We start from the raw sequence: 144,179 nt of genomic DNA, 5'->3' as shown, positions 1-144,179 counted from the left end.
AAAAAAGAAAAAAAAAAGACACAAACCAAGGGCAGGAAGAACTCACACAACTTCTTTTTTCACTTCTTGTCTCCTCTGATTTCCCACACGACCCCTGCTGCCGGTGCCACACTCGTTAGCTGATGGGTCAGCATGGTGGCTGGCCAGTGTATTATTTATGTGACCACCACTTAGATGGGGCAGGTCTGGGGTAGTACCAAACCCCAAACCTAATAGAACAAAACAGAGAATGAAATAGCTTGACTAGGATTAGATCTTCAAAAGTATTTGGTTTTAGCCTAACTGCCTCTACTGAATTTCTGAATAAAATCTCTCCCTGCCTACGTGGTGGACAAAGCCATCCTGGCCTCCTCCTGGAGATTTGACTGTCAGCAATGTCTCATCCCAATAATAACACAGCTCAGTCTTCCAGTCAGAAAACCAAAGGAAGAGACATTCTTAGGTTATGCTTCAGAATAAAACTATAAATACAGATAAAGGTTATAATCTTAAGTATACTCAGAAAGAATAAAGAAGCAGTCATCAGGATGCTTTATAGGCTTCAATTTAAAAATCACTTAGGTTTGTTCAAACTTTAAAGCCAATGAGTTTAATGCAGAAGAGTTATTTTTACTTTGCTTCTCTAATTAAACACTGAGACATGCCATTCCCCACATGCCTTGATCTTGTAAATGCTTACTATTTACCCAGACAGCTGGCAGGACAGAGAAACAGATATGATTATGCCCTTGCCATCTTAGGCTGAAATAAACAAAATAAAACATTGGTTTGCTACATGGGAAGTCTATTATGGTTCTCTGATAAGGCATAAAGAACTTCAAAACAGTGTAGATTTAAATCTGCAGGTCTAATTTCTGCTGTATTTAATTTTATGAATACCAGATACTATTAATTCGGGCATTGGATTCAGGTGAATAACTATGCAAGGTGTGCAGAGTGAGGGGAATTCAAATCTTTGTACTTGAAATTTGTCATGTCTGACATAAGAAACTAAAGACTTAAAGACTTCTCTTAACTTTGCCAGCCAGAGGAGAAATAAAGTTAATAAAATCCCTCTTGAAAACAAAGAAATATTCTACAAAAGTAAAAAAAAAAAAAAGAAAAGGTGCTTAATCTTAAATACGACATATGTACGCATACATACTAAAATTTGGAAAAAGCAATAAGCTTTGTTTCCATCCAGTGACAGATTCAAATCATCCTCTTGAGAGGTTTTGGATAAGTGTGTCATTTACTAGCTTGGAAAGGGAAAATTATGTGGGTTTTAACCCATTAGGTAACATCAGAATTTTGTATTGATTTGAAATTAAAGAGGCATTAAAGACAGCACTGAGCATTAACATGTGCAGATTCAAAATCATGCAGCCTAAAAAAATAAAATTGCTGAATATATAATACAGGGGAAACATGAGCATATAATAATCTCTTCATGTTCCAGTGTAGAGGAAGGAAAAGCTAAGATTAATAAAGTTATACCCCCCAGGATTTCTTATGGGGTTTGAGTTTTGCTTCATGAAATTACAATCCTACTACTCACCTGCCACAAACAAAAATAAAGAACACCTGTTTTGTCTTTTTTCTTAATTTACTTCTTCTGGTCCAGTTTGCTCTCTTGCTTTCTGGAGACCTTCTATGAGGACTAGTGCTTGGGTCCTTCTTGTCCTTTAGCATTTCTGATGAAATAAGTAGCTAAGTGTATACAGTTGTAAGAAGTTATTTCACCTTGCTCTGGTTTGTTCCTTTTTTTTTTTTTTCCATTGTTTTGTTCTTGCCCTCTTTCTTAATTATCCAGTTCTAACTGCTGGAGGATACTTATTTACTTGGAGCTTCAGTCTGACCCACTATGGCCATTTTTATATTCCCCAGTTATTACTGTCTTACAAAATTATAAAGTCTAAACATCAGGGAAAATTTAACTGCTTGGTATTTTTTATCATCTTGCTGTGACAGGTAGATTTGTCATAAATTTATCTTCTTTTTATGTCCAAGTAAAAAAACCCCATGTAGATTCTCTATAATTGTGAGGTCAGGATTATAAAACCCCTATGTCTTCAGTCCAATGACTGAATGTGTTTCAGCTAGTGACACACTGATGGCTTCTTTTGAACAATCCTTTCAAGGTATTAAAATAAAAGGGGAAAGTTCTGTCCACTGTCTATCATAGGTTTTTTGTAAGATAATTCAGCATCAATTTTAGAATGAGTAATACTTCCTGTTATGATAAAACTGGCTTAAGAAAAATGGAGCTAGCACGTATCTGTTTGTCCCTTCTTTGTGGAAAAACCCACCTGAATTGGCTGCTTCTTTTTTCAAAGAGAGCATTCACCCATGCTAGTGGTCATGTAAAAGTCACTGTGATTATGTAGAACTGTATATTCTCCAGGCAGCAAGAACAAAGGCTTCTATATGCGCTAAATATTGTTTCATTCAGGAAGTTATTCTTATGTGTATGTTTCCACAACTATTATCAGTAGAATTGAAGGGTAGCAGCAATATCCACAAGCTCTCTGATTTCCTTCCCACACTATCAAAGATTGAAAGAACAAAGATGAAAATGTCAGGGAAATGCCTTGAACTATGACAGAAATTTCTTTCCAGGAAAGGTTTTAGGAAGCTGCCTTTAATATGTTGTTTATAGTACGGCACTCCTGCCTGAAAGAGTTTGGTTGTGTTGGATCTTCTAAGCATTTCCCAAGTCTGGCCTCAGGATGTCCTTCGCTGGGTTATGTTCTGCTCTTGGTCATGGTAGTGGAAGCTCAAAGTTCCTGAACTGTTTCTATGTTGTTTATTCTGAATCTGTGTGGATGCATCTGAAATCAAGCTGTAGCAAATATCTGTTAAATGCCAGTTCAACCAACTCCAGAAAGTTCAGAGGATAAAATGACACAGGAAATTATTACTCTTACAGTGTTTATTTTATTTTATAAAGTTCCATGATTAATACAGGTTATTTATTATTGTCACTTGTCTCTCAATGTTTGTTAATGTCTGTGTCTGGGGCATTATGCAGAGGGAAACTTAAAGAGAAGCTGCTGAACTCTGTGGCACTGATGAGATGTTGGAGCCTACATTTTCAGCTCCTGTTTCCGTCTAGAAAAGCTTTCCTAATGTACATCACTTTAGATTGCAATCCATGCCCAGTGAATGGTTTCAGACATTGCTCTGCTCCCTTTTATGCCTTTATCTTGTCTAAATGTCATGGGTCAGTTTCATGCACATCCTGGTGTAGGAACTGACAGGAAGCACTTGGCATGCTAGCTAGTTGGGAAAAGCAGTAAAACTGGACATCCAGATGCTTCCTTAAGATTAAGATCTCCAGACTGGTGTTCCCCTGGAGCCTGAGAAGTGGTGAAGAACTGAACTGATGTCTGCCAGGACACAGGGTACCCTTCTCCTCCAAAGAACTTCTGTCCCATCCTTGTCACTGCTGCCACTCCTGGGCTCTGCCAAGGCAGAACAAGAACAGCTGGAGAGAGTGTGAGCCCCTGGGGATGAGCTGGACACAAAGAGACCTTGAAGCAATGTGAGCTCTCAGGTTTGTTGTGTGGCAGTGTCCCCATCCCCTGTGGCTGCCATTACTGCTGTCCTGCTGCCAGGTCCTCGCAGGAAAACCTGATGCTGATGAGTCTTCTTTCTGGGTCGATAAACCAGCATTTCCATTAGCGGTTAGAAATGCTTGTGAGGAGAAAAAACAACCCCTCCCATAGCATGAGATAGAAACTGGTGAGACAAGGTATCTAAGATGTGTTGAGGTGGGCAGCAGTGGTCAGATGGGGAAAGGCCTGCCTGCCATACACACAGCAGAGGATCAATGCCAGGGAAATTAAATCTGCCCCACTGTTAGGGGAAGGAGCTGCATTACACATTTATAAGTTTCAATGTCTCAGTTCTGCCCAAGTCTTGAGTGTGATATTTTTTTCAAAAATGAACAGTAGACATTGCCCAAAGTCTGGATGAATGAAATACAGCATATTTGGAACTAGCTGTAAGAATAGTTTGGACTTTTTTTTTTTTTTAATTTAGCATGTGTTATAAACAACTGAGTCCTCAGCTGGAAATTTTTGAGAGATGAAAACCGAATTTTGTACATTAGAATGTTAAGACGACTTCTGCAAAGAGAAAAATACTTACAAGCACCACTATTAGTACTTAAGACAGGTGAAAATGAATTAGAACACACCAATCTTACTCAGTGGACCCAGTTGCTTTGTGCACATCAGCTCTCATTACCTCTGTGGTGTCACCTCAAGGGGCCATGCTAACTCTGCAACCTTCCAGGACTCAAGGGCAGAAGCATCTTGTTTGCTTGTTGTAGGGGAGGCTATAAAGTCACAAGATAAAAATACTTAACAGCCAACTAGCAACTCCTGATCTGAATATCCATTACCCCACAGTGTGTGCCATCCCTCATGTCAATACAAAGTGGTGTGAAGGAAAGGCAGAAGTACAGGCTCAGAAACTATGATAAAGTGGGTGTTAATCTGATTTTTACCACTCTATACGGAGCAGTGAAGTATTGCTTTCTCTGTTGCAATATATGTTTTTGCAAGGCTTCATACGGGCTTTAAAGCAATGACAAAGATTTTTGTACCCTTATGTAATTTATGTTTGTAAAACGGAATAAAATAAAATACTTCCTCCTCTTTCAGTAGCGTTATAGCAGTAGTTGTTTTCCCAGCTGGGAGTGGTATAACTTAACACCAGCCACACCGGACTATGCACACTCCTCTTGACTTGTCAGAGATGACAAAGCAGTGGCTCCCTCCTGTATCTTGTGACCAGCAAGATGCTGTGGAGGGTGCAGAGCCCCACCATGGGCAGGACAAAGTTAAGACCAGCCAACACTCTGCACCCTCAAGATGTGAAACTGACGTTAGAACCTTGGGGTTATATTCACGTCTAAATCCCACCTTGTGCCTTTCCTGGGTTGCCCACCCTTGTTTGCTCTCCCCAGACTCACAGGGTGCCTCCTCAGGGAGGGTGCAGAGCCCCAGGGGTGCTGCTCCCGTGTGCTCTGCTCTCCCTGCCTGTGCAGCAGAGCAAGCACTTCTGTGGCTACACAGCTGCTCATTTGCCTAACCTGCTAGTAAATGCTCAGGGGGCATTTCTTAATGTTCTGCATGTTGGTCACAATCGATTTATTAATTAACATAGTGGTGGGCATCAAGGATCAGTGGCTTTGTTTTTCTATCTCCCTTCCACTCACTTGCTTTTTGCTTCAGGCAAAGGATCCAAGCTCTGTCCACATCCTCAATCCTGTAAAACAGGAGTGATAATACCTACCAAGGAGCTGTTTGTGAGCTTTGCTGAGCTCTTTAGCATCCTCAGCAGGAGGCAGCATAAAAACATAGGGCAAACATAGTGTTTCAAAACAGCCCAGTTTTAAATCATTGCAAAGAGCTCCCACTAAGCCCTGGCATGGCTCTCAGTCCTTCCCGATGGTACCACCATTCCTTTAAGAAGTTGCAGCCAAAATAGTTTTTCTGGCCATTTTCTTCCCTGTCATTGTTCCCACACACTTTATGAAAGCTCGTGCTAGTGAAAACTAACCACTTTATTTGTATTTTTTCAGGTTAATTTTCAGCAGAAGTTCCCTGAGCTAACAGGCTGCATGGTTTCCTGGCTGCTCATACTCAGAAGCAGCACACTAAGAGCACTCTGCTGAGTACAGGGCTGCATCTTTCAGTCACAGCACGCATTCAGGTTAGCTTAAATTTGCTGGGAAATCTCATTTTCAGCAAAGCTTCTCCAGGTAATGGTAGGTAACCTGAGCAAGCTCTTTGAAGCTCATAACCTCACAATGTTTGTTAATTGTGCATCTTAACCTTCAGCACAGTGAAAATTTGATGTTGTGGGTTAGCTGAAATTCAGTGATCAACCATATTTAGGAAACAATGAAACACACAAATCATTTAGTATCAGCCTTTTCCTGGCTGTCCTGCTAGAGGTGGAAGGGCAGCAGGTCTGGCTCGTGCTCTGGCACAGTTGTCTCTGTGTCCCTGTCTGAGCCATGGCCTTGCACAGGAGGAGCAATCCTGATATCTCAGCCCTGTGCTCTGGGTAAGCTCATTAAAAGCTGTGACTCAGCTGAGCTTTTCTGTAATCCCCAGGTGAATTGGAAGATAAACGGGTTATATAAGTTTGTGAAAGCCACAGAGTTAAGGAACTTTTCTGGGACAGTGACAGACTTCACTTAACACCTTGGAGACATAGTAAAGTAAGTTAAATAGAGTATCAAGAATGTCTCACATAGTTTTCTGTGCTGTTGAAGACCTCACTCCCAGATAATAGGATAATATAAGGAAAGTACTTGAATCAGCATTCCTAGCTGCTAAGGCAAAGATCTAGCAATAGTGCTCATTATTCAAAGTGCTATTTCTGTCATAAAAGATGGGAAAAGCATTGAGTTGTCTCTCTTTTTTTTTTTTTAATTACGGAAGAATTTTTTCAGAATTACTTTTTTTTGTTTAGAAGTGTGTATATCCCAACAGCAACAGATGACCTGCATCATAAAATGGTGCACCATTAAACAAGTGTAAATGTGGAGAAAAGGTTTAAACAAATGCTGAAGATGAAATTGATAAAATGGGTTTAGTAACTAAGTATCCTAATCCAGACAAGATGTTAATAAGTGTTCCCTCATAGAATAAGAGAGAGCAGTAAGAGCTTTTGGTGTGTGACGCTTGCTAGCTTTGGTTCAGCTCTGAGCACAACTGCCTGCAATGATGGTAGCTGGAAAGAAACAGTCCAGTGTGATCAAAAAGAAAATGCTGCAAATGCTGTTCCTGCTGCAACGGGTGCTGGGTAGTGATGGCTGTTTTCTCATAGTGAAGTGTGTCCATTAGTGTGCACAGTGAGCAGCCACAGGCATTCAGTGAGGCTGTTGAGGGGCTGACCTTGTGTGACGGACTAATGTGGTGCTTGACCAAGAATTGATTCACTTCAGGTCCTCTTCAGGTTTCAGAAAAAGTGCTACAAGATGACAGTTGGTAGCTTTCTGCTGAAGTTTAAAGAAATTACACTCGACTGATCAACGTCCAGAGAATCCCAGGGCTTTTCAAGTAGGCATGGAAAACAAAGCCTGCCACTACTCTTGGCTTTGCCAGGATATGTCTATGATAACATTATAAAGGTCACTGCATAGGAAGCATAGACAAATACATCAGTTTTGGAGTATGCTTTTTCACTGTGCTGAATAGTTCTTTAAGCCCAGTGAAATTACATGGTCCTAGAAGTCTAGTCTACTTCAAGGAAAAAGTTCCAAATTTACTTACAGTTTTTTTACTTGGAGTTTTTAGGAGAGCCTGCCATGTCTCCCAAAGTATGTGGATATTATTCAAACTTATTCTTATATTTTGTTCCTCTTTCTGTACTTATATGATCGAAAGAAAGTACACACAGCTCATAGATCATGTTAAAATGACCTTTGGAAAAGTTTGAGATGCTCTCGTTTCTTTGGTGTGACGTCCTGAACAAAGATACTGGAAAGCTGAGTTGTATCACGGTAGTTTGCATTATTCTTTTACCTTCTTGATGGTTTACTTTCTTGATTAAGAAACAGTGTCTCCCCTGGGAGCCTCAGGCAGGAAAATACACTGAATCCTGTAGATCATTGGTTTTTTCACAGGTACTATGGAGAAATGAATTGCTAGAGAAACTGATGATTTTTAAAAAACTTGTACACAAGACACAGATTTTCTGGCTTTTTTTTTTTCTTCTTTCTTTTTTTTCCTCTTTCTTTAAGCAGTTTATTCAGCTGTAAAGAGTTGGGTTTGCTGCTTAATTGGCTGTTTAGAATTGTACACTTTGCATAATCACTATTTGACTACACTTTGAAAAAAAAAGGAAGTTCAGTCTCTTCATTACTCAACTAAAGCAACTTAAAAGGCCAAACATACTTTCTGATTTCTCTTCATTGCAATGGAATTTTAAGGTAACTAATTCTTCTAGTCAAACACACTGACTTCTGCCTGACCAGTATTATTTCAGTCTTGTGTGTGGTCTTATCTTTCAAGTAGAATTTTCCATAAGGGGAAGTCAATATATTTCAAGGTACTGGGACATGCATAGCTTACTTGACTTAGGGAGTATGTGTGGAAGCAGCAAACTGCTCTGCAGTGTCCAATGTAAAAAATCAAAACACAAACTGATATGCAAGTATGTATGTGAGTTCTTAATTTCCAAGATTTTTCCATTTATGCATACAAGTGTATGTGTATTGAGATACTTAAAAACTTCTTTAAAATGCTTTGTACTGCCTGCTTTCCACACTGCAGAAGGATCTGAGCACACCTGCCAAAGTTCTTATTCTATCATACTGGAACAGAAAACTAATAATATTTCCCCCCAAATTTTTAAACGTGCATATTTTTTGTAACTGATAGCATAGCTAGCTTAATGTTATCAGCATTTCTGTGGCATTCTCAGTGGCTCTGAAATGTGCAGTTAAGATTAGCAGGACAGTTAGAGTCCATTCTGAAATCCTCTGTCAGATTATATTTGAAGGAACCACATAATACATACATTTGTTCATAACTACAAATGTTGACCAAAGTGGGCTAGGGTGTGAGACAGACATCTCCAAGAGCATGTTGGCAGAGCCCTTTCTGTGCCATCCTTGGGCTCAGATTCCCTCTCCAAGCCCTCCTGTCCTTCCCATGTCCCTTTGTCCCTCCACTTGCAGACCCAGGTGGTGCCTCCTGCTCAGCCCTTGCCCCTCCCCGGGGGCAGCAGCAGATCCAGGATTTGTCCTGGGTGCTCTCTGCTCTCTTTCAGGGGCATTTCGTGAGTGTAGGGGTGGCACTGGGGCTCAAGCCCTTCCAGGCAGGTGCTCATAAAGCTTGCAGCAGTATTCCTGAGTTCCTGTTATGACTCTTGTCTATATTGATGAAAAGCGCCTTTCATGACAAAGGCAGGAAACTTTTAACATGAAAACGGTCAAACTGTTGTCACAATTCAAAGCAAATATGAAGTCTGGATAGAAACACAATATAAACATTCCCAGGAGAGCTTTTTGAGACTTGTTATGCAGAGCAAAGTTGGCACAGTGTTCCATTTGCAACAGTAAAAATCAAATGGGTTTTTGTTTGTTGTTTTTACAATATTTAAGTGACATTTTATTTATTTTAAGGATCAGTTGCTGACGTACAATATTCCTCTGTCCACTGGTTCACATCAGATGAGCACTCTTTCTGTAGCCATAAGTGTCTGCATGGCAGGCTCGTATTTGCAGTTGAAAAATCAATAATTAATTCATAGCCAAGATAAAGAGCTCAAGCCCATTAAGAGATTACCACCAATGTGAAGATTTTCAGTTGTATTCATAGCAAAGGAGGAGGAGACTGAGAATGTTTGCCACTTAGAGTTTAGTCTACTACCTATTTTTGTTCTTTCTGAGGTGCCTATCACTGGGCTATCTAAGTAACAATGAGCTAGTCACTCAAGTGTTATACTAAATATTGGTTTCAAGATAACTTAGTATAATGAAAATGAAACTTGTTTTGACAATGATAAAAATGTTTGTTCAATAATTTTTACCACAATTCCCAAGTGAATAAGCAGCCCTTGAGTTCCCCAAAGAAAAGTAATTTAATTATTTTTGTATTCAAAAACAACTTGCACCTGAAACATATAAATTGTTATCTAACTGATTACATTAATATATCTGCAAGAGAAATATCTCCAGGGAAGGGAATGTACAAGAGCTCAGAATAAAATTAGGAAGTGGGCAAGGTTAAAGGGAAAGCAATCAATTTTGAATTTGATTGAAAATGAGTGAGTTTCCATATTTCTAATATAATGTAGAGACAATGAAAAAAGGCCTAAATTGAGAAGCACTTTTGTATTTTATTATTTATTTTAAATTTTTTTACTTATTGCTGTCACTGTGGTAGTTATTGTCTCATAAATCACAGGAAGCCTGTAGTCATCCATAGCATTTTTTCCTTTGCTCAAGTGTGAGGCTAAAGAACAAGAATCATTGGGCTTGCTATTTTCTGTAGCAGCACACCCTGACAGCATAGTTATCAGCAATCACTGGACTGTGCTTTCATTTACCATTTCTCCAGAGTCAAATCTGATTTTCCTCTCCTCTCCCTGTGCCTGGTGCACAGATTACTGCCAGGGCTGTGCCCCATTGCTGTGGCTCTGCTCTAACCAAGCCTTCTGAAATGGGACAAATAAAAAGGCTGCTGAAAAGGTGTTTTGTCTTTTATAACTTGGTGTTTCACAGACTGGAATAGCTGTGCCTTGGTTGTGCTGCAGGCACGTTCAGCACTGCTCTGAGCACAGCTGGCTGCTGTGGACACAGCTGTACACTGGTAAGGGGTAGCCCCAAGCAGCAGTGTGTGGGGTACAAAAGGGACCAGAAGAAATGATGATATTATGGCTCTTTATGTGTCAGGAAAAACTGTACAGGGCAAGTCCTTGAGAATATCCCCAGAAAGCTGTCTCACATTAATTTAACCAATCATTGTGCTTCCCTTATTACTTCTCAAACTTGCAACAGCAGCAGAATTTTTGTTAATGCTTGAAAAATAGGTAGCATTTGATTGATTTTTCTAATACTGCAGTTGCTTCTCACATTTGTAACACAGTCTGAGCTCCTGCTTTATACAGAGCAGGTTGTTATGGCCACATCTGGAGCCTTCTGGTGCCTCAGAAGAAGGACTCGATGTCAAGTCTGGTTCTAGGACATCCCCCTGAGAGGGGAGAGTAAATGTCTGCAGAGTAGGTGAGCTCTTGTAGAAGCACCTGTGGAACTGTGGCTTCAGTGATTTCTCTGTGCTATTGATAATGTGCAAGTATTTTTCAAGTGTTGGTTCACCCTTGAACAGTTTATTATTAATTCTTGGTATTTTGTCTTAGAAATTGCATGTGTTTTGGACCTTTAACTTCCACGGGTTTTTATTTTGTGCTCTAGTCAATTTATATATATTTCAAACATTTTCTAAATTCTAATAAAAAACCCTTCAAAAAACAACTTCTGGTGTATGTTAAATATTCACATTTGAAGCTCATTTCCCCCACAGCTTTCAGTGTGAGGAAAACTTGGCTGCTCAAACAATCACAAAATGAGTTCAAAGTAATTATAAATGTATTAAATTTCTTGGAGTTTGAGGTGACATTGATGCAAAATTGGGAGGAAATTCCATGAGAAGGAATTGATTCTATTTCCTACAGGATTTTTCCCTTGTAGAAGACAAATCTAGCCTTATTCTTTAAACAATCCCTCCTTATTTCTCCATTTGACTGAAGTTTTTAGTTTAGCTTTCTTTAAAACTTTCTTTAAAATGTAAGTAAAAATATTAGCTAGGAGGTTTCTGAATTGCAGGGCTGCAGCTGCAGCACAGAAGCCTTTGGAAGAACATGGATCTGGAGCTCAGAATTAAGTGCAGTTCCTCAAAGAATCATTTCAGCAATGTGTGAGTAGAACTGCTTCACAGCTTACTGAATCTTAGTCACTTGTGCTTTGGCTTTTGCAATAGCCACGTGAAAAAGAAAGGGTTATTTATTAAGAGCAGAACAGTTCCCTTTTAGTTCTGTAGCAATCATGTCTCTTTTTTTCCAGTCCATGGAAAGTGTTATCTCAGGCAGCTTTGTGCAGGAAGTTCTGTTTATCACTTCCTCACAGTTGCAGTTTGTCTAGGACTTAAATATATGATATCAGATTGCATCAAAATGTGGGCCTTTGTGTGCTTAACTCATCAAAGGAGTGGACCCTCAGGACTTGATATCACTTCACTGCATATGCAGTCATGTAGCAAAACAAAGTCTATCTAAACAGGACAGGACTATTTCTGTTGGTAGTGTAGCAAAGCTAGCAGAATTGGTGTAGTTTCAGGTATCTGCACTGTTTCACTTCTTGTTTTTAAATTTATCACTTTTTAAACAGCGACATGGTTTGCCTGTTTTTACTATGTAAACTACAACGAAAACAAAAATATTGCTTCTACAATGAAAAAAACTCAAAAACCCCAGACTCAGATGGTGTTTACTTGGTGTACACTGCTGGGGTGTCTGCTTATGGTACAGAAAAAAAAAAAGGAATTCTGAAGTTTTGAATCCTTGTATTTTCAGCTGGCTATTGTTCCCACAAATCTGACATGGTAGATGGTTATCTAGACAACTCAGTGTCAAATAAGCTTAATGAGGCTATAACAAATAACAGCAGTTACTGCAGGAGGTTGGGTACAGGTTACAAACCTGCTCTCCCACCTTCGTGGTTGTGTTTCTATTTTCTCTAGGCTTGCCAGAGGAGTTCCCTTTCCAGCACAGCAGGCTGCTCTGCCAGATGTTGTCTCAGGGCAGGCACAGGAAGTCTATTCAAAGTGCAGCAATACTTCTGCTCCAAGCAGCAGCTCCTCTGCCCTGACTCTGGCTTTTAACACCACCCTGTCCCACGCCCCTTGCAGGATCTTACTCAACTGTATTGGCCCTTCTGCTCCTCACTAGTTGGCTTCGTGTTGGCTGATAAATGTCCAGGCATTGCACAGCTCCATATCCTCTTGCCAGGCTGGGAAGCTGCAGCTTCAAGCCCATTTCTGCTCCTTCCCACACACTTCTGGTGTGTGTTTTAACCATGTGATTGATGCCAACCCCAGAATATGAAATTAAGATAGCATCCACTCTCAGGTCCGTGATGTAACATGCCCTCTGATTAGTAAAACCTTCTACTACTATACAAGAGAGGAAAAAAAAAGTTTCAATTACTCAGCAGTAAAAGACAACATAAAAGTCTCTCTTCTCTTCGTGTTTCTTTTTTTACCTGTGAAAGAAAAAAAAGTTACTATTATTAGAAGATGGACAAGGAAACTGATTGAAGGCTTTTTCCTTCTCCTTTTTCCAATTCTTTTAACGGTGTATTGGTTGATGAACATGATCAGGAGATGACTCCAAATCCCATCAAGCAGCTGCTGGGGGAGCCAGTCAGCACCGAGACCTGGGCAGAGCCATCCCATCTGAACAAAGGCACCCCAAAGCCCAGACCTGCAGGGGTGACCCCATCTCCTGGCAGAGAATGGTGGAATCCTGTCAATCCTTGAGTGCAAGCTGGGAAATAATCGAGTTTTCTAATTCCACCGTTTCCTCTCTGCCTTGCTATGCCAAGGAAACCCTGAGAGACACTTTATTTTGTCTTCCTGCCTTTGGTTGCTGTCTCCTACCACTTTTTCCACAGAAGGGGTGATGTGGGCCTTAGCACACAGAGCTAAGGAAATTTTTGATAAATGTAGGACATGCTGCTGTGTGTTGTAATTTTGAGCCTTGTCAGTCTTTTGTGGGGAATGAACTCTCACTGCTGGCCAGAAAACAGGAAAATGCATAAAACCAAGGACTTTTTTTTAAAGAAGTTGAACTTTTTTCCCCTTTTCTTTCAGTTAGATTATATAGCAAAAGTGAAAGTCAGGAACCTACCTCAAAAAAACTTGTCCTGCTCCTCAAAATAGTTTTACTTCGATAATAACATTACTTTGCAGGAAGTAAATGTGCACTGTTGCCTCATGAAGAATATATCAATTTTCACTGGGGCTGAGGGAAACCCTGCTTTTGTTAGTCAATATGGATGATCAGTGCTGTGAAAAAGACTTTACAGCTACTAATCAGCCATATAGTTTTTCACATACACACATTTGCACAGTGAAAACTGGAAGCTTGGTGTAGTTCTGCTTTGTGGAAGCTCACACTGCCCTACAACTGCACTCTACAACTCAACTGCCCCTTTTCCAATTTTTTTTTTATTCATAAGGTCTTAAATGTTTAAATAGGTGATGGTAACCTATGTGTTACTGAGGATGTAGAGCAGGTCCATGTCTATGGAGAGTCTATGGTTTGTGGGCTCATGGGCTCGAGTAGACATGAAAGGTCTAAACAACTGAATTACTAATTAATCTTGACAATTAAGATGATGCCTTTAAATAGAAATCCTTCAGTAGTTCTTTTAAATGTTGTTTATTTCAATTTTATTTTTAGAGGGGTTGTTTTTGGGGGGGGGGCGTTAGTGTCATCCAGTTTGGGGTTTTTCTTTCCTGGTTCAGAGCCCCACATCTCTGCTTGGAAAAGCACGTAAGGTGATGTCAACTCTGCTTAAATCCAGCCAAGGTTAGCCAGGAGGAAGAAGCAGCACCACCTTAATTATTTCTTGGCTTGGGGCTGCTGTTGGACTCCCAGGGATGCTAATGAATGTTAATTTAAACTTCTTATCACTACACTAGCAAGACCGTTCACACATTTTCCAGAGCCACCCTAGGATTTAGGCTGTTGTCCTAATTGCCATTGTCCTGGCTGCTAGCTATTATATTTACCACAAGCTGTTTTTGTCTTGTTGGGAGCATGGTGCTAAACTGAAAAACACCTATCTTAGCAATTTGCTGCCTTTTGGAAGCTGAAGCAATTACAGTGGAGTATGCAGACAAGCTTCTATACAATGTGTGTAAATTTCTGTCTGTGGTTCCAATAGATAATTTGAGTTCCTGGAACCTTGTACCTGATTAGAAATGTAGGCTCCATAACATAAAGCACATCACAGAGTCTATGTAAATGTTAAAGTTCTTTTTATTTGATTATTTTAAAAATATTAAATATAACAGATTTGCCAAGATGTATGTGATCGTGGTAAACCATCATGCCTGATCAGGTCTGAACTTATCCTACAAGACAGTCTGAGGGTGAACTGACAACCTCAGTTTGTGTCTATTTTTACTCAATGACTCTGTCAGAGATGGATTTCTCTATCCCACAGTTGTAGCTGCTCAGAAGACCACAACATTTGCACAGTCATTGTGGTACCGGTCTGGAAAAATACTTCAGGCAAGTTAGAGCAAAGGAGAGAAGCCCTTCTTCACCTTGGTCTGAAAGAAATGGCTGCCTTAATCTGGGACCAAACTTTTCTCACTTAGTGGAGTTTTTTGTTAGATTAGCTACTTGTGGCAGCCACGTGATACGACAAAGCACAATCCCCTTTCAGTCTTTGTGCCACAATTTTCTGCTGCTTTTCATGCACCAGGAGCAACGTCTGACCCAGTAGCCACCCAGCTGAGAGGGACAAACAAAAGAAAAGCAATTGTATCCAATATATTTTTGGCCATTCTCATTCCTTGATCCGGTTTATGGAGAGGTCAGGAAATTTTTGCCCTGGGCAACAGATCCAACATTTTGGGCAACAATGCTCCATAAAATTATGCTCAGCAGTAAATTAAGATTGAATCTTGAATGTCTGACTTCCTAAATTGCTTTCTTCTCTTTCATATTTTTAGGTACGTTATTAGCCTGCTTTAAAAAGCAAATTCATATCACAAATCATAGACTTTTATTTAGAGATTAATTTGCCCTGGGGAAAAAGTCTTTCTAAGTTTAAACCAAGCTTAAGGTTGCCAAAGAAGTTTGGTTACATGTGTATCTGTTCCATTTTTCATACTCATCTCCATTTCCTTCTTTTGCTGGAATATTTCCAGCCCCATCAGAACCCGAAAGTCCCAGAAATAAATCCGAGGTGCCCACTTTTGCAAAGCATAGGTCTTCTTGTGCTGAGAATCCTGGGCTAGGACTTGGGAAATCTGGGCTCAATTTTCTGCTTTGTCACTCCTTTGCAGTTTGATATTGGACAAGATATTTAATACAACCAGTCCATGTTCCAGGCACCCCTCTGTGACACTGCTGGTCTCTCCTTCCCTCGGAGGAGCAGTAAGCTGGCTGGAGCAAGGTGCTCATAATGCCAAGATCACAGGCTAATCCATGTACAGGCCAGTCATGAAAGAGTTGGACTCAGTGATCCTTGTGGGCCTCTTCCAACTCAGAATATTCTGTGATTCCCAGTAGTTAATCTGTGGCTCACCACTGCTGTGGTGATCAGAGAACAGAGAGGCTCTTTAAGAACGACAACAAAATGCTGTCACATTTAAATAAACGTAAGATTAGTTTTTGTTTCCCAAATCATTATTTTTATCTTGTTTCATCCTGCTGGAGAAGAAGCTGTTGTGTTTGTTTCTGCAGACATGCTACCCCGGTCCTAAGCAGCTCTGTGAGTGTGGTGTGACAGTGTCACTCCTGGCCAGGGGGCCTGGAGTGGGATGTGCCACACAGCCCATCTTCAGTGGGGCTTTTATAGGGACTCACTGGAGATGTACTCTCTTCAGTAAGACGTTTGTAATTTTTTTTTTCTTTAAGATCTAAAAGTTAGCAAATCTTGAGCAATGAATATATTCATGTTTGTATTCAGCTCTGTGACTTGCTGGGCAGTGCATCTATAAGCTACATGTCTGGCTCTGAGTTCAAGCAGGGAAGGGATAATCTGACCCTAAAATTAGAGGTCTTGGCTCTATAGATAAACTTCACATACTCAGTTTCTGATGACCCAGTCTGAGTGTTCTGCACATGGAGAGCTGTATTCCCAGATGCACAGGAGAATGGTGCATTTGAAAGGTGGGACATAAATGAATGTCTAAACGGTAGCCACCACTTTTCATCAACCTTGACTCCAGTTTATGACCTGAAGAACCTGCTTGTTATCTTGGGGAATGGTGAATCAACTCACCTACCAGTTTTAATGAAAATTTTGTTCTTTAAAACTTGTATTTGCAAAAATTAATAGAATAAGTGTAGCACAGAGCCATGTGTTGACAAGGATTTTTAGCACTACAAGAACCCTCAGCTATTACATTATTACACCAAATTCCATGGTCTTTCTTCAGTCAAAAGGTACTAGGAGGAAAGGCTGTAACTTATTACAGGTATGAATAACAAATTATTAGCACATTATCTCTTTTAATGAGTTAGCACTTTGAATATATACTGCTAGATTTCATGAGTCAAATTTTTGAAAGGGCTAAATAAACACAAAATTTAAAGCATTTAATCCTGGATAGACCATTAGTTAGGAATTCAAACAATACAAACAAAACTGATTGCAGAAAACCACTCAGCATAACACATTGCAAAAGAAAGTCTTACAAGTTATTAGATTCCCAGAAAAAAATTAATCACAGCTGCCTCAGCAGTTAAAAAAAAGACAAGTATCAAAGTTTATTATAACATTACTGTGTAATGGTTTACATATTTCTCCATTGTGCTTAAGAAGAATCCAGACTTTTAAAATTATTCTCAAGCCAATGACTGAGCTCTTTATTAAGTGCTACTGTACTCACTGAGTCATTTGTCTTCATTAGACAATGACTAAGCTATCTTTTGAATCTTAGCCATGTACCCGTATAAATATATTACCATCATCCAATGACTGTATTACTCTATTTTAAAATTTTCATAGTGTTGTGAAGACCACTTTTATATTATGTGGTCTTTGTAAAACTATCTACAAGAAAGAACATCTGTATGCACATGTGAATTTAGTTAAAAAGACTGAAGTTGAGGTCAAAGGCATTTTCATTGCAGTATGTCCTAATGATGAATGAAAGATTACTTTGAACTTGAAGCCAATTGGACATCCAAAACGAAGTATTTTTGTTGCAGATGTAAAACCTGGAACTTGAAATCATTGCTGGCTCCTTCAGAAGCACTAAGAAAACCAGGAGTTGAGTAAGCTGGAGTAATATGATGTAGCTTTCAGTGTTGGCACACTTATCATTCTTAGACGAATGCTGGCCAAAAGAGAATATGATTATTGGTTGCTGGGGTGTTGTGACATTGCATAATTGACACAAGACCTTTAAAAACCTAAGCAAACAGGTTTGGGTTATGATTGGATATGTTGCATAGGCCACATTCGTTCTGAACATTATAGAAGTGGTGGGTGAGGTCCTAAGATTGGATTCAATGTTGAATATAAACCAGCATTAAGAAGTTCAAAGTTAGTTCCACAATTTTTAAGAGTTTGACAGTAGTCCTTGTCAGAGTAAGTTCATATCTGGTGAACTGTCTATAGAAGACTTATGCCTGTATGGTTATGAACTGTCTGATTTATGAAAATGTGGGGCTTTATCCTAGACAAGTTTTTGTGGGTGACAAATGTTTGTCACGCCAATCATTGTTTCAAAATCTTCTTGTAAAGCTGTTTTGAGGAATTGAGTTTGGAGGTTGGTTTGGTTTTTGAGGGTTCTGTTTGTGTAGATCTCTCTACTTCATGTTTGTGAGAATGATGCTTCTAAGCCTGTAAAAACCAGGACTCTGCCAAACACTCCCTTTTTTACAGCCTGTCTAGACCTCTAGAAATTGGGAGTGTCCAGCACTATAACAACTGATGGCTGAGTGTGTGTATAGACTGGGTTAACAGCATAAATGCCATCTCAATCCTTAACTCTGAATTCTTGGCACTAGTCAATGAGTGATTTACTCTTAAATTAACCAGCAAGTGCAGTGAGGAGTATCTCACCAGGTCTGCTGTACTGTACCATTACCAAAAGGTAAATACAAGTACACCAGCCAGAATCATCATAGATTAATAAAATATCCTGAATTGGAAGGGACCCACAAAGACCATCAAGTCTAACTCCTGGCCCTGCACAGGAGCATCCCCGAGTCACACATACATTGTCCAGACACTTCTTGAGCTCTTTCAGGGTTGGTGCTGTGACCACTTCCCTGTGGAGCCCATTCCAGTGCCCAAACACCTTTTAGGTGAAGAACATTTTCCTCATATCTAAACCTGACTCAGCTTCAGGCCATTCCCTCGGGCACTGTCACTGGTCACACTCCTCTTCCCCTCACCAGGAAATTCTAGACTGCAATGAGGTCTCTCCTCAGTCTCTTCCAGGCTGAACAAGTGACTCAGGTCACTCCTCATACAGCTTTCCTTTGAGGCCTTTCAGCATCCTTGTTGCACTCCTTTGGGTGTTCTCTAATATTTTTATAACTTTCTGATACTGAGGCACCCCAAACTGCCCCAGTGCAGAGCAGCACAATCCCTCCCTGTCCCTGCTGGTGATGCTGTGCCCGGTGCTCCCCAGTGCTCCATTGGCCCTCCTGGCTGCCAGGGCACTGCTGGCTCATACCCAATTTGCCATCAACAAGGAACCCCAGATTCATTTAGCTATGCTTCACTATATTTAGTGTAGGGCTTTTTTTATTTTCCCTCCAGCCATGAGATACCAGCAGTGTCCCCTTGCATGACTGTGTGTAAATATGACATCAAAAAAATCTAATTAAAATACACTCATGTGCCACCTGTAAGGGACTTTAGCAGAGCAGAATAGTTCTGCTCTTGTCTAAAATATGTTAGCTTTATGTACATAGTCAACCTGTTTGTTAAATGCCACTAACCTGAAGAGAGTTGTACATCTTCATTTTACTGACAGGTGCTTCAATACATTTGATTATTTGATGCCAGTTGTATTACTAATGCAATCTGAATTTTTATCTGGAAGTATTTCTATATTTTCAAAGTTCCCTGGATGGATTTTAACAATCATTCACTAGTTTACAGAAATGTCACTACACTGTTTGGGTAGAGAAGATCACATTTACAGTTAATATATTTGGGGTTCCCACAAGAGATCATACAGGGAGTGGAGAGGAGAAATGCAAGGTGTCCGCTTTCTTAACCAGGCATTTCTGAATTCAACAAAGTTCTTCCATGCTGCCCTCCCAAGAAATTTAAGAATTAACATTAAAAAGAATTAACCAGAACAAACTAGTGGCCTATAAATGTGAACTCCCCTGTCTCAAAATCTGTAAGGTAAAGTAAGTGAAAAGCAGATGGGATAATTTTTTGAAAAAAGAGACAGAAGATGAATATAATTCTTTGCATTCGGTGTCCTAACAACATCAGCAAATTTGCATGTTAACTTCTGGGAACATCAGATATGTGAAGTCATTCAGCAGCTTCCTGGTATCCACACAAAATCAGAAAGCATTATGTCCTTGTCCTCATTATAGAAAACAGAAGTGACAAAAAATTCTTTTTTCTGTAAGGTAAGAGTTTGTCCTAAGGTACAAAATGAGAATTTCTAGGAAGTGACACAGCAGGGAGAGCCTTTGCTCTATTACTGAGTCCTTCAGTCTGGGAAACCCACACAGTTCCCAAATCCAGCTTCAAGACACACCTGGCTCAGGCTGGAGCAGTGTGTGGTGGCCACCTTGGAGGTTTGGTTTCCCTATGAAGCAAAGGGAGGGCTGTGCTTCTCCTGATTCTTTCCTTGCCTTCCTCATAGACATCTCCTACAGATGGGATGGGGATTTTAAGTACTGAGAAGATATATTCTTTTTTTCCCCCATGACTCGATTCAGCAAAGTTTTTGAGAGAGGACAATTTGGTTAATTTGTTCTGAGACCCTGGGAAGGTTTTTGATCTGGTGGGATATTTAGGGACAAGGATTACAAGGGTGGATCTTCAGCAAATCCTTCCTAATACACTCTTGGGAAAATGGTGCCTGTTGGTGGATTTCTGACTTTCTGATCCCTTGAGAATTTGTACTTGTGGGTGACAGTGGTCACAGCAGTATCCTGGGTGCAGCTCCATCTGAGCTCATGATCATCTGCCTGGCTGCATCCATGTGGGGTGGGCACCAGGACAGGGCACAGACCATAATATCTGCTTAGTTTTATTGGAGTTGTCACCTGTAACAGTTTCCCTCATTGCAAAACCTGGGCACGTCTCAGACATGGCAGAAGCCACTGCTCAGAGCCAGTGGTCAGGAGGAATGAGGCCATACAGTCCAGCAGGAGATTGGATGTGTGGATTGGGCTGTGCTGTGCCCAGGGAGCACCTGCCCAGGTGAAAAGGTTGTGCTGGGGATGCCCAGGTGAGGGATGCTGGTCCTGCAAACGGTGCTGCAATGATCCTGTAGCTAAGGAAGAATTAAAGGGCTCAGGAAAAATTGTTCTGAGACTCTCAAAGATGTTGACTGCCATTGGCAGGGCACTTTAAGGGGCCTTAACAATAAGCATCTCAGTGATGCACTCAACTATTTAAAGTGATCTTAAAATGCTTGCTACCTTGCAACCAGTAGAAATGTTGTCGTAGAGGCAGGGAGGTGGGGTCCCTTATTTTTCTGGATGTTTGGAATGGTTTCAGCTCTGACAAAGCAAATCCCTTTGTGAATTATGAGCTTGCTTTAACTCTGCTTGCAAGGGGTCACCCTAAACTGAGAGGTAATCCTGTCTCTGTCTCTCTGCTAAACTAAGCTGAGCTTCAGTCCTGCTGCCAAAAAGGAAAAAAGGGGGGGGAAAAAAAGAGAGAGGGGGAGTTATCAAACTTATTAAAACAAAACAAAACAAGAATGCTTAAATTACTTTTAAAAAAATCACTTAACTGGCTGGATTAGAACTAGCTATTTATTGGCCAAAGTTTATTTTTTCTCTCTCATTTTTAATCCCATTGATGATGAAGTATTTTAAGTAGTATTGGTTAATTCTTCTTTCTTATTAGAACATTTCTCTTCCTCTTCCCCCTCTTCACCTCATGCTTTATATTTACACAGAACATCAGGTAACAAGGCAAGCCTGGCTTCTGACCAAAAAGGTATTTTAGCTGGAGATTCATTAGTGGTATAAAAACAGCCAGTCTTATTTAAAGGCACTTCTTAGGCAAGAAGAAAGGTGTTCAATTACCATATTTCATTTAAAGTGAAGATTAAACATCTTTACCAGGACAGTGCGCTAATCCCATGAATCCTATTTATGTTGAAATGTAGTGCTATTGGCAATAAACAGCAATTTAGAAGTCATAACCCAAGGAAATAATTGTCAAGTGACTTTAGAGCTCCCTATAAATTTCCTCTTCATGACTTTGGCAGTAGTGTTCAACAACAGAGTTAAATATTTGTTTTAGGTGCTCTTGCCTTTAACAGACTAATTAAAAAGATGGAATTCTTTGATTCTATCTCAAATAATTTTACTTCTAATCTCTCTCAGGCAAAGTCAGCTCTGTAAATGGAACTAAACATATTTTTTTTCCAAATAGAGACTTTGCAGTATAGCAATAAATTCAAGCACTGGGAAAGTAAATGCAACTGAAGTACCCTTAATGATGCTATTGTGTAGTTGTTATGGCTGTAATCCCATTACACAGACCTTTACCTTGAAGGTCATAAATTCTTTGAGAAATAATTCTAATGGAAAGGTGCATTACTTAAACATTGTGTTTCAAAATGATGAAAAAGACAATTTAAGCTTGAAAAACCAAGTCACATAAAGTGTAGTAATAATGGAGGGAGATTAAACTTTTGCCTATTGTGCAAACCTTCTAAATTTGTATTTCCTAAGAAACTGCGCAATGGAGCTGTTCCTGGAGCTACTTCTTGTAATTTGCATCACCCACATGCCTGGAACTTGCCATTAAGGATCAGGCCCCCATTCTGCTCTACTACACCTGCAAACTTGTAAAAACAGTACCTGAACCAAAAATTTTCACTCTAAATACCTGACCGAATGCACAGTGTAGTCAATGGAAGATTTTTCATTGATTTTAATGATTTAGTTCAGGAGCTAAGTAAGTATTTCTAAGACAAAAATCAATATTGTCCCACAGTGGTAATGTTTTCATGTGCTTCTATTGATCCTTTTGACATAGATTACAGGATACCTTGGCACTGTCAACATACCAGGTTTTAACAAACTGATTTGATTTATTAACACCATTTGATTAACATCTGAAGTAGCAAGTATTTATCAAATGTCAGCAAACAAATGTTCAGCAGACAGGTCACCAGAAAAAATGACTTGTTGCACAATGTAAGCTGAAGTTCAATAGGAAACGGCTTTCTGTAAAATTGGTTTATGTGAGAGCCCTCTTCAGCATAAACTGGGTATTGAGAAACTGTTTTTTTTTAAACCAACTTTGTCATCAGGCCTAAAAAATGCTCTTGCCTCTCTTGGAGTACCTTAACTTACCTCCTTACATGAACAGTGAAAAAAATATTGCCATGACAGCACAGCTTTAAAAGTTATACTAAATTTTTCAAATCAAATGGAACTTGCTTAGTCTGCCAGTTTTGCTTTATTATTTTATAATCCACCTTCTAAATAAATACAGGGAAATGCATCATTCTGTTTCAGAAATATTGCAGTTCATTGCTGTGTTTGGAGAATCTCACAAATGGAAATCCTGGGGCATCAGAAATGATATTTACAATGTGATTGCTCAATTGACAGCCCTGTAATTTAGCTTTGCCCCTTTATAAACCAACCAAAACCCTTCAGTCATTTCTTGAGAATGGCTCTGAAGTCACTATTCAACTTGTTGTACAGCTATTTGAAAAATAAATAATTCATACAATTTAACAATTGTATAGCAGTAGTCTAATGATGCACACCTTTCTTACTACATGAAAGAAAATCTATGCTTTTATGACATCAGATTCCACATGATACTGTTTCTCAGTTTACTAATAGTCATCAGAATGATCCCCAAGTTTAAAATATAATTTCCTCCTCCAAAAGGATCTTTTTCTCCTGGAAGAATATTTGAAACCTTTCAGAATTTTCCTGATCCAAACCCAAAACTACAAGTTATATCTGATCCAGACTAGGATGGGTTACATTCATTTGTATTTTCCAAACCAATGTAAAGCCTAATTTGCTAATTGATTTGGTAATCATTTATCACATAACCTGTTACAGTATGAATATCTCTAACAGTTAAATCGATCATAACAAAAATGCGGATATCATGTAAATCTTATCAGGATCACTAAAATAATGGGGCTTTTGTTTACAAGGTGTCGATTGGTTTTAGAAGCTTTGATAATGACTCCAGACAGTCAATAAATACAGAGACTTTTACATAGCCAGTAGGAGCCGAACTAAACTATCTAATCTTTTTAAAATGACAGACAACACAATGAACTCTGAACTTAATCCCCTCCAAACATTAAGGAGACAGTTCAGTGCTTAAAGTACTATTCAAACTCAAACCCTACATTAAAACAAAATCATTAAGTGTCTGATTTAAACACACAGGAAAATTCAGAGGTAAGGCTGGTTTTCCTTCCCATTGTGCTTGGGCAGTGGTCTGTGGTGGGCTCCAAGTCTGTCGGTTGCTTGTCTTGGGCAAGGAAAATACCTCTGTGCCTTTTGAAAGTTTGTAGTCAAAGCATTAAAAAAACCCCACAAAATGAAAACTTAATTGCTTTTTGTCTCTATCAGGCGATATTTCCTGTAAGATTTTGCAGCAGACATGGGAGACAACGTTATATGCTACATTTCAAGTTGCAAAATTTACACAGTTGGGCTCACAACCTCTGAAAATGATAGATTGCCTTCAAGAGGAAAAGGAAACTGTAAATGTAAAGCTTATGTTACACTGAGAGATGGGGGAGGAGGGTGACAGGTAATGGCTAACATACAAGTTGTGTATTATGAGCATATAAATATATTAAATCACCATTTATTTCAGTTTGTCAGTTTTTGACATAGATAATAGGACCATGCAACTGTAGGACAGTTTCATCCAGTAGCAATAAAGTAAGAGAAGAGAAAAGAAAAATATCTTTTAAATTATCCTTAGCAATTCTTCTGAGATAATTGTTAGCCTTCTAACATTATTAGAATCACTATTTGCAGTGTAAATCTGAATCCTCCCAGTACTGCTGAAGGTTCATTATTACCCTGTTTTCCATGAATTGCATCTTGTCTGTGTCTTTTATTAGTTTGTCTCTTAAATATACCTCTCTGATAATGAAAAGAGGAATTAATCTGTTCTAACCTTTTCAGTGAATCCAGCTTCCTTCCTAATGTAAAGCCTATATGAAAAATGTTTTTCTTTTATTCTTAACGTGACCTAGGTATCTTTAATGTCTTTCCTGGCTAATTGAAGATAGGATGTGTTAAATATCTGAATTTGTCATTAATTAATTCCACTGAATATATAATATTTCCTGAAATCTTAGTATGTCAGGTAGGTTGTTGTATCCAAAGGGGGAAATGCAATTTAAATAACCATTTGGACTTTACATTTTTTAATTACCAGAATCTGCTTACATTGTAGAATGCAATTTGTTGTTCTACAATTTTGTAATTCTGTTTTATAGTATCCTCATTGTCTTGGTAAGTTTCCATATGCAAATGGCTTAAAATATTTAATGTTATTAACAATGATTCTTAAGTCAGGAACTTCTGATATTCCCACTAGCTGGGTTTTGCCATGATTAATTATTTAATCTTGTCTTTCCTGCAGTGCTTGATGAGCAGTCTATATCTTCTTCTTGTCACTCAGATGAGCTACACTATCAGGACAGCCTAAATCTCACAATGGATTGTTATCTGTGTTCTCAGGATGAGATCAACCAACAGAAGTGAGAGTGTGAGTATTTATTTGACCTCAATGTGTGATGTTTTAAACCATTTTCTAAAGTCTGCATTTACATTAACTGTATACAAACTCTACCTTGATTTCAGACTCCGTGCTATGCTAATAGATTTTGCTTACTGAACACAACATTTCAAGATATTTCAATTTAAAAAACCCTCTAAATCCTTACTTTAGAATACTTTTATGTGTTTGACTGACAGGTTTTTTGATAATCATTACCTTCTCTGGTGATAATTTGTGGTAGAATTAGTAGAATTTCATGACAGCTTATTGCACAGCACTTTTCCTTAGCAAGAGTCGACTTTCTTTTCCATGGTTGCCTAATTAGTATTTCCTGAATCAGAAAACAGCTACATGTTTCATAATGAAAATAAAAGGAAGATAAAGAACCAGAGCTCTGCCAAGTCTGTGCTGAATGAAAATCCACAACCGCCAATAAATTTGGCTTCTGTTTTTTTCTTTCTTAATTTCCTTAAAATTTTTCTTAGTCATTTTAACAGAATGCTTCCTAAATCTGCCCCTGATTAGTTACCATGCATTTAAGGACAAGTACTGTAGAAAATCTTACAATAGGCAAGTTTGTGTTAAAGAACTACACAACTGGTTGTGAATAACATCTAACCAGTATCCAGCTAGAGCAAAACCTACAAGTGTCTAAAAGATGTGCTGCAGAATCTTTTACTCTCAGAAGCTCCTTGGTACATGCTTTCTCTCCTGTTCTCTTTCCTCCACCATAAGCTCCCAAATTCACTGCATTTGGGCACTGCCATCACACATCAAGTCACAAATAAGATTAGTTGAAGGCATTTGTATTTTTTTCCTCTATTTGTACCAGTGGTAGCAACGAAAGGGTTTAAGCTGAATGATGCCTGCTGGCGTTGTGGGCAAAGCATCCTCGGCACGGCCGGATGGCAGAGGACTCCCAGACACTCCCTGGGGCACTTTATGTAACACAGCCCCCATCTCCCCTCGCCGTGTGGGGCAGTGGGGACCCCTCCTTGGCTGGCTGTGCTGCCCAGGCTGCCTCTCTGGGAGGGCCAAGCTGTCCCTGTGCCATGGGGTGTGCTGGTGGGGCTGGCCTGCTGACATCCGTGTGCTGGGCTGCGTTGGGTCTGCCTGCAGTCATTCCGTTTCCATGCTCAAAGCACGGAGCCCTCCCATCATTTGTAGCAGCCTCCCAGCACGGTGTTAGCCCCCAGAACTGGTGTCTGTGGAGGTCCTGCTCTCCTGAACGGAAACCAAGTGTTGCCTTTTGGATAAAATACCACAGGTGTGCCATGGCCAGTGAGCTTCTGAACCAAGAAGAAAAAGAAAGGTGTGACTTTTCTTTCCTCCAAAAAGAATATCATTTACCATATCTTTAATTCCGAACTGTGCAGCAATTTCACAAAGAGTACTTATCAGTTTTCCAATGTTTTAATTGATCAGACCCTGCCCTTACTTTGCTTGACCATGTGTATTTATAGCAGTGTAACACTAAACCAGATTTGCCTTTGTTTTTGTGATTTATGCGGTTTTTTTTCTTGAACAGGAAAACATTCATTATCAAATGTTGTGAGAACAATACAGTAACTGGAGGTTATTTTATATGAAAATATTGTTGATTGTTCCTCCCCTAGAAATCTCTCTTGGCAGCTCACTTCCTGCCAAATGAATCAGCAAAAGCTGCTCATGAAAGTTGTTAATATATAATACAATCACCCAGCACTGCACTTGCTCCTTATCTATAAAGTCCTTTCATGATCAATGATTCACATCACCTTTTGATTATAGTCTCTGAGCACAAACAGTTTCTTAATATAAATTAATGGCCTTGGAATTTCTAAACAAACATTCCCTTTTGTTTAGCATCATTTCCTATTTTCGTACCAAAACAGAGTCTTATTGTAATTGTTCAGTTTTCACTGGAAAAAGTGTTTGTGGCCTGGAATGTTCTCAAAAAACAAGTGGTTCCTTTCAAAGCTAATAGTGTTGATTTACAAGGTCTAACGTGCCACGTTAATTGAGTATAGCTAGGAAATATTACAAAAAAACAGCTAATGTGATGTGATACTTTAAATAATGATTCTTGTACTCATTTACTGGAAAAGAGATTTTCTCTTGAAGTGTAGTATTATTTGGCAATGTTTGCTTGGTTGGCTTTTCTTTTTCTTTCATAATAATTAAGACCCAGTTATCTAAGCAGCAGATAGTCAATGTACTTCCTTTAAATTTCCTGATTGCTGTTAACACTACCGAATAGGCATGGGCTCTTCAGCAAAATGAATGCTGAAGATTTCCTCTGGCCAGATCTGACTAGAAGGACAAATACCAACCATCACACAGTTAACCTAATGTTAACTGTTCCCTCTTACAAACTTCAGGGAAGCATGAGTGGAGAATGTAGCAGAAGCATAAGCCTGACCTGTACAGAACTTGTGCAAAAAACTATGTGATAATATTCCTTTCCAAGGCAGAGCTATTTTACTTAAATCAATTATGTGGAGTTCTAACTAAACTGAAATAAGAACCTGAGAGACTGAAAATGCCTATGGAGATATTTAGCTTAATTAATTATTAGCTAAAGTGATTCAAGCCTATATTCAGACAAGTGTTTTTTTTTCTTCCTGAAGTATTAAAAGAATAAAAGCTGGGATAAAAATGATCACTTCTGAGTGGGTTGCTCATAGTAGTTTCAATTAAGGCGTTTCGATTTTCAGTGAGAATAGACTCAGAGTGAGCACCACGTCTGTCACTCACTGTGGCTCAGCTGACAGAGCAGCTCATCAGGCTGGGATCACTTGGCCATTACCAGTCACATGTCCATCATGCACTCATTCCTAACCTCAAAAAGTAGTTTTAATTTCTGACTCGTTCATACCCCAAACTAGAACAGGGGCTGTTTTTCCCAGGAAAGTTCTCCTGGTTCACATAAGGAATATAAATGCTTTGGATATCTAAGTCTGGATGCTCTTAAAAGTGTGAAGGAAAAAAAAAAAGCCCTCCTGAACTGTTGAAGGAAAGAGATGTCCTCCAGAAAATTATCTGTAATAGAGCTCCTCAGTGCCTATAAAGAGGCAAAGCCCTCAGGCTCCCAGGGCATGTTCCTGACTCAGGGTTTTAGTCACTGCCTGTTCCTTAAGGTAAGCAGAAAGAAAATTTTTTGCACGTGACTGTTTTGTTCTGTAGAATGATAAAGATGCTACTTTGTAGCATCATTCAAAAGCTATGCTAAAAAATATGGTTTGTATGTTGCAATGAAAATGAAATAGTACTTGTTCTTCAATGGCACCAAGCATTATATAAACACATATAAATGACAGTGACTCTCCTCTCCTTCCCACTGCAGCCAGACAGAAGTGCCTCTGTTCAACCAGTGGTTTCAAAGCCTTTATTGACTCTTACAAAGATAACATCAGAACCAGCTGAAGATCTCTCCAGATATTTTTAGGCATTTGTAAGATGTCAGTGAAATGTCAAATGACATGAAAAAGTAGTTAGTGATGCACTGCCTTCCTAACAGGAGAGATGTGTGCTGTTCTGACAATTTACCATAAAAAACCCCCATGTGAAATAGAACATTGTTCATTCGGTATTTTGGTGAAGATTGTTATATATACTGTCCAATTCTTAAATCTGGTGTAATTAAAAAAAAAAAGTATTTATGATTTTGACTACTATTCAGAGAATATAATTCACTTAAATGCTCTGAAATAAAAAAAGGTAATTTCCCTGCTGATACCTATTGTACTGGCTGTATATTAGGTGAAAAGGGAAAAGGCAAAAAATGGCAGTGGTAATTCCGTCATCTCCTTTCTGCCTCTTTTCCCCAAGAATCATTTGATAGGGTTGCTGCTAGCATGCTTCATCTGAGTGGCAGAAATGGGTCTGGCCATCAGAAAAACAAGCACGGGGGGTAAGAGAGCAGCCAGTTCAGTTTCCAGGGAGAATGAGCTGGTTTGCTAGGGTCCAGTTTGGGGATGAGCCCAGGAAAGAAGGCAGTAGCAGAGCAAGAGATGCCAGAGAAATGACTAATGGCATTGTTGTCCTTGTGGAGGGATGTAAAGAGGAGATATCTGGGCAATGACCAATGAAGTAATTTGTTATGGATGGCATTGCATGTGCAAATTATCTATAGTAATTCCATTTGAGGGTGGACATTTCCCCCCTTCTCTCTTTTCCATGATTCATTCAAAATGGATTCCAATCCAACTGGGAAAGAAAATTAAACAGACTCAAAGCTGCTAATCACGCATTGGCAATTTTAAAAAAAGGAAGTAATCTACATTAGAATTGCATACCCAGTAAGGATCCTATTCTACAGCACATTTCACTTCTTGTAATGGCCATGTGGGTAAAATGTATTTTTAAAGTATCAACACAAACAGGCAAGATTTAAACCAGCAGTTCTTGGCCCTCTGTTATCCCATTAGGGCTGGGGAAGAGCAGGAATTAGGGGAGGAAGGGGAGAAAGGACATGGTGAAAGTGGTTTTGCTTTAGATAAGCCTCTGCATCCTGTTTCACAATATTGTTGATAATTTGCCTCAATTTCCCCTCTTGCTCTCTTCTGAGCTGTGAACAGTTTTTGCACCTTCAGCAAGAAATAGGTGCTTTGGATCATTTTTTCAAAGGAAAATCTCAGGATGATTGGTAAGATGACAACAGCTCTCTTTATAGCTTACAGGGCCAGAGGTTTCTGCCTATCCAGATAATGAAATACTTCCTTCACAGAAATAGTGTCAGTTCAACCAGCACAGAAAAGATCTTCTCATTTTCTGCCAGGAACTCCTAGAAGATTAATACCTCCTCAGTCTTCCTGACCTGGTTAAATCTTAACTAGTACAAGTATAATACCTCAGAAATCATAAGGTCTACTACTGTAACTGACATCTAACGTCCTTTTCTGCATGGAGAGTACCATAAATTAAAAAAAAACCCCAACAATTACTTAGCATTGTCTTTGCTGACAAACCATTTAGTTGCACCGTTTAGTTATGTATAGTTGTGAAGCAAAGATACACTGTTCTGCCAGAAGTGGATGTCAAATGCCTATACTGAATTTGTCCCTTTGTATTTTTACAAAAATACTTTATTTCCTTGAACAAGGTAGTTCCCTAAAATCTTTTGAGAGTGGCTCTGAGCGCAGCTGGAAAAAGGAAAAGCTCCTGTATGACTGAAAGATATTGGACATGTCTACTGAGCACTGGAATTATGGTGGGCAGGAGCAGGTGCCAGAAGTGGGGAAGGGGAGCACAGGTTGCACAGACAGCACAGGGTAGGAGCAGGGTCATTGCAGCAGAAAGGGCTTTGGGCAGGTGTTGCTGTACTCCTGCCCATGGATCTGAGGTCAGATACAGATCCACCACTGTACCTTGGATCCTTCTCTGGATGACATGGTCTCAGACAGGTTCAGTGGAGGTGTAAAACACTCTGGAGAGCCGAGCAGCCAGGCCTGGTGCAATTTGGTCTGATCCTGTCCAGAGAACCAAGGTACTTCAACATCCAGTGCCACAACCAAAGAGACTGTAACATCTGCCTATTTCTTGGTCATTCACCTTGTATTTGTTTGCTTCTTTTTACATTGTTTTGCTTTGTTATTAAACATATTTATTTCCAGGCAGCTGTGATACCAACAAGAACATTTGCACAACAGATTCAGAGTCCTGTTTATTTTGGTTAGTTGATTTCCTAAAGCAAGGTACTGTTTAAATTTTTTGGGAAAGGAGGAAGAAGAAATTTTACCCAAAGCCTCTGTAAGAATCAAAATAATTTAAAATCACATAAATATATTCATACAAACATTTTGTATAAATCATCATGCTTCCACCACAGCATTCTATTTTTATTGCCAGCCGCAGTGTGTAATGGCTGGGTGTAGATGTCTGAGATATCTCTGATTTACCTGCCCTGCCTCTGCTCTTCCATAGTGGTAGTAGATGTACTTTCTTCTAGCACAGCAATATACTGGAGCTTGTTATAATTTTTGCAGTTTAGTTTCACAGCGTCACCTCATAATTGTTAAATGAATACTGAATCCGATGACTGTTAAGATTAGAATGAGTAGTTTCAATATCCATCCTTTCATCTGCGTTTGTGTGACATCCAGTGGCTGAATGGGTCAATCACAGGCTCCCATTTCTGGTGAAAAGTGTAAAAATTACTCACATATCCATGTAGAACATGAAAGCAGCAAACATATTGCAGAGCAAGGCTAACAGAGCAATTGCTTAATTTTGGTTCAAAAATAAGCTGGTAATTAAAGCAGCCTGTTCAAGGAAACATTGCAAATTTGTATGTAGCCTTAACTCACTGCAGCCTTTAGTGTTCTTTCCCACTGCAATGTGAACTCATCTCCTCAAACCAAAATATATTGATTATCCAAATGATATTGAATTAGGCTTCTAAAAAGCCGTTTAAACTTAAAGATCTAGAACTCCAGTCATGTTTGAAATAACTGCCTGAAATTAAAGTGATTCATAGCAGTTGTGCAAAGTGTTTTCTTTGCCATCATCATGAAAATGACATGACAGCAGCACTGCTCTCAACATTTGTTTATCCATTTTTTTCCATGCAGGTAATAAATCAGTAACAGGTTGGGTTTTTTTCTCACATGCAAACCCCATAGTCATCACAGAGCATTTTTTGCAATTTGTTATTATAAGTCACAGCTACTAATGCTGAAAAGGAAAATGATGGGAACATAAATGTTTGTCTGTTTTTCTAATCTGCTTTAGGAGATCCATAAATCTTTTTCATAAATCCATCTAAGTCCTTGTGTGCAAGCTTTTTCTATAGCAAAAGGAAAACAGATTTTTTAAAAAACATTTTTAACTTAACAGAGAAATTAAACATTGATGTCTAGTGTCTGAAATTCCTTCTAAGTTAGGTTTTCAAAATTACTAAATTTCAGATTTAATATTTATTTCAAGGATGTAAAAATATTTTGGCAGGAAATTTGTTGGACACACATCCACAAAAGACTGTGCAGGCCTGGGTAGTGCATACGAGGCAAATGTTAGCAGCAGACAGGAAAAGAGCAGCTGTGCACCATTCTTGGACACAAAGTCCTCAGGAGTCACGAGGTTAGCACAGGATCTTTTTTTCTATGCCTGGTTTTGCTGACTACAGAGTCACTTAGTCAACTATAATAATCAGAATGAAAGTCTTCTCCTAAAGTTAGATTAGTTTTATGCTACTCTATGGCAAGGAAAAGCAAGTCAAATCTCTCAGAATTGTATCTAGAAGAAAATAAAGATCAGATATATGAAAATGCCCTTGCTGAGATCCAGTCCTTTGAGCTGCCTCTTGGAACCACCCTAAGGTATGCCTCTTTTTAATAGTATTATACTCTTCATGATGGATGTGTTCCATTCTATAGCTTTTTTTTGTCAGCACAATATATTAGAAACTTTGTTTTTGTGACCCTGAAGTCTACAGGAAAGTTGAGTTTAATTCCAATGTGATTGGCCCTAAGTGAAAAAATACAAACCAAGGTCACCTACTCCACTCTTTTTTTTCACCAGGACAAAGTGATCTGTTTCTGATGGCTGGCTGTAGATTTGTGAAAAAAGAAAGTGCTCTTAAAAATGAAAACAAGGGGAACTTTTCTCTTTTGTAGTAGTGTTTTTAGTTTAAAGTTAACAGCTACATTTTTAAAGAATTCACTGCTTCTTACTCTTAAATTTTTAATAAATGCAACTTTTGTTTTAATCACCAAAGACTCAATTAACTTAAGGTTTTACTGTTGATATTTCTAAATACCTGAAGTCGGTTTTATTTTTGTTTTATTTTTTTTTTTCATTTGTAGCTTGTGGAAACTGCTTAATGGTAAAAGTGCAACCGAAAAACTTAAAAAAAGTAGTACATATAAGATTGCAATGTAATTTGTCTAGGTATATTGTCAGTATTTGTAGAAGAGTTTTAAAAATAGCCTGCCTGGCACCATAGGCATCAGGTTGCAGTACCAATCACGCTAAAAAAAGAAAATTAAATTTACCCTGAAAAATGTGTCAATCTACACTTCAGTATTTTGGTGATGGGAAAAAAAAAGGAATGTGGGAAGACTGTTACTGCATTTGAGTGATTTCTTCAAGGAAATACTACAAATGGTAGGATTTTTCCTTTTTTTTTTTTTTTTAATCACACACTTTGTAAGCACTTTTAGAATGGTCCTTGTTGATTTAGTAGGTGTCATCAATAAATTCATCTGAATCAACACTGAAAATGATAAAGACACAAGCACAGATAAGATGTGCACCGTCTTCAGTGCTATTTATTAACTCATGTACAGGTGTAGTTGCACCAAGACAGGAGAAATGATGAGCTTGACAACAGTAACTGGAAAGATGCCAAATGCAATTGTAGACCTCGATGCATTCATATTTGTCAAATGCTGTCAGTTCCTTACTGGAAAAAGTAGCTACACATTACCCTGAAGTTTTACATATCTGGCCTATTTCTTTAGACGAGCTTCCCACTTGTGTGCAGACAACTCTGCCCACAAAGCAGGTGCATCCTGTCTCCTGAGCATGCAAAACCCAAGGATTAGTTAATCCCTCACCACAGGACACGAAGTGTAAAATTTAAATAGAAAATAGGTTATTCCTCCTTCATTGGCACACCAAGCTTTGCTGTACAAAGCACTAGGAAACATTATGTCAGTTTCTAGTGAAGCACAGCAAGCCACTGCACTTAAAGGTGCACTTTTTTTGTTTTGGCTTGGTTTGGTTCTATTTTTACCCCGACACCCAAGCTTCTGTGCCATAAAGAATGGAAGGAACGAAGTCAGTGACACAACCTGAATGCAGAAACGCCTCAGGGGTCGGTGCCTCCCTGCCGGGACGGGCACGGCCCGCGTGTGCGGGAGCGGTCGAATCAAAACAAACAAACAAACAAACAAACAATAATAATGATAATGATAATACAAGACCACACCACGAAACAAACCAGAAGTAGCTCAGTGGAAAAGGCCGCGTTGAACCCTACAGCACGGCCGGGACAGGGCAGGGGCCCCATTTTGTGTGTCCCTCGTTTGTCACAGTGAGCTGGCGCCGGGCAGACGCAGCTGCCCGCGGTCTCTGCCGGACACCAGTGCCCGGAGATGCCATGGGGACCAAAAGGCTCTGCCGCGCTCTCCAGGCGGCCCCGGCCTAGCCCTGCCCCTGACAAAGGCAGCAGAGCACCGCCGAGGTGGTGCGAACCCGAGGGGCGCGGCCCGGCACGACCTGCACCCCGTCACCTTCACCTTTCCCCTCACCTTCACCTGCCCCTCCCGCCGCCCCGCGCCTCGTGAGCACCGGGAAACCCTCCCCGCCAGCTCCCGCGGTCCCCGCCTGGCTCTGCCGCCGCTCCTCCCTCGGCGCCTCCCGCAGCGGCGCGGCCGGCGGGTCCCTCCCATCCAAGATGGCGGAGAGTCTCCCCGAGCATGATCGGATCCTGCAGGAGATCGAGAGCACGGACACGGCCTGCGTGGGACCCACCCTGAGGTGCGGAGCGCGGGGGCCGCGGTGCCGCCAGCGAGCGAAGCTCCTCCGCCCTGCCCTCCCGCCGGCCCGGGGAGCCGCGGCGCGGCCCGGCCGCGCTCTCTGACAGCTGCTCCCCAGGGGCCGCCCGCAGCGCCGCAGGCGGGAGCGGCCGAGGACGGGACGCGCAGCCCCCGGTGCCGCTCCGTGGGGACCCGACCGCCGCCCCCTGTGCTGGGCGCTGCGGGGAGGAGGGAAGGGGTCGGCGCGGTGCGGGCACGGAGCGGGGCTGTCACGCCGTGCCGGGGCGCTGGCAGGGAAGGGGGGGCCGAGCGGAGACGGTGGCCGTGGCCCGGCTCCGGGCTGGCCGATCCCTGGCATTGCCTACCGGGGAAGCAGCCGGGCATGGCCCGGCTCCGGCAGGGCTGGAGTGTGGCCTCGGGCCGGGGCGGCCCTGGGCCCGGCGCGGGTGGCCGGGCTTGGGGCGCCCGGCGTCACCCATTGCCGGCCTTTGCTGCCCGCACTTGGACACGAGTCAGCTCCCTGGGTGTGCCGGTACCCCCGGTTCTGTGCTGAGAACGGGACCGAAACCGTATCATGGGTGGGTGTTGCAGTACTCCACAGGGCAACCTCTAAGTGATGCGCTCTGAAACCTACTACCCTGGTCAGTTTCCTTGGAAATGTGACAGTTCAGAGCATTGCTGGTATGCCATCACTTCAGTGGTTTGGTTTTCTGTCGTTTTCCTCCACTTCCATATACTGCCAAATGGCTTAACCTGCATGTTAAAGAAAAGGTTTTGCATAACCTTTCATGTTAGAGGCGAATGTGGAAGTGCCTTTCACTTAGAGCTGGGGAGATAAGGCCTTGGCCTGTGGAGAGTGAGTTGGGTTGTAGAGGAAACACAGGGAAAAGGGGATCTTCATCATGAAGCTTTGCTGGTGCTTCCCCGATTAAAGATATCTGAAAGAAGTAAAAAAAACCCCAAAACATAGGCACCAACCAGACGGGGGAGAGAGAACTGTGGATTTGAATGTTATCTCTTTGAGAAGATACAGTGAGCTTGTGTGCAGAAAACTGGAAAAGGCAGTTTGTGTGGCAGTGTGCTGCAAAGCAATGAGCATGGTGCTGCTGGCTTTTCCTGCAGTGGGAATGGTGCCTGCTGGAGAGTGTGGACAGGGCTGGGAAAGGGTGAATGCAGGCTGTATGAGTGAGGAGCCCAGTCCTGAGAACTGGTGGAAGAGGAGTTTCTGTTGTATGCCAAATGGGTAATTCTGTACATCATAACAGTTGATTTTGAGGTTGGCTACATGTGTCTACAGTGGATCCTCCAAAGCTGTGTGGGAGGCAGCAGTCTGGGCATTTGTGTGAGTCCATGGCTAATCAGTCCTCTGAGAGCCCCCACGGGGAGTGTGGTGGGGCCGGCCAGACATCACACGGGGACTGCTTGCTGGCTCAGTCTGATCTTGGAGGTCAGCTTAGAGCAAACTGCGCTCTGATCTCCTCTTATGTTCCTTAAACACAGCTGCTGTTGGGAGTAATGTGGAGATGCTGAAGCTGAGCATCACAAGAGCCTCACCTGTAAGAGTCTGTGGGCTTAGGCTGACAGAAAGTAGCTGGGATGCTTTCAGACTTGAGTTGTCCCTGGAGGCAGTTTCACCATGTTTCACTTAACAAGCCCAGGCAGGTTGAAGCTGATGCCTGCAAAAAACCACAGCAAAATATTAAGTATAATTGCAGTTTCACCACCATCTTCACTATAGAGTTTATATCAGAGTAACCTGTAGAAAGGACAGACTATTAGGCTACACAGCAGAAGAAGGTATCCACAGGGGAAGGGACTATATGAATCTCTTATCCATATTGAGCATTTAAAATGTGCTGATGTTTTTATAAATACTAAAACTTAATTTCTTAGTTTTTTGCATGCTCCTGTCCTATCACTGACTCTCCAGTAAGGGAATTTTGCATTGTTGACTTTCAAGATTTTTAGGGAAAAAGTGCATTTAACCTGTAATGTTTGATTACAAATAAAAAAAACATGAGGTGAAAGAGTGGTTACACCTGGCTGAGTGTTTTGAAAGAAGTCCCAGCAAGCACCACAGAAATATGCTTCCACTCCGTAAGAACAGCAGTGTTTAAGATCAAAACTTGAGCTGTCTGCTCAGCTCTGTTACAATTTGTGAATTGCTGTGTGAAACTGAAAAGTCTGAAGTCCCACATCAAATTACAAGATCTATTTCAATGAAAGAAGCATAAACGTAAAATGGAGCATTATTTTCTGCATGAGATCTAGGTTTTACTTGCTAAACAATATAAATCAAAGGAATGAGTAATTCTACGTGCAGTTGCATAAGGCTACAACATGAAGTGATCCATTGATTTCCAGTCACAGAAGCTATTGAAGCCAATTGTCTCACATAATGGCTGAGATTACATTAATTTCATTATGTAAAGTGGAATATTTTTGTAATCTCTGGTTTGTAATGCTGGGAGAGTATTTATAGCATTGCCACGTGAAATAAAGTACCAACATACCTATTTAAACAGCAGAACAAAAGGAGGGACTCGAGGTGAGTGGTTTGGATAAGTAGCATGAGGTAATAGTAAATGCTGAAGATTGTAGGATATGCAAGATGTGACTTATCCTTAATTGTTAATATCAAGATATTAATGTCTTCCTAGTGCATCCATTCTTCACAAAGGAAGCGTACTTCTTTTCTTGTGGGCCTGAAACACATTTTTCCTCCTGATTTTCTTCAGTGTTTCACTTGCTGGTTGGGTATAGCTGTCCCTGCCAGGGTGCAGTTTCTTACCCTGCTGCAAGAGTGGCAGCACTTGTTCTTATAATATAAAAAATAATAGCATTTATTGATATATAATGGTTTTGTGTATAATTTACAGGTAAGGAACAACATACAGATCCTGCAGGTGATTTTCTACTGCTGAGATCTGTCCATAAAGAGGAATGTGAAATGCAGGTCCTTTGTAGGAAGAATCAACATACAGCTAGTGCAGTTGGAATTATTTACTGTTTAGGAGAGTTAGCTCCTAAAGGCTACTGTGCATCTCAAGAAATGAAGAGATTGTATTGGATTAAATTAATTTTCTTTTTAGATTTTAACTGGGTGAATTTATTGATTTAAATTTGCTGCTATTTTGCTTGCATCTCTAAATTCAATAACACATGCTGAATCATTATAAATGAGAACTAAGCCAACGTGCCTTTCATTAAATAGGCAGACTGTGTATATAGCAAGCCAGGATTTTTTTTTCCATCAGACTCTGGGAAGCTTTTATCAGCATCTTTTTTGCTTTAACGGCTAACAAAATGAGATTAATGACAAAACTTGTTAAAGGCTCATCACTCTCACCTTTTTATATAACATATTAATATTGTATAATTCCTGTTGCATACATACTTTTGAGCTTCTCTCAGGGAGAGCTATTGCATTTCTAATCTTTAGAAAGGAAATGGAAGAAGACAAAAAGAAGGAAAGGCAGTTTCCATAATCCTCTCAACAACAACAGAAAGATCAGAAAGTTAATAACAAAAAGCTTAAGGCCCTCACTGAACTCTGTGTCTTAACACTTCTTGAATAGCCAGTTAGACATGCTGTGATAGCTAGTAAGACAAATTTTCTTCAGAAGAAAATAATTGACCTTATTTGATTGTTAGTTTATGGTTGGTTGAAAAAAGTCAAAGTGAAACTTGACAGAATGGAAATTGTTCTGCCAGTGCCCTGTCTACTATAGGTATGAGTCTCTTTGAGTCTGTAGTAATGTGTAGTATTTCAAAGCTTTTTAAAAAAATAAATGAATTAACTCTTAAACTCTAGTTTGGTGCTATATTTCATAAGCATATGGTAGACTTTCTCTAAACACTTCATCTTGTGAGCTTTGCATCACTAAGTCTGCAGTGTTCTGTGTTTCCCATACATAGCCTGTCAGGGGAGTACCTCCATGCCCACAATCCATTGACTGAGCAAAAATACAGAAGTAAAATTAAATATAAAAACTGTGGGGGATTTGATAATGGAAATTTTGTTGCTAAGGTGAAGTTGATAAGGAGGTGCTATGTCTACTGATGTATCCATAAATAGAATGTACTCTGTAGCTTTAACCCACAATCACAGCTTGGAAAGTGCTCCTCAAAAGTCAGTGTAAAAATGCTTTTAATCAGATTCGCTCTTCCTGAAATCTGTCATCACCAAACTGTTGGCTGGTAACTGTTAGATATTCTTCTAGGTTGCTTTAAGTTGCACATGAAACTTCTTTGCAGAGTTCTTAGAGAGCCTCCTGTGAAGCCATTTCGCTGTCCTGTTGTCTTTGGCTGCAGCAATCACACCCACAAGCATCGTTCAGTTGGTGCATTTCTGTCTGATGCTGCAGTATGCTGCAGTCACCTTCCACTGATCTAGGACTGCATTGCACTGGTAAAAGCAGCACTGAGCTGAGACTCAAAGCAAAATAATTTCTGTATAGCGCTGCATTTTTCTCATTTAGGTTAAACAGAGTTTAGAGGTCACACGTCATAAATGAGTTTGTCTGAAGTGTTAGAACCGATTGATAGCTTTTCATTCTTAACTTCTGTCCTTGTGTTGCAGAAAAGCCAAAGGTAAAAGCTGCACTTTCGTAAGGCATCATTACAAAAATAAGCAAAACTATTTTGTCCTTTACTGATCGAGGTCTCTAAGAAAATTCAGAGTTAGAGATACGGAGTGAGTCTAATTCTGCTGCTTTTACTGTGTTGTGGTGCACTTAGCAACTGCCGGTGCTTTGCCCAGACTGGGATCTGTAATTTGTATTTTGGAGATATTCTTGTATTCATTGAGGGGGGCTGTCCAAAGCAAAATGAGCAAAGTGCTTAAATGTTATGTAACTTCAGTTTTACTGAAAGTGTACATTACAGTTTTCATCAGCCATGATTTAGATATGTGATCTTATGTCTTCAGCACAGCAGTTGGTAAGTGGTAACATAGGCAGTATGAATGAAATCTCAAAATGTGGCAAGATTCTACAATATTTACACAATTGCAGGCAGGGAAATACTTTTTCTGCCTATGGTCTGTTGGGATTTGTGATGTGGTTATCCAATAACAATGTGGTTGCCTTAATTTTTCTCCTGTGGTCTTACTTGTCTGGTAGGATTGTCTAAAGTAATTTTTTCCGTGTTTTCATTATTTTGGTTTTGGAGCATGAGCCAACAATTGGCATTTTTCTCTATAGCTTCCTCTTGTTTTAAATACAGAGCAGATGTCTGAGATCATCAGCCAGTGCTTTAGATCAGAATTTTAATGGTTTGATCATACATTTTTATTTCAGATAGTATGATAATCTTTTTAGAATTGTAAGCTATTGGTTTGAAAATCAGTAGATCCTATCTTGATTAATGGTCTGTCTTCAAGCCCTTCTCAGTTTTCAAGTTGACATGTTTCATTCCTGGTTCCCTTCCAAACAGAAGTAACAAAGTAGCCCCAAAGAATTGGAAATTCCTTGTGTGATAGCTGTGATCTCTTTTGGATCAGGACTGTACTTTCATGTATATTGGTTGTGGTTTAACACCAGCCAACAGCCAAGCCCACCTAGCTGCTCATTCAATCCCCCACCTGCAGCATGGGGGAGAGAATCAGAAGGGTAGAAGCTGTAAAACATGTGGGTTGGGATAGAAACAGTTTAATAGGGGAAGCAAAGGCTGCACACACAAGCAAAGCAAGGAAGGAATTCACTGCATCCTATGGGCAGACAGGTGTTCAGCCATGTCTAGGACAGCAGGACCCCGTCACACATAGTGGTTACTTGGAACACAGAATCACAGAATGAAGTAGGTTGGAAAAGACCTTTGAGATCATCGAGTCCAACCTCTGACCTAACACCTCCTCATCAGCTAAATAAACCATGGCAGTGAGTGCCACATCCAGTCTTTATTTTAAGCACATCCAGGGATGATGACTCCACCACTTTGCTGTACAGATGATTCCAAAGCCCAATCAGTCTTTCAGTGAAGATGTTTTTCCTGATCTCTAACCTAAACTTCCCTTGGCGCAGCTTAAGACTGTGTCCTCTCGTTCTGTCAGCTGCTGCCTGGAAAAAGAAGCCAACCCTCACCTGACTACACAGCCACCTTTCAGGGAATTGTAGAGAGTGATAAGGTCTGCCCTGAGTCTCCTTTTCTCCAGGCTAAACAACCCCAGCTCCCTCAGCTGTTCCTCACAGGGCTTGTGTTCCAAGCCCCTCACCAGCCTCGTTGCCTCCTCTGGATGTGCTCAAGTGTCTCAACGTCCTTCCTAAACTGAGGGCTCAGAACTGGACACAGCACTCGAGGTGTGGCCTCACCAGTGCCAAGTACAGGGGAAGAATGACCTCCCTGCTCCTGCTGGCCACACTATTCCTGACACGGGCCAGGAGCCACTGGCCTTCTTGGCCACCAGGGCACACTGCTGGCTTACGTTCAGTTGGCTGTCAACCAGTACCCCCAGGTCCCTTTCTGCCTGGGCATTGTCCCGCCACTCTTTCCAGCCTGTGGCACTGCAGGGGTTGTTGTAGCAAAATGTCTTCACTCCAAATATCTCCTCCCTTCCTCCTTGTTCCCCCACTTCATGTACTGAGCAGGATGCCCTCTGCTCTGGAATATCCCTTTGGTCAGTTGGGGTCCCCTGTCCTGGCTGTGTCTCCCCCCAGCCTCCTCGGCAGCGTGGCAGCACAGAAAGGCCTTGGCTCTGTGTGAGCCCTGCTCAGCAATGACAGCAACATCTCTGTGTTATCAGCCCTGTGTGCAGCACAAATCCAAAACACAGCTCCATACCAGCCACTGGGAAGAAAATTAACTCTACCCCAGCCCAAACCACTACATATATCAATTTATCTTTATTGTAATAGCTAACTTCTGTTTTGTAACTGGGTTGTTAGCTAAAAAATAGAGGATTGCTTGTAGTGTCAGTTGCAGATTTTATTACTTGGTGCAGGATTTGATGGTATTCCAAGTATTTAAGTTGAAAGACAACAGTCAGATAAAGCAACTGTCTATGTGATGTATATTCCTATGAAGAGGCAATTATTTTTTATTGCTAGTCCATTATATAGAGTCAAAAGAGCATACAAAGTGTGTGTGCTGTAGACTGATTAATCTGGCATTCAGCAGCAGAACTTCAGGTCTAATTTTTCTGGTCATATTTGCCATTGGTAGCAAAAGTATTTTAGAAGGAATCACTTGCATTGCTGCAAGTTTCAACATATTACTTCTCATGTTTTTATAAAGCCTGAAACTGTTTGCAGGTAATCATATCTGTACTGCGTTTTGTTTGTTGTGAAAAAATCTTTAGGTTCAATGCTGATTAAGTTTGTCATGAAGAATGTGTCTGCAGATCAGGTTATCTTGATCTTTTAACTGTTCATGCATCAGCTTCTGACTCAATTCTTGCAGTGATTTCCAAATGGGCAACTGCCAAGTGAAGCTTTAAGCTGGCTAGTAACCTGTGTGAATTGTTCTGAAATAGCTCTCTCCAATTTCACAAGCATTACCAAAGAGCTTGAAACTGTCCCAGTGTTTAGGAAATAAGCTTCAAAATATATTAAAGCTTTTAAAATAGGGGAGTCATCTGGTACATCATCATCAGCATGGTATACTTAATAGATGTTTCATGCAGTTTGTCATTGTCTCATTTAAATTCAGCCTTCTCTTCATATGAACAGTTTATGCTTGTGCACTCTTATATCAGTTAAATTCAGAAAAGCCAGTTCCTATTCCTGTCATTTCTTCATTGATTTGTTCCTCAAGCTGATTTTATTCTGTGTCTGGTGACCCAGATTTTGGACCTGCCATGTGCATATGAAGTGCATAATTTTACATCCTTCACAAATTCCAGTCACACGGGTGCTTACTTCCTTGCAGATTTTTTTGGAAAGCCAACAGCATAGCCTTATGCTCCAGCTTGCTTTGTGTGTGGCTGAACCATTGATATCTACCTGAGAAGCCTTAGCATAATTCAGATATATAGAAGTCTGGTTTTTCCTGGTAAGTGCTGGTGTATTTGCAAGTTTTGTCCTGTTGCTTTTTATGTATTATACTACTAAAATGAGCTCATTCAAATTGAAGAGGATTAAAATGTCTTAAAGATGTCTTTTAAGATAATGCCAGAAAAGGATTTGCGAATAAGAAACTATTTTTATGTGTTGTAGTAAACTATTAAGTACTAATTCAAAAATACAGACCTTGCTTTGCATCAGCATCAAGTAATCACATGAGATTTTATCTCACTGAAGGGCTTGCTGTGGCTAGTTGCAATTTCTAGCTGTGGCTAATCTTTCTGGCTGTTTTCTGGTGATGGTTGAAATGCCCAAGCCTAATCTCTGTCACCACAGAGTTTGATATAAAAATTACAGTTCAATTTGAGGCTCAGCTTGATGAAGTATTTTCAACAATGCATGTCTTCCTCATCTTGTACACGTCTGCTACGGAACTATCTCTACTCCTGACAAACTGGGTCCTGTGCAGGAAGGAGTTAATGATCTCTCCTGGAGCCTGCCTGAAGCCCTTCCCATACCTCAACCTTTGCCAGTAATAGCAAACTAGTAGGGAACTTAATCACTGATGGAGGTATTAAGAAGGAAGGAAATGGATTTTAGAGTGCATCAGCCTTGATGGAAAGATGGGATTGGACAAAGAAGACCTAGAAGACACTGGGGATTTTTTTTTTTTTTAATATATCATGAGGAAAGTGTTCGGTTCTAGTAGTGTGAGTGAGATTTTCATTGTGTCTCAGGGAAAGTAATTTGCTTGCAAAATTGCAGTGAGCGTAACTTGTAATTCTCCTGTGAATCAGAGTAATACAAAATTAATAAAGCATGTACTGTCATATGTGTACCTGGGGGATACTTTTGAGACATTTCAGCTTGAAAAGGAAGTGTTTAAACTATCAAGTTTTGGGACTTTCACAGTTTGCACACTTCCTTAGGCATGGAGTGACTTTGAAGGATTTTTACCCCATTTTGTTCATGGAAACTTCTAAGAAAACATTGCTTTGTTTTCAGTTAATTTCAATATTAAAGTAACATAGTAAATACAGTTTTATACTGTATATTTATTCTGGTATGTTTCATAAACTTAGGAAGCTGCAAAGAAACAAACAGATTTTCTAGTTTGTTTGTCAAGGAGGTAGAGAACTGGAGTTAGTCAGTTGCATCAATACTCTCAATGGCTTCCTGACTGAGAGAAACACTCTGAGTTTCAGTTCAGCTTCTGAATTGAAAACAGACTTTTTTTTAGATGTTTTATTTTCCTCAGTGATCCTGGGATATATGCAAAAAATATACAGCATAGGCTGTTGTTTTACATGAATTAAATACATGATGAATTTTTATGTATAGGCTAGGTGAGCTTATAGAGTTAAAAATGAATAATACAAAATCATTGTAAAATACATGCTTGCATATTATGTGTTTGCAGAGGAGTGTGACGCAGCAAAGAATTGTCTGATTTGATCTGTATTGAATAGAATACATTCTTAATCCAATTGCTTTTGAAACTTTTTAATTACTGGGTATTTTATTTTATCTGGAACTTCTTAAATTTCTGAAATAATGTATTTACATCTCTGTAGTATTGATATTCAAAGCCTATTGAAATAAGTAACTTAGACATTTCTGACATTAAATATTCTGTTCTCTTTTATATGTCCAGTGAAGAGACATATGAGATTGTTGAAATATGAAATTTATTTTCTTCCAAAACAATTGGTTTGTATTTATCTCGAAGATTATGTCCCAAGTGCTCTAGATAGATTAGCTAGGGGTTGTAATAGATGCCAGATTAATTCTGGTACATGTGTAATAGAAATCTCATTAAATTTTTTAAAAGAACTTAGAAGCTCACAATTTGGTTTACAGATGAATCCATCGCTCCTTAAATATAGCAATTCATGTAACAAACAGTCTCTGGAAATATTAAGGGAAGATAAAAATGTTGCTATATAGACTTCAGTTTCCTACTTCATATTGTAGGAAATAACATAGGTTCCAGCTACATCCACTTGTATCCATGTAGGTATATGAAGCAGATGGCCAAACTTGGCACTCCATTCCATGGCGATAGCCAGTACCAGAGCAAGCAAAGCTGTCGTTTCCTTTGCTGCCTTTTTATCTACTGTTACAACACAAAATTAGGAAAAAAAGCGGTAGCACTGCACTTGTTTTTCAGTTTCTTGCTTCATACATCAGTAAGTCGCACAAAGGCTCAGCAGGAAGAGGCATCTCCTTGGTCAGCAGTGTAAAAACAGGAAGGAGGAAGTCTATTGCAAATCTGGGTGTGCTGATTATCAGCTCATGTTTCGCTGCAGAGGATGTCCATTAACAGCCATCAGCATGATCCATTGCTTATCCAGCATGAACAATGACTGCTCTAGTGCTGCTACTACAGAATAAGGACCCTGCTTATAGGAAGTAATGTTAACTAACAAACTGTACTCGGCCTTTTCCTGCTCATAGAAACAGGATACTATTAGTGAGAACAATTCACAGAAATTGCACATCCAGGAAAAGCAGGCAAGCAAAGCATAACAGCTAAACTAAGATTAATAAAATCTTTTCTCTGAATAGGCCATAGCTGAGGTCTGTGTTGTTCTGGCATGTAATGTGAGCTTTTAAATAGAGTGGTGAGATATAATTATGAGTAAGAATGGCAGAACTGGAACATAGGTAGCATCTGGCATTGAAAGGCTGCTTAGGTTTTAAGAAATGTGCTTATTACCATAACTGCAATTGAATTACAGGAAACACCTGGACATTATTTTATAAAGCTTTTCAGGGTGTATGCAGCCACCTATATGACATTACTCCATGGAAAAATCCTTACAAAGTTTGCAGCTTGTGTAAACAGAAAATATCTTTGTATATTGTAGGACAAAGGAAGTTTCTGCAGTGTTTCCTGTGAAATTGCAGCTCAAATGGAGTGTATGATACAGTATCGTGGTTAGAGATGCCATGGTTATAGTCACAATGTGACAGGGCTGCTTTAAGGGCAGAATCTTAATTTGCATTATCAGTGTTTTGTGCTTGCACTGCTCCCGCTAAACTCATCAGACAAATTTGAATTGTAATTATTACTTTATTTTAAAATTTTATTTTTAAAAATTTATTTGCTGTTTCATTTTGGGATCTTTTTCAATGAAAGGAAAAATAGGGAGAGCATCTAGAGGGTCACTTCTTGCAGTGTGCATATGTAAACTAATTGAGAGCATCAGGACAAAATTGGCATTGGGAGCAAGATATGAATTCTAAAAACATTATTACCCTTAAGCACAGTTTCTTCATTTGAGAGCTGGTTTATTTGTGTGTGTGTTTTGTTTAAAGTATTACTTTGAAAAATTGAATAAAAAAATACGTGTTTGGGGGGATTGTTTTTGGTACCTTCATTTAATTGATCAATGTAATCAGGAATTTTTCCCCCCTCCATGCTGCTTAATTTGAAGCTCTACAAATGAATCTTTTTCTCTTGCTTCTGTTGAAGGTCAGAAGTTGCACGGTCAGACTTACATTCCATGTCAAATTCGTGCAACTGTTGTACAGATACGTGTAATTCCTGTCATTGTCACAGCATTCATGGAGTTGTAACTGGCACTTACTGAGTGGTTATCAGTGTCCTGAAAGGAATGTGTACATACAGTTTTTTATTGCTTCATATGTCTTGTGTAATCAGGAAATGAAAGACTTTGTGGCAATATAGACAGGGGTGGGGAAACGTGCAATTCATCCTAGAAATGGGACAGAACAGGATGGGCTGGGGGAGGTGTGAAAATGGTGGAAGGTGGCAAGTCATTAATAGGGAGTTTCTTCATCCTGTAAAAAGATTGCTGTTTTTTTCTCTTTTTTTCTGACATGTTTTTTGGCTATTTTAAAATACATGATTTGTTTTAAAAGTCTCTGCTGCTGCTAGAACCTATTATAAATGATTACTAGAAGGAGAATTGTTCTCTCAAAAAGTTTACAGTAGTGCTCCATAAGCTCCGATTTGTCTTGCCTGAACATGGATTGCAATGAATAGTTGAATCACTGCCTATTTAAAAAAACATACAAAATCCCAAAACCTTCAAGAAATAATTTTTTAAAAACTGCAATCAGATTTGTTAAATATTACTTTTTTCTTTATCTAATAGACTGTTCTGGTAATAATTTTAAGTGAGAGAGTTATCACCAACCCGGAATTCATATTATCTTCTGAATTACTATTTTCTCATGAACATATAGATACTTTATTTTTAATAAAATAAACTCTTCAAGTTCATTTCTTTGGCCTGAAGCCTGAGTTCCTGAGCAGTTCTTCTCTCCTTCAAAAAGTTACAGCTATTGCTATACATACGAGACAAAATTACTTTAGTCCCCACTCTGATTATTCTTGAAGTCTACTTTTCCATGCTAAAACAAGAAGATTACACTAGAAGTTGTACTTAGGTCTGCTTATTGTAATTTTGTAGTCTTGAGGCCATAGATGTGGAGATAGACTGGAGATGAAGAGGGGAAGAAGCAAATTTGGGGTATTTGCTGAACTTCCAAAATATTATTTTGGGCTCCTCTCCTTTTACACTTAATAGTCTACATGCACTTGTATTGTCCACCCTTCCATCTGCCCTTCCAGTAGTCCAGTCAATGTATTAAATTAATGTCTGGGCTTATATGATTTTTTTTTTGCTTCTAATTTTTTATTTCCTTCCTCGTTGGTGAAATTCTCGTCCTCTTTTACTCCCGCCTACAGTCAGGCATTTAAGGACATATTTCTGTGCTTGAAATCAGGATATATTTGTATGAAATGATAGCAGAAATATATTTTTGAAGTGAGATGTAACCATTTGTGAAGACGTTTATGATGCTCATTTCGAGTGATAATGTATATGTATTGGAGTTGTCGTTATGGAATAGATGAGATGATTTCAGGATAATTTAATTTGAATGTTAATTTTTTTGAAGGGTTGCATGGAATTCTTGCCATGTAAAGTTTTACAATTTTAAACTAAATTTTAGTTCTCTGGAGATAAGCTTTTTTACTTACTTAACCATTGGTATTTTTGTGCATAGGATGGTGCCCTCTTGTGCTTCAGTATATTTTTGCATGTAAACACAAAAAGTCACCAATAAGACCTATTAAATACATGCTTTTCATATTGTATTTCTGTTTTGAAAGTAAAAGCTTTAGGGAAGTTTTTTACATTATAAAGTAAAAAAATGTTATTGTTTTCAATTGAAAAATGGTTGCATATCTGGAAATCCTCCCTCGTTATTTCTTGAGATTTGAATTCAAATCTGTTGATGCTTGTAGTTCTCCCTTCAGCCTGCCTGGTAAGAAAGATCAAGGTAAAAATATCCCTATTGCAATAAAATGTATCCAGTGAACTCAGACATTTTTCTCCTTTAGGTCAGTCTCTGACTGCTCCTAGTTTATTCTTTTTCCTTTTTCAAGTACTTTCTACACTATATTCTTTTTACCTAGTCTGGCATTAATATGACTTATCTAACAGTTGGAATGATTTAAAAAAAAAAGTGTCTCAGTTTATATACAGAATTCTGGGAATATAGACAGATAACCTGCTACCAGGAAAATTGTTCAGCTCTGCTTATGCTCTTCATGGGTTCCCTGCTTGCCCTTGTGGATTAGGAAAGAAATCAGTACCTGTCCTGTCACTGATTTGCCATACTGGTGACTAAGTAGTCACTCAAGTTAAAGTTCTCTCAGATTGAAAATTATGGTGATAACATTGTGTTGGTTTGGGTTTCTTGGGTTCCAAAATCAAATATATACTTCTGTCTCCAACATTAGTGGTTTTCTTTTTTTTATCCAGTCTGAAGACTCATTCCAAGAATAAAAACTTTGTCGAAGTTTCATGGTATGAATCAGCCCCTAGTAGTTATAGGCTCTTATAGTTGGGCAGATAAGAGGTTGAAAGCAGTTTTAATGAAAACTGATCATGTGTCTTTGGGTTTGACACAGTTCAAGTTTGCTGTGTTTCAGACCATCAGCATCCACTTCAGGGGCCCATAAAGCACAGGGGATCCTTGAGGCTCTTCATTCAGAGGTGTATGTAAACAAATGTAAACAAAACCTGAAAGAACTGTGTATTGCACACGTAAAAATTCCTCTGGTATCCTAGGCGTGTTTGCTCCTTTTTATGACATTTCCTACTGCTGCATGTGAAGCAATTTACAGTGAGAGATTTTTAGGGTAGACATAATTGCATGTCATTGTCATCTCCTGAAGAAATGGAGCTAGAAGGGTTACTGCTTCACACTCGCATTCGAACAGAACTCTGTGCATGTTGTAAATTCAGTTTATTTTGTCTTGCAATTTTAAAGAATTATCTCTAGGATGCTTTTAGGATTTCATGTCTCTCCAAGATAGTGCAGTATTGGTGATTTGCCTGCTTGATAATTTAGCTCTCAAAAGTAGAGAGTTGTTATCAGCATCTCTTGCAGTATCATTATCTGTTGAAATGCACACTTTCAGATACTTACTAAGAGGTAGCAATTCTTTATTTAGATAGTAACCTTTGAAATAAGTGTATGTATGGAAAATGAGCTTCAGCATCAGAAATAAACTATGATGTATGATGATCCCTAATAGTTAAATCAGGTGTGTATTGTCTCGGTTAAGTTAGCAGATTTGAGAAAAAGCCTAATTTCTCTCCATGGCCAAAGATGGTTTGGCTCTGCAGTGTACACTTATATTTTCAAAAAGGCTGGTGTTTTAGGCCAGACATTCTGAAACCCCTGAAACTGCATGTGTGAAGTGTCCTAAGGGAGTCAATAAATGCATTTATTCATTTTCTCACGTAGATGAGAATGTAGTGATACAAAGTGTGAATTTTTTTTTTTTTTTTAATACTCTGATGATATATTTCTGTAAAGGCAAGCAGTTCTGTCTCAGAGTTTTTTTCACTCGTGCTGACGAGCGTTGATTTGTTGCTCCCACAAGGTGGAGCTGTTTACGTGTGTAATTAACATGGAATTTATACTCTTAGTGCATCTTAGGGAGGTCTGTCAAAATACTGATTTAAATCATAGGTCACAATTTTATCCTTGCAGAAAAGAATACAATGTATGCCACAAAATAGTAACTGTTATTTTAAGAAGGAAGGGTAATCTTGTGCCAAAGGTGTTGGGAAAATATTGCTTTCTTCCGCCTTCCTTTGAACATCTATTCTCTATATTATTTTCAATTAAATATTGTGATAATACCCCTGAGATTAAAAAACCAGTACTTTATTATAATTAACTTTAAGCATAAGCGGCCTAAATATTGAAGAAAATAATCAATACATATTTTTATAATAGTGACAACTGTATTGTCAATGCTACATTGTCTGTACTTCCAGAACTTCTGGCTGTGTTTTCTGGAATTTTTTGATAACATTTTAAAGAGAAATCTTCTAATTGCAAAGGATTTCCTTCTGTCAGTATTGTAAGAGCACGTCTGAAAGTGTTAGCACATATGTAAAATGGATCAAAAGTTTTCATGGCAGCTGTTGGGTACTCCTGGAACATCATGCAATAACTAAGTCCTAAAACACAGTGCATTGCCGCCATCAAAGAACGTTTGATGGTACAAACTCAGCTATGGAGCTCCTCTTGTACCATCTTTTTGCAGTCTCATTCTTATTTTAGTTATATTTTCTTTACTGAGATTTACTGCTCTTTTCATTTTTGTTTACATGACACAATTTACAGTTTGGGCACATGATGATAGATAGAAGTCCCCAGTCTTTGTGATAATGATGCTCCTTTCTCACTTCTCTTTGAGAACACTGGAAGGAGACCTAAACTTGGAGGCTTCTTCCATCCTTAAACAAAAAGGCTAAAGAAAGCAGTAATAAATTGAACTTTCTTTTCTTTGTATGTTTGGGGTTTTTGTTTGTTTTTCTGTGTGTTTTTGGTTTGTTTTTAGTTTTTGTTTGGGTTTTTGGTTGGTTTTGTTGATTTTTTTTTTCATTAGCATGCAGTGCAATATAAATGGTGAGTCCAGCCCAATTTGAGGACAGTCATGCTTACCAGATATCTGTGAAGGCACTTTAATGCCTCTGGTCCTCCTAATCTTTTTTTCTTCTCCGAGAGCTCAGGTGACAGTTGGATGCCCCTGTGTGTCCACCCTGTAGCTTCCAGCATATCTGACCCTTTCCTTAATGGAGCAGCACTCATGTAACTGTAATGTGTATTTTGGAGTGATAGCACATCAGTCATTGAACCTTTTTCTCATCCCTTCCCCATTTCTGTACAGGTGACAGTGCTATGGTGTACCTGCTTGCCCCTGTGGCTTCTCCTGCAGAACACCAGGCTGCCTGATGAGGCCTCACTCAGTGCTCACTGTGTCTTGCACCTTTCTTTCCTCCCAGCCCAGGATGCTGCTTCTCCCTTCAGCCAGCACTGGGTTCTGCATGTGGGTATTTCCCCTGGTGATGCAGGTCACTTATGACCATCCACCACAGCCTTTTAAAGCTCAGTCATCCTGGGCAGCTTTGAGGGAGCCTTTTCAGGCAGTCTGGCAGGAGCCTCAGGAGGAGAGACTTGTGGGCACACATTTGCTCTCTCCAGCCGTCATGTGATGGTAGAAATGGAGAGGGGTGAACCACTTTATGGGTCAACAATCTTATTTTTCCCCTGTTGCACTTTGGAGGAAAGAACCTGCTTTCATTACCATAGTCTTATTTTGCTATCAGAAGCAAAAGGGGTTATTATTGGAAAATTTTATTCAATAGATTTTTCCCCTGAAAAGGTATCTATAACAAGTGGAATATAAGGAGTTGACTTTTCTTCCTTTGGCATGTAGGACAGCATATTGCCTTTCTTCTGTCACTTAAGTTCAGTTGTTTCTCTGAATGTATCGTATGAGGTCAAAAGAAACTCAAAAAGTATAATCTTATTACAAGACTTTTCAATCTCTTCTGCATCCTTTTCTTCATTGAAAGCTATGTTCCTGTCAGACACTCAGCTATAGATTTGTTGTGCTGATGATGAGCTCAGATCTCAGCAAAGCCCAGATGTCTGGTTAGAAAAGAGAGTCTTGAAGAATATGGGAAATGACACTTCTCCACAAGATTGGGAGGGAAGTACTTCTTGCTACTCAAGAGTTTTGGAGGCTTTGCCTCATGGTTGCCTGGGTCTTGAACTTAAGACTGTACTTCTGCAAATAACACTGAAACACTTGGAATTTCAGCCTTTTCCACATGTTAACATTTTTAATATTTATTTTTTTCTAAATAATTTTATCCCCATAAATATCTGGAGAAAACTTTGTAATTGTGAAAGGAAATTAGAAGCTAAAAAAGAAAGTTAAAGATTTTTGATCACCTTTTTTTAACACTTGTAGTTTGCAGTACAAATGTGTTTGTATATGTATGATTAAATCATCCTCATATTGCTACTCTCATTCTATGTGAAAAGCTACTTCAAAACTACCAGTCTTTGCTGTATCAAATTATTAATCAGTTTTTGGAAGTGTCTGTGCCTTGCCTTTGCTGGGAGACTCCATACCTTTGGTTTTGGTGCAGTTCTTTGTAAAACCTCTTCTCTTGCTTACTCTGCCAAAGTCTAAAGCTTTAGATTGCCCTGTGTCTCCATTGCTCCTTCTCATGCTTCAGCATTTTTCCATGCAGATTTCTGTTTCTGATGCTTCTTAACAAACTACACCAATAATTTCTCCTAAGTCATGTTTCCTGCTGGAGTTTTCTGTATGAACTATTCAAGGATTAGTAAAATAAAGAAGACTTGATTCTAGCCCTTCCTGACAGTCAGGTGCCATGGAGGAGGCAGCCTTAGGTGTGTGCATGTCATGGTTTTGCCCTGGGAGCTGTTGGGCATGGGCAGGTGGGGATGGAGCCTTGGGGATTGCCTTTGCCAGGGGTCCGGCTCAGTGCTCCAGTCATTGTGGCTGGAGGCATCCAACCCTGATTTAGTTGGATAACTCTGCTGTTAGGAAAACCAGGAAAACAGATTTGTATGTTTGCACTTCTTTATATTTAGCAAAGAGTGGAATTTGATGGAAAAGCGATCCATGCTATTTGAGGTGGTTGGAGAAACTGATTCTTTTGTAACCGTATTTGAGCATTAGGGCATAAATAACAGACCAGTGAGGCTCAGGTCAACCATGATGTAACTGGTTAAGCACCTGGATTAATGCCATAAGGGCTGGGTTTTGCACCATCAGTTCTCAATTTTGTGCCATCGTTTTTTTAAATGCTGTTTTGATGGAATGGATCCACCAAATGATGCCACTAACAGCAAGTTTGCTTCCTTTTATTTTCTTGTTAAGAGAGATAAGTTTCAATAAAGATTGTTGCATACATGCTATTTTCAACTGGGGAAAAAAGTAAACTTTTATTTTCTTATTTGTATTTAATAGGTCTGTATATGATGACCAGCCAAATGCACATCAGAAGTTTATGGAAAAACTTGATGCCTGCATACGTAACCATGACAGGGAGATAGAAAAGATGTGCAATTTTCACCATCAGGGCTTCGTGGATGCTATTACAGAACTTCTTAAAGTTAGGGCTGATGCAGAAAAACTAAAGGTAAGGAAACTAGTTTTTCAGAGTTTCGTATATTACTGTCTTAGAATCTAAAAGAAGGAACTGGACTCTTCTACTGGAGATTGAGTGTTTATCACGTGCATTCTGATATTTGCAGCAATTTTTTAGAAGTGAATTGAACAGTATTTGTGATTAGAGCCATGTTGCCTAATACAGTAATTTATATTTACAAAGCTGAATATTTTACTGCATCTCATTTTGATTTTTTAATATATGTTTTCCGAAAGTGCTACCAAATTATTTTGCGGTTTTTTTAAACGTTTTCTCAGAAGGTGAAGGGCAACAAACGATAAACACAGTATTTCTTAAATAGGTCTTTTCCTAATCATGTGTTTATATGTCAGACTTTAGAAGAATTGAAAGTCCTTATTAGAAAACTAAAAATACTAGAATTATGCGTGGAAGAAAAACCCTGTTCTTTACTTTGTAATGAGCAGGAGAGTAGGTGATGTTAGAAGTTTTCATGAGATATGAGAACCAAGATTTCCTCACAGATCAGAATGCAGAATAGTGAATTATGAGATCCGTCCCTTTTAGCTCTCCTTACACTTTTGAGAGAAAAATATGCACACCAGACAGAATGAGCATAGTTCATCAGAGGTTATGATTAGAAGACCATTATATAAAGGATATTCAGATAACAAGAGACCAAATACAGCATCAATGAGGTCATTGAGCATCTTTGTTCAAAAATTAATGAGATTTTTAATAAACTAGAATGTGCTTCCTTATTATGATGACCTAATGAGTCACTTACTATGTGGGAAAATCTGAGGTTGAGCTTTGCCTGCACCTGCAGCATTAAAATGTTGCTGTGGTTTGGAGATTTCCACGTTTGATGTTAATCAACCACCCAGTGTTTGCATTCAGCAAAGTATGAATGTTTAATTACCATAAAATGCAATCACCATTTCTTACAGACAATGAATGGCCCATAGAGCTCATTGAGGTTATCAAAAAGGGACCAGTGGTCAATTGGGTCAATGATTTGAATTGTTTGACAGACCTACAGAAACAAGGAAAGTTCAAAAATCCCAAGTAAATTTGAGAAGTTTGCCACAGAATCTGTTAGAAAGAACTGTCATAAGTAATTGAATTTAACAAAAGCCCTTTGCGATCAAAAGTTCAAGTTCAAGCTGTAGAGTTAATTTGAATTTGCATTTCTTTGTTCTAAGTTTCTCAGGAAGCATGATCTGATTACAAGGGTGAGCAGTCACATCAGGGCAATATATGCATATTTGTCTAACAAAGGTGAAATTATTTTTAAGGTCCAAGTTACTGATACCAACCGAAGGCTTCAGGATGCTGGGAAAGAGGTGAGAAAATGGTGCTTCCTATATGGGCACTATCAATATTTGTTGCAAAATAAATTAATTTGCATAATTTAAACGTGATTTTATTTCCTTTATTTATTTATTTATTTATTTATTTTTAAAAACCCAAACCTTTAAGGTGATAGCCCAAACAGAGGAAATCATCCGATGTAGAGTTCAACAGCAGAATATTACAACAGTTGTGGAAAAACTACAGTTATGTCTTCCAGGTGAGTGACCTATAGCTAAATATAATGGCAAATTAAATAAAGTAAGTCACAACAGCCAAAAGGAAGTCTTCTATTTTTTCTAAGTTCTGGTCCTGTAACATCCTGTTTAATGAAAAAATGAATAGGTTTTTAAGAGATGTAACCATATAGGTTCCATGTCTTTTGCAATATTTGACACTGAGCAATTGCGTCAATGTCAGAAGACAGTGAGACATTTAAGTGGTGCAAACAATGTAGCCACATAAAGCTTTGGATGAACTAATATTTTTAATATGGTAAACAATTAATTTGTTGCTTGAAAGGATGGATTTTAATGTTTGAATACTGGGGAAAATTCTAATGATGGTCTTTCACCATCATACATTTAGCTCTGTGTCACTGCAGGTGTTTTGAAATAAAACAAAAGGGCTCTAAACGTTGTTTCAGGAAGGTAATATTGTAGGATTGCACACAGCTCCATAAGGGTTTTATCCTGTTTGTCATATTGGTGTAAAGTAGATTTGAGAATTTTTCTTTGTGGAGTCTTCTTGTTGACGTGTTCTGAGTACAGTAGGTGGTACTGTTGCCTTTTTATGTAGATGGGCCATGGACTGGTAATGCAGATCAGCTTATGGCATGTAGGAAGTAAATGAATGTGCTTAATATGTATAGTGTTGACTGTTTTATTAATCTTAATTCTCTTTAATTTAAGAGCTGTGAAGAGTTCCGTTATTTTTTCTTTTTAGCTGCATTCTAGAATATTTTTTGCTAGGTTTATCACATTTATGCTACAGTAGGAATTAAATAAGGTAAATATAGCACATCCTTTTCTGTTTCTAATTTTGTCCTTTACAGTATGTATTTTCCTCTTTTATTAACTAAAGCCACAATAAGACTCATAAGATATTCTGCTTGCTTTTATGCAGTGCTGGAAATGTACAGCAAACTAAAAGAACAGATGAGTGTAAAAAGGTGAGTAAACTTATTTCTATGAGAAAAAAATGTAACATTTGTAAGTAAGTCGACACAATAGCAAACACGTAGACAAGTAAGTGTTCTTAGTCTGTAGCTTGGTATATGTGTATATATTTGTGTGTATATGGTATATATTTGTTTCCTAATACTGGTCTGTATTTCAATAATATTTAAAAATGTTGTATTAAAGAACTTCTAGGCCCTTAGTGATTGCCATGAAAAACAATGGTTACTTAAATGGGTATGACATGTAGTGAAATTATGATTATAAAATGTGAAATAAAGTTTACTGGGTTTTGTTACTTAAAGCAGTTTAAGAAGTGAGAAGAATAAGATCCTTAGAGACTAAAGGTCTTTTACAGTACATTAATATCTGATGAATATGTTGTGATATATTTACATTAAATGCATAATGCCAGAAGAAAGGCCATTTTACTCCTTATACCTTTCTTTAGACCTTTCTTTCATTTTTGTGTAAATGGAACTATGAGAATGAAGTACCGACGATGTGTTGTTTGGGGTTTTTCCCTCTGTGACAAATTGACTTGTTAAAAAGAATTAAAACTATAATTAAAAATTAATTTCTAGGATAATAGTTTATAACTGGTACATGACCAGCTGTTCCTTCCTATTGTGTCTCCACTTTGCATTTTCTCAGGGAGCCACTCACTGCTGCTGCAGTCCCAGTGTCCCCAGTTCTCCCTCCCTTCATGGCAGCTTGGCTGCCCCTGTCCCCTGCTTTAGCTGCATCCTGTCCCACTGGGGCTGCTGCCTGCACCTCGCACACCAACCCCAGCAATACCACTGCTGCTGTTTTCTTCTTCATGATTTCCATGTCATCACTGCCACCGTGATCCCTGCCTGCTTTTCACAGTGCCTCAGTCACACTGATGCTCTGAGCCTGCCCATTCTGGGTTCCTGCTTGCTGGCAGTGCCTCTTTGTGCTCTTGGCAGCACTGCAGAGAGCTCCTGCTGACAAGTCTGTCTGGACAGGACTGTTTCCATTTGGAACTAGCTGTGCACAGTCAGTTGTCTGCAGAGCTGCTATGTAATACAGATTTACTTTTGGACTGTTTGTCTGGATTTAGGTTTCTGAGTAGCCAGCATCTCCTTCCATATGGTTGGACATCTGAAAACCCTCAAGAGCAGCCACTGTACAGATTAACTGTACACATCAGGTTTATGAACATTGCAGCAGATCTGATGCATCTTTGATAGTGATATATGTGCTACATGATACCTATGTGTATTGGCTCTCTGGGAGGTCTTCTGCAGAAATACAAAAGCTTTAAGAATGACCTTACAGCTATGGCACAATGGTGTCTCTTATAATTAGAACTTGCTAGATGTGAACCAGTGTGGTAGATCTCATCAGCTTGACTGCTATACAATGTTACCTCTGAACAGGACGCTGGTTCAGCATCTGCTTAGAGTAGCTGGCACCTAGTAGTGGTAGTAGTAGTAGCATGTTGTTGCAGTGTTCTTGGAACAGCTCTCCTGAAAGATGTGAACAGTCCCTCTGCTACTCAAGTCAGAGATCAGACTGAAGAGTGTGCTGTCTGAATAACACCACTTCCCTCTGCAAAGTCGTCTGTGGTTAATGCTACACTTAGTGTCCTGAAAATATTGAAAGTGGGTTCAATGCCTGCATTCTGCCCTACCCTTGCTCTGTCAGGCAAGGCAAGCAGCATCCTGGTTTTAGAATTGCAAGGAAAGTTGTAGTTCCTAATGTCATCACGTAAAGGTAATTTAGGTGAGATAAAATTGCTGGTGGTTTTTAGCATTTTGACTCTCTGTTTGCTAGTGCTTTTGTAGAGTCCACTGATGGTTGATGTGCTTTCCAGGAAACGATCAGCACTCTTCAAATCTTAAAGACTTCTATCTGATCATTTTTCTGTGGGAGTTGTTGCCAGACAGGAAGTCTTAAAAGTCAAAGGACTCCTGAATTGAGGGGTTTGGACATGTTATTGTCATACCATAAAGAGATCTAAAGGAGAGGGGAATGCCATAGCTTTGATGTACCTTGAAATCACATGGAGTGCAGAAGGCTTAGACTGCTGCAGGCTACTGCTGCAGCTCAGATAACTCTTTCATTAGCTATGCTACAGTTACTATTTTGCCTGTGACTTTACAATTCCATATAATACAGCCTACAGGTGGCTGTCCCATGGAACTTGCAGGTAATTCAACTGGTAATTTCCTTGTGGCTTGGCAGAGTGCATGTATTCTGGCCTTTATCACTGCTAAAAGATTAAGCAACACCAAGAACATCCATAGCGTCAGTGCAAAGACCTGACAGTTATGTATGCACATACAAGGGATTTCAAAATTCATCTTCCTAAGTTTTGCTGTGAAACTTTTTTTGGGAGAGTCAGAGAGAGTAGCAGTCACAATCTGAGACAAAACAAAGCAATGAGAAATGTTTATTTTAGGCAAAGATTTCTCATAAACCTTCATTAAGGTTTGTTAATGCAGCAAATCTTTCACTTCTCTTTTTTTTATAAAAAGACATCTTGACTTTCTCTGTTTGCAGCCTTTTAGAACATATTTTCATTATTGCATTGTCTTAGAGTCTTGCACCATGAATAATGTTATGTATATAATGAATATAACTTTTTCTAATGTTTAAAGGAAGGGAAAGCAAAAGCATGGATATTATATATGTTTGGGAGATAGTTATTACAGGAAAAAGATTGGGATTTCATTTCCTATTTCTGTGGCAGAGTTCTTTTAAGATAACGCAGGATTTTGGATCTGGCATATATACAATGTATACTGGTCTGTGCAGGTGGAATGGAGATTTACAGCGAAGTCCAAAAAGTCATCTGTTGGTAGCACCTTTTGATCCTTTACCAACATGGGTAATGTTTGAACTGATGACCTAGAGGTGAAAGGCTCTGTATCCTATTTATCTGTCTCCTGAGCCATGGATAACACAAGTTGACAAGAACTGTAGTAGTGAGAGGAAGTAACTGCAGAATCTGCTCTAAACAGACACAGTTGGCTGGAAAGAGCTACAGAGGGTTTAAAGTGTTAGCTGAGGAAGCACAAAGGAGAAGTGTGGTTTCTTTGCTGCTCTCCCAGCTGCCTAGTGGGGGCTATGCACTTATTCAGGCTTGAATTTTGAGTCAGAGATAAGGTCATCACACATTTCATACAGGTCTGTTACCATGTGTTTGGATTTTGATATGTCTTGAGAGGCAGGTCCCAGCTGCTTCAAGTGATTGTGGTCTAATTGGAAATAGTTAGAACTGGTGTTCTTGCAATTCTTTTCCCACAGTAAATATTACAAAAAACCCAAACCCATCATAAATGGAAATAATTCAGTAAGTCAATCTGCTAAGGTTGTTGCTGAATCTCCTCAAATCTTCTGTGAGACGGACTGAAGAACGAATGTAATGTTTCAGAGTGAGCTTTATTTGGATTTTTTTTTGGCCTTGTTATAAACTTTTTTCAAAACTGTGGGAAAGGCAGAGTTGATTAGTTATTTAGGTTACTAAAACTCACTGAAACTGTCATTCATCCTTTCTCTGCATAAATCTTCCAAGCATCCAAATAAACCTTAAGACTTAAGGAATGCAAATATGAAAAATCAATAATTTGTATAATTTGACTCTACCCATGCTGGTATGGAAGATACCAGAACAGATAAAACCATGGTAATTTGATTTTATTTTTCTGTATTGTTTTGGAACAGTGTCAGAATGAAGCACTGCATTTTACCAGCAGCAAATCAATACTTCCCAGAGGTACCATGGGTCTGGCAAAAAAACCCCATCAGAATTTATATGATGGGGCTATTTGATACTGAGATGTCAGCTGCTTTCTTTGCCACCATTCTCAAGCATTGTTAGTTTGATAATTTCATTTTCTAAAAAAAATTCCTACATCATTATTGACAAAAAAGATATTCCACATGTCTTATTTTTCCACACAGCAGCTCTTTAATCTGATTTTCAGAAATACTGAGCCTTTGATTTACTTCACAGGAGTTTCAGAGTTAGTAGTGCCTCTATCTCAGGTCATGGTCCTTTGAGCAACTGACGAAATCTGTATGCTGGGAAAGTTTATAATTTAGATTTAAAGTTGGTAAGGCAACTGGACTTAAAAACAAATACTTGTGGTAAAAGGATTTCAACTGCAATTTCTACATGTCACCTTCAGGATCTCTCTGAAGAGGATTTTTCTGTAGCATTATCGAAAAATCCCGAGGAGCTCCCTTAAATGTGTTTGGTAGCAAAGTTTTAGGTATTTACTCAGTGGAAATGTAATAAGCAAGAATATACAGTATTTCCTCTGGGAGAAACAGGAAAGTTGGAGAATACTACTATTTTTTCCTTGTAAAGTAGGTTTGTTTCCTTAATTAAAATAAAATGAGGATTTTGTCTCTCTTTTTTTTTTCAGCAAGAGATTTTGGGATATAACTACATGTTTTTTACTTAATAAGCTTGTGTGCGAATGAATTATTCTCAGTAAAATTCAGCCGTTTAAAGCATAAAAGAATACTTCATGTACATTAAAGTAATGGTAATTTTATTTTAATTTTGGTATTTTTGTGTGCTGATGTTTCATATTCTGTACAGACCTGACTCTTCTGTGCTTGGGGCATTTTGCAAAGAACAAGAGGATAATAAGCAAAACACTAATATTAATTGGAGGGGAGGGTGGCTGTTTCTTTGTTGTGATGTTTTTTAAATTTACTTTTGTGTTGTGTGTTGGTTTTTTCTTTCCTGGTTCTTGCTGGTATTAGAAGATTCCATTTTTATTGTTTGGGGATTTTAGTAAAATCCACTGTGCAAAATCCACAGTTTTCTTGTTCTGGTGCTGAAATGGATCAGTTCTGCACAATCTTATATGACCCATATTGGTGTTTCAAACTTGTGTCTTCAGTTTGAAAAAATTACAGATTTTGCATTGAAGAGCATATTCTCATAATAATAGACAGAATAGACAGCTCAGAATAATAGACAGAAGAATGTTATATTTAAATGAAAAGTAACTTTGAAGATGCTTCTTTAACTCATTTGTAGTCAAATGGGCAATCTTCACCTTATGTGATTGATAATGCATGATGGGAACTAATAATATTGTCAAAAGCTTCAGCATTCAGTTAAATCTATGGAAAGTTTTAAAATCTAAATATATAAATGCATCATTCTGTGAAATGATATGCAAAACTTTTTGGTTTAAATCCTGACCTGCAGATGACCTTCAAATTAATAAGACTTTAGTGCTTTATCAGAACAGATGTTAAAAGGGCAAGGTCCTTAGCTCCATATATGTATAATTAGTAAGGGACTCTGGAATGGATTTAGAATGGATTATGTTAATTCTGATCTTAGAGCCAACAGTCAAAAACCTTCCAGATGAACTAACAGTGTTCTGATAAGCTGATCTGTATAATTTAAATAAAAACCTTTTATACGATTTTGATGCTATTATGGTTTTATTCCCCAGAAGTCTCACCATGTGGCACTCTTGGCCATTTTCTATTTAGAAAAACAAAACCCACACACATATACCCCCCAGACCTTTTCTTATGTGCAACATTCCCGTCACCTTATGTATATTTTATATAAACCAGGCATATAACAAACAAAAGCTCCTAATTTACACTTGAAACCTCTTTATTTGCAGTCTTCTGAAAGCAGCTCTGTTCTGGAATAAAAGAGAAGATTTTTCCCATCCTCCAGCTATGCTGATTTGTTAAGTTAGAAATGTCTTGATTAAGAAGATTCAAAACACGGTCTTAATTTCAGAATTGAACAAGAAGTCGTGGCTCTAGTGTTAGCAATTTGTTTCTGCTTGTCTGCTGAGGGAAACTAGAAACTTGAATTGCATTTTTTGAAAGTGTTTACTCAGTATATTTACAAAGCAATTTCCAGAAACTAACGAACCGTAAAGGACACTTTTCTAGGTTTTCTCATTTGAAGGGATATTCCTCATATTCAGCTTTTTCCCACAAAATAATTGGGTCATCTTCTAAAACAGATGATATTGGACTTTAAGGAAGAAAAATAATTAAAATTATGGAAGAAAAGCTGAAAATGGGTTTAGGATATTATTCCATATCTGTGGGAAGAAAAGGTTGGAGCTAGCAGCAAGTTAACTCCATCCAATCCGAGTGTTTCTGCTTTCTGCTTTTCCCATTTAAGATGAAGGTAGAAGGCATTGGTTTACCTTACTCTGTTCTAATTGGACAAACGAAATTAATTTCATTCAATTTCATTTTCAGCCCCTCCAGGGCTGAGTAGCTGGTAAGAATACTCCATAATGGGAAATTATGTCACATCTGCAATTGACTGCTGTCCTATTCAAGTTTAGCCTGGTTCCTGTGCGTCCCTTTAAACTGTGGTTGAGATCACAGGTTTGTTGATTATGGTACTTGGTTAATTTAGTGTAGTTGTTTTATAGGTGGGATCGACTGTATTTTGTCAGAAGAGTTAATAAGTTTATGGTTTACAGCAAATTATGATATACTGCTGGAAAAAAACATTGGTCAGGATAGGTGTGTATGTGTCTTTTCTGACTAAGGATGGTGGAAAGAGGGTGGGTGTAGATGTGTGTGTGTGTTCACATGTGCCTGAAGAAGGCACATACCTGCAGGTATGCTTTTTCAAGATTCTTTTCATTGTTTGGTGCATATACTGCAGTGCTGGGTGATTGGCAGTTTGTGTTTCAGAAAAAAACCCAAATCATAAAAAAACCCTAATCAGTTCAGTCTAGAAGGGGAGATAATGGTTATGACTTCAGTGTCTCCATTCTGCAGAATGCTCCATGTGGTACTGGGACTATTGATGAGAACAGTTAATACTATAGGAGCCTACTTAAAGTTTTGACTTGGCTGAATCACTCTGGCACTTCACTGGGTTCTTTTTCAAACTAAGGCATTATATGGATGACCTTTTGATTGTTCATTTTCTTAAGAATAGAGTAAATTAATTAGATGCATATTGATTCCATGTGTGATATTGATATATATATTTGATTAAAATATTTTACCAACTTTTTATAAGAAGCTATGTAATTTTATTTTAATCTCTTTGTAGATACTATTCTGCTTTGAAAACAATGGAGCAGCTTGAAAATCTGTATCTACCTAGAGTTAGCCAATACCGCTTTTGCCAGATAATGATAGAAAATCTTCCAAAACTGCGTGAAGAAATAAAAGAAATATCCATGTCAGATCTGAAGGATTTCTTAGAGAGTATTCGAAAGCATTCTGACAGAATTGGGGAAACTGCCATGAAACAGGTAAGCCAGCTGAACAGAATGACTTCAGTCCTGTTGTTTACTGAAAATTTCAGTTTCATTAGTCTCATATTATCCCAGAGGGTTTGTTCAAAGATGACAGTGATCCCACAGACCTCTGAGTAAAGATGGAGAGCTGTGAAATGCAAAGATGTTGTGTGGTTTTTATCAGTGTCCTAGACAAGAAGTAGTTTCCTCCCTGAGAAAGGAAGGAGAGATGCTGTATATCTCAGGTTTCAAGAAATAATGAGTAGTTTGAGTAGTCAACTCCTGGATAGTTTATATCTCAGCATCTACTGCACCAAAGCTAAGAGCAGCCTACCTGGCTGGCTGGCCAGGATGAATTAGACAAAAGAAGTGTTGAGATAACTCCTAGTTCTCTCTGAAGTGCTACTGATAAAGAAGACTAAGGTAAGAGCCAGAAGGAGACTGAAACAGCTGGAGCCTTGCCTGCTTCATCACAAAATAATCTGCCACTTCAGAGGACTACTACTAGGCAAGGTTTAAAGCAGTTAATGCATTTAAAATTTTTTCTGAGAGCAAATAACTTTTTCATTTGACTTCTCATTAACAGAATTCAGGTTGGGTTGCCATTTTGTCATCTAAGGTTCTTGTAAAATGCAGCATTGATTATTATAAATAAAACCTAATTGCAAGTTTATGCTATACTGCCTTCAATAGTAAGGTCAATATAGTGCCTTTGACTTCTGCAGCTGACTTCTCACTTAGATACCTGTACTTCATTTAAATATTGGTTCTCTGCAATTTATGATCAGGAAAATAACAGATTGGTATTTTTAAATTTTTCTGCCTTTAAAACTTTATTCTGGGGATTAGGGAAAAGTTACGCAAGATTCACTATTGAATTCATTTTTCATCCCAAACTGATTAAAGGCAAAATCACTGGTGTAGGCTGAGGGTGTGCATGCACCTTGCAGTTATGTTGATGTATATTCAGTTGCACCACCTGTTTTTCATGTCCTAGCATATACTCATCAGTGATGAAATTTGAATTGCATGCCTCTTAATTGATTTTACTCTTAAAACAGGCACAGCAGCAGAAAACCTTTAGTACTGCTTTTCAGAAGCAGAATAGTGTAAACTATGGTCGGAATATGCATTTTGGGAGAAACAGGATTTTGGAACCCAAGAATGAAATCACATTGAAGCGAACATTTGAAGATGAGGATGAGCATGAAGAAGAGGTAATTTTGTACTAAATCAGTCCATCTTATTTAAAGTGGATTTTGTAGGTTTATTGAACAAAACTTACTGTCTTTACACGCTTAACATTAGTTAGAAAAATACACAGAAAACACCTTCAGGGTGTACCAGTCCAGATCAGCATTTTAGGGTGAAAAATCAGTGCTAAAATATTAGTTGTATTAATGCTAGCTTTAGCATTATGTTTGAGGACATTGAGTTGGACAGGACTTGCAGTTATTCTGGAATTCAGTTCCAATATGCATCATACATTACCTGCCCACTGTTAGTGTTATGTGGCCCACTAGAACATTCTGGTGCTGCTAAATCCTGCATTTTGGTGTTGAGGACTTCATCTTAGGTAAGAACTCTTTCATCTGTCAAATACTCAGTATTCCTAAATTGAATACAACAGTGAGTATTTAGACCTTTATAGCTGATGCTCTGGAAACACAGAGAAAGAAGTGTGGTATTGTAACACAAATAAAATTTATGAATGTAATGCAAAAGGAGAGATTGGAGCAATTGTTTTACTGTTTTCTGATAAAAGCCATCCATTTTTGAGTCCTTTTTACATAGACAAGTTCTGTAGGTAATGCATTTTGCAGATTCCATGCTTATTATGTTTTATATACTCTTCTTTTTCCTTTCCTTCTTCAGGTTTTAACTGCCCAAGATCTTGTAGACTTTTCGCCAGTCTATAGGTGTTTGCACATCTACTCAGTTTTGGTATGTATTAGGGTGATCTCAAAAAGAGATTTAAATTTTTGAAGTTACATATTCATTTTCACATTGTTCATACTCTTAGTAGTCCCCAAACAAGCAAGTGTATTACTTCTAGTGTTGGTAGTTCTGGATGAACCAGCTGAGATGGGTATGGGTACTCAGGGCATGAGCCCGTGTGTTCTTTTGTATGCATAATAAAGCACATTCCACAGGGCATTTATTACCTAGATGTTTTTAAGTATATATGTAAAATATGCATTTTTGTATTAATACTGGTACCCACACTTCCACAGTTACCACAAATGTTCCATGTTACCCAAATATGTCGATGAATGTTGCAAAACATAGGAATATTCAGTCTGAATCTTGTGGATATTAGAGTACCAGCAAAAAATAGGAAGCAAAATCTGGAGATTCTGACAGAGTGTGCCCAGGCAGATTAGATTGGTTTCAATAGCAAAGACATAATAACTATTTTAGCTTCTGTAAGAGATTCAGTGCACAAGTTTACAAGGACGAAAACTTTTTTTGGGAAAAATGGTATCAATTTTTTTGTTATTTTCTTATCTTTCCTGTGTCTCAGTTACTTTTGATGTCAAATTCCTTATAGAATTTAAGTATCAGTGGCATGTAGATGATGTACTTGTAAATATTGCTAATCCTACAGTCTCAGCTGTACCTGCCTTCAAGCGTTCAGGCTGGGTTATCTACTTTTTATGGAATCCTTGCAGCTGTGTTACATGAAGGCTTGCATATTGAAATACTGTTTAAAATGTAATTTCACTGTAACTTTATTTTTTTTAAGAAAAAATGCAAACAAAACCATCATTAATTATTTATCTCGCTAAAAAGTTGGGAGGGAAAGACAGGCTGCCAGAACTATTGAAAGAGTGGACTGTTTCTTTTAACAGAACAGTGTGAAATAACTGTTAAAAAGAATGTGTAAAAATTAAGCATACCAGTTGATGACAGATACTAATTCTTTCTTTAGTATAATAAAGGAACAGGAAGTAAAATTGATAGGTGACATTTAAAAGTAACACATAATTATATTTTTCACTTTGACAAGGATCCTGAAGTTGCACCCTTTATCCAAATATATGCTTTTTGGGTTTACTCAGAAGGTTTTCGAGATTCCAAATTTACTGGAGGCAGAAAACAACCTGGAGTGCTCCCTGATGTCAAAAAGGGTTGTTGATGTAGACTTCTGCATTTCCTGCCACCATCATTTCCTTAATAAGCCATGATAGCATTATCAAGAGTTGGCATTTGCCACTTTTGGGAGTCCTTCTCATTTACCTTGTGTTGCAAACTATCTCTTTTGAGTTTAGAGAACTTGATGATGGCAAAGAGGGGGAGTTGATACCAGAAGGCTTTTCATTTCTATAATAAGGATCTTACAGCTAATGTTATGTTCTTAATGGATTCCGTCCCTGCCACAGAAATGAAGAAAATACTCTAATTTCACACAGGACAGAAGTTTTCTACTCTGCTTATTCATATTGAAGAAGAAAGCACAATTTTTGTATACTTCAGAATATTACACATCTTGTGATTACAACCTTGTGGTGGCAAGATACATGCATACCAAACATAGACTGTATTTATGGACCAGTAACCTTAGAAACTTATGAGAAATATAGATAAAGATATTTTTTAGCCCGTTTGTTATGTGATATGCTGCATATATAAATTCTGGTGAAGATACTCCTACCCCTTTTGCATGTAATGTTACCTTTTAATAAAACACCTTATCAGCATAAAGCAAGTGAATCTATGCTGTGAAGTAGGACTTCATATATTAGCAATAGTCTTAAAATTTATAAATAAAACATGAACTGATTTATTGTTTCTGTTGATAGAAACTCATGTAATTTTGGAGGCTGGGCAAAGCAAATACACTGCTTTGTTCTATTTTATCTTGCCTAGGCTTTGCTGGTTCAGTGAGTGAACCATCAGGGTTGTTGGTGTATTCTGCTGATTGCTTCAGCACGTCTGGTTCAAGCAGTTGTTATGCCTGAATTGTTAATCCTGACTGCATGGTATAGTGTGGTCTATAAATAATCATAAGATATTTTACATCTCCACTTGTGGTGTGGATTTGAGAAGAGCAGCTAGTCCTTTTCACTTGAAGCTTTTGTCAGGACTGGGTAGAGATTTGATGCTGGAGGTAGAAGTCAACAGTCTGAAAACTGCACTGAATATTTGGGCTGGAGGTGAATGGTTGTGTCTGTGATCATTGTGTGTTTGTATGAGTTGGAGCATACTGTGTAAAGTTCTGCTGCAGCAGGCAGCGTTAGTAAATTTGCATATTGGTTTCAAGTGAAATTTTTTTTCTTTTTAAGCAGAGTCTCTCTTTTAGGCTTTCTAAGGTTAGCAGTATTTCTAAATATGATTAAATATTAATTATTAACTAAATTTATATCTTAAAAAGGAGATACTTAAGTAATGCTAGATTAGTAGGATGAAATGTCTGTAATAATTTAATTTGGAGATTTTTGGAAGACCAAGTCATGGAATTCTAAATAGCATTGGCCTAATAATAGGCTCATAAAGTAAAAACAAACCATAAAAATGCTAAGCTGCTTTATTCTGCTTGCATACAAATTGCATGTGGTTTGGTAGATAGAGTCAATGTAGCACTGATTTCAAATGGACAGATGGTTTCTACTGAATGGTCATCTTAATGAGATGAGTAGGATGTCACTTGAATTCCTCCTAATATAATCTTTAGGCACACAAGGCATTGTATATTTGAGAATCGTGATAGGAAAAAATCCAAATCCACACTCATTATAAATCCAAAGAGAATAAGCAAATAATCAATAAATCTCATGTGTGTCTTTCCTCAGGCAAAGTTAATGCAGGCAGTGTTCAGAGGTCTCACATATTCACAGAAGCATTTTTGTAACAACTTTATAATGTAGTTACTTTTTTGAATAACCGAGAGAAATGTGTTAGGAGACAATGAGTTTCAATTATAGAGTAGTAGGCAATATGCCTTGTCTATGAATATTAATATACTTTGAAAGTTGTAGTTTAAAAATGGGCATACTGCTTAAAATGCATAATGTTGCTTGGCGAAATGTAGGCACGTGAGCAAAATTTCTATTTACAATGCAGGCTGTAAGATTCTCTACAGGAAAAGGTAATTTCTGCGTATTTCATGCATGCAAAACTCTGCTGGTGTCAACTGGAGGTTTACATGTGGAATAAATGCAAAATATCCGCTTAGTTTAAGAGAATTCTACCTTTAAATTAAGAAGGGACTTTTTCACACTGAGACTAGTCTTTTTTTGACTACTTATGTCTTTTTTTAGGGTGATGGAGAAATATTTGAAAATTACTACAGAAAACAAAGGAGGAAACAAGCAAGATTAGTTCTGCAACCACAGTCAAGCATGGTAATTAATACTTTCAGTTTTGCATTGATTTTAGTTGAAGCTAATGCTTAGTGGTATTTTTGTTCCTAAACTTGTTTTCTTTTTCATTGAAAGCATGAAACAGTAGAAGGCTATAGAAGATACTTCAGTCAAATTGTAGGGTAAGTTTTCTAAATTAAAATTTATTTCAGTTTTACTGTGTTGATTCTTCAACCTGTGTTCTTCCATTGTCCAAGAACTTTCTTCTGCAAGATTCAGTTTCTGCACAAATCCTGTGGGTGGTTATTGCTGGATCTGAGCAGGAAAGAGCATCCACATCCTACCAGCAGGGTGCCCTACAGGGACCCTCCAGCAGCCTGGGCTCCAGATGGCATGAAACAAACTTTACACATTTTTACTTCATTTTGAGTGAAGCACAACACCAAACCTACCAAAGTGTTACTGCTCCAGTGGGGAAGGTTTTGGCTATGCTGTGTGACGGGTAATATTTGCTCTAATATTAGAAACAATGTAATAATTTAAGTATTATTTTGTTTTAGGTTCTTTGTAGTAGAAGACCACATTTTACATGTAACCCAAGGACTGGTAACTAGGACATACACTGATGAACTCTGGAACATGGCCCTTTCCAAGATCATTGCTGTTCTTAGAACACATTCAGTAAGTGAGAAGTGTTATCAGTATTGCAGTTGAAATCCTCTTACTTCAGAGCTCTGTGTATTTAAAGCTGGGATAGCAACAAAGTGAAAAATTACACCTCTCTCATGTTTTCTTTTTCTTGTGATTAAAAATTGCTCAGATTTGGGAGGGAGCCTGCCAAGCTTTTGTTTTTCCCAACAGTATCAGGCTGTGATCCGCAGCCATGGGCTATTTGCATAATCCTCCACTGATTTACAACTCACTGAGTCTTCCAAACCTTCTCTTAGTCCAGCAGTTTAGAATATGCAGAGTTAATCTGCTGTTATTATTGCAATCCTTCCTCATTAGTCTCAACTGACCTCTTCATTAGATCAGATTGAATAGTTCAGCACTGAAAGCACCACCAGGAAATAGTTCCTAATTATCATTCCAAATGCTGTGTTTCCAAAATAAACTCCACCAGCAAAACCCTTGCAGCTCTCTCTTCAGTGATATAGTAGTGTTATGTTTATGTTGAAGTAAAGGTATTAGAAAAATTCTGTATCACTCAGGTATTTCAGTGCATTCAAATGTGTCTCCTAAAGTTATATTCCTGTCTTAGCTGCGGTGATGCTGGATGCTGTTTCTTATTCCTTTGTGAAAAACCAATGGAATACACATTGTTCACTCAGAGTGACTGATAATAAATTGCTTCAGAATTTACTATTGGTGTAACTTTTACTGTTGGAAAAGATACAAGAACTTTATCTTCCCTTTTGAATGTTTGCTAGCAGCAAATTTCCTTTATTGAGTGTTATTTTTTATTTTTATTAAAATTGATCTTAATTCAATAATTATTTTATATTTCATATATACTGGAGAAAAAGGGGGAAAAAGTTGAGATTGCAACCATAGTTATCATAGGAATTTTATTAACAGAGGTACATGAGATGTTCTCATACTTTTTTGCTTCTTTTGAGAGGAATATTGAGATATATTCATCCAGCATTTTTAAAGCTAAATATTTTGCTAGTTAATTGTCTCCATGTGGATTTGTACGCCTGTATAAGAATATGATCATTTAAAGGTTGAAAGTAACATAGTCTCTAAAGAACTCTTCAAAATCTTGTCATGTTCTTGATCACTCTTTTCTATATGCGTAACTCCCATCAAATTCCCATTCTATCAGAATCTCTCTGACATCATTCTACTGAAGACTAATGTTTAGATAAATAAACCAAATCCTTCCTTTTAATAAAGTATGCTAAGAGCAAAACTTCAAGAAAGATGAAACAGGTGTATATTGCCTTCAACCAATACTATATGCTCATGCAGCTTTAAATTATTTTAATAGAATTTTTACTTTATCCAGTATTTCAGATAGTGAAGCTGAAGTGAAAGCCTTAGTTGTATGACTCTACATCTCTGAAAATCAAATTTCAGTTCCAGTCATCTAGTAAATAACTCAATGTCTTGGCCTTTGTATCATCCAATTTAAATTTTAAATTGTTCAGAAAATATTTTACTAAGTTTTACCCATACAGCTGGAAAAAGCTGAGGTGGCACAGCATTAGTTACCCCCAGGCTTGGTGGTCAAAAGAATGTTCTGTGGAACCTCTCTGATACTGATTCAGCCAAGTGTGCTTATGTTCCACTAAAATAAATGTAATTTGCCGATTTTCAGTCTCAGTACACCATGCTGGTATTTATTGAATCTCATATTTTAGTTGATTTTTTCTGAACTTTTACACCATTGATAGTTGTATAAAAATCTAACAAATACTTTTATGTAGCTGGACTAAGTAAAGACAAATAAGTCTAAATTGTTTTTCTCTAAGGCTGGAGAGTTTAGCATGTGATACTGTTCTTTGAAAATCCTTTAATAAAATCCTTTTAATAAAACCAGAATTTCTCATTTTCAGTCGTATTGCAATGATCCTGACCTTGTCCTGGAACTGAAGAATCTCATTGTAGTATTTGCTGATACTTTGCAGGTACATACTGCATTATTAATTTAACTGAAATTCTTGTACTCAGATTTTAACTTCAGGTGGTGAGTGCAATGTTTGTGTTTTCATTAATCATATATACAAATCAACTCCAAAATTGCACAGTAATGATAAAAAATACGTTTCTTACCTTAGGTCCTCATTTTCAGTATTATGAACTGAACACGTGTGTTCTGGGCTATCCAGCAAGCATCAGATATTAATATCTGTGCAAAATTAGTGTTAGTTTTGTAATTTGTATATGCTGTTGTCTTTTAAAAATGCTGTATTTCTCATCTTAAGAAAGAATAGCATTCCAGTTATCATTCACTCTTTAGCTGAAAGTCAGGTGAACATCATTGGAAAATATTCTTGCAGTTTTTAACAAACAAGGAGAAATGGGGCAAATGTCCCAATGCATAGGATAAATACTTTGGTAAAAATGTAATAAATCAACATGTAGTAGTGTCCTAAAAGTACTATAACTTATGTTACAGAGGTGATAAGTTTAAATATGTCTCGCCTCAGACTTCTGAAATGTTGTGATAGAAATTGAGTGTATTGGTTCTTGAACTATCCCCTCTTCATTTTCTTCCTTTAGGGTTATGGTTTTCCTGTGAACCGACTATTTGATCTTTTATTTGAAATAAGAGACCAATACAATGAGACACTTCTTAAGAAGTGGTCTGGATTGTTCAGGTTAGTATATCAAAATAGTTGTGCCTTTTGTATTGCATCTATTGTTATTTTCTGACCTCAAGTTTTTATTATATAATTCAGAAAGAATTTGTTAACTCAGGTGTTGTGTATGAATTTCAGGTTGGTTAGGACTAAGATATTCATCTCGTGCAACTACTAATTAGAAGAAGATACATCAGGTCTGCTTCTATAGTTAGTGGAAAGAAGGAGGTTCTCCAAAGGGACATTATTGGAGAAACATACAGGAGAGAGACGTTTGTTTCTCTTCTGTAGGAACCTGGTAATCCCAGGTTATTGCAATAGGGCTTTAAGTTCCTAATTTAGGTTGTCTTAATATTTACTGTTGGCTGATGTACATATCTGCTTGACAAACTACTGACATTGCCACTATGTCTTCATGTTTTGTTAATGAAGCATGTTTTCCACCAATTCTTTGATATCATTTGATTGAATAAAATCTAAACCCAGGAATATATCAGCCTGAGACTGTACTCCAAAGCCTATTTGCAGATAGGGTGTGATGTCTCAATGGGCAGAAATTGTTTGCAATAACGTGTTTTATTACAGAAAACCTTAATATAAATTGGCCACTTAAGGTTCTCCAGTTGCATGTGCTTCTATTGTAGACATTTGCCTAGAACAGAAGTGCAAAGGATGCCCAGACAATGCTGTGGCCATATCCTACTTGGAGTTCTCTCAGGCATCTCCATTGAGCATATGTAGCTCTGGTGCCAAAGTGAGACACTCTGAATATCAGCTTTAGTGTAGGAAAAGTGCAGGTTTCCTAATCAATAGGTATATTACAGTTTACTCTGGAGTGGATTAGTTGCTCTAAGGTTCCTTTGCTGTTATGCACATAAGAAAACACTTTTGGGTATATTTTTCCTCTGTGATTAGACATAATATAAAGAGTTAACATATACGAAGTATTTCCAAAGTAATCAAAAATACTTGGGATGTGTAAGGTTCTTAAAACTTTTTGAAGATGCAGACCTAAGTCTAGTGGTAACATTTATATTTATTTACACATTTTAACATCAGAAAATACTGTAAGTTACATGTCCACATTTTTTTCACTTCACTTATTCTCCAGGGATATTTTTGAAGCAGACAACTACAGCCCTATCCCTGTAGCAAATGAAGAGGAATACAGAATTGTTATAAGCAAATTTCCTTTTCAAGATCCAGAACTTGATAAGGTAAAGGAAACTTTTATGTTATTAAAGTTTGTGGAAATCCAGTTGAAGTCAGTAGGGACAGTAATGATTTCTATAATTTAAAAACAATTAAAATTTGAAAAGTAAGGTCGATTTAGAGGCTAAATTACCTTCTTTGTGTGTAATTATCTAGTCATAAAGAAATATGAAAATGAAAGGTTGAGTCATTTGCTCAGATGTTTGAGTGAGTAATGAAACCCATTGTTTTGTAAACAAATTAATAATAGAGTTTAATTGATAAAGTCTTCATGTAATTATAATGCAATCTGTCTTTAGCTAAATTTTGTTGCAACTCATGTTTCATTACTCAGTATTCGCTGCTGCATTGCAAAAATACATCTAAAATAGAGATTGGTTAGAGACAAAAATTTCTGTATTTCACTTCTAAATTTAGATATTTGTGTTTGAGCGTGGGGGACAAATTAAACATGAAGGGACTGTGAATAATTCTGCTGTAATAGCACTGCAATAGGATGTCCTTTGTAGCCTCAGCCATTCTTTCACTACAGACTCTCTTCACAGAAAGGTGATTAACCTGTTCTGCTTTTCAAGTATGATTTTAGAAATATCAGTGAAGAAACAAGAGGCTCTTGATGGAGTCTGTAGAGGGGCTCTCAGTCTAAGAACCACATGAAGGTAGAAGTAACTGCTGTAGGGGGAAGCTGTTCTGTATAAGATCCATTGCTACAGATACTTGCAAAAGTGAAAAGCTGTTTTATTTCTGTGGTTCAGCAGGGATTTGCCAGCAATTGTAAGAGCTGCATGTCATTAATACAGCGTTGCAATGAAGATGAGAGACTAAAGGAGGATTTTATGCTGATTTTTGAAATGAGATTCCAGAGTAGTTTCTGGATGCATTCCTCCATCAAATTAATTTACTTAGCCATTATAATAGTAAAATAAGTTAAGTAGAATGGAAATCCCTTACAGTTTTGGAAGTATACTATACCCTGGATACTATTTAGCATGGCATATTTTGCTAATAAACTGCAGAAATTTTTATTTTGTACTAAATAGTTTTATCTGCTATACATATATGTATGATTGCTACAGAGCTTTGGCTGTTGTTGATAGATGCTTTTCTCCTAAAGAGAAATTGAATTATTCATGGATGATATAAATTGTTGGTTATTTTTTTCATGCATTTGTCGTAAACAGAAAAATTCTTTTTTGAAAATGTTAAAAATTCTGTGTTCAGTGCAGAAATACCTATTTAGTCTGTATAGATTTAATTGAATTTATTCACTTTTGTTCTCCCAAATACAGTGTCAACTTTAAAATCGAAGTAAGAAACGTGATTTTATTACAAGCTTACCACTATTTCCCACATGTTAATCCAAATTCCTGAAAATTATTAAAACTGCTTTGTTTTGTGAACCTTAAAAAAATAGTCAAAGCATTCTCTTTGAGAATCTCAGAAGTGTTGAACTTCTCAAACTTTTTTTTTGCACTGCTTTCTTAGGGAAAAAAAAAGTTTATATTTTTGAACCTCTTATCCCAGTTGCTTCTATCTTGTTCATTCAGATTAAAAGCAGTTTGAGACCTGTTTTCTAAAGTATGTTTATAAATTGCTTTCTGCAGGGGCATCTTGAATTGCATAAAATCTCCAAACTTTATCATAATTTGAAGAAGTGATAAAATTCTATTCTGTTTATAATCTGTTTAAACAGATGTAGAAGTCAGCTCAACACATACAGCTTTGTATTTGATGAAAATCAGAAGAGGTTTAGATAGATTAAAATGTTGATAATGTTAAGTGGCTTTCTAATCGTTGTGTTTAGTACCAAGCTCTCATTGGAATCAGTTTCAAGTGTAAGACAATATTATCTCTTATTTTCTCAGCAATCCTTTCCAAAGAAGCTTCCAATGTCTCAGTCAGTGCCTCAAATTTATATGCAGGTGAAGGAATTTATTTATGCAAGCCTTAAGTTTTCAGAGTCACTTCACCGCAGGTAAGTTTGAACTGTCAGGATAAAGTAGCTTATAACTTTAAAAATATTGTTTGCTATACTTGTTTAATGATTTACATATGTTATTTTTCATATATATTTAATCTATGATTAATATATTTATACATATGTGGATATGTATATAGTATATCATATGTGCATCGGTGAGTGTAGCTTGGTGTGGTAAGCAATTTAAAACACTGCTGGGGTTCTTTAAATAATATTGACTTGTTTGAATAATCTAGAGAATTTATTTATTTAACAAAGCATGTGAAGATTGAAAAGTATACTTTGATGCTGACCATTTCAGAAGTAATTGTTTAGCATCCCTGATTACTTCCTAATGTTTCCCTACTGAGTGCTTTGAGTTTCCTTAGCAATGATTTCTCCTGCAACAAAACGTGCTGTCTGCGTTTCACTCCCTCTCCTATCCCTCCTTTTTCTGATGAAAAACATCACAATTCACCCATTTCCTTTCCTCTTCTGGCCTTCAAAAGCTTAGTTTTAATTGCATAAAATAGAATTCAGCGATATGAAATCTGGAAGGTATTTGTGGCCTTGTCACCCACTTCTGCACTGTTAAAGATGTAAATTACTCCCTTTCACACGTTCTTAATTGATACTGTTTATAATTTACACGTACTAATGAGCACATGTTGACCTCCTTAGTAACTCATTAAAACCCACAAATTACTCTTTACGAACTGCTGTGTCAATAAACATGTCCAAAATCTAAAAATAACAGATTTAGCTTCTGTGTTGAAATTCAGTTAATGGATAATTTGGTAGGTGAAAGAGGTGTTCTGTCTGCTAGATCACAAAAGACTTGGAGTAACCAGAGTTTAAATGCACATAGAGAATATTTAGCATCAAAAGTTGCCTTTGTAGGAAAGAATTTTAAATTATTAAGTATTGCTGTCAAAGTATTGCTACATACAGCATAATTATAAAAATAATTTTTTTTTCAGTTCAACAGAAATAGATGATATGCTCAGAAAATCTACGAATTTGCTGCTTACAAGAACTCTAAGTAGTTGTTTACAGAACCTAATTAAAAAACCTCATATAGGTTTAACAGAGGTAAGTTTTGAAACACATATTCAAGACTATGGGTTTTAAAACAATCCATGCTGAAACTATTTTTGTAAATGTAGATGCACAAATCTTGACACCACAGTATGAGAAAATCAAGTGGTGTTTGTTTTAAAATTAAACATGAAAATAAGTATAAAAAGCATCAATATCTATTACATACATAGGAACAATACATTGTTGGGTCTAGCTGGGCCCAGGGATGCCTTTTGAGAGAGACATGACAATTAAAGAGTTTTGTGTTTTTTATGATTAACAGAGAGTTGCAGGAAATAAGCCAAAGACATTTACATTTCTATTTACATGCAGAGTATGATTTGTGTGTTCTGTCTAGCAATTAGTACCTTTCTTTCTCTCTATAAAAAATAGAGTGGAGTGGAATGTAAGATATACTTAAATGCATCATTCTGCAGACAGTATTGTGACTTTTAAGAGCAGTAAATATATAAAAAAAGGCACAAATTAGTGATTTTATTTCAGCAATGTATTTTCCTTTATTTTCCCTTTTTAAATTTTAAACTATCAATTGGATTTATTCCACAGGGTAGATATCTGAAATCTGTTTTTGAAATGGCGTAATTTGTATTCAAGCTTCATTATTACTCCTTAGTGGTATGTGAAAGCAAACTTGAAAACTAACAGGAAATAGGTGGTAACCTGAAATACTGAAATGCACTTCTAGTAGTGTTGTTCCTGAAAGAAGTAATAATTTACAAAATTAGATTGCAATAGCTGATATAACAAGATTTTTACAAGAATTTTTTGTTTCTTGTAGCTTGTTCAAATCATCATAAACACAACACACTTGGAGCAAGCCTGTAAATATCTTGAGGATTTTATATCTAACATTACAAATATTTCACAATTAACTGTTCACACTGCACGACTTTATGGACTTTCTACATTTAAGGTATGGTATATCTCATCCATTATATGACTATGTCTGAAAAGTTATGTACATGAAGCATTTTAAAACAAGAAGGGTGAGAGCAAAGCTGCATGTTTTCTCATCTTTGTCTCTAAAATAATTCTGAACTCTCAAGCGTTCAGTTGTAACACTGAGCAGATAAACAGTGGGTTTTTATCATATTGGTATGATCTGGAATATGTAAGTACATGAGAAGCCTCAATATTATCTTTCAAGTGCATTTTTTATTAAGTTGTGAAATGGCAGTCAAAGCTTAACTTCAACAGAAGCTTTTAATAGATTAAGCTCCAGTTTTTGTAACTTCTCCCTTTTTCTGAATGGAATCAAGCAAAACAGCTACCTTAATCTAAAATGCTTGAATCTATTTTTTTATTCTACAGTGGAATTACTTCGTGATGTATTTTCAAAGGGTGTAAGTGTTAGTGTAAAATAGTGCTCGAACTAAAATTATTCTACATTTTTAGAATTTAAACCGCAAAACAAAAGTAAAAATCATCAGGGATTCTACAGCAGCTGCAACTTGAACTTTTGGTATTTGGCGTTTTTTCCATGCACATTGAAACAAAGGAGAGTGATTTCTTGTATTTATGGGATAAAGAAAATTAATCCTATTGAGAGATTTCTATTTTCTGCAATTCATTTTATCTCTTGATGCAATATATAGCCTATCCTACTGCAGCATACCCTCTGGCATAGATGTTAAAAGGTGGGTGAGGTGGAATAAGATATCATCATTTCAAGACACTTCATATTTCCAGTTGATGGCTAATGATTCTCCCATTTGCTGTTGCTTGTTTTGCTAAGGATTTAGTGCATAAGGCAGGACAGAAAGGTTGTGGCCTAGCAACCATACTTGGTGGCCACTGCCCTCCCAACAGTTTTACTAATTTTGGTCTAGGGTGCCTGGTTTGCTTGTTGTGTACTAATAGTGCATGTGTGTCTTGGAATTTGTGTATCCATAGCTATTTTCCTCTAAGGGCAATTTATTATTGTTTTACCAATAAAACATGCATTCAAAAATACAGCCATAGTCTTTGACTTCATTAAGAGGTGAGATATTCTTTATCCTTGAATTTCATTTAATAAGTGCATTTGCATTTGCAAGTTGCATCATATTTTTTGTAGGTTGCTTATGCTGTTTAGCAGTTACGTTTAACACTCCTACAAACTAAGTTCAGTTAGAGAGATTCAATATGTGTCTGTTCTTAGTGAGTTTAACATGTATGCACTTTGGAAAAAACATGAGATAAATGTTGACAAACAGAAGGGGTTTTTTGTGTGTGTGGTTTCTCTCCTGCCTCCTTGCCTGGAGAACTTGTTAGCACAACTTTCTCCAATTATAGTAGAAAATTCTTCTCTTGTTAATCCTTTTTTCCCCCCTCTCTATTGTAATGAAAAACTGCTCACAGTTCCCCAACTGGGCCCTCACAGAGTTTGGTATGTTCTACTGTTATTAAGTTCATCTCCTGGTGGCAAATTGTGTCACCTCTATTCTTTCAGAGTGGTCAAAAACCTCCTTTTATTAGCAGCATTGGTCAGGTTTGCATTCCATGAGATGAGTTTTCACATCTACACTGTATTTTTTTAATGCAAGAAAAGACCAGAAGGCCCAATCTTGCCATTGCCAGAAAATAATTTTAATATTTAAAGGTGATATAACCACTCCACAAATGACTTAGATAAAAAAAAGAAATCCAAACCCAAAGAAAAAGAAATGGAAGCAATTTTGCTCTTAACCTAGCCAGATATATTTGCAAGACCCATAATTATAAATTGTTACAACTGAGATTTGATTGCTAATTAGAAATTTTAAATGTAGACTTGATTTTAATTGAAACTTTCTTGGTCATGGCCATCTAAAAATTGTGGATATCCACATACTCCTTTGACATGATGACAGGTTGCCAGATTCTTGCATGTTGATTTGGGGAGCTGTTCAGTGCAGGCTTTCTCAAAGTTGGTTTGGCAGTAAAAATGCTGGTTTTGGGGAATCATACTTTGATATTTATTTATGTCAGGACCCCATACTTTCTTGTTTACTCCTGAGGTGCCTCTCAGCCTAGAGCCTGTCTGAAGACTAAATTTGGCACACTCAATGTGAGGACACCTTTAAGCTCAGATAAATAACAATATTTTTATTTTTACTTTTTGTGTTTCTTATTTACGCTTTTCTCAAATGCCTTTTTTTTGCATTGCTTTCTTCTAAAGGAAAGTAGTGATGGGAGTTTTATCTGCTTTTCTGTTGCTTCAGTATATCTAGCCTATTTTTACCCTCTACAAACCTTAAGCAACTGATACATTTGGTTTAAATCGGATATCTTACTTGAATTATTTCTCCTCATTTCTCCTGAATTATTACTTCTCATAGCAGTGAAGAAAATTTTATGTTAAGCCCAAATTAGAATGATACTCAATATCTTTAAACTCCAGGCTGGCACAGCTTTGCAGCAACACACACACACAGGCATCTGCACATAGATCCCGTTGCATCTCTGAGGATGTCCCCTGTACAGATGGGGCAGAGCCAGCATTGTAAACTCAGTTCACAGTAAATGCAGGACTTTGCTGTTCCAAAAAGCAGAATCCAGGGTGTGGCAGAACAAAAGTAGGAGCAATTAGGGGAGTGCTCTACATGGTGTGTGATGATCAGGATATTTAAAGGAGGATGAAAAATTATGAGTATTTTTCAGATGTGCAGCTCTAAGACAATAATTACATAAAAATCATATGATTGCTTGAGCTCTGTCCGTAAAAGACAAAATTACTATTTTACTATATTACTAGATATATTACTAGATTTTTTTTAGTATGACTAGATTCTTTAAATTATTACTAGATATATTACTAGATTTACTAATCTTTTACTATTTTCTTTGTAAAAGAAAAATCAACTTTGTGTCAGGGTTGATAAATTTTGTAAGGCTGAATTAAAGGTGGTTGTTGTGAAGAAAATAAACGAATTGTTTTGTTTTCAAATTAACCTAATTTGTCTGAAAACTTTGATTATTCTGTAAACACATAGTGTTATACACACTCATAGTATGCATTATGGGAGTGTTTTAAAAGCCACAGCCTCAGATGTAAGAAGACATTTAAAATACTAATTTCAATAAAATATTTTTTAATCTAAGAAAAACACAAGACTTCAGTTTTGTTGATGGATGTAATTTTATCTGCATTTAAATATATTTTAGAATTCTGACAAGCGTTGCACACTTTTTTTTTCAGGATGCGAGACATGCTGCAGAAGGAGAAATATATACAAAACTTAACCAAAAAATAGATGAATTTATTCAGATTGCTGATTATGATTGGACAATGTCTGAATCAGATGGAAGAGCCAGTGGATACTTAATGGACCTAATTAACTTTTTAAGAAGCACGTTTCAAGTTTTTACTCATTTACCTGTAAGTGTTCAAAATTAAGTTTAATTTCAAACTATTTGAACATAATTTTATTTTAAATAGTGATGTTTGAACCAAAGGTTCTGGTTTTTGGTATGTGAACATGCTGACAGATAAATTTTAAAGTTTTTCTCAATGCAGAGATATTGTCAGATGTGTATCACTGTGTTGGTGGCGTTTACCCATCAGAATATTTAAAAAATACTTTCAAATACTTTAGTCTAAATATTATTACCAGCAACGAATTTAAAAATAGTATAAGAGCTCATGCAGCTTTCTAGAGCCTTTTTGGTTAACCATCTTGGTTTTGTGTGTGCATGCGTTGGTTCAAAAAATGCAGAATTGGTGTAAATCCTGCATTTGTGCATAAGGTTATGAAGGTCTTGTATTCTCCAGAGTTTTTAACTAAATATTTTTGATCATACAAAGTTATTTGATTCTAGGTAACAGAGCTTCATTTAATGAATCCTTGTTCATATTCTAATATATCCTGTGTTATTTTGTCCCAGGAAAAAGGGTACTGTTAACCTGTCTTATGTATGAATTTTTACATTCTGTTGTCTGATTTCCCCTTGCTTTCAGATTAAAAAGACTCTTTCTAATTTGGCTTATCATCAGAATGGTTTATAGCTTTATAGGTCTGGAGTAACTTCAATAAGTAATTCAAGCTACATCCGCTTTTTATCAGCTTGTCTTGGTTGTTACAGTCACACTGATGTCCAAGTGCTTTGCCCACCTGCAATGCTTATAAAGAATAAGTTCTCAATGCATAGGATGTTTTGAGGCTCCTGACTGAAAGAAAAAATTTCTTTATATGCACAACAAGATGTTGAAGTTGCTGGCATAGCAGGCTTAGCTTCTAGATCTTACACAGAGACACTGATTCTTCAGTGTCCTGTTCTTTTAACTGACTCAAAGACAAAGCCCACTCAGAATGTATCATGTGATACTGATGTGAATGTGTCATGTGAGGCATGTGCTTCTGTGCCAAATCAGTGGGGCGTTTTTTGATAAAGAATAGCAAGTTTGTTAGATAGTGTAATTCATTGTAATTTAGTATACAAAGCAGTGTGAACAAATGGCACTGCTCCTCAATGGCCATATGCATATGGCATTCAAGGGATGTGAAATTTGTAGAGGAGGATGTACAGAAGTCTGTCATGAATGCATGTTGCTAAGTGGCTGTTCAGAAATGAGCCACAGACAAAATGCAGTAATGTGTTAAGAGGAATGCAAAGAAGCAGCTGTGGCCATTAGGACTTAAGAAGTGTGGAAGGTATGGAATTATGTGCCTAGGGGTACAAGTCAGCCTTTGGAGAAAGCTAGTTTCTGTAGAGAGGTTATTCTGTAATTTCAAACTCTGCTCAGGTAACAGGCAGGGTGTAGAACTGTATGGACAAGTAGTCTGCTGTGGCAAGAGGTTTCTTGTAATTTTTTACTTATCCTGCATCTCATTCCCTATCCTATCTTGGCCAATTGTAGAAACATACAGGCCTGAGAATGTTGTGTGTGAGCTGTGGAGTTTATATGAACATGTGTGCACTCTATGGTGATTCTGGTTAGATTTGTACTAGAAAGTTATTTTTGTTGAGCGAAAATTTATAGTAAAAGTGTTCTCCAAGCTTAGCCCACAGCCAGGTTCTATAACTCATTAAAATAGTAAGTACTTTAGAGTCATAAACTAAGCTAGATTTTCACATACTGTAATTAAGGTTTGTAATAGTTTTAGAATTAATTTTCATTAATGAATTATTACACTAATGTCACTGTGTCGTTTCCATAATGGCTTTTGTATGACTGGCAGAAACATTCCGCTGCTCAAAATACTTTATCAGAACCTTTTCTGGAATTAGAAGTCAAAGAAAAAATTCCTAGCACACTGGCCATAATTCTAATAAGGAAAAGAGTGGGACAAGGAGAGAGGGCTCTTCTCTTCTACCTTTGCATAGCCAATTGAGTTAGAGGGCATTGGGCTAGGACTGGGGACACTAGTTGTCCACATTAGTTCTTTGTTGTCACACTCCACGGTCACTGACTTTCTCTTTAGTATTGTTTCACACACTGTTCTGCCTGTAGAAGTGTTATAATATGTTCTTTAAATTTTTTTTTGGTGCTGTTATTGGGCTCCTGTCATCAGAACCTTGTTTTATTTTTGCTGTATGTATAAGCTGTGTAAATACACAGGGATGTGTCTCCCTTTGTGCTTTCATGTGGGGCTGTACTGAAGTATTTCTGTACCAATATAGGCAAAACTTTTCAGAAATGCATCTTATGTTGTGTATCTGTTGTATGCAATTTATATTATTTTCATTGGAATATTGGCACTCTAAATCAGGTAGACCATGAACTGTACTGAATTTACACACAAAGGGACATAAGTTAGTCAGGGTCTGATATCTCTGTTGAATCACTGAAAATGTCTTGTGTCTCCAAAGCTTTTTTTCCCTCTTAAGCTTTGCAGGTTAGTTTTCTCCTCTGTGTTTGTTTGCTGTACTTAAGAAACAATTTTGGAAAAGAAAACAGCTTTCTTCCGATGGGTTGTGTTATATTTAGATTGTTACTATCCTGAGACATTTTAAGTCTTGCTTAAACAAAATATGTTAATAACATGCAGATAGCTTCTGTAAGCCGAAATGGTAAACATGGCATTTATTTTTTAACCTCAGACTTTTGAAGTAGATTCTTTCTTGTAATGAAAAGTTTCTGGAAAGGCATTTCAACAGACACTTCATAATTTGAAGTTTGCTACTTTGATATTTTGGCATACAGTTCCTTATTACAGAAAAACATATTATTGCCAACTTAGTATTATTTAAGTTATAATCTCTTTGTTACACTTCAACGAAATACTATAGAAGTTCAGAGGTTTTAAAAAAAATATTATGTAGCTATAATTGTTCTTTTTGTAAGCTTTTTCTTATCTTTTATTGCTACCAATTTTTTTTTTTTTGAAGTTGACAGTACATCTTAATTTTTTTGTTTTGACTGCCTTACTGGTTTCCTTCTCAGCATAACAACAATGACCATGCAGCAATGTCGGTAAGTAGATGCAAGATGAAGAAAAAGCATGTGAACGGAAAAACTATGAACTGCCTGCAGGCTTATTGCTTCAATTTTTAATCATTTAATAAAAAGACCCTTTCTGTTTTGCTGATAACTTGCTGTGTACCTTGTGTGGATGCATGCAGGGATCAGGTTAATGACTAACATTGGGCTTTCATACACTGGGACAGACAGCAGGAGTCCTAAAAACCTTGCAGAAGGTTGATGGGGTGTGCCTTGCATCCCAAATGAGGTAATTTAGAGACTGAGACCTCTTGTAAGAGAGGTCAGGTGTCAAAATACAGCTATTGGACATGCATACAGAATTAGGATAGAGTGATATAGCTGAATAAAGAATCAGTGAAAGTTCCATCGTTCCTCTAACATTTGTCTGGGATCAAGGGAATGTGTATGCTGCTGTTCTTTATTTGCTTTTTAAATTTTTTTAAAAAGCTGATGAATTTCATTTCAGAGTTTTCCCATCCCCTGTTTATTTTCAGGTTGTAATTTTTTTTCACATGAGGAATTTATTTTGATTTGGCCTAAGCGTTGCCGTGATAATGAAAGTGATGAACTTAATATTACTAAATTATTAAAACCTGGATAATAGATCTAGCAGTGGGCTCCCAAGTTATTAGGAGCCTAGAGCACAAGCTACAAGTGGAGGTGTAGAGAGGTGGAATATTTAGTCTGTTAAAGAGAAGGCTGAGAAGAGATCCAGTGGCAGCCAACAACCTCTTGAAGAACAAATACAAAACTGATGGAGCCAAACTTCTTGGTTGGACTGACAAATTCAGAGCTGGCTGTGGTTCCAGGCAGAAGCTTGGGAGGTGGAGCTTTGGTATTAGGGGGAAAATGTGCTTGAAGAGAACAGTTCAGTGTTGATGGAGATTGCACAGAGGCTGCTGAATTCCCATCTTCAGTTACTTTGAAGAGTCTGCAGGAAAAAAGGTCAATGGACCTGTAGTAGTGTTGGCTACAGTGCTCCATGTAGAAGGTAGGACTAGGTGGCAATGGTGGTTCATTCCAATCAACACTTCCATAATTTCCAATGTTCAGCATCCAGGTGAACTGTCAAGCTAATAGGTGTCATGAGCTCTGTGTTTTGTGTAGAAATATTTCCTGTTGGTATTGTATAGGTCTCAGGCTGCTGGTTATTTCATGATTGAGGACTAGCAGAATTTCAGCAACATAGAAGACAGAAGCTGTGTGGCTTTTGGAAGGTTATAATTGGAAAGTCATGCAGTATTTAATAGTTCTGTTTTCTGAATTCACAAGAATTTAGTCTTTTACATTTACGTCCCATTTTAAGTTCATCTTGCAGTTCATAGTGCCATTAGATTCTTTAAATCAAAAAGCAAATTAAAATTTCAGTGTACTTCTTTTAGTGTCGTGAAATAAATTGGATAATCAAATTTCTTATTAAGGAACTACCTTTTTTAGTTTTATTTTGAAGAGTTAGGGAAAAAGTTACCTTTTATTTCCAGATCAGTTAACTTGAAATTATAGTGGGTCTGTATGTAAATGGTTTTAATCTAAATTTAGAATTAGCTGCAATTTTATTTTAGATATGTGCCTTGTCAATGCAAAGTTGGAAAAGAGTGGCCATTGAAAAGAGACTGTTGCAAATTAAATTAGGTATTTTTAATTGTTTCAGTAGCATTTGGGGCAGAGACTTGAAGTAAAATTGATCCTTAAAAATTCCATTCATGTTTTTAGTATATTTGTATTCTATCAGTAGTTCAAAAGCTGGAGTTTTTAACCTTGAGTGATAAAATTTGTATGTTTAATTTATTTGCATTTTCAGAAAGAATAACATGATGTTATTTCATATTGCTAAATAATTCTTCACCTTAGCATCTTAGATTAATGGAAAAGTTTTGTTATTTTCTTTTTATGCTGAGGATGGCAGTTTGTGTTATTTTATTGTTTCTGTGATTGGCAGCAAAAGCCTAATTTCACAGCTTGCACTGAGAGTGCAGGGGTGGTGGTTTTCTGCAGCTATATTCAAAAACTGTCAATCAAACAGCCTCCACAGGCTACTTAGAGAATGGGTTTTCTTACAGACTTCTCCAACTGCTGCTTCATGCTGTCCTTGATTGGCACAGCCTGGCAGGGAGGATGGATGAATCTGTCACTGGCTGGTTAATTGTGTTGCTGGTCTCAGCCTGACATCAGGTCTTTGACTCCTAAGTGGCTCAATACAAAACAAATTAGCAGATTGTAGTCATATTTCTCATTCTATATGCTTTGACTTTGTTGAATGCAGTCCATAAATCATATTGACTGACACCACAGTGAATGATGAAAGCTGCTTTTGAGACAGCTAGCATGGGTTTTAGAAAGCAGCACCGCGAAGGTGCCGTGGAAGGATGCATATGGCTGACCCTTTGGGAATTTCCTAGGAGCCAAATGTCTCTTTACTACAATTGTTCTTGGGAGAAAAGCTTTTGGGTCCTAATAAAAAAGGATTTAATATGTCAGCAGATTCTCTTTACAAGCTCCTTTGAAATATAAGAAGTTTGTCTAAGGGTTTTCTCTTTTTACAAACTTGTATTTCAGCAAAATGTGAAGGCTGGGTGAAAAAACAGTTGCCTTTAACACTGTTAGCAGGTGTTTTTGTGTATAGAATAGGGTCCTTGTTTCCTAAACTTTACACTGATTGAGTGGAAGAATAGGTTTTGTAGATAGGAGCAATTAGCATAGGCACAGCAGAGACAATAGTAGTGTCTCCAAATGGGAGGCAACTGGGGCGAATGTGAGAAGCCTGCTGAATTTCTGCATGCTGTTGAATATAGGTATTTAATTGCTAGATAACCATGGCCATCCCCACCCCCTTAAATAATAATAGTAATTTTAAAAGCAAAGATAACAAACATAAAGGCCGTTTTAAAATTAACTGACATTTGTTCAATCCTGAAAAATAAGTGGTTTTGCTATGTTCACAAATCCTTGTATTTCCTCTTCAAAATGCTTTATGAAAAATTGGCAAGGAATTGATGATGTGGTAGATGTTGGAAATTTGGAGATGGATTTTTAGCTATATCCTATTTTTCAAACACAAATAGTAATTTCATTCTTTTCTGGGTATCATACATCCAGTGTATTTTGAACTGGGAAGCACTGAATTTTGAAGAGGATAACAGTATAGTTCACATTTCTCTTAGTTAAAATTCAGTATTTTGATCGATATGTGTAGCTTTACTTTTTCTCTAAATTTGAGAATATTAAGTGATTTTTATTAAGTATCAACTGTGTATAGTTAACTTTGTAGTATTTGTGTCGTTTGAACAATAAGCCTGTAGTTCAAGTTACATAGTTGGAAATAGTTTATATGTTAGGATGTTTCCATTTTATGAAACTTTAAAATCAACATTAAATGTACATGTATTGATACTTACTTGAAGTCCAAGTGGCTTTAGCTGTGTCATTTCTGTATTGTAACCATTATCCTGTGCTCCAGTACTATTGATATTTGCCAGATTGTAACAATTAACTACACATACTTGTTAGAAATATAAAATTCTGTCATTTATTTAAGATAATGGAGGAGTATACATTGTTTCCATATGAAATAAACTGAACTTCAAAATTTTTCATGACAACCTATTAATCTGGTTGAACTTTTATTACATTATAGTGGCAGCATAAATAGGACATGGAGCTGATTTGATGGAGCAGTACATTAAACAGAGATGCACTAGTTGTTCCATTAAATCAAAATGACATTTCCATTAAGTATTTCAAACGCACTACACTGTAATTACATGAACTGTGGCCCATTTAGTCCCCTTCTCACCTCCCTTTTTCCTTCCTTTTTTGCCTATTCTTTTTTTCTTCTTTTTCCCTCATTCATATTGATATTGTTCTGCTTGGGGAATAGAGCTGCATGTCTCCCAATATAATTGCTCTCGGGTTTGGGAGACTTTTAAGCATGCTGTTCTTGCATTGTTTCTTACATTCTTTGTTGTCAGTTCATCTATTTTGCTCAAATATGTTATTTGCTTTTCTGAGATTTTCAATTAAGAAACTGACATGTCATTTTAGATAAAAAGCTCCTTACAGTTCAAGGTGTCCTAATGTTAAAAAAGAATTAGCAACAGCCATTTAATGTTTCAGTGTGAACATGAGGAGAGTTGAAGGCTTTCTGTTGTATGAACTATATTTTAATTACCTGTTAACAAATAATGGATTCTTAAAGCATTAAGTACCTGGGGCCAAATTTGCTTTCTGTTATGAAAATTTTCTGCACATGAAAATTCAATTATCTTAGCAAGTTGACTTATTAAGGACATGATCTGGCTCTTCAGATGCTGGAGCAGAACTTTGCAAACTTTTTGGGATAGCGAACTGTCCATTGTAGTTGTTCATTACTTATATGTGTTTCTGGGAGTCAACACTGAATTGATCAACCTGACTCTGTAGAAAGCAGCTGGAGAACCATGAGAAAAAGGTGACATCACTGTACTGATGGATAGAAGTAAAACAATAGTGGCGTGTGCTCCAGTAGCTCTGCTATGTTGTTATGATTTCTTTTGTGTAATTGTGTTGTTACCTTTGTTTCAATATCATTGTAACATATACATCAGTTGAAAAGAGTGGTTTCAGTACAATAAACTACAGAGATTCATATAGTTGCATTTGACACCCAAGTTCACCCTGTTTTAAAAGATGGCAGTGCTGTGAATAGGATGGTGCCATCTGGTTTGGTATCTGGTCTCAAGTGGTTTTTGTAACTTTTAGGTAGAATGAATTTTGTTATCTTTACATTTTTCTGTACTAAATTTTAAATAATTTATTTAGGTTAATGTCTGACTTTGTGTTTTGTTTTTTGATCTTGTGTTGGGAATATTGTCTCAATTACATGTAGACAATAGAGAGCAATATTGCCAGCTAGGCTGTGATTGAAAATCATTTCTATTTTGTACAGCAGAGGGTTACATTTCATTTTGCAAGTAGATGATCACTGACAGCACTGATTTATTAAGCACCTGAGATGGTGGATAGGCATGAATTTTTAAAATAATTTAGAAACGAACTTTGAGGTGAAATCTGCACAGTTAAACTACCAACAATTAGCACAAGCTCTTACAAGAAATGCCCCAAACAATTGCAATCATTTTGGTTTATATAAAGTTGATTTTTAACAAATTTGCTATTGTTAAAAATATGCAGCATGTTGATTTTCATTACATTCTTGCTTTCATTCTCTTTGGGTTAAAAATATTTAAATAAATCCACAAAGCTGTTCATATGCTTCAGCAACTTTAATTGTCATTGTTTTGGAAATGTCCTTGTTTTCATGAAGGCTGTTGGATTGCTGGAAGAAATTCAATAATTGTTTTAATATCTATTTAATCTAGTTCTCTGTTTGATCTAATAGAAACAAATCTAATAGGTTAAAGAAATAACAGAAAGTGTGATCTCTCTCCTTCTAATCTAAGTTTTGTATCATTAAGACTTACAATGTATATTAAAATCAAATCAGATGAGCAATTCTTTAGTGAGGTATCATTTATTTCTATTGTAAAACTTGTTGCTTTTTCTACTAGGGAAAAGTGGCCCAGACAGCTTGCATGTCAGCCTGCCAGCACCTTTCAATGTCTCTAATGCAGATGCTACTGGACAGTGAATTAAAACAAATAAGCATGGGAGCAATTCAGCAGTTTAATTTAGATGTGATACAGTGTGAATGTAAGTATATATTCCCATCTGTATTGGTCTTAACATTGAAAACAATTATTTAGTGTAAGCTATATATATATATGGTGATCCTTCTCCGTAATCTACTAGAACTTTGTCTTTTATTAAAAAAAACAGCATTACACTACATCTTCTTGTAAAAGTATTTGTGAGTGAGTATTTTGGCATTCCTGGGAAATTTTTTAAACAAAAGTTTTAACTAAAATACCTAAATTGAAACATACATTGTTGTTACTCCTAATGGGATCATAATCACTATATGCAGTAAAGATTTAGTTTAGTACAAAATTGCCCAGAACTACTACATAGATATTACATTTTAATGGTTAAGAAAAAGAGATCGAATGTCTATGAAATTTTAATGTTTCCTGTTGAGTTCATCTATTATGATACAAATTTAAAATGAGCTGTTACATAGGGTTTCTCCAGCCCTAGAACTGCTACTGCCTTCCTGTGCAGAATCATAGTACTCACTTAGTAAACATCAGATGTTGTTTTATTGTCACTGTTCAAAATATGGTATCAGAATTGTTTTATAAAGTGGTTCAATACAGCACTGAAGGCAGGATTAATTACCTCATGTTTTGCATGGAGCTGATGCTTCAAGGTGAGCTGCTAATCTGTAAAAAGAAAGTTCCATGAATAGGTGTTAGGAATGGTTTTATAGTTGATGCCTGAGATACAGTGGAAAGGCTCAGTAGAGATTTTTTTCAATGTGTATTTTCAGATTCTTCTGCTCTGTGTTTGTTTTGCTTTTTTTGTTTTTTTTTTCAAAGTATCTTTCCTGTTATGTGTTTGAAGCCTAGGTCTTAATGATTTTGGTGACAGCTGTAAAATGGGGCAGTTGTACAAGTCATATCCCGAGGCTTTTAGTTTGGATACATGAAAAAAATTTATGATTACTGCATTAGAAGCCATCTATGGGAAACTGAAAATTTAATTTCAAGCAATTTGGTTAGCCTCACAGAAGGCTCTTGTGGGAGTTGAGAGACAGACTTAGGGGGCATTTTTGACATTTTAACCATATACTTGTCTTTCCTTCTCCTGCCTTATTTGTTACATTCCAGCTGAGCTCAGTAACAGGTAGAGCAGACGTCTTTCTGACAGTCCCTCACTGTCCAGCCTTAAGGCCTTTCAGGGCATGGAACAAACTGACAGGACTATCAGGGTCAAATTGATAGAATATTTGTGATTGTGACATTAAAATTCTGTGATTGTACAAGTTGACCAAACAGGTCATGGTTTGACTTTTCTTACTTTTAGTATGTTTGATGTTGCAGATTTAATAGGGTGCTTTTCAGGTAGGTACATAGGAGTGTGTTTGTGCATTTGTGTAGTTTCCTAGATGTAAAAATGATACCAGTTGTTAAAAGAGAAATTGTACAGTATTCATAATATTGACATCATCCATCTTAACAGGCTGAATTAATGCAAGCACTAAACCATCATGTGCCTTCTGAACAAATAGTGTAACAGTGAAGAAAACTTGTCCAATACAGTATTATTCTAATATTTAAAATTTCAGCTGTGAACAACACAGTACCTCACTACTTTCTGTCGATTACCAGTGCCCTGTTTCACCCTGCGATTTCTCTCAGTACAGGGGATAAAATCCATGACTTACAGGTGACTTTCACAATATGAACTGTATGTTCACAGCAAAGAAGGGAGAAGTTCCAATGTTTCCAGCTGTCATCTGGTCTTTGGGTTGTTTTCAGAGCTTTTTTTTCTCAGGCAAAGGCTGATATGTGCCCTGATTAGTGTAATCCTATTTTCTGTTACCATTCTGTCTACCATCTTTGGTTGATGCACAGCAGAAACTTTAAACAGTGAAGAAATCTTAGTAGAGTTTTATTTGATCTAAAATGATAACATTTCATTATTTTAAAAGGTTTTTCATATGTAGCAGTTATTCTGAGTATATAGCATGGGCAGGACATACCAAAACTTTGGCCAAAATAAGGTTTCTGAAAAACTGAAAAATGCATCCTTGCACCACTGTCTAATTTCTAGCATGGGCTGTACAACTGCTAATAGAATGAACTTTCTTTCTTCCTTTGTGAAAAACTTTTAAAGCATATTAGAAAAAAAATTGGTTTTGCACAGAAACCCTTTGAGTAGTTGAAATACAATTATGGAAGCTTGTCAGAATAGTGTGTTGCAACAAACCACATTTTACATCTGTGGAATAAAGGAGTGACACAAGATTTTGCTCAGATTGCTTTGCTGGTGTGGTTTCATTCATAAGGTCCATCACAGGCACATTCCAGGCCTCACTGTGATGCCTGTGATTTATGTTCTTGCTCATCACCCTCCCCCAGCTTTATTCTTTGATGCTTTGGGATTAATGGATACGACAGTGACATTTCAATTAGTGCTTAGAGTGTGCGAATAATTCACAACTGTTGGGAATTTTCTACTGTATTGTATTAATGGGTTTGACATTTTACTTAATGGAGTATACTCAGATGAATTTTGAACTAAGACTTTAGATGGCATGTAGAAAGTTATTAATATCTGAAGGTAAACTTTTAAAAATTCTTGTTAATATTGTAGAATTTTTTTCTGATCTTTAACATTATAATTTTATTCTTTCTGATATGAACTGGGGAGATCTAAATAAAATCAGAAAAATTGTGATAACTTATTAGTTCTTTTCGTTTCTGTTAAAAAGCAATCAACAGTCCAAACAACAACCCAGCAATCTGTCAAAGTCAGTAAGTGCTCTTCTTAGTGGCAAAGGATAGGTAGAATGATAAGTGGACTTCCAAGAAAGGAAGGTGGAAGGGGAGGAGGTTAGCTGGTGGTGAGCTGGGAGTGTTGTTATCCTGCACTAAAATTTCATACAATGGACTACCTATAATAGTTAACTTCAAAAAGCAGAGCAGAAAATCTGGAAATATCTGATATTTTTGCTCAAGAATAATGATAGCATCAGGTGGTCTTATCTCATGATTTGTGAGGGGAAAAAAAGTCATCGTCATCTTGCTCTTCTTCTAGCAGGTTTTTTTTTTTTCTGTCCAAACATTACAAAATACTTCAGTTTTATTTCAGTTTGTCCTGTTCTAATCAAAGTATTTCTCTACTTCCTCTGAAAATTTTATAACCTAGAGCAATGTTTTACCCCTGTATTTTGTACCATTCTTTCTCCGTGGTTATTTTCACTAGGATGCTTGAGATTCCTGAAGCACTGTTCAGAAAATAGAATGTACTAAGTCTCATTGAATAAAATCCAAAGAGTAGTCTTTTGCTTCAGTATTACATTTGGGTTCCCCAAGGAAGGAGATGAGTTGGGAAGGGGGTGTTTGCTATTTCTTGAAGATGAAATTCAAATGTGGATTACTGTGTCTCACTTTATAGGAAGAAAGGTGTACATAATAAAAATGAGCTTTTCAGAGACACCATCCAGATATACTTAGCTTACATCAGCTTCTTATTAAGGTATTAGAACTTGTCTGAAGTCATAATTGTTGGAAGAGCTAAATGGTTTTTTTAATGTGTTTTAACATAGATGAGTTGTGAGGTAGGATTAGTTAACAGAATGAAATATGGGTGAGTGGGCATCCTTCTTCACCCGGATGTGAAAGGGTGAAAAGGTTTTGGGTCTTGCCTATAAACAAGCAAGGGTTGGTGGAGAGTTAGTGCAAAGCTGGGTGCTGTGTATTTTGCTGATCAGCCCTGTGTGTGTGGCTTCCTGACAGTCCCTCCTTTCACCTGCTGCATGGAGAGCAGCAGTGTCCAAGAGCAAGTGACATCCTCACCACAGTGTTCTCTGCTGAGCACACACAGCAGTAGTGTCCAGTGGGCATGCCAGAAGCTGAGGAACCCAGATCCTGTTTTTCCTTGAAAAGGCACCATGTTCTTGTGTGGAGGCCCTGGCTTTACCTGCCTCCTCTCCCATCTGGGCACTCAGGTTAACTTCACTCGCTGAGGCCATCCTTCATCTGCTGCTCACATATGGCAGCACGGGCGGGACAGGAAGCAGCCAGACCTCGCTGGCACTGGGGGCTGCTGCCTGGCCAGCTGGCAGCTCCCTCAGCAAGGCTCCCTCCAGGCGTGTTTGAACAGCTGGAGCATCCAACAGGGCTGCAAAGTGGCTGAGGCAGCTGAGATAGTCACCTGATTCTCTGCTCTTCCTTTAAAAATACTTCTATAGCTTTGCTGTCCTGCCTGTGAATCAATGCTATGAGGCTGGAGTTAAACTGTCCTAATATAGCTTTTGATTCAAAGTCTGGACTCTGGATTTTAATTTCTAACAGTGAGAAGCAAAAATATTTGTCAACAATTAGATATTGAATTCCCAAACCAACAGAGGGGCACCAAATATGGGATTTTGAGACAATAAAATTTAGAGACCTGTTAATAAATCTAGAATTGTGTAGAAATTCAGTGCAATTTACAATTAAAGATGTCTTAAATTCCATTTAGTAGATAAGTAGCCTTTATCTTAAGATCTCCATTAATACTTATATATGTAAATGTCAATTCTCATATATCCTATATACAAAATGTAATTATAAGATCAAAACAAAATATTCAAAAGAAAATGGACTGAAGTAATCTTTACAATATTTATATTCACCAGTATAATTTATGTGTTACCTCCCAGCCTGTTTTTGTATTACTACATACATATTTGTTTCATTCAATCCTATCTTCTTTATATTGCTAAACTGCCTGTTACAGGAAGTATGTTGATATTGTATTGAGGACCCACATGTTTCTTGTTCTATATACACAGTATCAGCAAAGCAGAGGAAGAGAAGAGGTTAACAAAAACCTTGTGAATACCAGATTCATATAATGTATATTTTCAGCTGATTTTTCCCAAACATTTGAGTTTTTGATTCAAACCGCCAAACAGCCAGTGAGTGACAGTTTAATAGCGATCTTTGCATTTCATTCTCCTATATTATAAAATTCCAGAATGCTTTTATGCACATTAAGCCAAACAAACCAACCAGCCCCCTACCCCTGCAAATCCTCTTTAAGCCTAGAATGATTGTAGGGGGTGAATATTTTAAAAGATGTATATATGACAGTGTTTCATTACTATCTAGAAAAGGGCCCTTAGGACAAAGACACTAAGAATGTTAATCCTGTTCTTATATCTTCCTAATATGCTGTGCAGTAGAAAATATTTAATTAGCTTTGTAAAATTGTTAGCAAAACTTAAAAGCCCTACGCTGAGGGCGGAGGGGGAACTGTCGGACTGTTACCATAAGTAGATTATCTTTTTGCCCTCTGAACTCGTAAAATTATAATAATGGAATAAATTCTATTGTAGTCACCTGTCACAGTGTCCAAATGTGAGAGTAAATGTTTGTGCTATAATGAGTGTCCCTAATGTTGTAAATGCATTCATAATATAAAACTGTAGCTTAAGAGAATAAAGCTTATACAACAATTAAGTTTGGTACGTTGTGTACTTCTTGTTCTATGGCTGCAATGGAAGTAGGCATTATGTAGAGAAACAAAGTTATTCTGCATTATTTAATAGGATAAATTCCAAACTCTCTTAGCCTGATGAGCACACAAAAGATGCAAATATTTGCCCTGTGGCATGTAAGAGTATTCTGCTGTAGGAAGATATCTCCCGAAGTATAAAGTGCCAAAAGCTAGCTGAAAAGACTTTCTGAAGGCCACACTTTCCAGTTATATTTACTTTTCAGTTCTGCAACCCTTTTTTTACCATTGATCTTCTTTCTCCCAGTGCTAGCTACAGTTGTGGAGTGGGTGGAAGAGCTGAGATTCTGGTGGGGAAGCTGGTCACCGTGTGCTGTATAGGAACAGAAAATCAGGATCAGATCAGATGATAAACTCTGGGTTTGGCTGACCTCAGAGCCCAGCTCTGCTGTCCTTAAGAAAGGGTATTGCTAGTGACCATGGAATCCCTGCAGCCATGTAGACACACAGGCCTTTAGCCCAGGTGGTTCAGAAGGGTGCCTAAGGCTCCTAGGTTTGGGCATCTTTGCAATTCTGCAGGTTGGTGATTGTACAGGTTGTTTTATCTTTGCTGGTTTAAGGAGTTTATTATGAGAAAACTCTCCCTATAAAATACTGAGTATAAAGTATGTTTTTTCTACTGTTTTTTAGCTTTTTTTTTTTGTTTTTTTAAAGGCTTGTTTGTGGTCATTTAAAATTCCCTGAAAACACCTCTAGCAAGTTGGTGTTACTTGTAAAATGGGAAGACCGGACAGTTTAGCATTCACTTGAATACAGTAATCAGTGAGCATTTGCCAATGTTACCAGTACTTGTCTGTGACATTACTGTGGTCTCCCTAACGCATTTGATTGCTACTTTTTATTTCTTTAGTTGATAAACAATGAAGTTGCATTGTAGTTGAATTAATTCTCTTATTACATGACTCTCATAAAATAACTTTTGCACTAGCGTAATACAAATAATAAATTCTGCTTATACTGGTAAAGCTGCTACTCTAATACTATATCCATCTATTACTAAGCTATTTTAAGTATTCTGAGATAGTCCTAGTAGCCTTTATCTAAAATTTTGTTCCATATAGTCATTTTTAGACTTGTGAAATAGTCAGTCTGAATTCACTAGTCTGCTTTAAGTTGAAACCATACTTTCAGAAGTTAATGTTTGAGGCCATTATTTTACCATCGTGCTAGCTCAGTGGTTTTCTGTATTTTTACCTCCACATAATCCACATTTTCTGACTAGCCATTTAAAAAAATGTATTAAGGATTTCATATTACTTCTAAATGTTAGTATTAAGGACAGTAGAGTTTAGCATTGGGTCTGGAAATTGGATACATGTGTTTTGTTTCTTCTACCGTTGACCAGACTTGGAAAAAAAAAAATTTACCTTTCACTGCTTCAGATGATGCTTCTCTAAAGCTGTTGCAGTAGTATCTACTTTGTTTTGTTGAGAACTCTACCCGAAGGGTGTAAGAAAAATACTCTTAAGTTATTTTGAACTAAGATACCTATCTGAGTGAGGATGTGAGGCAGTAAGTAGTTGTTTGTCTTTGTTATTAACTTGTGACTGGGATAATAACAACAAAAAGTGTATTTATTTTTAAGGTTAACAACAGTTGATCTTTTCCTTATTTAAATAAATAGCTGACTTTCTTTCACTAACCATGTTGCCATTTTTTGTATTATGAATATATTTTTGCCTGCCAATTTTGACAGCCAGTTTTGGGTTCCAAATGAGCAGAAGTTCATTACTAATAAGCAGGCTAAAAGGCATGAGCAGGCATTTCACCTCTGCTCTGGCTGTGGCACATAGGGCTTTCTACCCATTGTCTACACATGAAACTAAGTCCCACCTTATTGTTTGTCCTTTAATACTGTTTGGCTGGAGGTGGAAGTTTTATAGCATGGATGCTGTAACAAAGGCAGATGTTTGAAAATACATTGACAGCCATGGAATTGGTATTATTTTGAAATTCTTCAGTAATCATGCACCTCAGGCTAAAAAATATCTTGGTTTCTGTGGTCGTAACATTACTACTGGGTTAGAACTTTAAGCAAAATTTCTAATAACACTTCTAAAAGTATTATTCTTTAGGATTATTGGAAAAACTGTCAAAAGGTTGTTTGTTGGTTTGTGTGGTTTTAATCTCTGTGAGTTATTAAACTAGTCCTATGAAACTCTGCTACCTAGCATTTATATTGCATAGAACTTGATTTTTCTGTTAGATTTTAAAAAAAAATCTACATCCGTAATATTTTAACCTTTTTTTTGCAGTGTTTGCTAGTTCTGAGCCTGTGCCAGGATTCCAGGGAGACACCCTGCAGTTAGCTTTCATCGACCTCAGACAAGTAAGACACTAGTTGGTGTTTTTTATCCTACTAATTTCCCCTTCTGACCAGTGCTGAAGTTATTAAATTCAAGAACCTTTCATGTTTTTGCATTCCCATGTAATTAGTTGTGAAAAGTAGTTATTTGATGTGTTGTTAGTGGCACTATTCCCTGTAATTTAGCATAAAACTGTTTCTCCAGTGTGTGGTTAGGGGGCACTGTGCTACTGGTAGTACCGTTACAGGAATATTGGATTGAATTTTGGTCCTGACAATTTTATGAAATCCTGTGGTGCCTTTTTGCAAGAGTGTATGTGTTATCCTGGTGTGTGCTGGTCTAATTCCACTCTGAGCATTTGCTCCTGTCTACAAAACTACTCTCTGGGTAGCAGAATCAGGCATCGAATTATGTTACATTTCCTTTCCTGAATTTGTTACATAGAATTCTTTTAAACTGTTGGAAAGTAGCTTTATTCCAATTCGATGATCTTTATTCTACATAAAATTTAATTTAATTTAATTTTAAATGCTGTAATATTGGAAGCACTTTTCCACAGATTTTGCCAAAAGGAAGGTTTTCTCAGACTAAAATTACTAAATCTTTGTAAATTTGGACATTATAAGCACCATAACAAATGATCTTCAAAATGTTTTCATGCTTGAAGTTAGCTTTTACAAAGGATTTATTATTTCACAAAATTGTGAGTGTAAGCATCATTTAAGTAGTGAAATGAATCATTAACTGCATATGGAGGATCTTCAACCTTCTGCAGATGTTGGTGGAATTTTTCAGTGCCATTATGAACCTATCAAAGTCATTAAAAAATAAGATAAAGTAGAAAGAATTCTATGCAAAATTATCTATATAATAAGAATATTTTTGCTTCTAATAATTTAATAGGTTTTTCACAGCAAGATTATTAAGGGGCATTTCAGAAGGGAAGGTTCTTGAGGCACAAGTGATCAGAATTCGCCTGGTAGTTAAAAAGGACTTCATTAAACTGTCTTTTTAAATTAAAACATTAAAAGATAGGGTTCTCTGTTATGTTCTCACTGTAATATAATAATGAACAATATCTCCAGTGGGATAAATGTGTACTATGTGAGAAGGATACAGGATTATGGCTTCAAGACTTACTCATGCCACAAATCTTGCCTTGACTAGCAGCCTTCCTCTTTTGGATTATTTTTAAACTCTCTTTTTCTTGTCAGTGTTAAAAGAGACTAAACATCTTCCAGTTTGTACTTAGATCACTTCAGCTGAAGGGAAAGGATGTTGAGATTTTGGCACCATTTCTTCCATCCACTTAAGTGGAATCCTTGCAGGGCCTATGTTTGTTTCAAGGGAAAACGTGATTTCCAGCTATGCAAGAGGGCAGGGTGTGTACATACTTTCTACAGGAAATAAAGATTTTAAGCAGTAACTGGAGAGTATGTCACTTAAAAAGGTATTATGTTGTTTATGATAGCTCTTAGTTTATGTCAGCAACTTATATTTAGAATGCTCTCAAGCACTTTATAGAAGATGCTCTGTTATGTGAATTTAATTGACTTAATATACTTTATAATCTGGAAAAATTTGGGCAACTCTATTGAGTTGTAACTGGAACTTGCAGATGTAGAACAGTTCTAGCATATTTGGTTTGGTTTATTTTTTTTCTATATTTTTGTGTGCATCGCTAAAAGGTATTGCAGGCACACATCAAAAACTTCTACCATTTAGTGAGGATTTTCAGTGCTTTCCCTCTTCTCCTTATTTGTGATCCATTTCTGTCTCAATAGGGTAGATGACAGTTCTTTTCAAGAATACTTAGAAAGGCAACAGAGCCTTTTTCAGAAGGTTCTTATAAAAGGTCATGCTTCTGTTTTTTAGTTTGAATTTGATACTTCTTCATGAATTGCAGGATATGAAAGATAAGGAAGTAGGTCCAGTGGTCAGGTTTTACCTGCCCACCCGGACTGTGCCCTGAGGTCAAACTCCTGATCTTGGCTGTTTGGTACAGAGGAGCTGATGACAGGTAGGGGCTGATACAAGGGGGAAAGCTTGAACCGTATCAAAGCTAAAAGGCAGGAGATTTGGGACTCAGTGAGAGACTGTAGCTAAAAGATGGATCAGCAGGATTGCCCTCTTCTTAAAAAGCAGCTGACCTGCAAGGAAAAAGACTTTATCGTCCTGCCAATCACGTGGTTGCTAATGGAAGCCAGTTATCTCAACAACAGCTACTCACTCTGTGCTGTACTAGTGCAGTGTGTGAGATTAATGGGGATTGGGCAGTAGGATATTATAGCACGTTCTACTAACGAAGTAAAGTCACTTACAGGGAGCCACCTTGGAAGACTGAGAGAGGAGCTACACCTGAATGATTACCACATAGGGAGGAGCAGCTTTGGAAAGAATTGCCATAGGTATTTTCAACCTAACAGTTCTTGATCCTCTGTCTTTCTCTGAAGACAGTGTGTAGGCAGCATGCTGTCCCCAGCAAGCCCACTTTCCTTCTTCCTTCCACAGGCGTAGAAGAGCAAACAGAAACAGCTGGCATGAGAAAGAGTTGTGTCTAAGAAGACAACAGTAGTTAGTAGCAGGAAGCTCTAAGAGGACAGAAATCACAAAGGAGCAATTGTCCCGTTTGAGATACCTCTGTCTCTTTATGCTGTACTTAGGCCCTTTCTGTCATACTTAACAGGCTCTTTAAAGATCTTTGCAATATGTAGAAACCCTAGTCAATAAAAATTTTGGTGCTATTTCCGTAGCCACAGTATCTCAGTGTCTTACACAGGTGACTTGGTGGGGTTAGCCGATCACGCTTGATCATCTAGAAAGAAACTTGCAGCTCCATCTAGTTTAGCAGGTAGAAAATTGGGGCAGATTCATGGTTCTGTGCAGCTGCAGTAATTGTGTCATGCCTTATGCCACTTGTCTTAGCGTGTGACCTGAGGTCACACCTACGTGCACCCTTTGACCCCACTTAAAGCCATTGAGGGGCCATCTCAGCAAGGCAATTATCAAAGTGGCATGTGCTGCTTTACAGAGACTGGTCTCTGACATCTTGTGAAGATGACCCAGCTCTCCTGCAACTTGCATTGCTCTCTGACAGTCATTTCTTGCTACTGTCTGTACAGGGAACTTGGGTAATTAGTGCAGTGGCCCAAAGTGAGGGGGAATAAACTTCGGGGATTTTGCTACCAATTCAGATCTTAGGTCAATTGGAATTAACCTTCTAAAGTAAACAAGTCTTAGTTTGTCCTGCTTGAATCGTCTCTGAGGAGGAAGCACGGCCTCTGACGTGAATTAGTTTTTTCCTGGTTATGATCTGTTCTTTAATGCCTAAAGACTAGGGTTACAGTTCTGGAATGTGAAGCAGTTTCTTGTATGTTCTGTACACTTAAGTACTGTGAGGCTAAAACATTAATATTATAATTTATGTTATTCTTTGGAGAAGCAGTGTAGTATGTAGTGGACAAGAACAATAACCTTGTGGTAGGCTGAGAGTTCAGCAGTTGCTATCTTAGGCCAAATGTCCTGATTCATAACCAAGTGGGTGCTTACAAATACCTCTTCTTGAAGTCAAATAATTTCCTGCAGAGATATAACTAAGCTGCCAAAATAGCTTGACTTTGTTTCACTTTTGACTTGACAAGTTGTTCCTGATGTTTCTCTCCACCATCAGCACTACTTTGGGGCTTCTTCCTCTACTGTCTCATCTCAAACAAGTACTCAGCTAGCTTGATGGTTTGTGGAATTTCCTTGTTTTGCCGGGTTAAGGAGAACTGTGTCTTATCTGTGTTCCTTTGGCACTTAAGTACATGTTGTTAACACCCTCCAGCTGCTGTCAGTGTTGGTTCTGCAATGGGCAGCAGTCTCAAGTGAAAATAATCATATGCTGTTGGTAACTCCAGAGTTAAGCAACCACAGTAGCAGTATCTCGACCCACGTGGCAGTTTACAGTCTGATAGTGGTGTCCTTCACATGGGAGGCCAAGGGCTGTGATCAACAATGTCCATAAGCTCTGGTTAAGCATGGGGGAAAATTTTAGATTTTCAGTAGTTTCTGTTTGTGTTTTCTCAATGTTAGAGATAAATTGGACACAAAGTCATGACACAATCAATATGATTAATATAGAGAGTAATTTATCATAGAAACATTAGAAGATACATTTTTGTCAGGCTTTTGTTTATGATGTGTGTAAATAAGCATGTGTCACGTCTGTGAACTGAAGTTATTGGTAGTACACATGTATTCCAACTGCAAACTGATACCTGAAATTCAGAAGTATAATACATTTTCTTCTAATTCCGAATCATTGATAGTTTATTGGGTTGCTTGTCCATTTATATTGTAATGTGTTTTCTGGTGAGACATACCACTAACCTTGTGAACTGTTAGTGTTCCATGTGACAAATGTAATGTAAATTTATTTGAAAGAGAAAATTGTTATTACTACTTAATATAGCCCTCCTCTTTCTTCCCATTCATTACTGAGAAATAGCATTGTCCTTCTGATAAACTCAGAAGTAACTCCTTGTAGGTAGGAACTGTGTAACAGACCACTGGGCTTCAATCCCAGGCACAGGATTTTCTGCCACTAAAGGCAGTTCAGTCTTCCCCACTGTTATGTTTGCAGTGTTTAATTTGGATTAATTTCCTGTTGCAGTAACTGCATTTCAGCTCTGGCTTGTCTCCGATTCCCAAATGTGCAGCCTGTCAAAGCTCTTCCATCTGTGTTCCCTGTGGAGAATGCTCTTGAGCCCTTCAGTAGACCTCAGAGAATAAGTTGCAGCCTGTTGGCAAACTCCTGTTCACTATAACTCTTGAAGGCTGAGGGTTCTAAAGGTGTGGCTTCCTTTACAGGCTGCCAGCCCACAGAGTGCCTAGGCTTTGAAATTAGTGGGGTACACCCACCCCGACCTCTGTTCTGAGAAAGAGTCTTGAACTGAAAAAACATCAGGAGTTTTCAAGAGGGAGAAATCCCCAACAGTATGTTTAGGAGCAAGTCCTAAAAACTTCAGAGTCTGAAGATAAAAGTAAGACTTTTTTTTCATAAGGCAACAGTTTGAATTTCTAATTAGAAAGTAGTATAGAACATTTCATCTTTTACTTCCTGAGGGAAATGGTTGCTGAGACTTTCATCTTCACAGAGGCTCTTTCACAATGCTTACTGATCCCTTTCCTCCTGTTATGCACTCCCCAGCTTCTCTGATCAAGCAGAGGAGCATGTTACATCTGTAACATGAAGCCCAGCCTCAGGGTGCTATGTAATGGGATTTGTGCTTCTCTAGTTTTCAGTGCAATGCTGCTTATTTAGCTAAAGAAAGGAGCTCAGGTTTCAGACAGAAACAAACAGGAGTTGCATCTCCCTGGATTTCAGAGCATGGATCCTGACTTTGCGGGAGGAGGAAAGCAATTCTTCGTGGACTTTCCCTTCTCCATAAATTGACTTGGCACTAAGGCAGGAAGGTTTGAGACACACTGTGAGCAGAACAGGCACAAGTCGAGGTTCAATATCTCATGTATTTGCATCATACAGTCGTAGCATGCATATGCATTTCTGGGTTTAAAGTGACACAGTTATTTGAGTATGACTGCAATCAAAATGTGTGTTACCTAGCTTGCAGGGAAGACACAATATTTCTTCAGAGTACTATATTCTTCTAAGTAAACAGGAACTCTTCACACAAATGTGACAGCTTGTTTGTAAGTACTTGTGTTCCCCAATGAAATATCTTACTTTTGATTTCTCCTTCTCAGCTAGGTTCTGCAAAGCCTGTATTTAATCACAGTAGGCTCAGATCACAAGCTGTGTGTATAGATATTTGTGAGGAAGATCTCAATCAGTGCTTTGTACACAGAAGCAAGCTGGCTCATTACTAGGATGGGATTTATACCTGCCAGCTGGTAAGAATTAGGAAGCTTGGGAAACAAATGCGCAGAAATTAGCAGCAGGGGGTTAAAAACAAGTACGGCTTTGGGATTCACTATCTTGATAAGGATTTGCAGAATCAAAGCAGAATGGCAAGTTAGAAATTTCCTGCTAGTAAGTATTCCTACCATGTTAGTGCCAGAAACTAAAAGTACACATGCTGGATGTTAGGTGTCTGTATTCTTTGGGACATTAAATCATTCATCAAATTCAGAGCAAAACAGATTGTATCCAGTTCATCTAAATGCTCTTTTTTCAGCAGAGAAGTGTAAATAACATGCTGATCATGTACCAGGTTTTTGCTCTAGATCATGGTGTACTAACGATGAGGGGGCATACTTGAAAACTGGTTTGAAAACCTCAGTGTACAAATGCTGTTACTTCACTTCACTAGCTCTATCAATACCTCACTTAACAAAAATTATATACATATGGCCATTTAACTACCCCATTCCATCTATGACAAAAACCCTAGCAATTTCTCCAGAGGAATATATAGTATATTGTGCACAAATGGCTGTGAGGTGTAAAGGTGTAATACATAAACAGAATGCTATCTCTTAATCTACAGTAAATCATGGAAGCTATAAAAAATAAGAGAATTCGTGATTGTTTCTTTAAGCTAGTTAATTTAAGGGATGCAGTTCTCTGAGTTCTCCTCTTATTTAACAAGATGCACACAAGAACTAAATGAGCCAACAAGAAATCTGTACTGTGTGTTTAGAAACTACACAGAACTTGGAGGCACTGACTCAGCCTGACTTAGAGACCTGCAGATAACAGTCTTTGAATAAGAACATAAGCCTTAGTTAGGGCATTTTCTGTTGTTGTTAGGTGAATTTATAATTTTGGGAACTAAGACAGGAAATCACATTTATTGTTGTCAGTTGTGCAGGTGAAACACTTGACTTAGAGCTGTTCAGGGGAGTTTCATCTTCTAAATGCTACCATCATGGAAATCACTAGAAGTTTCACTGGAGAAGTTGATCAAAGCAGATATGAAGAAAAAAAAAAGAAAAGAAAAGAATAAGTTGGCAAAAGCTGCTGTCAAGACTATTTAGATGGACATATCTGAATTCCTGTCTAAATACTACCAACTGTCACATTTAATCAGCTTTAAGCTCTTCTTGGTCATCATTTAGAAATAGTTAATCAATTAATTCAAAACCTACATAGCTGTTGTTATGATGAAAGCTTCATATCCCTGGAAAATCTTTCCATTAAAGAAAGCTCATCCCATAGTTGCAGAGGAAGTTCTTATAAGACTGGGACCTAAATGGAACTAAATTTTATCCTTGGTAGTTGAAGTGAAATCCCAAGAATACTCTGCACATAATGTTAGAACCCAAAGGCTTCCGTTTTCATGGGCATGACACTAAATTTCTTTAGTAACTGACATGCTGCAGAACACTTTGTGAAGCAGGCATTTCCAATGACATTATGAGAGAAGGCACTAAATAAACTTTATGTAGAAAAGGTTTGATTCTTTTGCAGAAGGACCTGTTGGTAGGAAAGTTTCAGAAGGTTCACTTCCAGATAATTTCTCAATTAACAAATATCTTCCTTGAATTAGAAGTTGATCTATGTGCCTGTTATATTGTAAAATCCTACTTACCGTTCAAGTCACTGATACATTCCATTCAGTGAGTTATTCAATGTAATGAAGATTCTCTGTAGTTATTCTTCTCCTAGCAGTTCTGCTCCCATCCAGTCCTTGCCTTTGTCACGTAAGAGATTATGTACGTGCAAGGAAGAAAGATTTGAGTGCACAACTTTCCGAAGTTTGTGAATACATTATCAAGCTGTTGTCTTCCTGCTGACAGCCAGCAAGATCTGCACCATTGTGTCTGGGCCCTTCTGTAGCCCTGAGCTGATGGGTGGAGTTCAGTTTTGGAGCCCCCATCTCCCCAGCACTTCTTCTGAATTCTATGAGCAATATGTGGTTCCTATGAGTAATGAATAAGCATTGTTAATTGAACAACACCAGAGAGGAAAATTATTGGTTTCCTTCAAGTTACATGTTATTTTTATTCTTTTAACATTTCTAAGTCCTAGTCTCCTATCGGGGAGCCATGGAACTGGTAGCTATGTTAGTGTATGAAGTGATTTCTGCCCCAAAATCATTTACATTCTCCAGCCTTATATAAAGTGGTAGTACCACTGGTATGTAGTATATACTGAGCAGCACTACTAACCCTTTAACCCTACAGGTTTGCCTTCAGTATTTTCTTCAGCTGCATCAATCAGCATACTTAGGTTCCATTCCTTTTCTAAATTATCTGTCAATCACATGCAGCAGACAGAATACCCCATTTTTTTCCTTTTGTTAGTTTCTTCTGTGAAAAAGAAAGTCCGTCTCATGTTTGGAGGTTGCTGCAGGGCAAATAAAAAACGCAGTAAAATCAAAGGAATCTTTTACATCAGGAAAACAAGACTTTTTCACGGCTTCAGAACAGTAATAACACAAGGAAGGAATTGCATGGACATAGTAAGGCAATTGCTTGAATTGGTGAAATGTAGTTAATGAATGTTTATTCATTTAGATCATAATATCTTAGGAAAAAAGATCATATGTGCAAAAGTGTTTGTATAGGGTGTACCATAATATCACATTGATCTGTAGTTTGCTGTCTTAGAACTGCAGAAATACAAATTAAAAAGTATTGCTCTGTCTAGCTAGACTGCCTTCAGTCAGCCAGTGAAATTTGGGAGATGAAGTTGATACAAAGATCCGAATAGCTGGCAAAAGACATGATTGAATTTCACCCTGTTTTCTTATAACTGGTTTCTGAACGAAGTGCACTAGTTGTACTGTAAGCAGTATGACTGAACCAGCATGTTCTTAGGCACAGTTTATCATACAGCCTAACATTTATGGCTCTCATGGGTGTGTCAGGTTTGGAGCAATTTATCCTTTTACAAATTGTGCTATTTTAAAGAATATTAAAATAACAGAGTTCACATATTGTGTCCTCGTTGCAGAGGACTTTCTCTAGAACCTTAGTAGCAAAGGAATAATGCAACTTAAAAGACCCTGCAATTACAGAAAGTGTAAATGAAGAGTAAATAATAACTGAAATGCAGAAATAAAATATGAGTAGATGGAAGCACTAGATGATGTGGAGAAAAGAAGAACATAAAAATATGGGATGAGGGTAAAAAAAGATAAAAAGTCAATTTGTGTCTATAAATGTACTTTATTATTCATACCCTTTTCTTTCTGTGTTTATAATTTTCCATGGTTTATGCTGAGATCCAGTAAGAACATTTGTTTTTTAAACAGTAGAATTTTGAAGAGATATTTTTATTCAAAGAAAAGAAAGGACTTTCAGTACACAGTTAATGGTGTATAAAGTCCAGAATACCATCAAGTTGCCTTATTCCCAGGAGAACTCAAGCTTTCCCAGTTTCAGTAGTGTGCCTCCAGGAAATCGTTCAGAAGGACACATAATTAGCCCACACTCTTCCAGAGTGCACAGTGTAACTTGATGCAGTTAAATCAGAAGACAGTTTTCATCTTTTGACCCTGTGTCAAATGTGTCAGTTGAGTAGCTTACCTGAGATCTGTAAGACAACATAGGCCATCAGATATTTTCTCATAGAAAGGAACATACAGTAGGACAAACACACAAAACCACAATTTAAAAACCTGACTTATTTTCAAAGTAACAGAAAAAGTGGCCATTGGGACACATGGCACAACTCAGTGCATTCAGATTCTGTTTCTTTTTACCAGTCTGAAATTTAAAGGAAAATCTTTCCCTTGCTTAGGATGTATGAAGGACATTAAAAGTGGCTCTTTCACTTTAGGCACTAACAAGATACTGAGTCCTCTGGAAGGGCGAATGTGATGCTGTCATTCCAATGCACATCTAAACGATAGTTCTGGCAATGGTAAAATGTTTGGTATAGTGTCTTTATCCATTGACGTGCAGAATAGCTGAAAAAGTTCACAGTGAAATGGAATAATGTTGAATAACTCCTAGACAGAAATGCCCTGGTAACTATGTGAGGTGGGGTGGTGGTGGTTTGTGTGTGTCAGGGTGTGGCAGCTGCAAGGGGGACCTGTGTAACTGGTAGAAAAGGCACAAGTTGAGAACTCAAATGACACTGTAAAACACCCCTCATAGCTTAATTAAATAAAACCAATAATGCGATTTAAACTTCTTTGAGTTAAAATTACTTTAATAAGGGTGTTAATTACTAGAGGATTAACACTGCTTACATGTGATAATAGATCTGGTTAGTCAATAAAGGGTGAGAATAATGTTCGTTTAAGAAGCAGAAGAATCTAGCACAGGATTACTCACTAGAAAGGGATAACATTTCAAAGTGGCACGTAAAATCAGGGGAAGATGTTTTCAAATTCGGGAGGCATTAGAGGCTGATTTTTGCCATCATTACTCAGCAGAAGTTCCATGTGTACTGGGATCTGTTGGAGCTAAAATATGAAGAGTAATTATTGCAAATGACATATGAAATAATTTGTAATTACTCAGTCTTCCAGGGAAATAATAAATAATTTTTAGATAAAACATTAAAAAAAAATACTGTCTATAGAATTGAGGAGAAAATGCATAATCTAAAGGAAAAAAAAATCTTCTAAGGAGAATAATTTCTTGAAGATGTATTTCTTAGAAAATAAATTGCATTGGATTATTGCCTTTAAGCAAAATGAGGTTTTTCCTAATATGTTTGCAAACAACAGCCAGAGGAGAAAGATCTTTTGCAAAAACCCAATATAAAAAAAGAAAATTTTGAGGTATCTAGGTTGCAACTTGTTGGGCTTGGAAGCCTTTGTTAAACCAAGTTATCTAGACAGCAAGTTAACAAGACAAAACCAGGATTTTATATGGGCTATAGTATTTGCTAAAATGTTTTGAGAGTCATTTGATAGATGTAAATAGGGAAGTAAATGCTTTCTTGTAGCTGAAGAGGAAAGTGAAGGTTGTCCATGAAAGAATATGAAAGTTTTTTCCTAGTGATTTTTTTTCCTTTTAACTTGTCTCTATTTACATTCCTGAGCTACTGATTGTGGAATTCCTTGTCCAGAGGTTCTCAGGTCTAGCATAGCTTTCCCTAAGGGATGTAACTTCATCTGCTATAAAAGGTGGTTATGCAGCCATACCCTGAGTGCACTACTTTTGAAGAAATAACTATCTGTTTACAGTAAACTTATGATGGCCACATCTGTAAGTATCTATGCCTTATGGATTGCACTGGATTTTTGTTTCTGGATGCAAACAAAATTATGCTGTTTTGTGGCCTGTTATGTCTTGTATTTCAGTGGCTTTTCATGTATTCTAGCTCAGCACCCAAGATCAGCTGAGATACTTTATTGAGCAGTTGCTGTATTTGTATCTGCTTCCTGCAGAAGCTTTTCAGAGAGACACCTTGTATATAAAATTCTGAGTGTTTTGATGGCTGCCTAAGAGAAGAATCTGGCCCACTGTGGCTGTAATTTTTTATTTTAGATGAGCAGCTTTTGAGAAATGCACAGATGCTAAAAGAAACTAAACCAAAAGAAAGTTGTTAATTAAAAAATAATTATTCTGTTGTGTTGAACCAAACTATTTCCCCTTACCCACTGTAGAACTTCAGATGATCTCAATGGAAATTATGTGATTCATAGTACACACTACAGAGCATGGACTTCTGTGGAGAATAATTGCTGCAGATTCAAGAATGCTCATAAACTTTATAGACAGACCTGATGTGTAGCCTCCTGTTAAGGTGAATCAATCGCTGCAGCAATATAATTTCAGCATATTTCATAGATGTAATTTTCTCTGGTGTTTTTGTCCAAGTCAGACTATGACAAGAAATGACTGGAAAGTTGGGACAGGAAAATGCCCTGTTCACTGAATCCCTGGCTCCCAGCAGTGCCCGTACTGGGGGTATCCTGAGTCTGTTCTTGAGCTGCAGCTTCACACAAAGAGCTGAAGTCTTTTCTTCTATAAGCACAAAGCTGATGCCATGGAGCTGTGCCCCGTGCTCACTTGTCTTCCCATACACATCAGTTTGCATTTGCATGCCCGGGCTGTGTATCTAAAGCTCTTTCCTTCAATCCTAGAAGTAACTGGACTGAAATTTAAACTTGGAGTTGTATACTTGGGCAGACGACTGCAGATGATTTGTTCTAGGGTACAGCAGCCTGACTGTCTAGATTAGGTGCTTGTGGATACAAGCACAGTTTTGGGGTAGTTAAAATCAGCATTTGTCAGATAATGACTTCTTGTGGTATAGTGTTTATACATACTTGTAAGACTGCAGGCATCTGGAGTTACTCTTATGGATAGTGCTAAATATTAAATGTGACAGATGGGACAAGAGTGTTCAAGTCCAGAACACAGTATGGAAGTGGAAATGAATGTGTTTTGTGTTTGAATTTTGTGCTAGTTACACCAAATTAGATTAATTTAAATTAGACCCGCCTCTAAGAGAAGGTAGTTAAAATTTAACTCTAAAATTTAACTCTAGATTTTGAACTTTCTGACGATGTTTTTATAGTGAATCGTCTCAGATGGATTTTTACTGGAAGGATTGAGATAAATGATACAGTTTTAATCCCTGAGAAGTTTATTTTAGGATACTGTGCCTCTTCATATGCTCTTTATGGCATTATTCCATAGATGAGTGAATAGTTTAAAGCAAACCTGTTGTGAGTCTAGTGCAAGTAAAAAAAGAAGTGCCTATAGAAAATTAAAGATGAAATAAGCTAAAATATAAAATTTATTTTCGGTAGATGTCAATATTTAAGTACTACTGGAAAACCTGTGTTTAATAAAACAACCAGAAGCCAAGTGAAAATGTCAGATTTAACTGTGCTATATTAAATGCTTCATAATTTTAACAGTTGAAATTGTGTTTTCAAAGTCTCATTCAGCACCCCTGTATGCTGTTTGAGCATGTACACCTCTGCATCAGGAGCTCAAAACCAGAAAAAAATGGTGAATGACCTGACCATTGCATAATACACAATTTTTAATCCACACAAATTTTGCCATTGACATAGTTTTGTGCTTTGTCTGAAGGGACTTTGTGTACGGACTAACACGCTTGACAGGAGCAATTTGGCCCAAGCCTGTGCCCTCTGGAGCCTGACTGTCTGCCAGGCTCCTGCTTTTCAAACTCTTCCCTGCTTCTAGACTCAAAAGATGGTTCTTTTGCTACTAGTCCAGCTTATTCTTTAATGATGAAGAACAACACACTTCATAATAAACATTTTCACTGTAATTAAAGAAATCTTCTTTGAAGAGGTATTACTTGTTGCTGTACTGTGTGTTTCATAGGGCCTAGCTATTTACATTTGTCTCAGAAAGTTTTCTGTGTCTTCAGATGTTACATCTTGGGCTGCTTGAAGTTTTAATGGGATTTGTAAAAATTATACATTGTGTTTTTCTGGTTATGGTAACAGCAACAAGCTTGTTCACCTGACTTCAACAGCAACTATTCTATTTTGTAGGCAAGCCTAAGTTAATTTGGAGTACCAAAGAATAAAAAAAATTTCATGAATGTAATAAGACCAGGCCTCTCTCAAAATGTACCACAAGATCCAGATTTTAGGAAAGAATTCTGCCCTTTGCAAGGATTTTTTCTTATAAAAGATACATGAATACAAATAACTTCTGTTTTTTCTTAGCATAGCAAAACGTCCCAATGGTTTAGCTGTCATAACATTATACATTGTACATTTATGAATGTGTTGAAGATTGTATCCCAGCATTCAAGACAGTGACAGATACAATTTCACCGATAAATTTGAAACAGATGGTAGCATTTAAATACAAAACTGTTTCATTCTTGTGAAAATTTCAATGTCCTAAATTTAGACACAATTTCTAAATGCATGGTGCTTAAAAGAAAAAGGCACGTTTTAATGCAGTGGCTTAAAAACTGAAAGACACTGCCTTTCTAACACAGACTATCCTTCCTTTGAAAATCCTGGGCTCAGTTTTCAAAGCATTGTCTAGGAATTTAGCCTGCGACCCCCATTGACACTAATGGGAATTGCATAGTAAGTCCCCATAGCATCACTTTGAAAATCCATTTGTTGTACCAATTCAGAAAAAATAGCATAAACTACAGGGAGACATTCACAGATGAAGAGATCAGTGTACACTTTGAAATACAAGACCAGTGTACATTATTCCAGTTATGTGATCAGTAGAGGGGATTCTGAAAGTCACCACATTCACAAAATAATCACCGAATCTAAATAAAACAAAATATTTTGGCAAGTGGCAGGCAGACTTGCTAACCAGGCTAACAAGATGTTTGTCAGCAGTAATGAACACCTACTGATTAAGTGATAATTGTGTTTGGTTGGTACAGTGTTATTCTACAGTTGCAAACTCTGCCTTTTTTTCTTTCAAGCTGGACTTAGGTATCTGTATTTTAAGTAGTTCCGTTGTTCCTGTGCAACCAAGGAATGTTCAGAGTAAACAAGACTTGTCTTTGTCCAGTTTTGATTCTGATCCTGGTCCTTTATGTTTTGTTTTCCAATTTAGTAAGTGCTTTCATGGTGTGCATGCTTTAATTAACAGGAGCATAACTTGATGAATAATGACGGTGTTACCTTCATGGTCATGCAGGCAGTTTTTGTTGGAAATGAGTGTATACCTGTGTAACATATGTTCATGTATACTTGTGCATGAAACCTAAACAAATATTTAAAAAGTGGTGGTGTTGTGTAGCTGTGTTACTGCAGTGCCTATGAGTCCCAGTCATGGACCATGGCCCCATTATGCTGGGCAGAATATAAATAAGTGTTTTAACAAAAGAAAGACAGTGCTGCCTCAGAGTTCCCAAAGCAATGAGATTATAGCTCCACTGAAAGGTTAACGTTATGTCAGAGATTATGAAACAGCAACGATTCTGGTTGACAGGCTTCCTTTTGGGTCCTGAAGCCCATTTGTCCTCCTTAAAACAGAGTGGGGTGGGTTGGTACAGTGTGAGCTCCTTGGAGTATGAAATATTGAGGACTGGAGCATTTGTGAGTGGCTTTCGTGAGTTTACTGTGTTTAAAATGAAAAAGTCACCTTAATGTTTGGTGCTTTTTAACTCCAAAGCCCAATAAAAGTAGAAATAATTTAAATATTAATATGTTTGCTCTTTCTTTATCTTAGTGACTTAAATGATACGTAGCTAGCAATAGTTGTTGTTTTTTTCTAGGCCAAAAGTTGTGCATCCTCAAGGAAAAAATTGTAATGTTACTTCTGTATTCTTTCCTAAGAAAAAATTGGGTGTAGCTTGCAGTTGTATATGCTTGGCACTATTAATTTCCCAGAGGAGTTCACCGTATTCTAGGCTTTGGGTTTTTTTTAATTAAAGAGGTCAAAATCCATTATATCAAAATTTCAAAGAATTTACCAATTAGCTGTAGTCTGTGATGCCCAGCAGGTGGCTTTTATACTATTAAAGGGAGATTGTTTCCATCTCTGATCAAAGGGAAAGCAAAACAAAAGAAAATATAGAATATTTTGCTGTACACAGTGCAAACCACATGCTGTGTAAATTATGTGAAAACTGTACATGAGAGACTGTTCAGTCATCCCACTTCAAGAAAAAGTTCTGTATATTTTCACACTGGTCCTCACAAGGATTTCAATGGTAATGTCTAAGTGTTTAGATTACTGATTAGCTGAGAAGGTTAGACAGCTTGCTATTTCCTAAAATGAAGACTTTAGCATTTTTCTTATTTAAAAGTAAAAGTAAAAACGCACAATTAAGTAGATAATGAATTTACTGGAAGTGAAATTAGAAAAAGCTGAGTGTGCTGGAATGTTTCAAGACCCAAAAAAATTCCAATTTGCACTTTTCAATGAATCTAAACTTCCCCGATTTTTGCCTACTTAAAAGAATGTTTGTGACCTTTTGACCCTTTTGTTATCCCTTACTCAGAAAGGCCTTTATTCTGTAAGACTTAGGTATAAAAAAATAAAAAGAGCATTAATGGCGTAACAGTCCTTTCTGATCACCCTGTGCAAGATGTTTATGCAAAGTGTCAATAGAAGCAATTGGCCTAACAGTGTGACAACCTGCTTTGCTTGGAAATGGGCTAATCTCCTGTTTGGGTTATCCAGAGGTCAGGTAAGGATTTCTTTTTTCGCACTCCCCGTAGCGCATGGGTACATAACCTGCAAACACTACAGGGCAGAAATCACAAGCAATTGAGCCCAAGGATGCCACAAAGCATTTTTAGTTAATCCTGACTGGTTTGCTTTTCCTGATGTTTTTTTTCCTCTGCCTTCTTTTAGTTTTTCCATTCCTGGTCCCATCCCAGAGAGTCTGCTTGAGCGTATAACCCATGATGATGACAGGGACTCTACCAGTTTCATTATCTGCTGCTTCACTGTGTTGGTTTTTTCTTTTTTCTTTTTTATCCTTTTTTTTTTTTTTTTTTTTTTTAAACAGGCATCATCCCACTCTTTTTTGAAGTTCACGTGGAAACCTACTTTAAATCTCAGTTTTTGAGGGCTGCCCCCTTTGCCCTGTCACAGCAGGCTGGAACTCAATAAGAGCTCAGGCAAGCATAGCGGGCCGGGCAATGGGCCTTGGCGGGCTGCACGCTGTGAACTCCTGCCTCACTGAATCAGCTTCTGTGTGTTTTTATAACTGCCTTTTTTTTCCCTGTTAATTATGCCCCAAGGCTGTGGAAAGACAGCATTTATCTGTTTCAACAGACTAAGCAGCAAGTGTTCTGACATGTTTATCAGGCAAATTGTACCTGACAAAAGGTAATTACACATGCAATCAAGTCCAGAAGTAACTGGGTGATTAGGGGTTAATAAACTGTTTAGCATAAAAAATATTCAGCTTGTGAGCAAGGAGAGTGGGCCAGAACTGACATAACTGACAGTGATATATTAAAAGAATTACTTTACTTTGGATGGAATATTTGACTTTACTGAAAGGTAAGAAGGAAATTAAGTGTACAACTCAGTTTTACCTCCAGCTCCTGAATCACTTGGTGCCATTTGTACAACCAAAGATATAGGCTCATGCTCATGCTGCTTCAGAAGAAATTTCAACTTGCATCAAGCTACCTTGATAATTTACAATTAGGATTTTTGTAGTATAACCAGCACAGTCTCTAATGGACACTGCCCCCATTTCCATCTGCAAAGCTCATGTTTCCTCCTTCTGTCTGTTGCTGTGTTCACTCTCTGCATAGCTAGTTCCCAAAGTTGCATTCTCTTCCAAGATTATTCCTGACAGTTGCCCAAAAGTAAAAAGGAAAGGGCATCTGTATGATATCTGAGGATGTGACAAGAGGCTCAAGTGGCATTGAAAGGGCCGGATGGTCGATTCCAGCAGTTCCCAGTGCACAAAATTCTCACGTAATTACAAGATGGCCTAAATACAGGACTATGGCTGAGCTGCTCTGAACTTTAGGTAATACAATACAAAGCTTTAGTGAGCAGTGATGAAGATAAATTTCCCTTCAAACAGGGCTATATCACCTAGGTACTGGGAAAACACTAGAGTACTAACTTGGAAGGATAGGTGCAAGTACCCTATTTGAAATCAGAATTCTGTCCCTAAAAGTTTAAGATCTTTTTCCCTCATAGCATCAATATTACAATGTTTTGTGTTAACTGAACCTGTTAGCTAGCAAGATCTTGCAGTAGGAGCTCTTTTAACCAAAACATAGTTTAGTATCTTTTAAAATAAAAGTCTTCCAATTAAAAATAGCAGTGTTACCTGTACAATCAGAAATTACTATAAACTTTTACATAAGTACATATAAACACCTTTTCTTTTCCAAATGATGTTTATTTCTACAGAGAGACCTAATGTTAGACATAAAAGGCATTTATGAAATACCTGCACATGAAGGGAAAATTACAAAATCAAAGCACTGTAGAGCATAATCCAAAATAAAAGTGCAGTACAGCAATCAGAGTCTTAAGTTACCTATAATGTTAGAAGTATATATGTGACTAATAATGTAATGGTTTGGGAAAGCAACACTTGCACGTAGAGTAGAAGAAACATGCTGCTCTCTGATCATCAGCCCTGATGATTCAAAGATGTTGGATAAAGGTTCCCCTTATATCACACCTTTAGAAAGGCAGAATCCTCTAAATAAGGTGGAAGTGTAGACTGTATCTTGTAAATGTAAGTAAGAGGATAATGTATAGGATGTTCTGTGTGATGTACAGGAGAGGCTAAAGCTTATTCTTTTTTTTCCCCCTTGTTCCTTTTTTTTTTTTTTAACAATGACTCAGACTCACACACATCTCTGCAAATTGTTTGTAGTCAGAAAGGAATAATTGCTCCTAGGGAAGCATATTCTGCTTCCTTATAAAATACTCAAGTGTAGTATTGCTTGTCTGAGCTTATTCTTATTTTTCATGGTTATTATGGGATAAAGAGCACAGCAGGGCCATTGTTCTTGGGTAGCAGAGTACATATATTTAGTTTATTCAGTGCTTCACAGTGTTTTGGCTTCATGATAAGCTGGTTCTGACTGAGCACCTTTGGGTGGCTCCTTAGGTGGGACTCACTGAGTAGCTTTCTAAACAGCCAGCATGGGCTGTGCTGCCTCCAGACTTTGAGTAGTGAGGGAGACTGCCTTTCTGTCTGAAGCTTTTTCCATACGTAGTAACTTAGGAAAGATGCGTGTGCAAAGTAAACGTTTTTCCAATTGTAATTTCAAGGCAAGCTGTGCACAGTCTAGCCTTGAAGGAGTTGCAGCCAGTAGCACCGGTATGATGTGATACACTCTGTGGCCTTTGACTGATTTTTGAGGCTGGGAAATACTTATTGCCAGCACCTACTCTTTGCCCATATTTATCTTTTGACAGTGTATGCCAGTATGGTGCATTCCTTGTTTGTTGATACATCTCATTTCCAGTTATTGTCTCAGTAATAGTGAAAGCTTTAATAGATAAAATAGTAGTAGGGGAATGCTTCTTTAACTTGGCCTTTAATTGTTTTTGATCCTAGATGCTGCAGTAAAAACTACTGTCAGAGAACGAGCAAACTGTCTTGTGCTTCATGCGCATCATCTGCCTGTGGCCAGGACAGTCCCACTTACTCTATATCAGGGAGAGGAATTAAAATTATTAATTTAAATAAGGCATACATTTGTGTAGCAAAAGATGGTGTAAATCAGAAAAGAACAGAGCAGCAGAAATTGATACACCCATGTGGTGGTCCTGGGGCCAGTGAGTCATTTCTGCTAGACTGTCCTCTGTGACCCTGGCTGCTCGCCAGCCTGCTCCCCTCACAAAGCCCCTGCATGGCTGTGCATCCACCGAGCCCAGGTGGCAGGGCAGATGCAGGTGATAGCAATGGCCAGGACACAGATCCCGAGAGCTGCACACCAGGCAGCCCTTGCCCACCCCAAAGAATGCAGTACTTGCTGTCAAAGCCCACTGCATACAGCAGTATGCCACAGTGCAGAACTGCAGCGTGAGTGGGACAAAATGCACCATGCATAATTGTGCACTGCAGCAGTCTGGTCTCCAACAGTGTCTGCAGCTCCCTGCCACATTTAATCCAGAGCCAGGACATGATTGTCACACTGCAGCCCCTGAACAGATGCACAGAAGGAGGGAAGGGGGCTGTGACTGAATGGCATGTGTCATTTGATTGCATGTCTGGGCTTTTGAGCTACCTGTCACATGTCATGACAGCTGCTTGAACTTAAGAGATTTATTAGCATGAGGTTGGTTGCATGCAGCTCTTTGACCATGCATGGAGCCGGGAAGAAGCTCTGGCTACATCTCACTTCCCAATAGTGTCTCTTTGGATGTTCATTCTTTCCCAGAACCATGGCACAATCAGTTGAGTCAACCATTGAAAGCATCATATGAAACTCACTCATGCAGTATGGTCAGGGAAGTCAGGAAAGTTTCTTTGAACTTGTCAGCACTGTAATTGTGTCTGTCATCAATGGCTTTGGTCCACACATCGCTAGCAGAATACCTTTAGATACCTTTCACCTATATGAGCTTCAGGGTTATTTGGGATTTACCTAGAATTGTCAATTTCAATGGTATAATAGGGATAAGAAATGAAATCTTTCACCTCTGACTCACTGAATACAATTGCAGGAACATTGGTCCATCCATAACGACCATGTCCCATGTGCAGCCCATAGCAAATAGCACTCTAAGTAGCAGTAAGTTATTAATGACCAGATTATATACTTTGGGTTCCTGTCAGCTTTATCCTCATATCTTGTCTTGTGCATCTGCCTTGTCCTATCTTTCCACTCTTTTGGTTGTGCTTTAAAACACCTCTGTGAGGACTGGGTACCACAAACTGTGTAACGCAGGTAATAACAAGTGATGAGTAACATGCAGTAGCAACTGAGGCTGTGAGTTTCACAACTTATGCTATTTTTTGAGTTATCAAGCCTTCCCAAGTCCTTTTGCTTGGTGACTGAAGGCATGTTCTCAGCAACTCAGTGGAATTGGTGGTGTCCATCTTGAGAAAGGGCTTTGTGGGAAAGAACTGTTTGAATTTGATCCTGGTGGTTATCATGGGATATCTAGTCAGCAGAGAATAAAACAGCCTCCTTGGGTTTTAGATCCTTTCACTCCTATGAGATAGTTAAATATAAAATGTAAGGGTCCCTGAAAGTCTTTGGGATGACAGAGCAGTAGGAGTGTCAGAGGTCCATTATAATGCCAGGAAATATTGCTGCCTAGTCCCAAAAGACTACAATACAAATAAGGAAGGAGTAATTGTAGAAAATTGTGTATTTAAATTAGACACTATATTTGAAATGAACATAAGAAAGTGGATTGTAAGTGGAAAAATTTGCAAAAAAGAGCATATAAATTTGAAGCTGGGAAGACTGGATGTATGCTTTTATTCTGTGAATAAACTGGTATTATGATTTGGGGCATGAGCATTACTGGACAACCGTGACAGTTTAGCAGGCTGAGAAGTTTGAGTAAGGCAGGGTTCTCTGGAGCGCAGTCCTCCTCTTAGTGCAGCCTGAGAAATCAGAGGAGTGGGTTCCTGCTGCAGCTCTGGCTTAGCACAAGCAAATGTTTGAACAGGGTTCTTCCTTGAAATAGCAAAATGGTGTGACTTGCAGTTGTCTGTTTCAATTTTTTCAAGTGGTTTTGTTACACAAAATCCTGTTCCAGCACACCTTTCCAGCATTACTGATTTAGCAGGTCTCCAGGCAAGGTTACACTGAGGACCCAGCTCAGCGGAGCAGCCACGGGCACTACGCACTGGGGCAAAGTGTTGTTAATGGTTCTCAACGCTCATTTTAACAGTACGTTTGGCTAACACGGGACAGCCTGAGAACAAGCCCTTGTTAGCCCTCAGCAGCAGGACGGGGCCAGGCACCAGACACAGGGGGAAGCTGGGGCGCCCCGCCATTGACGTCAATGGCAGTGGGGCCCGCTGGCCCGCAGGTAGCCGTGGGAAAGGCAGCCCCGAGCCGGGCTGCCTGTGCCCGGCCCCTGGCAGCCTGGGCAGGGTGCCCAGCGGTGCCTGGCCTGCACCCCGTGATGGTGGAGGGGGAATTAGACTTTGAGGGCTGTGAGGGTGCTGGCTGCTGGAGGTTCGGCATTGCATCTGATTGTAAAAGCAGGCTGGCTTTTTGTTGTACAGTATCTCTGAGCTTATGAGTTAAAGACCTGATTTGAAACTGCAGCCAAGCGTAGGACTGTGCTTGGAGACTTTTTGTTCCTCCACTGAAGTGTTTGGGTTTGTTTGGGCCAGAAGTGTGCCCGGGGCTTGGCGCTGAGTTTCAGGGATCAGCCACAATGGACAGTGCAGCCAGGAGGTGTTTAATTCACTTAGTTGAGACTACCTGAACCTCTCATTTAAATTACTGTGAGAAGCAGCAGACACGAGCATCCCATTCTTGCTCCCTACGGTAAAGCGAGTTCCCCAATATTAAAGCATGAAACCGTTCACATCCCCTCCTGGGGCCGAACCTGCACAGCCGCCTCCCTGCAGGCTGAGGGAGGTGAGAGGCGTTAAAGAAAGAAATGGGCAGGTGAAGGGGGGTGTTGGCTGGGCTCGGCGAGGGGCTACGCCCGGCCTCTCTCCGCAGAGCCGCCCCGCACGCCCTCACCCGCCTCTCCCCCCGCAGCTCCTGGACCTCTTCATGGTGTGGGACTGGTCCACCTACCTGGCTGACTACGGGCAGGCCACCTCCAAGTACCTGCGGGTCAACCCCAGCACAGCCCTCACGCTCCTGGAGAAGTAAGTGCGGGGGCCGGGCCGGAGCTGCCGGCGCGGGGATGCAAAGCGGCGCCGGAGCCGGGGCCGGAGCCGCCGTGCCGGGAGCGGCGGGGCCGGGGCCGCGGGAGCAGCCAGCGGTGCCCGAATTGCCGCTCTGGGGAAGGGACACGCTCAGCTTTGGCCGTGGTGAAGCCGGTGCGAGCGTTCGGCCGGCCCGGCGGGCGGGCAGGGAGGGCAGGGTGAGCAGGGCACGGTACCGGCATCTCGGTACCAACCTGCTGGTAAAAACCGCACCAAAGCACGTTGCGGTTTAAATACGCTTTCTAACAGTGTTTTCTCTTCTCTCCTGCCCGCGATGAAAATGTCTTTTGCAGAGTTCACAGAGGGTATGTATCGCCTATATTGTTACAAAATATTATTGCTGTAACTTACTGAATTTCCCGAATTTCGTTTTTGTATCCGTTGGTATGGGAAATCAGCAATATAGATGCCCGTTATTGACGGTGAACAAAACTCCCTATTCGCCGAGTCTGAATTTACCATGGAAGCAGATGATACTAACGGGTTTTCTGACTTGCTTCTCTCCTGAGGCAATTGGTAGGATCAGGGTCCTGCTGAAGGGGTATTTCGTTAATACTTACACGTTATTTGTAAAGTATTCGTTAAAACGAATTCTGCATTGCAGAAGTTTAATTTAAGAACACATAGTGAACAGGTCTTATAATCTTTCAGTTCTTATTAGCAGAAAGATCAAAAGAAGAACAGTATTAAACTGGTCTAAATAGTCGGATATTTCCTTTCCAATTTACGTTTCTAATGTGTTTGTCATTTGTTTTTTATTTCTCTAGAATTAAAGACTCCAGCAAAAAGAACAACATTTTTGCTCAGTTCAGGAAGAATGACCGTGACAAGCAGAAGCTAATAGAGACTGTAGTAAAGCAACTTAGGAGTTTAGTGAATGGTATGTCTCAGCACACATAGGCCTCTTAAATCAACAGTATTTCACATCAAGAGGTGTTTCTTAGCCACTATTTCTACTAAGCAAATGATGATGCCAGTTAGGACTTTTATTTGACAGAGAAGAGGAAAAATGCAGTAGATGGATTGTACATGTAGTCTTCAACAAACAATTCTTTGTACGTATTTTTAATGGATCGAATACTATTTTGTATATTGTAAACAAATGGTGAAAAATTAGGTTGTACAATAAAAACCAGCGCAATCATTGTACATGGAACAGCTGAACTGTAAATATGTTATTTAAATATCTGCAGATATGGTGTCCAAAATTTTGCTCTGAGTAGGAATTATTTGAGAATGATCCCTTAGTTGCTGTTTTCTGGTTGAATCCTAATTTAATGTTTTTAAGCATTGAGATACTTGTGTTTCAGATGCCGCCTATTGTTTTCCTGCATTAAATGTATATTAGCCTTAAAGTGATTGGACATAATTTTGTATACCAGGTTTTGTAGTCTGGAGGTATGAAAAAGTCTTCTGATTTTTAGTACCTTTGAAAACTACCTGAGAACTAGACTTGATATCTATTTAGCATTAGGACTTATAGGCTTTGTTCTCCAAAAGGGTTTAGTCTTGAGGTTGTGATTGTAAATAACCATTTTAGTTCTTTATAATGTGACATGTTGTTTCGTTTTGGTTTTGTTCCTCAGGGTTACTATTTCTAACTGTACTTTTGTAAGATCTCGGGTTCTTTATCCCAGGTTGCAGTAGGGAATAGGTTCGCCGCTGTTGGTTTCGTGCCGCATCTGTTTGTTAGTTTGCGCTTTCTCCCGCCAGCCCCATCCCAGCGATTAGCATTTTGTCCCACTACTGGTCTCTTTGCACTGTCCCCTCCTGGCTATTTTAGACACTAAGAGAATGTCTAACAAATACAAACCAAATTGAACGTGTAAAAATAATGTACATTTTCGCTGTATTTTTAAGTTATTGACGGTCTAAATACAGTAATATAAACCAAACCCGTATTCCTGTTTAATTTCACACACCGGAACACGCCTCGGAGCCGGTTTCGCGGGACCTGCGCAGGTCCCGACTCATTGGTGATTTGCCCCCGCCGAAGGCGGCCGGGGCTCCGCGCGGCCCCGACGGCGGTGCGGGCCGGGAAGCCGGGCCGGGGGGATCTGCGGAGGGGGCTGGGGGGAGCCCGGGACGGGACTCGCTACCTGGGTAGGCTGGCCCGAGGGGAGGGTACCCCGCTCCCAGGGCGGCCGTCCCGCCCCCGGCTGGGGCGCCCCGAAGGGCTGGACGGGGGCGGGAGGGGGCGCCGGGCCCCAGCCCTGGGGCTGCCCCGCCGCCGCCCCGAGCCCCTCGGCCGCTGTCCCCGGCCCTCCCGCGCCAATCACCGCACTTGGCCGCGCTGCTTAAATATGCAGCGGATACGTCATCTCCGAAGGTGGATCGGGCGTAAGTGGCCAATATCTATATAAATGTGGCCGAGGGGCGAACCGGCAGCAGGAGGCGAGCGGGGCCGGGCGGGCAGCAGCCGGCAGGGCCCGTCGCGCAGCGCCCGTAGTCGAGTCCGGGGCGCCGGTCCCCCGTGCCTGCCAGCCGCCGCCACCCGCACCGTCCCCGCCGCCGTAGGAGATGCCGGCCGGGCTCTCCTGGCCCGAGGCGGCGGCGCTGGGGCTGCTGGCCCCGGTTCTGCTGGTCACCCTGTGCCGGCACCTGTGGGCGCTGCGCTGGAACCTCAGCCGGGACCGCGCCAGCGCCCTGCCCCTGCCCAAGGGCTCCATGGGCTGGCCATTCTTCGGGGAGACTCTGCACTGGCTGCTCCAGGTGAGGCGCCGGGGGACGGGGCGGGGTGGGAAGGGGCTGGCGGGAGCCACGAGCTGACCCGCAGCTCGTCCCCAGGGCTCCCGCTTCCACAGCTCTCGGCGGGAGAGGTACGGAAACGTCTTCAAGACCCACCTCCTGGGCCGGCCGGTGGTGCGGGTGACAGGCGCTGAGAACATCCGCAAGATCCTGCTGGGTGAACACACGCTGGTCAGCACGCAGTGGCCCCAAAGCACCCAGATCATCCTGGGCTCCCATACTCTGCTCAGCTCCACCGGTGACCTGCACCGCCAGCGCCGCAAGGTGAGCCTCACAGCCACCCCCACAGGGCACACAGCCCAGGCGGCACCTCCGGCCCAGGCCTGGGCCTCGGTGCCAGGTGTGCTCCCCCTGCTTTAACCACCTGCCTCTCTTCCCCCCTTCTCCTCCCAGATCCTGGCCAGAGTCTTCAGCCGTGCCGCCCTGGAGAGCTACTTGCCGCGGATCCAGAAGGTTGTGAGCTGGGAGCTGCGGGGCTGGTGCATGGAGCCAGGCTCTATCGCAGTTTATTCCTCCGCTAAAACCTTAACTTTCCGCATTGCAGCTCGGATTCTGCTGGGGCTCCGCCTGGAGGAAAAGCAGTTCAAGGATCTGGCCAAAACTTTTGAACAGCTGGTGGAGAACCTCTTCTCCCTGCCCCTCAACATACCCTTCAGTGGGCTGCGCAAGGTACTGCCGCCTGCACTGCTCCCTCTGCCCGGGGGCAGGGCCTGGGCCCTGGCAGCACAGAACCCCCTGTCCTTAGACCCACCAAGGGACATTTCTGATGGGCCAGGACATCTGCAACGCCCAGTTCTAGGTCTGAGGTGTCTTACCTTCCCCAGCCATTTCCCCTTCTCTCTATACGTCTCACCTGCTCCTGGCTGGCTTCCAACACCTCTGAGCACTGGCTCCAGCTCCTTTTAAAGTACAGGGCTCCTCTTCTCCCTCATCCCACATGTTGCTTCTGGGGAATCCATCATGTCTGACCCTGTCCCGTCTTATCCCATCTGAACTCCTGTCAGCCCATGGCAGAGGGGTCTGTGGGCATAAGCACAAGGACAGGTGGGCACAGCACACCTCAGCTTAGCACCTCCTCTGCAACTCAGGCGGGCTCAGAACTTAAGACCCTCTTATGATCCTCAGTCCCTTGTAGTCCAGCAGCCCAGAGACATCTCAGGGAGAGGGACAGTCTCCTCTGCCTCTTTCAAGCTGCAATTCTTCCCTGCTGCTCTGCCCCTCTGCCTGCTTCTCCACATTCCTGCTCTAGGTATAGGTCCTATGTACCATTCTTCCTCTCACATTCCTCCCTCCTCTGGCTTTGAGTTCTCCACCCCTTGCCCCAGCTGAAATATCCTGTCTACTTTAGCCAGGTCTTTCCTCATCTCTTATTTCCGCTGTGAGCTCTGCCCTATTGGGTCACCTTACCCAGCCAGTCCCAGTTCTCCCCCAGCCTCCCTGCTACTCTTCACTGAAACTCTTGTTTTCCCTGTCCAGTTTCCCTTTGCAGATTGTTACCAGTATGAGCTTTCATCCCTCCTACCCTATACCCTCTTTCAGGTCAGCCAAAGCCTGTCTGGCCCCAAACCAACATCTTCAACTTGCCTTTAGGTCCCTTTGTCTTTCTCCTCTCTTCCTGCCCGGTTTACTTTGTCCAATCCTTCCCACCTCAAATCTAAGCCTTTGTATCTTCTTCCCAACATCTGGCCATGGCCATTTTTAATTTTAAATTTCTTCTGGCTTCTGCAGGAGACATTTTTATATAGAGTTGTACACTCTGTGACTCCATCCATCCCACTTTGCAAAGACATTGCTGATCACTTGACTTGCTGAGATCTTACATGGATGTTTTGCTGCACTGGAGTGCAACACACCTGAAGATGAGCTGACTGTGATTAATGTGTCTTTATCCACTATACTGATGTACCATTCGTGCCTTGCTGTCTGGACTCAGTTTTCTCGTTACCTTTTCTTATCCCTTGGGATAAGCTGCTTTTGGACCTGACACAACTGTAGGTTTGCTCAGTGTAGATGCCTCTGAACTTGGTAGCATGGGTTTACTGCTGTCTTTTCTCCCAGAGAGTTTCTTGGGACTTGTTTTATTTGATTCACAACAGCAAGGCAACAGAATGTGCCTCATTTCTCCCCAAACTGCTTCCCCTTGCAAGGCTCTGGGGCTCGGCAGCAGATTAAACAGTTCTTGCTGTTACAGGTCCTGGGATTAAGGATTGCTACACTTGGGTTCCCCTGGTCTCTCTAGAGAGGGGGGCAGTTCCTAAGGTTCTCCTGAACTGTGTGTGCCTCTCACAGGGAATCAAAGCACGGGACATGCTCCATAAGTTTATGGAGAAGGCTATACAGGAAAAACTGCAGAGAAACAACCCCGAAGATGACAGCGATGCTCTGGATTTCATAATGAACAGTGCCAAGGAGCACGGCAAAGAATTCACCATGCAGGAGCTAAAGGTAAGGAGAACTCTGCCCTGCAGTGCCACTCCTGACTCGGTGGCTGTTTGAGAGACATGGGCTGAGGGCCAGGAGGAGGCTTGTGTGGGGGCCACCACCAGCTGCTGGCTCCTGCCCCGCTCTTGCCAGCAATGAGGACACCAGTTCCTGCACAAGTGAGGGAACCTGCACTCAGCACACTCTCATGCTCTTGTAGTTTTGTGTCTGTTTGCATTAGAAGAGACCCTTTTAAATGAATGCCCCTTCTACTCTTCATGGCCACCAACCTTCAGCCTGATGGAGGGTGCTGGTAGCACCTAGCTGGGTTAAGGCTCTGCATGTCTGTGTACTCAGTAACCTCCAGGACACTGTCTTGGAAATACTCAGAATATCTGTGTGCTTCTCAAACACAGCCCAGAACCCAGCCTAGGGCAGGGTATAGATCACATCACTGGACTCCTCAGGGCTGTGAGCCCAGAAATTTCTGAGGTGATAAATCAGAATGGGTCCAGGGATGGAACGATGGATTCTGGGTCATTCCCTATCACCTCCTCATTCATCAGATCATGTAGCTTGTGGATTGCTGTGATGAAATATGATGGATGACTGTGACACAGGGATGAACCCTGTAGTCCTTGCTGAGCTAAAACCACTAAGGGAATGTGGCGAGTGTTTTTCCAAGGATCTTGAGTAAAAAATCGTCATTAGTACTGGATCATTCATAGTTCCAGCTCACTTGGTGTCAGTAAATGATAGATGACATTGCATTCATATAACAAGTTTTGGAGCAATTTTGCATGGGTACAGCAGCTGGATATGGTTTTAAAGTATTTGAATATAGTTTAAATGTAGTTTTACTGTTTATTTAAGTATTTCAGGATAACTATCCAAAAACTAATGTTTTAGAAATATTTTGAAAAAAGGAATCTCAAAATCTAAAATATTTGAAAAACTTTGAGCAACTATTAGATAGAATTAGAACCAGCATATATTACTAAATAAATTTTATTATAATTATTTATTATGTTATTTATTCTAACAATTTTTATTATAATGTAATTTTAAAAAATAATTGACTGATTCAAAATATGATTAAGATTAATTAATCTCTGCTAATATTCATGTGAATATTATGCAAGAAAAATTTCACAATCTCTCATCATGTGCCTGGCTCTAACCACAGATTGAATAAGGAGATATTAAATATAACGTGGACTGAGTTACATGGTAGTGATCTTGGGCCAGCTGATTCAAATTATAATATATTCATATGTTGTTCTGTACCTTTATGGTTAGAAAATTTCTGTATTTAACAAAATTACTTGCAAACTGAACTGCCTATGCTTGCAATTATGGCAATATTCTCCACCCTAATAAAACAGTAGTAGAGGTCTCATTGAATGAAATGGTGTAATTGGATAAAAAGTCCAAAGCTATCTCAGTTGTAGATATATCTATCTTTGAGAGACTCTCCAGACACTGGCACAGACTAGTCACTAATCTGCTTTTTTTGTTCAAATGATCTGGAAAGACAGTTTTCCCCAGAAATTTTCCTAAATACACTGTGATTTGTACTGCTGCCATGAACTCACCAGGGCCCTTGAAATGTAAAGGTAATGACCTAATTGCTTTGCCAACAATACTGTTTTAAAGTATTTTAAACCTTGGGAAGATTTTGAAAAACTCCATCCTGCATAATAATGCTGTCACTGGCTGGGTGTAATGCTGACTGTTCTGCCTCCCAGCACAGGGACAGTACTGGTGAAGAAGCTTGGGAATATCCTGCCTTCCAGACACTGGTTCTGTTGGCCTTGTAGAAGCAGGGAGGGAAAGTTTTGACAGCAGCTGTGACACAACCTCTGCAGCAGCACTGTCAGAGGTTGATGCAAAGAGCATAAGGGCTGTTATTTCAAACCTAAGAGCTTGCCCTAAATTCTTTGCATGCTATTGAAATGTCTTGGGGTTTAATTGCATGTGGTGGAACTGAGAGGTTTCTTTTCATCTGGGTCTGCTACCTTGTGAATGTAAAAATTCCTGCTAATGCCTGCAGGAGGTGTGATAGGGGTTGACAGGGATCTGTTGTTCCAGGGGTTTTATTTCAGCTGAAAGATGCCCTTGAGACCTGCTCTTTGGCAAAAGCATCTAGTCCAGCCAATATATGGCACTAAGGATGGTAGCAAAGAGTCATCTTTGTTACATTATCCTTAACTTTATCAGACTTGAATCCAAGTACCTTCAGTCTTCAAGTGTTCTCTGTGTTTGTGGCTTCACCTCTCTAGAACCAGCTGTGTCAAAATCATTTAAAGTCCAGACAGAGTCATGTGAAAGGAAACTGCTCTGTGTCCCTGGAGGATTTTGCTCCTCTTTGCCCCTGGGCTGGAGCAATTAGAGCTCTGTAATACTGGTCAGGTCCCAGGCCTCCCAGAGGGGCAGTTCCTGGTACTCCCCCTTTTGGCTTCTCCTTGGCTTTTGTCTCTGGCCTCAGCACTCCCAGCCCTGTGCTATGGAGCCATTGGCACCTTCAGACGGTGCTGTAGGTTTGAGCATTATGTTTGCTGTCAGAGATGTGACATGCCACGAACCAGCTCTGGGCAACCCTTAACTTTTGGAAAACCATTGATAAAAGTTGATCAGAGGGTGCTGCAAACAACCTCCAGCAACCTGGCATGTGCTGTTCCATATAGACCCTGCAGACAGTCCCACCAAGGCTGGGAGGCTGCAGGGGGACCCCTGACCTTGGACAAGGCACATATTAGATTCGACTGTGCTGTGGTCCATGTATGTGAGCTGGTTAACCTCATACTTATGGGTACAGCTACTGTGGAGCTATTGGGATCTCTGCTGTGCTTCAGACTGTACAGCTTGAAAAGCAAACAGGTCCTTAGCCTGGTGTGTGCTCCCTGCTGGCTACAGCACTTCTCAGGCTGACCTGCTCTAGCAGAGAGGCCTTTATGCTTTTGACTCTTGCCTTGTCCCCTTATCCCCTCCCTGATAAGATCAATCATAACTGGAGATGGATCAAATCCAACCCATTTTAGCTGCCAGCCCATCTAGAATTTGTGCATAAACCACTGCCTGGGCAGAAAAGTAAAATCTGGGTGCAAAGGGGAATTGGCAGATGAAGATAAGTATAATACCTGAAATGGACTTCACTCAGTGCTCTATAATGCATGCCAAAGTGCCACCTTAAAATCGGTAAATCATGTGAGGGAACCTCAGAAGAGCTGGATTGGAGTAATGTGTACTCATCCCAGCTGTGCCTCTGCATCAGTCGCTTGGCAAGTGGATGTCCAGTTCATACAGAAATGCTTTGGTCTCTGCCAACCTAGGATGGGTGCAGGTTTGAGGAGAGCAGAGTGGGGGCCAGGGCCCTCTGCACAGGGGCAAAACCTGCAAAAGGTGAGAACAGTCTGAGACGCAATCATTTTGAAATGTTACTCAAACTTGTCATTTTCATTCCTCTCCCAGGAATCAGCAATTGAGCTCATATTTGCTGCTTTTTTCACCACGGCTAGTGCTAGCACCTCTCTGATCCTCCTGCTATTGAAGCACCCCTCAGTGATTGAAAAAATAAGGCAGGAGCTGATGTCCCATGAGTTGTACCAGCAGAGTCAGTGCTGCCCTGCAGGACCCTGCCTGGACACCCTGACCATCCAGAGCAGGGACAGAGAGAAACCACTTTCCCACTCCATGGCCAAAGACCTTCACAAGGACCAGAGCCAGCCCCCAGCCCCAGTGGAGGAAGATTCCCTCCAGCCCAGTGCCCTGCTGGAGCCATCTGTCCCCCGGAGCAAGCCCTGCACTGGCCCCCAGCTCCTGGCACCAGCAGGGCAAAGCTGTCACTGCACCTCAGACATCAGCCTGGAGAAGCTGAGCCGCCTGCGCTACCTGGACTGTGTGATCAAGGAGGTGCTGCGGGTGCTGCCCCCAGTCTCCGGAGGCTACAGGACGGCACTGCAGACTTTTGAGCTCGATGTAAGTGCCTCCCACTCTGGCAGGCCGCTAAGAGCTGCTGCCTGCCGCTGTGTGCAAGCACTCTGTGTCCAACACAGTGGTGGTGCTTGGCAGTGCAGCTCAAGGGGAAGTGTCACCCAGCAACCTCTGTGGGTCCCAGTTGGGCTGGGGAAAAAAGGAAGTGCAGAGCAGGTGAGCAGTGCAATGGGGCTGTCCCCAGGCACCCTCTGCTCACCGTCCAGTAGCACAGGTATTTAACAGTCTCTCCACCTTCTTCTCTCCCTCCCCAGGGCTACCAGATCCCCAAAGGCTGGAGCGTCATGTACAGCATCCGTGACACACACGAGACCGCTGCTGTCTACCAGAGCGCCCCCAGCAGCTTTGACCCAGACCGCTTCGGGGCCGGCCGGCCGGAGGCTGCAGGCCGCTTCCACTACATCCCCTTCGGGGGAGGGGCACGGAGCTGCATCGGGAAGGAGCTGGCACAGGCCATCCTCAAGCTGCTGGCCATTGAGCTGGTCAGCACGGCCCGCTGGGAGCTGGCCACCCCTGGCTACCCCACCATGCAGACCGTGCCCATCGTGCACCCTGTCGATGATGGGCTGCAGCTCTACTTCCACCCCTTGCAGTCCAGCCAAGGCCACGAGGCCTGAGCCAGGGGTACACTGCTCTCCTCAGCCTGGAGCCAATGGCCCTCCACAGCTGCTGGGAGCAGATCTCTGCTGCCCCAGGCTGGGTGTGCTGCTGGGTCACTGCCAAACAAAACCTTAAAGGTCTTTCTATTTTTCCTCTCCTGGGGTACAGGCTGGTGGGGTGTGCAGCGTGCTGCAGTAGGGTGTCCTGCAGAGTCCCACTCATGAGCACTGGGGCAAAACCTGCTGAAGCTGCTGGCAGGGTGGCTCAGTCAGCCCCTGCCCCATACAGGCCCCCAGCTACCAGAGATGGGGAGCAAAACTCCCAGACCCACAGCTAAGACTCCCAGGATTGTCTCCTGTAGGTGTGATATAGGAGAAGCAGGACAAATATCCTGCACACTGTAGCTTTTTAGATGAGAAAAGAGGGAAGGTAGGGGGCTCTGCAGGAAAACACAAGCCAGAGTTGCCCAATCCACAGCATCAACTCTAGCTAGAATAATAGGGTGTAAAGTGGTTTTTATTGTAAATATTTAATCTCATTCATGCACTTCCCATTAGAGCTGGCACAAAGAGGACATCTCTCATTCACCCACTAGTAGTAGCTGTGCACATTGTGCTTGAGCACTGTGCTGCTGCTTAGGGTCTGCCATGAAGCCTCCTCTGAGATCCCCCAGGATATTCTCCCCAGCCACAGCCTGCCCATGGGATTGGACTGAAGCAGGGGAGGGGGCTTTGGGGACCAAATGTTTAGAAAACATTTCTGAGTAAGTCTGATTTGTGATAGGAAGTCCCTTGCTCCTGGTGATGCTGTTCCTATTGCAGAGGGAACATTTGCAAGGTGACACAGGCCCTGCGGTAGCTGGCTGTCTGGCCAGACTGACTCTGTCACCTCTGTCAGCCCAGCTCTGCCAGGGAAGGTGTCAGGACAGCAGCTCCGTGCATCCATCCAGAGAATGGTAACCAAGGCTCAACGTGGATGCTGAGGGCACCCTTTTAGATGGCTTTTGAGTACCCCCACAGGGTATTTCTCTCCCATGTAAAATAAAATTGAGTCCTGTTGCTTGTGTACTGAGAACAGAGCTGGATCCAGATCCTTGACCCATGTGTTTATACATTTCTTTCAGCTTCACTTCTATTCCCCACTGTTATGCATTCTGTTTGAATGCAGTGGGAAAATAATCCTCCTTGTCCCACCAGAGACAAGGTGTCGTGTGCTCTGTGTGAAGAACCAGCTTGACTTGTGAGGGCCAAAATATGGCATGAAGACAGTGTCCCTTTGGAAAGGCTCTGGGGAGCTCTTCAGTCTCCTGAAACTCTATCATCATCCTGCTTCAGGACTGGAGATGGCCTTACCCTGGCCAATCCCCCTTGCCTGTCCATGCTGGGGCACTGCAGCAGGGCGTGTGCTGGCATTAACTGTTGGAGGCAGAAACCTGGCTCCCAAATGTGACAAGTCAAATCTGGAAGAGGTTGAACTGCAGGGCTGAGTTAAGTGCTATTGGCAAGTCGACCCTGTAGTGAACCAGAGCCTCTAGCCCTCCTGACCTTGTCCTGAAAGGTGAATCTTTTTGCCTATCAGAGGTGAAATCAGTAGATGGTGGCTGCAAGTGCCAATGACTAACTTTAATTAGCAGGAGCTACTGGCTGGCTGAGACTGCAGGGCAGGGCTGGGCCTGCAGCATCCAGCACCCGGTGCAGGAAGGTCAGGGCTCCTCCAACAGTGCACTTAAAAATTACCCTGAGCGCCAGCAAGCCCGCTGAAAAAATGTAACATGAATCTAGTTAAAAAAAAAAAAAAGAAAAAAAAAAGAAGAGAAACTGGTAAACTGATTTTGTTTGCAGATAAACACAAGCATTTACAAATGAAGTGTAATAATTGTTACTTGTAATCAAAGTTTGTTCATATTAGGCTGTTAATTTCTTGACCCCCTTCCAAGATGTTTTTAATTATCCCTTTCACTCTTTACCATTTGATTCTTTTCAAGCTGATGGCTGGGGAATACACAGCTGGGGAGATAATAAAGCCTTCCTGTGGCAATTATCGGTGCTCAGGCCACCGTATCTCGTTATTTTGATAGACAGTGAACTTGGCGCGGTTGCCGGCCGGGTTCACGCAGATGTCACGGTCCGTGTTGTAGGTCACAAGCAGGTCAGCGCCCGGCGAGGGGAGAGCGCCGGGTCAGGGCGCGGCCGCCGCTCCCGGGCAGCGCCGGCCGGGCCCGCGGCGAACCCCGAGGGGCTACCGGAGCCGGGGCAGGACCCTGCAGGGGTTCCCTCCTGGGCAAGGGGCTGCGAAGGCGGGCAGCTCCGCTCCGACAAGGCATCGTAACAGGAGGGCGGGTCTCGTGTGATGCGTTGATTGTTAGAAAAATAATAATTAAAAGTGACATCTCCCTCTTCCCTACACAGACAAACACACACAAAATGTCCAGCGTTTATTGAGCTTGTCTGGAAATAAGAAAGCAAAAGTAACACGGAGGGAAAACATAAAATCCGTAGAGGAAAAGAAGGTGTATTGGCAGCAGCCGTGGCCGCTGGAGAGCTCCGTGGCCCCACAGCAGCGGTCTGCGCCGGGCGCCGCTTCCCCAGCGCCCGACTCCTGCTCCGGCAGCCAGCAGCAGCCGCAGCCAGCGCAGCCCTGCCATTGCCCTCCCGCAGCCCTGCCATAGCCCTACCATAGCCCTCCCGCAGCCCGCTCCCGCCGCGCTCCTCCTGCCCGGAGCCTCCGCTCCCGCCCGAGAGCGGCGCGGTGCCCGCCCGGAGCCCCTCCGCGCCGGGGCTGCAGGCCGGGTGCCCGGCCGTGCCGAGCGCCTCTACCTGGCCGCGGCAGCCCCGACGGGATGCCGGAGAGCCTCAGGCGAGGGCGGGCAGTGGATCCCAGGGAGAGGAGCTGAGCATGGCGTGTTTGGTGTTTCCTTTCCGCGCTCACCTCCTTTTCCCTCGGTGACCCGCGCTTGAACCTGCATCGGGAGGTTGAGACGGACTGCTGCCGGCGGCTCCTTCCTCCGCGGCCGGCAGAAATACAAGCCGTGCCATTCGAGGTGAACCAGGGGACAGCGGAGGCTCATCCGCCGATGCGCCGGTGCAGCTTTGGCTGTGCTCAGCGGGTCTCCCAGCTGTCCCAGCACGGGGGACCGTCCTCTCCAGCCACCCCACGGTCCCGGCCCGGCGTCTCCCGGCTCCGGCCGTTATCTCGCCGTTCCCAGCCGACGACGGCGGCGGGCGGGCGGGGAGCTGGGCAGAGCGCATCGGCGCCGGGCGGCAGCGCCGCGGGGTAGGTGTCTGCGGACAGCCGGGCCGCCGGGTGCCGCGCGGGAATTTCTGGGTGCAGCCGCTGGTCTCCAACGAGCATCGGCGATAAATCCGAGGACGAGCAGGCTGTGGCAGCCGACAACCGGCTGTCAGCTGTCGGCGGTGTCCCGCAGCTCACTCGCCGAGCGCGGTGCAGGGCCAGTAAGCCCGGAGCCGCTGCCGCCGCCCCCGACAGCACCTTTCCTTCCCCGGTAGCGGACTGCGGCGGGTAGGATGCACCACGCAAAGCAAATAGTTAAAGATTTCGGGAGGAGGAGCCAGGCCGCAATCCGCAATTAAAGATGAACTTTGGGTGAACTAATTTATCGGACCAAGGTAGGGGTGGGCAGCAACCTGGGAAGGGTATAAAAGGCGGCCCGCGGCGAGCCCAGCCCGCGCACTCAGAGCTCCCCGGGGGCCGGGTGGGAGTCGCTCCCCAGTCATGGGCTTCTCCGCCCTAGTCGCCAGCGCCCTGTGCACTTTCCTGCTGCCCCTGCTACTCTTTCTGGCTGCTGTCAAGCTCTGGGACCTGTACTGCGTGAGCAGCCGCGACCCTAGCTGCCCGCTCCCGCTGCCCCCGGGCACCATGGGGCTCCCCTTCTTCGGGGAGACGCTGCAGCTGGTGCTGCAGGTAAGGCGAGGCGATGGCGTGGGGAGCGGAGAGGCTCCCCTCTGGAGCCGGAGCTCCTCTGGCTTCAGGGGAAGGAGATGAGCGGCAACTTTGACAGGCTCCCGTGCCCAGGTGGGAAAGAGCTGCTCTCCCTGCCTCTTCATCTTATCCTTTCTAAAATTTATTTTGTCATTTCCCCCCTCTCATTCCCTATCTAGAGGCGGAAATTCCTGCAGATGAAACGCAGCAAATACGGCTTCATCTACAAGACTCACCTCTTTGGGCGGCCCACGGTACGGGTGATGGGCGCCGAGAACGTGCGGCACATCCTTCTGGGCGAGCACCGGCTCGTGTCCGTGCAGTGGCCCGCCTCCGTGCGGACCATCCTGGGCTCGGGCTGCCTCTCCAACCTTCACAACGGGCAGCACAAGCACCGCAAAAAGGTACGGCCCGACGGCGGGCGGGGAGCGGGCGCGGTCGCCCCGGGTGCGGCGGCTGAGCCCGTGTCCCGTTCCTCCTCGTCCCCCCGGGCAGGTGATCATGCGTGCCTTCTCCCGGGACGCCCTGCAGCACTACGTGCCCGTCATCCAGGAGGAGGTGAGCGCCTGCCTGGCGCGGTGGCTGGGCGCCGCCGGGCCCTGCCTACTCGTGTATCCCGAGGTGAAGCGCCTCATGTTTCGCATCGCCATGAGAATCCTGCTGGGCTTCCAGCCCCGCCAGGCCAGCCCTGACGGCGAGCAGCAGCTGGTCGAGGCCTTCGAGGAGATGATCCGCAACCTCTTCTCGCTGCCCATCGATGTGCCGTTCAGTGGGCTCTACCGGGTAAGGCGGGCCAGGAGGAGAGAGGTGTCCCTGCGGCCAGAGCATGGGGGAGCCGGGGAGAGGGATGGCAGCACAGCCATGACCCACTCTGCTCTCTCTCCTGCTTGGTCAGGGCTTGCGGGCACGCAACATCATCCATGCCAAGATCGAGGAGAACATCCGTGCCAAGATGGCCCGCAAGGAGCCTGAGGGTGGCTACAAGGATGCGCTGCAGCTGCTGATGGAACACACACAGGGTAACGGAGAGCAGCTCAACATGCAGGTAAGGTTCCCCAGGACTGGATTCATCTCCTTCCCTCAGGCCCTCTGAGAACATCACTCTTACCTTGTAGGGACAAAAGGAAAGAGCAGGAGATGCTCTGTCTCCCTGTGAAATAAACCAGCTTGTGTTGAGCACTAGGGTGCAGTCAGGGTGTTGGATGGGGAGACGTGCCCACAGGGAGCATAAGCACCACCGACCACTGCCATTCTGGCTCCTTGGGGTCTATCCTGGGAACAATGTACAGCATTGCAGTGGTAGAGTGGGCCTGGTAGAGATACTGTGTTCAAGGCTTGGTTTATGCCTCTTCTATCCTTTGTGTAAGGAGCTGAAGGAGTCTGCCACAGAGCTGCTGTTCGGGGGCCATGAAACCACTGCTAGTGCTGCCACATCACTGATCGCCTTCCTGGGGCTCCACCACGAAGTCCTGCAGAAAGTGAGGAAAGAACTGCAGGTGAAGGTGTGTGTCTTCCCCAGAGGCATTTCAGAGGAGGGGGCAGTGGGAGGAAGGTATCTCCAGGACAGGTATCCCAGGCAGGGTTTCCTTTGACCCAGGTGGTGCCTTATTTTTAGGGGTGGCAGGAAAATACTGCTTGCAGCTGAGGGGCAGCTGCTTTGCAGGAGCCCTGGCTACGTGGTTCATCAATGTCATGGTAGCATTTTCCTTTCTAGGGGTTACTGTGCAGCTCCAACCAAGAGAAGCAGCTGGACATGGAGGTCTTGGAGCAGCTGAAGTACACAGGCTGTGTCATCAAAGAGACCCTCAGGCTGAGTCCTCCTGTTCCCGGAGGATTTCGGATTGCACTCAAGACCCTTGAGCTAAATGTAAGCAAGGTTTGGGCACAACTCCTTAGAGCAGCTGCAAAGTATTTTGTGCTCATGTAGCCTGTCTGCCTTAGAGCGACCTGAAGGAAGCCAGGAGGGGAGGTGGGGTGCATTAATGTGTCCTGTGCTATCACTTCACATTATTTAACACAGCAAGGTGCTCCACATCTCCTTTCTGTTCTTTTTTATAGGGTTACCAGATCCCTAAAGGTTGGAATGTTATTTACAGTATCTGTGATACACATGATGTGGCAGATCTCTTTACCAACAAGGAAGAATTTAACCCGGATCGCTTCATGTCTCCATCTCCAGAGGATTCCTCTAGGTTCAGTTTCATTCCTTTTGGTGGGGGCTTGAGGAGCTGCGTGGGCAAAGAGTTTGCAAAAGTCCTTCTAAAAATATTTACAGTGGAGTTGGCTCGGAGCTGTGACTGGCAGCTGCTGAATGGACCTCCTACAATGAAAACAGGCCCCATAGTGTACCCTGTGGACAATCTGCCTACCAAATTCATAGGTTTCAGTGGCCAAATCTGAGAGCTCAACACTCGCCTCCCACTGGATTTCTGTATAGCATTTAATATGTACATAGTAACTTTTTATAGTAACAAAGGCCTTTAAATATTTAAAACTTGTAAATGTACAATAGTTATTTATGTCTTCTAAATATTTCAAGAGGCTGATATTTTTTTCCCCCAAGCACTACAATTATGGGTCTCTGATTCATAATTATATAATGTTATTTCTATAGAAATAAGTTTTTTCCCCTATTTAAATATATCACTGAGAGCTAGCTAGCTAAGCATTTAAAGACATTTCAGGATGGTGTATGTATTAAGAAATATTCAAAAAGCATTCAAAACAATGGTAACTAGCTACTCATCCAAATTACCTGAAATGGTTTTGTTTGAGAATGTTTTCAGTATTATTTGTGTCTAGATTGTATGTTTAATATGTGAATTTTAAGTTTGATAATAAAATTTATTTTTGATGATTCTTTGTATGAAGATCTGTGTGTCTACTAGACAGTAACTTAAAGGATGTGGTTCTCGGGTTTGGATGTAAAGTCAGATCTACTTTTTTGAACCAGGTATTTGCTATTTTTGTGTTCATAATACTCCCCTCTTTCACATGTAGTTCCTTGTGAGTAGTAAATTGTTATAAATTTTAGCTTGTAAATGCAAGAACAGTATGAAACCACCATGCGAGTGATGGCAAGTGCTACAGGTCTTATCAAACACGTTTAGCCACAGTAAATAAGAAAGAAAAGGAAAGAAAAATAATGTCACATAAGTCTTTCTCTGGACCTGGTTAAGGAGAAAAATTCCATAAATGTCCTCTCCTCCCATATTACTGCTGACCTGTGTAAACAGACCACTGAATCTTGTTCTGTGTTGAGCTTGCTGGCTATGAATCTTTACTTACGAAGGTGTCTCTTATCAGCTGGTAGAGCAAATAAAATCTGCTTATTTCTCCTTGAAATGCAACAGCTCTGACTAGGTCAGAGATAGAGCATGCATTTGGTTTAAGAACTTCTTTCCTGGAATTCAGCAAAGTGAAAACTAAAAGGCAGGCACTAATGTGAATTGATTAACAGAGAATCAACTGTTGAGATGCAATTCCCCAGGGGTGTGTAAGCAGGACAGATAAAATGCCCTAGGCATGACCCCTATTTTGGCTTAACCATAAGGGGTTTTGTGGCCACCCCTGCTTACTACACCTATTAGTCTTCCCTCAAAAGTCAAACAACATAGGCTGGCTCTATAAACATCTACAGAGTAAACCAATGTAATTCAGTGTCATGAGCACTTGTAGCACCATATAGAATAATTAAATTTTTTGTTTGCTTCTGGAATACATTCACTTTTAAATTATGTTCTCCCAAGATCAAAATTAAGGACAGAGCTAAGTTGCCCAAAATAGCTGCAGGTGCTTAATAGTATCTATGAAGGTTGGAATTTTCTAAGGGGTGTTTTTATAATACGTTTGATAAGTTTCCAGGTAGCATTTTAAACATAGGAGCTTCTAACATATAGCTTTAGGTACAACCTACATATGAGCATAACTATTAACAATTTCTCATATTCAATGTTTTTTAGCCCCAAAATACAAAATATATTCTTTTTAGATTGTACCTGAGTCTTCTTGGCAACGTTTAAATTCTTAAATATTTTTTTCTGTGCAAACTTCTTGTACCATTACATTTCTCAGGGACTTAATGAACAACCTCAGTTTAAGACCCTGTTATTACCAATATAGTAGTGGAAAACTGCAAACCTTGATCCTGATTTGGAGGTGATCTGGAGTCTGGAGAACAGCAGGACTCTTGTCTTCGTATTCTTTACTAACATTTTCTTCTGTAACATCAAAACATTCTCCAAATCCAAATAGATGTTGATATTCTTTAAATGTTTTGTGGTTTTTCTGGGGTTTTTTTGTTTGTTTGTTTTTTTGTTTTTTTTTCCTTTAATTAAAGTCTTTTATATGTGGGAACTTTTTGCACGGTCTTTATATTATTTTAGTTTCTATTTTAATTTTATAAAGAATGGGAACCTAAGTGCTGTCTGGAGAATACAAACACTTTCACAGTGTAAGTCTAAGGTCATACATGCAAGTCTTTAATTTTTGGTTTTGAGTCAAGTTTGCATGGCTTTTATGTTCGAAGAAGAAAAAAAAAATCATATGCTTTATTTGATTTTTGTCTGGACATCTGGGGGCACATCCTCAGCTGCTGTAAATCATGACAACATAACCTATGTTAGGTACTGCCCCTGTAATAATTTATTTCTGTAGCTAAGCAGTCTGTCGCTGCTGTGCAATTCAGGCATCCTGCAGCTAGCTTTAAACAAGCTATCTTGAGAAATGGGAGCAGTGTAGCTACAGTAAAACGGAGCTCAGTGTGGGTTAATTGCTAAAATATTTGCCCAACTTCTTGAGCAGGTTTTACAACCCCTGCTAATCTCCTGTATGCAGCTGTATTTTGACAGCTTGGATGCTGGCTGCAGACCAGATTCAGGTGAGCTCTGGTGTGAGTGTGGCTTTGCCTGCTCAGCAGAGGCTGGGGTGGGCACACGCTGAGGCTGTGGTTGCTGTTGAGGTGCTGCCTGTCTGTTGCACCCCGAGTCCCCATCCTTCTTGTTATGCTGGGTCCAGGAGCTGATTTTGTTGAAAAATTACCTATCAAAAAACTAATTGCTTTTTGGGCAGACCAGGTTCTCATTCCAGCTCCCCACAAGAGCATAGTTTGTGCTGGGGTGCTGCACCGAGACAGGAGGCAGGGTATTTCATATTCCTCCTCTTGGTTAGCCTGTTATTTAAAAGAAAAATATTTGACCAGGTCTTTCTTCGAAAAATCACACACAATTTAGAAGGTGCTGTGCTTTGGTCCTGGAGTAAAAAGCCATGATTTATATGTAGCATGCTGGTCCTTCCCTTAGGGTAAGGTGAGTTAATAGAACCCACACTTCTCCTAAAACCATGTGAGTAAGAAATCCTGCCAGCCAGCAGCATCTCTAAAGCCTAGAATTTCTGAACTATCCATTCAGGGCTAAATGTGTTGTTCTTAACAACACACAGTTGTATCTATTCTTTAATTAAAAGGACATTTTAGAATTAAACTGATGTAATTTGGCATTGGGGAATGCTACCTGATAAATCAATACCTGATTGAAAGGAAAGAATATATCCAGATAAGGTCAAAACAGGTAAAAGTGAATTTTGCTAGTTGTTATATGACTAAGGAAAGAAATGCTGAAGACTCATTGGAAATGATTACAAAATAACTCGATCGTATTTAATTACTTTGTCCTTGTGAAACAAAGATGTTGCTTTCAGTGGTTGAGCTGGGAAAGATTTTCTTTTGTTATGGTTCATAGAAGCACCTATTCAAGGGACAAAATAGTTTGAAGTCTTGTGTGCTTAAGGTTTTGAACTTACTTTTATTTTATTTTATTTTATTTTATTTTATTTTATTTTATTTTATTTTATTTTATTTTATTTTATTTTATTTTATTTTATTTTATTTTATCTTTCCTTACAGGAGTCTGTTCCTGGACCTTGCAAGATGAGAAGCTGACAAAAAGGTTTTCCTTCTTTCTAACCTGTTTCAATCTGTTGTATGTTTTTTTGTTTTATTCTGTTCAATGATTTAGAATAACCCTTGGAAAGGTACCAAGAAAAATACTTAATAATATGTAAAATACTTAGTCTTTGACTTTAAAGTTGTGCTTTTCTAAGTGCTGTAGGAAGTTTTAAAAAATGCTTTTACAAATATGCATCTAGCCATCTTTGAAAACAGCACACTGCTGTGTTATGTTAATTCTATATATCTGCAAAGGTTTTAAGGGTAGATGCTGATAAAATAATATGCCTGTCTTTTAAAAACTAATGTGCATAAAATTAGAACCCTGGATCCAACTATCTATTTCTTTTTTTAATAATTGGAATTGATTTTATTAGGTATAAATTCTGAAAATTTGCTATCTTTCTCAAAGGGAGCTGCACTGCCTAGTCTCCCTGAAAATCCAATATTACTTTTGATATAGTCTTAAACACAGATTAAATAGCCCACGTGTAAGCAACCTATTGCTGAATTTCCTTACCTGAAAATTATTGCATATCATCTTTCCTAGAACAGTCTAACAGGATTGTATGCAAGACTACTGAATCTTTTACAAGGCTATGCAGGTCATTTGCATAAACCAAACTTTAATCTACTGACTTTTGGCAAAGATTGAGAGATTTTAAAATGCAGACACAAATCTTGTTTTTGAGATATACTGCTGGTATGCTCCAGGCCCAAATTAGTGAATTTATTTATGGCTTAAAGGTACTATGTTACATGTAGCTGTCCTCTATTATAACAAAAAAAAAGAGTGGGGTGGGTTTGGATAGCATTTAATTGAGATCGTTTTGTTTGCCAGGTGGTTTGTATTGTAAATTCTCTGTCAAGTTATACATCCAGCATGCAATGCAAAACATATACAGATTAGCAGCAAAAATTCAAAAAGTTTATTAGTTGCAACCATTAGAGTGATAGATTAGGAGAAAGGAAATGTAACTGGCAGCAAGTTTAGAGAAGACTCATTACTAGACTGGCTTGCTTCACTTGTTTAATAATGTCTTACAAAAAATGTTATATGAGAAGTTCAATGAATAATGCAGCCTTCATTAAGTTATGTAAATGAATGTAGCTTCGTGGGTGGGTTAGAAATAAAATATTTAACAAATCTGTTTACATCCAAAGAGTAAAAGCAGCGGAAACAGCTTTTAAAGAATCTGAGATTTAAATATTTAAAAGGTGACAGACAGGAGAACTCTCGTAGTAGGACATAATAGTGCTGTTTTAATAGGTGTTTCCAGCTTGCCCCTCATTGCAACATAGGCAGGGCAGGATATTAAGTATTCTCAGTTAATTAAAGTGTTATTTGTCCCTTTATCAGCAGTCCCAACATTGCAGTTTCACTTGCACACTGTTGGTGCCCCGGAGACATGCAGAACTTGTGTGATTTGCAAGGCTGGAAGGATCATTTTAGCAAAAGTGACTTATGATGTACTTGTTTGCCAGGTCATTTTGTTCATAAATACACAATCATTCATATGTTGCTAGATTTCAGTGCTTTTCTTTCCCCCAGTTTATGACCATTTAGGAAAGCCTTAAAATCCATGGGTTAAGACTATGCTGCTGTGCAGGATAACTGTTACAAAATGAGAAAATTATAAACCCAGGACTCAACCAGGCAGAGACAACATGTTCTCCTACCACACCCACAAATGCCAACATTTCTTCTGCTTCTCCCAGAGCAAATCCTTGGATTTGGGCCTCACAGCTTATGCAGAAGGTCAAAGATTGTTGGAGGCTGTTTTTGAGCAAAGGGGGGGATAAATTCCAGAGCTGAGGGCCCCTCACAGGATCTCTCTAGAGATAAAAGTAACCAAAATGCAGTCAGTACCATTTGCACTCTTGAGTAGGAGGCAGGCCCATAACTTTCTGAGATGGTGGGAAGCTGAAAGATTGGTGTCAATACAGGGATGTGGGTCCTGAGCAGTGCTCTGGGTACAGTTTAAGGAGGAGATGTACATAGGCACACATCTACCAAGACTTGTTAAGTCATCTTTGTTAATGCTGCTTTAAATGAAATAGCTTCCTCCAGGAATTGCTATTTTGAGGGGAAAAGCAACAACTTAGATTTGGGATTTTTTTTCTGCTTGAACTCTATGGGGTCAATACCAATTTGGTGTATCTGTATCTCAGAAATAGACTACTTTGGTAAAATATCAGCAGAACAAATATATTTTCAAGATTGAATCTGAATTTTCCATGGAATTATATTAGGTCTTGGTTTCCTTGGCTTGCTGACTTAATTGACTTAAAGAAGCAAGAGGCTGTGGTGTGCTTTACCTAATAGCCTTTATTTTATATCTGAGCCCTTCTGAATGAACTAACTGCTTGTATCCTGTGGGAAAGCAAGGAAGGGATTCTGCTAGCAAGAGTAGTGCCTGCCAATGTGAATAGAGTTGGTTTTTTTCCCCTCTTACCTAAAATCTACATTGCACACCTACTTATCAAATGCTGCTTCTCTCCAAAGCTTCCCTTGGAAGCCTCGGAACCACAGAGTAATTGGAAACTGCTCCCTGACCTGGCAATAGCCTCCTCTTTTGTGAATTGTCCTTAACTTTGACAAGAATGGAAGGAGATAGGGTGGGAACAAAGGGGAACCAGCAGTGAGACACAAGTCCCACTGCTCCAGCCCCACACTACTGCCCTGGCTGCCTGACACACAGGTGATTTTCACCCTGGGGTCATCCTCCTTGTCCACTGGCTCTGGCTCTTGGTGTCATTATATTAAATATATATTATTGATGTTAATGATGCTGCCTACAGCACTGCAGCAAGCTAGCACACGCATTAAAAATTTAGCAGTTAAAGAGAAAAATTAATTAATTTTGCTTGAAGTGATGGCATGTCGTGATCTTTTTGCTCATTTTATGACATGAAATGGCTCATATTTGTGAATTTCTGGGGGAACCTTTCCTCTAAATGGGACTAAGAGCATGTTGGTCTCTTAAATTCACTAATTGTCAGTCAGTATTTCTAGAAAAAAATCCCAAATTTCAACCACAAGGACATGCACAGCAAAGTACATTTTACAGAGACCAGTTGCTTGCCTCAAAGCAGAACCATCCACTTTTTATGGAATCGTCTTATTCTTCTCCTCTTTTGCAAACAGCTAGTAATTTTTTTAATCAACAATTTGCAGATGTACTTATTATAAAAGTATTCATGAGTAGAGAAAGGAGACAAGCTGAGCATGCTGATGTGGAAAACGAAGAATCCTTAAGCAGTCAAAGGTACTTGTTTATTTTGGTGGCTCCTTGGTGATTGTCCTTTTCACCTTTTATTAACCTGCAAATGGATTAGCCCTCATAAACTAAAGAGAAGAGACCAGTGCACAACCCACTGCCCCAGAGATAAGGTCACAAAGAGGGGACGTGTCCCGAGTACAACCTCGGAGAAGAAATAGAAGTCTGAAGGCATTTACACGAGGCTGCCATCGTGCTTTACTAGCCCCACTGTGATTTACCGTATCACTTCAACTGCTGACACCTTTATGTCCCTCCCTCCTATCCCAGCAGGCCACAGAGACACAGTCCATGATAGATGCTGGTGAACTTTTCCTCTGATCACCTTCTGAAGAACTTTCCCATAATCTATTGTTTTCTATCACAGTGGAAAACAAAACAAGGGTTTTTTTTCGACTTTCAGTTACCAGCTATTTTGCCCTAACTTTAAAGCAATGTACTGAATTTATTACATCAGTGTGAAAGAAGTTTTAAACTCTTGTCTCTTTATCCTACTCCCTGAACTTAACATGGTCCAGAGTAAATCAACGTAATTGCTGTTAGACCTACATTGTTGCAGGAATGTTTTATATTCCATGTTGTCAGTTATTTAGAACAGTTAATTGAAATTGCAACCATAAAGAGAGGAAAGCTACAGTTAAGAAATTAGCTTTTTTTTTGGTGCCTGTGGCTACTTGTATGAATTATATAAAAAGCCAACACTAACTTTAATGAAAGACCAAAAGTGTCTGGAATATCTAAAAGGAAAAATACATTTGTGGATTCAAGGCAAGTATTTTCTTTAACTGACTGATAAAAATGTAAGAACCCATTCTGGATTGAGAGAAGCAGTTGACCTATCATTCTTCTTTGTAACTCCAAAATATTTATCAAAATTTTGTATTTGCTTCTAAATAAATAAATGCCATGGGCTACATCTGCCTTTATCTCATCAAAATTCAGAACCAGTATTACAGCATGAGGGGTAAAAGAAAGTCACAGCAATATAAAAAAGGGGTATATTGAAGAGAGTGCACTTGGAAGAGGGGAAAACTGTGCCACAAACTCTCCTGAGGGTGTTCTTCCTCTGAGTGTGCCCTCAGCTGACTTCCTGCTCCTGCAGAAAGGCTGAGAAGTGCACACAGAAGCATCAGTACCTGTGTAACAGGGAGTTAAGGAGTGGCTGGACTGGGAAGGAGAAATCCAGGGAAGGCTAAGTCAGTGCTGGTCAATAGTGCCCTGATTGCAATGCTGATCAGCTTCATCCTTTCAGCAGAGAATTGTGCTTGAGGAGGTCTACCATAAAATGCTCACAGATTTGTTTCCCCAATCTTGTGCAAGGCTCTCTGTTCTCTCTGGCTTGTGAGTGTTGCAGACTCAGAGTTGTTAGTTGGTTTTTTAAAATGATTTTGATAATGGCTTCTTAATTAACATTGCTGAAGAGGAAGATTTGGCCTAACGCCTTTTAACAAATTAAGTATTTGTCTTGTTATTTTTTTCTTCGTATTCTGAACTTCTTGCTCTCTAAGCCCAACTTCTGAGCTCTGCTCTATTAGCAGGGCTGGCTGTGGTTTTGGAACAGTTGTTCTCACCACAAGTGGCAAAAATACAATTGGGATATTATAAACCAGTCTTGTATTCCTGAATTCCTTAAAACTGACTGCTTTATCTGACAGCATGAAGCCTGCAGTCAGGTTAGACATATAAATATTTACTCACACTGTATGTGGGCAAATGTATATAGTTATACATCTAGCTATATAAAAAAATGAAAAATTATTTTTAACTTTGTATTACCTACACTAGGCAAAGAAGCACAGATGCACTGTAGACTTGAAGCTTAACCTGTCACCTTTAAAGTACAGTGCATGTCCCACCTGGCTTCTGCTCCTTGTTTGCTTGATTCCTGAACGTTGGAGGAAGGACAAGAAGTTTTAGCAGCAGCTTCTTGATCAGACAGCAGCAGAAAAGGGGCAGGAGTGCAGGCAGGCCACCAGCTTGTGACACGGTCAGTGTAGGTGCCTTTGTGCCTGCTCAGCCTGTTCAGATGGAGGGCACAGGTGTGCTAAGGAAACAGCGAGTGGGGAGCACGGAACCCCAGCCCTTTGCTGCGGGTTCTGCCCGACCCTTGTGCCCTGGCAGCTGGGCAGGCTGAGCTGGCACGGCCACCAGGGTCACCTCCCTGCCAGCCTCCTCCTTTGACCTCCTGCATGTCTCTGATCCCTCCTATCTGCGGCTGCACTGTGTTTTCCCGTCCCTCCTGGAAGATGCTGTTCGGAGGGTAAATGCAGTTCAGGTCCCCTCCTCTCTCCCCTGTGCCAGGTCTCCCTTTCTCCTCACGTCCCTGCGCTCACGGTGGCCCTGTCTCCCTGTCGGTAGCCTCTCACCATTCCCGTCTGAATTGCCTTCCTCAGTCTCCTACCCCTAGTGAAG

The 144,179-nt window shown here is 39.6% G+C and overlaps 3 protein-coding genes across 6 annotated transcripts; all 3 read left to right on the top strand.

Annotated features, from left to right (window-relative positions):
* The first annotated feature begins 32,359 nt into the window (after positions 1–32,359).
* On the top strand, positions 32,360–120,736 carry EXOC6 (exocyst complex component 6). 4 transcript variants are annotated; one of them, XM_088169138.1, is made up of 24 exons: positions 32,360–32,496; positions 53,011–53,182; positions 54,469–54,516; positions 54,653–54,743; positions 55,649–55,694; positions 62,747–62,951; positions 63,998–64,153; positions 64,812–64,880; positions 68,198–68,281; positions 68,375–68,421; positions 68,800–68,920; positions 70,801–70,872; positions 71,468–71,565; positions 72,659–72,764; positions 74,625–74,734; positions 75,700–75,811; positions 76,599–76,733; positions 79,980–80,159; positions 83,166–83,195; positions 88,751–88,892; positions 96,623–96,696; positions 118,669–118,781; positions 119,135–119,146; positions 119,609–120,736. In XM_088169138.1, exons 1-24 carry the CDS (start codon positions 32,375–32,377, stop codon positions 119,739–119,741), a joined length of 2,478 nt encoding a protein of 825 aa, XP_088025264.1. In that variant the 5' UTR covers positions 32,360–32,374; the 3' UTR covers positions 119,742–120,736. The 4 variants fall into 4 exon arrangements, with proteins under 4 accessions (XP_088025264.1, XP_088025261.1, XP_014730799.1 ...); XM_088169135.1 differs by lacking the exon at positions 32,360–32,496 and adding an exon at positions 34,496–34,660; XM_014875313.2 differs by lacking the exons at positions 32,360–32,496; positions 83,166–83,195 and adding an exon at positions 34,496–34,660.
* Positions 120,737–121,361: 625 nt separating this feature from the next.
* On the top strand, positions 121,362–130,643 carry CYP26C1 (cytochrome P450 family 26 subfamily C member 1). The gene is made up of 6 exons (XM_088169139.1): positions 121,362–121,553; positions 121,629–121,853; positions 121,983–122,258; positions 123,879–124,034; positions 127,482–127,988; positions 128,258–130,643. Exons 1-6 carry the CDS (start codon positions 121,362–121,364, stop codon positions 128,618–128,620), a joined length of 1,719 nt encoding a protein of 572 aa, XP_088025265.1. The 3' UTR covers positions 128,621–130,643.
* A 1,649-nt stretch (positions 130,644–132,292) lies between these two features.
* Positions 132,293–135,399, top strand: CYP26A1 (cytochrome P450 family 26 subfamily A member 1). The gene is made up of 7 exons (XM_014875299.2): positions 132,293–132,524; positions 132,722–132,946; positions 133,038–133,325; positions 133,438–133,587; positions 133,910–134,044; positions 134,257–134,409; positions 134,601–135,399. Exons 1-7 carry the CDS (start codon positions 132,336–132,338, stop codon positions 134,940–134,942), a joined length of 1,482 nt encoding a protein of 493 aa, XP_014730785.1. The 5' UTR covers positions 132,293–132,335; the 3' UTR covers positions 134,943–135,399.
* Positions 135,400–144,179: the final 8,780 nt, after the last annotated feature.

Source organism: Sturnus vulgaris, chromosome 8, assembly GCF_052056855.1.
Source record: "Sturnus vulgaris isolate bStuVul1 chromosome 8, bStuVul1.hap1, whole genome shotgun sequence".
In the NCBI taxonomy this organism is placed as follows: domain Eukaryota; kingdom Metazoa; phylum Chordata; class Aves; order Passeriformes; family Sturnidae; genus Sturnus; species Sturnus vulgaris.
This window is presented reverse-complemented; position numbering and strand designations above follow the sequence as displayed.

Coding starts and splice junctions, on each gene's coding strand:
- EXOC6 (XM_088169138.1), top strand. CDS start 32,375: ATGGCAAGGAAAAGCAAGTCAAATCTCTCAGAATTGTATCTAGAAGAA. Junction 54,517..54,652: donor TTCAGGATGCTGGGAAAGAG/GTGAGAAAATGG, acceptor CAAACCTTTAAG/GTGATAGCCCAAACAGAGGA. Junction 62,952..63,997: donor GGGAAACTGCCATGAAACAG/GTAAGCCAGCTG, acceptor CTCTTAAAACAG/GCACAGCAGCAGAAAACCTT.
- CYP26C1 (XM_088169139.1), top strand. CDS start 121,362: ATGCCGGCCGGGCTCTCCTGGCCCGAGGCGGCGGCGCTGGGGCTGCTG. Junction 122,259..123,878: donor CCTTCAGTGGGCTGCGCAAG/GTACTGCCGCCT, acceptor TGCCTCTCACAG/GGAATCAAAGCACGGGACAT. Junction 127,989..128,257: donor TGCAGACTTTTGAGCTCGAT/GTAAGTGCCTCC, acceptor CTCCCTCCCCAG/GGCTACCAGATCCCCAAAGG.
- CYP26A1 (XM_014875299.2), top strand. CDS start 132,336: ATGGGCTTCTCCGCCCTAGTCGCCAGCGCCCTGTGCACTTTCCTGCTG. Junction 132,947..133,037: donor AGCACAAGCACCGCAAAAAG/GTACGGCCCGAC, acceptor CCCCCCGGGCAG/GTGATCATGCGTGCCTTCTC. Junction 133,588..133,909: donor GAGAGCAGCTCAACATGCAG/GTAAGGTTCCCC, acceptor CCTTTGTGTAAG/GAGCTGAAGGAGTCTGCCAC.